Raw genomic sequence first — 137,228 nt, forward strand, 5'->3', positions numbered from 1 at the left:
CACTCCCACTCCTCCCACCCCATCCCACATCCCTTCCTTCTTCCAAGAACCCGGCTGGGATCTGGCCACTCTCCTCCTCAATATCCCTCAGTGGCTCCCCAGGTCTGTTTAATCCTCACCCACGGTACTGGCCTCAACCCACCCTGGGCTGTGCCCTTCCCTCCCCTTCGCCTGCCCACCACACTAACAGTCCAGTCGAGGAACATTTGTACTTTCCCTGAGGTTTCTCAGTCGGAGGCAAAACAACCGGTAAGGTAGTGAGGGAAGCTAGTTTTCTCCCTGCTGGGAAGATGGAAACAGAGGATCCATCCCTGCGTGGGAGGGAGCGAAAATCCTATTCAAAGCCAGCCCGAGGCCAGTCTCTGAGGCTGGGATCCGAACCCGCGCGTCTGAGCCCAGATCAAGGCAAGGACCGTGCCCGATCCCCGTCTCTACTCGCCCAGCGCCCTACCCGGTACCCAGTGGGAGCTCCATTAATGCGTCCTGTCCCGACTGAGGATGCCTGAGACCCCTCCTCCCATCTTTGCCCCAAATAATACCCCCACTCCTTTCAATGCCTTGGCCCCTGCCTCCCCTCTTTGACTGTACCCTCACTCCCTGACCTACGGGCTGGGTTTTCAGGGAAGAGGGTTGGAGTAAGGGATTCGAGAGAGGCACGCGAAGATGGGGTGGCTCTGGGAGGGTGCTGGCTGGGGGTGAGGGTGGCCAGAGCTCGGGGGGAGGGGCGTAAGTCTTGGCACGAGAGAGCCGGGAGTACCCCGCCCCCAGACCCACCGCCCAGGGTGCGTTCCCACCGGCCCCTCGCGCGGATCTCTTTACTTCGAGGATGTGGGCACTGCGGGCGGAGTGGACGCGGCCAGTCCGGGACTCACCAGGATCTCGTACCGCGTGGCCGGGCCGGCGTTGCCCTCTCGTGGCACTAGTGTGTAATTACAGCCTGCGGGCACACAGCGGAATCCGTCTCCGCCAGCCACTGAGGACCAGAAAAGTATTTTGGGGTGTGGACCTACGCCCTGAGTTCCCTGAGCCCCGGAGGCTGACTGTTCATCCTTAGGACAGTTTCCTGAGCCCTGAGGCCCCACAATCCCCTACCTACACATTAACCTCACCTCTGGACATGCACATCTTAGGATGAACCGTATGAAATTTCCATTAGTTGACCTTTCCGATGTATAAAAAACACACATACTGTCCCACATCTCACCTTCACACATGCCACCACACACATACACACACACACACACACACTCCCCTCTCCTCTGGAGAACACACAGAGCTTTCAGCCACGCGACATGGAAATAACTGTTCCACTTAGCCCCACACTACCTTAGCCATGAGTCCCACACAACATCTAACCCCTGCCCGGCCATAAACGCACACACAACAGCCCTCAGTCCTCACCCCAGTGTCTTCACCTCTCCCTCTTCACCTCCTCAAACTCACTAGGGACATCCCCATATAGAAAGCCACCTTTCCTGACCTCTAGGGACCAGCCCACATCTCTGCTCCACTACTTTTCAGACTCGAATGCCCATAATATCCCCCGGGGATCTCATTAAAATGCAGATGCTCACTCAGTAGGCCTAGAGTGGGCCCCAGATAGGGCATCTCTAACCGTCTCCCAGGTGAGGCCACAGACCATACTTTGAGTACTGTAGCCCTGCTTCTTTCTCCAGCCTCAATTTCCCCAGGAGTTCCACGCTATGGTCTCATCCCACGCCTCTCCCCAACCCTCTGCCACCTGGTTCCCCCACCCTACCTCCCCACCACCCCACTGAAACAGAAAACTCACTAATGAGTGAAGCCAATGGCCTTTTTTTTTTTTTTTTTTTTGCGGTACGCGGGCCTCTCACTGTTGTGGCCTCTCCCGTTGCGGCGCACAGGCTCCGGACGCGCAGGCTCAGCGGCCATGGCTCACGGGCCCAGCGGCTCCGCGGCATGTGGGATCTTCCCGGACCAGGGCACAAACCCGCATCCCCTGCATCGGCAGGCAGACTCTCAACCACTGTGCCACCAGGGAAGCCCAAAGCCAATGGCCTTTTCTCAGGCTTTGGGGCATCTACAGTGTGAGCTGCCCTCTCCTTCTTCAAACATCACCACCTGTGGATTCTTGGTGACTCCTGACTGGCCTCCTACTCTGGACCCCCTCCAACCTCTCCCCTTTCTACAGCCCTCCCTGGCAGCTCATGCCCAGGATCAAGGGTCTCGTCCACCACCCTCTCCATACCTCTCCCGCCCAGACCCCTCTCCTGAGCTCCAGGCCCCTTTTCCAGTCGTCTGCTAGGAAGCTCTGCCTATACCCTGAAAGCACCTTACCTCCACTTGTCTGAAACCAGCCTCCTAGGATCTCTGTAATAATGGTGGGAATTCTGTGGTGGCCTAGTGGTTAGGACTCCACTTTGACTTCCGAGGGCGCAGGTTCGATCCCTGGTTGGGGAACTAAGATCTGTAAGCTGCGTGGGGCAGCCAAAAACAAAAAAAGGTAAAGCCTGACTTCATGGCATTACGTGAGAATTAAGTAAGTTAATACATATCATATGCTTATGGCAATGAAAGCACTGAGTCCTAACCGCTGCACCACCAGGGAATTCCCAGAATTTGCTATTATTATAGTAGCGCTTCCTAAAGATCCCAATACCTAGAGATTATAAACTGAAGGAAGACCCTTCCTATCATGGAGTTATGGACAAATCCTGCTTTTTCTCTCCCTGTTTCCTTCTATCATCTCAGAGAAAACGTCCCCATCAGATGCTAACACGCCTGCCTGTGTGCATCAGGGCATCATCTTTCTTACACTGCTGATAATCTATCCCTTTTTTTTTTTAAATTTATTTTGGCTGTGTTGGGTCTTCATTGCTGTACGGGGGCTTTCTCTGTTTGCGGCGAGCAGGGACTACTCTTCATTGCTGTGCGCAGGCTTCTCATTACAGTGGTTTCTCTTGTTGCAGAACACGAGCTCTAGGCACGCGGGTTTCAGTAGTTGCAGCACGTGGGCTCAGTAGTTGTGACTCGCGGGCTCTAGAGCGCAGGCTCAGTAGTTGTGGCGCCCCAGCTTAGTTGCTCCGTGGCATGTGGGATCTTCCCGGACCAGGGCTCGAACCCGTGTCCTCTGCATTGGCAGGCGGATTCTTAATCACTGTGCCAGCAGGGAAGTCTCTCTTTATTGGCTTTTGAGCGGCAAGCAGCCAGACCCCGTTGTCGGTTACAGATCCCTGTATAGCACAGGGAACCATACTCAATATCTTGTAATAACCTATAATGGAAGAGAATCTGAAAAAGAATATGTACATAAAACTGAATGATATAAGAATATATAATATATACAACTGAATCACTCTGTTGTACACCTGAAACCAACACAACATTGTAAATCAACTATACTTCAATAACAAAATAAAAATTAAAATTTTTTTTTAAAAAGCACATTTCAATTCAAACCAGCCACATTTCAAGTAATGAACAGACACATGTGGTTAATGGCTGTTGTACCGAACCCCTCAGAGTCAGAGAATTAAAAATAAAGGGGAACAATAATCGAAGGACAGCAGTGTTCAGAAAAGAGGCTGCCTGCCTGTTGCAATAGGGGAAGAGGGGCGGTGGTTCTCTGGGAAGAAGCCACCACAAGTATTGATGGAAACATTGTCATCATCTTCATGGTCTCCACAGAGCTTGTTCCATCTTCACCCTGACCTTGTGAACTAAGGATTACTCTCTCCTGATTAACAATAAGGAAACAGGTTCAGTAGTCTAAGGGCTGGTCCAAGGTCACACCGTGAAGGAGAATTGGGTGTGGGATTCAAGCCCAGGGCTCGTGACTCCTCGTGTTGGCCATACCGTGCTCTGGAAGAACGCGGAACGATTCCTGAAACTCCAAGGGACTCTCGTGGCTTCGTTCTGTCCCCAGACCTCTCTCAGCTCCGTAGTACACTGCGAGCACTGCTCTCCGCTTAAATGATGGGGTGTGCTAACGTGCTGGACTCGGGGACACCACTGAGGGCACGACAGGGGCCTCCGGGAGGGACACCTAGACCTTACATAACAAAGGAAGAAGGAACGGAGACCCAGGACAGCACAGTGGGCAGGAGAGATGAAGATGAATGTAAAAGGGAGGCTTGGCGCTATCTTCCAAGCAGATCAGACTAAAGACCGGAGAATGGGTCGGATACCACCTCTGAGTTCTCATATTTGTTTCCGGTAACATCAACGTAACTTGATGAATGGTGATTCCTGATAAGGAGAGTGTGCCCAAGCAAAGCAGGTCCGTTGGCCAACGCACAGCAAACCAAACGCTGAGATGCCATGGTTCGCAGCCGAGAAAGAGTTTACTCACAAGGCAGCCAAGTAAAGAGATGGGAGAACAAGTCTCAGATTACCTCCCTGAAGTCCGGTTGTCTATTCCTTTTAACAAACCCCCGGGGCAGCAGCGAGAGAGAGGCAGAGAGTAGGGAGCCCCCTGCTGGACAAGAGGTTCATGGCACATTTGGAACTGAAAATCTTATAGCCATAAATCTGTGGGTTTCCTCCTCCACATTGTACTATGTATTTGTGGAGTATGTAGTATTTCACGTATTTATGCCTTGGAGGGAAACTATGCCTGGAAGGAGAAAACTAGCTTTTACTAAGTGTTTACATTATGTCAGACTGGGAACATGCACGTATGGGAATTCACTGAATCTTTAATTTTGCAAACGTCCAAGCATTCATAAAAGTTGGGAGATTGTATAGTGAATCCCCTGTATCCATCATCCAGCTTCAACAAGTAGCAACTCCTAATTCATTGTGGCTCTGTTCCCCCACCCCGCTTTCCCTTCTCCTGGGTTATTTTGAAGAAAATTCGAGGCATCTTATCTTTTCATGTATAAATATTCAGTATGTATACTAAAAGATATGGAATCATTTTTAAAACATTAACAATCATATCACAACTAAAAAATTAATATGTCAAGTATTTTTGTGCTCAAATGTTCCTGATCATCTAATATTTTATGGTTTGTTTGAATCAGAATCCAAATAAGGATGAAAAGAGGCTTTTAAAATGCTTCTTTTGATCTATAGGTTCATCCTTCCCCTCCTACTCTTTCCCTGCAACTTATTTGTTGAAGAAACCAGGTTGTTTGTCCTATAGTGTTTGAGAGGATTTGGCTGACTGCATGCCCACAGAGAACTTTACATCCTCACCACGACTCAATGAGATTAAGTTTTCTTCTCCCCATTTTACAGGTGAGAAAACTGAGGCTCATAGAAGTTAAAAGCCTTGCCCAAACCTTTGCATCCTAGTAAGTGGCAGAGCCCAGGCCTCCTGACTTCCAGCCAAAAAAAAAAAAAAGGGACAGCTTCCTCAGAGCACCTAGTTCAGTACCTGGCACATACTGTGTGCTCCTCACTGGTGGAGAGGGCCACCTTGGGGCTGCCTGGGCAATCCTAGGGCCAAGTCCACGAACACAGATTCCACAGACCCCACAAACCATGAAGCCAGACTTTTCTTTCCACAGGCTCTGCTTCTTTCTCTCTGTCCTCTCTTCATTAATTTATCCAATAAATAACTACTGGGCACCTCTCACATGCCAGATGCCATCCGGGCATATGAATGAGTATGGCTGTGTGCCTCTGTACATGGGTAGATGGGTATGGTCTCAGGGAGAAGTGGGTTCTACTTCTAACTCTGCATGTAGTGTGTGTGTGTACACAAGTCTGTGTACATTTGTATCTCCAGATCTAAATATCCCTGTGGTTGTCAATGACTACAATTGGCTATATAGTTGTGTGTTCTCAGTATCCTTCCATGTAAACGTGCGTGTGTTTCTATGTATGACACAGTCACTGAGAAAACCTCCACAAATGTACACAATTATGTATGCATATGTGTGTCTGAGTGGACCTGTGTCTCTCTGTATAGCTGTGTGTCTACACACGTGCATCTCTCTGTGTGCACATATGTATCTGTGTGACTACGGATGCTGGAGCTCTCCATGTTATATATATACTCTGTGTATCTCTGTACGCTTGTGTGTCTACACACCTGTGTATCTGTGTGCATCTCAAAGGGTGGTGTGGGTCTCTACTTTTGTGTACTTTGTGTATCTGTGTGTATGTCCCCTCTGGTGCTGTGATTGGGACGGTCACCTATCAACCCTCACCTGCCCAGATTCCTGTCACCTCCATGCCCACCTATACTAAGTGGCGGTCAAGGAGGACTCTCATGGGAGGGAAAACCTTGGCCCTTCAAACCAGCCCCTGTGCCCAGGGCTGAGGCCCCTGCTGAGGGGAGTGTGTAGAGGGGTTGGAAGATTGTGTCTGCTCCCAGCATCTCGAGGACCCGAGGCCTGATTAGAAGATAGGAGCCTGACTCTGGGCCCATTGACAATAGGCTTTGCTCTGAAAGACGAAACATCAGCCAGCTTCAGAGGGGAAAACATAAAATTCAAGCGGGAACCGTAGGCCCACAATGATCCTGTAGGCCTTCAGTTCAGACGGGTGGGTCAGGTAGGGATGTGGACCCCATACCCACAGCCATCTCCTCCAGAAAGCAGGGCCAATTCCCCAACCACGGGCTGGCCTTCTCCAGGGAGAATGACCCCAGGGTCACCCGGCCTGGAGTTAATCATCTACTCGGGGTATCCCTGGGCCCCATTGGCTGCCTGGGGACACGGCCCTCTGGGCTGAAACCCAAAGGAGAGGAGAGGAGTTCCCCAGCCAATATCTGCCCCACCGGCCCAGGGGAGATGGGGAGGATGCTGTTGGCTACTGGACCTGGTGGGCCCTCAGGAAGCCCACAGTCTGGGAAGGAGACAGCAGCCCCCCACTCAGGAAGCCCCAGTCTGAAGGGAGAGGCCATCCTTGCCCTTACGGGGGCCCCAACCTGGCAAGAAGCAGGACTCAGCCGCAGCTGGGGAGAAAGGACCTAAAAGGGGTGTACGCTTTAGTTGGAAGAAGCGAAGAGGGGCCAGGGTAGGGGCAGAGACCCAGAGCAGCAAAAGCGGGAGAGACCCAGAAAGAGGAAGTCTGAGTAAAGCGTGGCCCGGAGGGTGGGCGCTCTGAAGACGGGTTTGGATGGAGAGACCAGGAAGGGGAAGCACATTTGAGGTTGAGGGTCTCTGAGAGCAGAAAGAAGGAAAATGATTTGGGCTCCAAGGGTTAAGACCACCTCCTCTAGTGGATTCTGGGAAGTGTGGGGATCGGAGGGGCAGCAGTAAAGAGAGAAGAGAACGAAGGCCCTGGAGGTGGCCCCTCAGGGCAAGGGGTACACACCCTCCCTGCCATTGCTTCACTCTGTTGGAACTCAGGATTTCTAAGTAGGAAAACGGAAAAGTCAATGGAGGAGATCACAGAGGTCAGCTCCCGTCTCCCCCTGCCAGGAGTCTCCTGCCCAGGACGGTGCGTGCATGTGCTGTGCTGTGTGTGTGTATGTGCCTGCTCGTGTACGTGTGCACGGGTGCATGCGAACGTGTGTTTTGGTGGGGGATCCTTGGCAGGGTCAGTGCACTCACGCAGCATCCTCTGGGATACCCAGGAGAGAAGAGCCCAGACCGCTGCTCCCCATTCAGGCAGAGCCTGACACCCAGCACAGGGAACACAGAGCTGTACGAAAGGAAGGAAAGAGCAGGGGGTAGGAACTCAGGATGTCAAGGGTCCAGCCATGACACTAACAAGCTGTGTGACCTCGGCCAAGTCACCTCCCCTCTACAGTTGATTTCACCGCCCTCTGTAAAGACAGAGGGTGGGACCCCACCGGGATAGAGTGTACCCGAGGGCAGGGTATGTACAACTGTTAGCACACCAGGTGTTTTTAGGCAGCACAGGGGATACAGTATTAAGCAACAATGAATCACATCCTGTGAAAGTTTTCAAGTCCTTTTCAAATCTTGCTTAAGAGCATGGATCGGGAGCAAAACTGCTTTGCTTCAAAGACCAGCTCCACTGCTTACGAACTCAATGACCTTGTCCCTCACATATTTTTGTGCCTCAACTTCCTCGTCTATAAAATGGATGTAATAATAATACCGATTCTGGAGTCACTGTAAGGATTAAATGAGTTACTATGTGTGAAGTGCTTTGCACAGTGCCTGGCGTTCTGCATGTGTCAGCAGCTATTATTCTATCTTGGAGAAAGCCTCACAGTGTGCTAGGGGACCTCTACCACCTGGTGCTTGCTAACATTCTTTGTTCCCAAGAGAAGCAGACGACACTAACCAGCTGGAATTTATAACATTTTGTTCTCTCTTTATTTGTAAGACTTTCTTTCGAGTGATAATGGCCTTCTAGTTACAATCCTGATGTGGATAAATTTTAAAATTAAGAAGTTCATTTTTTTTTAAAGTCTTTATTGAATTTGTTACAATACTGCTTCTGGTTTTTATATTTTGTTTTTTTGGCCCCGAGACATGTGGGATCTTAGCTCCCCGACCAGGGATTGAACCCGCACCCCCTGCATTGGAAGGGGGAGTCTTAACCGCTGGACTGCCAAGTCACAGGATTAATTCTAGCCACTCATTGAAGAGTTGACTGAAGGGGCAAGGGTGGAAGCAGGAAGTCTAATTAGCAGAGGATTGAGATAACAGAAGTGGGAGGTGATGGAGGCTTGCACTGGGGGTGATGGGGAATGGGGGCGTTGGTAGAGGAAGTAAGAAGGCATATTTCATACTTTTTCATAATTCAGAATGTTAATTTCATTATACCATATTATAACATTTGGTTTCTCTGGCCAAAAAAAAAAAGTTTAAAGAAAAACTTTAACACTAATAAGGGGTGATTTGAAGATATGACAAAATTCTTCAAGGTGGTACCCAGTGGCTGGCGTTTGGCAAACTCTGGTAACCTCGTGATTCCATCTTCTTTGAACTCCAACAGGACAGAGGCATCCCCGCCCTCCACGCTTTCACTCTTCCCCCACCTCTCCCTCCAGTCTCCTCCCTCAGCCAGGCGTCAACTGCAACCTGCTCTCCCCTCTTGCCCTAATCAGACTCCCCCTTAATCATTCAAGACCCCGCAGAGCGCCAAATCCACCTGCGGGTCCCCTGAGCCCTTCCTGGAACCGGCCTTGGCAGCAAATTAAAGACACCCAGCCACCGTTTATCTCTGCCTCGTGACTCTCGCTAGTGGGTTCCATCCCCCCACCCCAGGGGCGGGGATCCTGTCGGCGCCGCCTTCTGACCCATGGCCTGACCCTCCTCAAACGCACCCGGAGGCGACTCCGCAGCCCCCGTCGGCGCCCCGCCCCGGCAGTCCCAGCCCCGCCCCGCCGTAGGTTAAGAGGCCCCCAGAGCCAGGAGCTCTGGACAGACGGTCACTTGTTGGGGGGGCGAGCTGGTTTGGTTGTCATGGCGACGGCGCGGTTGGCCTGGGCCCTGCGGGCCGCCCCTGCGGGCGGGAGGGTGCGCGGCCCCCAAGGCACCGGGGGCGCCCGGAGGCTCAGCGGCAGCACGTGGCGACGGGCGGCCAGGGGCACCAGCCCGGGACGCCGGCTCAGCACCGCCTGGGCGCCGGCCCAGCCCGCCCAAGAGGAGGCCGAGGGCGCCGTGTACGACATCCACTCGCCTGCAGCGGAGGAGCCGTCGTGGACACTGCCCCCCGCGCCCCCGGTGTCGCCCGACTCCCCCGGGCCCCCGGCCGGCCGCTCGCTGGTGCAGCGGGACATCCAGACCTTCCTGAACCAGTGTGGGGCCAGCCCCGGGGAGGCGCGCCACTGGCTCACGCAGTTCCAGACCTGCCACCACTCCGCGGACAGGCCCTTTGCCGTCATCGAGGTGAGAGAGCCCGGCGTCGGCCGGGTCACAGACAGGGGACGGGGGTTGTGTAGCGACGTTTCGCCAGGCATGGCAGGAATGCGGACTCTGCGCAGCGGAGCCAGGAAGGGGCTCGACGGAGCCCAGACGAGCGCCTGGGACTGCGCGAGGCTGTGCGCTCCTCGAAAAGTCTCGCGCCCAGCCCGGGTGAGGAGCCTCGGGTCCCCAGCCCGTCAAACGTGATGCACCAGAGAAGTCCTCCCAACCTGGGCGCAGTTAGGGGTTCAGTTGGCAGTTAGGGAACCTGGATAGAAGCAGCCTGCGTCACCCCTCCCCCTATGGTGTCCTACAGTCCAAGGTCGCAGGGAGGAGCGGAGGGAGGAACACTAGTGTGAGATAAGAGGATGGCAAGACCCAACGGGGCAAAGGGCGAAGCAGGTGGGCGCAGGTGGCCAGAAATGGAGCCTGACAGCTCCTGGGCAGGGTGGGGGCCCCGAGAGGGCCCTGAGGACCCGGCTGTAGGAGCAAGCGGGTGCAGCAGGAGTCAGGGCCGGTGTCGTGCCCGTTGAACGCCCACTCCTCCGCAGGTGGACGAAGAGGTGCTCAAGTGCCCTAAGGCCGTATCCAGCCTGGCCTTCGCCCTGGCCTTCCTGCAGCGCATGGACATGAAGCCCCTGGTGGTCCTGGGGCTGCCCGCTCCCACGGCGCCCTCGGGCTGTCTTTCCTTCTGGGAGGCCAAGGCACAGCTTGCCCAGAGATGCAAGGTGCTGGTGGACGCCCTGCGGCATAATGCCGCCACTGCCGTGCCTTTTTTTGGCGGCGGGTCGGTGCTGGGCGCTGCTGAGCCAGCCCCTCATGCCAGGTTAGTGCTGACCCTGCGTGCCCCTGCGTCCTCAGATCACGCTACTCCACCCGCCCAGCCCCAGACCCGCGGGTCCTGGAGGCAACCTCCTTGAGCACCACGTCTGGCCCCCAGCTACGGCGGCATCGTCTCGGTGGAGACCGACCTACTACAGTGGTGCCTGGAGTCGAGCAGCATCCCCATCCTGTGCCCCATCGGGGAGACGGCCGCCCGCCGCTCCGTGCTCCTGGACTCACTGGAGGTGACCGCGTCCCTGGCCAAGGCGCTGCGGCCCACCAAAATCATCTTCCTCAATACCACGGGCGGTCTGCACGACAGCAGTAACAAGGTGTGTCTCCTCCTTTTGGACCCCACTCCCCGCGACTCTGCGCCAGGCTGAGCCCCTCTCTTAGGTCCCCTGCACGCCTCCCAGACGGGCCCCAGAGTCACTCTCTCTCCAGCCGCATGAGTCGGAAATGGAGTGTCAGGGAAGGACTCAGCCTATGGTGCTCAGATCTGAGCCCCTCATGGCCAAGGACTTCGGGAGGAAGTAAGGGAAAAGGGGTCAGTGAGGAGAGGTCCGTGGGGCGGGGGCACAGTCCTTGTCCGGCTGCAGGTCGGAGGCTCACCCCCTCGTCCTGGACACAGGTCCTGAGTAACGTGAACTTGCCCGCCGACCTGGACCTAGTGAACAACGCCGAGTGGGTGAGCACCAAAGAACGGCAGCAGATTCGGCTCATCGTAGACGTGCTCAGCCGCCTGCCTCACCACTCCTCGGCCGTCATCACCGACGCCAGCACGCTGCTCACCGAGCTCTTCAGCAACAAGGGTGAGGGCCGGGGCGGGGGTCGCGCCGGGGTTTGGGGAGCCAGGAGAAGCGGCTTCCTCTCCAGACAGTAAAGGCTTCCTGCTTTTGCCAAACCTAGGGGAGGTGAGCAAGGAGGTGGACGGCCCTGGGCTAGAACTTGGGTGGAACTAGACAGCTGGGAGGGACTTGGGTGGGTGGGAGGAACCACAGACCCAGCGGAACCAAGTGGAATGGACAGAGCTAGGAAACGTGGGCGGGGTTTGGACGGGTGGGCGGGACCAGGGGCGGGGGAGGGCAAGGGTAGGCGGGACTAGGAGAGGTAGGTGGGACTACAGGCGATAGGCGGAACTTGAGGGACAAACTGCCTGGGGAAAAAGCAAATCCCTGAATGAAAATCGCGCATAAATCTATTTAGATCTTAGGAAGCGTCTCACTATGGAGAGCTCCCAAAGGGAGTAATTGCCCAACCAGCCCCTGTCCTATCTGGAATCCCCACCAGGCTGCGCAAACGGAGGAGCGGAGGGGACCTGGATCTCGGGCCGAACTCACCCCTCCTCCTCCATCCCACCCCCAGGGTCCGGGACGCTGTTCAAGAACGCCGAGCGGATGCTGCGAGTGCGCAGCCTGGACAGCCTGGACCAGGGCCTCCTAGTGAACCTGGTCAACGTCAGCTTCGGCAAAAAGCTCCGGGACGACTACTTGGCCTCGCTGCGCCCGAGGTTGCACTCTGTCTACGTCTCTGAGGGGTGAGCCTGCGGGCCCCAGAGGGCAGGGACCAAGGGACAGAGCCGGGGAGCTTTGGACCAAGGAGAGGTCCCAGCCTGCCTCTCCCCCGCTGCGCCAGGTACAACGCGGCTGCCATTCTGACCACGGAGCCTGTACTTGGGGGCACCCCGTATCTAGACAAGTTTGTGGTGAGCTCCAGCCGCCAGGGCCAAGGCTCCGGCCAGATGCTGTGGGAGCGCCTGCGGCGGGACCTGCAGACGCTTTTCTGGCGCTCCCGGGTCACCAACCCCATCAATCCCTGGTAGGTCCCGCCCCTCCCGGCTCTGGGCTGGGCCCCGCCCCCACTCTCCTCTCCAGCTCTGGCCACCTACGCCCCGGGGACCACCAGCCAGGAAGGCTGGGCCTCCCCTTCTTTCATTAGCCATTCTTCCCCAAGGGAAATGGCCCGCTCAGTGTGGCCCCACATTCCCCAGGGAGTGGACCACACACGGAGCCTGAGATTTCCCTAGAGGCAGAGCACACTTAACCCGGCTCTGCCCGGCTAGGGTAGATTCCTTGAAGACAGTCTCCACCCGGGAAGCAGCCTGCCTCTCCCAGGGTCTGCAGAAATCCAGCACCTCAGGGCTCTATTCCAGACCGAGTTGCCAAGCTCCGACCCCAGGCCCACTGCATCTCCAGTGGAACACTCCCTCCTCTCTTTCCTTCTGCAGTTATCACCTCATCCCCCACTACTCTGCTCTGTGGGCACCAAGAAGTGAACAGGAACCCCTCCCCGGGCTGCACAGCCAAGGCAGCGTGCAGAGAGCAAAAGAGGGCCTCACTCTAACCCTCCTAGCTGTGTGACTCTGGCTAGTTAGCTAACTTCTCTGAGCCTTAGCTGCTTCTCTGTGAAAAAAGCATAACACCACCAGGCTATTGGCTAATGCTATAAGGATAAAATCAGATTACACACCACAGGTCCTAGCAGAGTGTCCAGCATGTACAGGCATACCCCAGAGATATTGCCAGTTTGGTTCCAGACCTCCACAATAAAGTGAATATTGCAATAAAGTCAATCACATGAATTTTTTGGTTTCCGAATATATATAAAAGTTATGTTTACACTATACTGTAGTCTATTAAGTGTGCAATAGCATTATGTCTTTAAAAAAAGTGTATATCCCTTAATTTTAAAATACTTTTATTGCTAAAAACTGCTAACCATCACTTGAGCCTTCAGTGAATAATCACCTATTTGCTGGTGAAGGGTTCGAAATATTGCAAGAATTACCAAAATGCAACACAGAGATACGAAGTGAGCAAGTGCTGTTGGAAAAATTACCCTGATAGACTTGCTCCACACAGGGTTTCCACAAACCTTTAATTTGTAAAAAACGTAATACCTGCAAAGCACAATAAAGTGAAGCGCAATAAAACGAGGTATGCCTGTAGTAGGTCCTCAGTAAATGAACCAGTGAGCAGTGAGCACTGGCCTTGCCTAAAACCTGTCTCCCACCTCCACCAGGTACTTCAAACACAGCGATGGCAGCTTCTCCAACAAGCAGTGGATCTTCTTCTGGTTTGGCCTAGCCGACATCCGGGACTCTTACGAGCTGGTCAACCACGCCAAGGGGCTGCCAGACTCCTTCTGCAAGCCGGCTTCTGACCCAGGCAGCTGACCCTCTCTACCAGCCCTGCAGGCCCTGGCACAGCCAGGGTGGACCAAAAGCCATGCCTGCTGAAGGTGACCCGAGGCAGCCACAGGCCGGACCAGGCTTATTGGCTGAGTGAGCTGCAGAGAAGGCAGCAGCCCCTACTCTACCCTGCCCAGAGGGGGGCACCCAAGTGAGGACAAGTGCAGGAAGGAGAAGGGCCTGCCCAAGACCCCCTCCTTGCTCCAAAGCCACAACCAGATGGCCTTGAGTTTTCAGTCTAGGGATTTGGGGGGAGGAGGGCTAGCCTTTGAGGGCTCTACTCAAGGCTTAAGGGTGGGCCAGTGTCTGTGGTCTCTGTGCTGTTTTGAGGCTCCCTTGCCCAAAATATCACCCACATCTGCCTGATATTCCACCATTCGTTTTAGTTCCTTCGGGTCTTGCAACTTTTCAGGAGACCTTGATTAAAATGCAAATACTTGTCTGAAAGTCAGCTCACACTTGAAAGGAAATTAGCAGTGACCCTCTGGAAACAAGATGTTGAGGGCTGGGGAACCTCTTCCTAGAGGGAAGAGAGGAGCTAAATGAGGCCGAGGCCCCCAGATGAATGCTGCCACCACCTCCCTCCCCCAGCTGTCAGCAGTCCCGAGAGACTCCCCTACCCCTTAGTTAGGAAACATCTTCCATGCCACAGACCAGACTGACAGCAGCCCCAGCTCCCTTTCCAGGCAGGGCTCAGGGCCAAGCCCAGACTTGGATGTTTTCCCCTGGGCCCCCCTGGAGGTTGTGTCTCCATCTTTGCAGGAAGAGAACATCTCAGACGGGTAGGAGTCCAAAGCCTGAGGTTTCATTTCACATTTCTGTCCCCCACCGTGTGCCAGGAACCATACTGGCTGCTGGGGCTACTTTCTGTCAGGAGGTGTGCGGACGAGTAGGGAGAGGGTCACCATGGCGCACACACGGGGCTGCTGTGACACAACCCACCCCCAAGAGAGGGCTGGTGTCCCGTACATATCTGGGCGTGGGCATCAGACAGACCTGACCTGGAACCCAGCTCTGTGGCCTGAGGCAAGCTGCTCACCTTCTCTGAGCCTCCATTTCCTCACCTGTGAAATGAAAACTCCTCAGCCTCATAGTGACACTTATCAGTTCTCTCCCTCCAGCTGCCCTCACCAAAGGTTTCTTCGAAAAGACCTGGCACCAAATGGGGAGGAAAAGCTAAGCCACGAGAGGGACTGAAGTGAAAGGTCAAAGCATATACCACAGGGAGCATTCGGAGACTTGAAAAGAGAGCCAAAGGACTGTGGGAACTCTCAGAACAGGGGGAAGATCATGGGCGGATCAAGGTGGGGCTTAACCAGATATGGTATTTCAAGAAACCCGAGATCAATCCCAGCCAATGGCTAAGTGCCCCGTGGGGAGAACTGAGAAGCAAAGCCAAATGTCTATATAAAATGTTTATTTTCGGAGGACTGTGTGGTCTGGTGTTTGGGCGGGCACTCACCCCCACCAGGCCAACCACGGAGCTGGAAACAGAAGGCCAGAGGCAGGAAGCTGGCTGCTGCCTGTCCCACCCCTGCAAACCCCAGAGTAAACTGGGGCCTGCTCTACCCTCAAGGTGGGTGACAGCTAGTGCTGTTTCTGCCCCAGCACACCCTGAGAGCCCACATGACTTCCGTGGTGCCCGGCCCCTCTGCTCCTCCTGGGCCTGAGCCACGTGTCAACGTGCACACTCACTCGCTCTCAGTCTCAGAAAAGCACTGCGGAGCCTAGCTACATCTGCCAGGTTCAAAAAGGGCTGTTTCACATTGGCTCTCTTCCGGTTCTCCTCTGTCTCCCACTCTCAGTACCCCACCCTAGCCCTGCCTTACTCCCTTCCCTGGGACAGGAGACCCAAGGGAGCAGCTGGCCTCAGCTCTCCTCATAACAAACAGGAAAAAGAAACCTGTAAGGCAGAGTCATCAGGGCTCCCACCTCACCAAGGCCCAAGCCCAGGAACTGGGGAAGAGACCTGCCTCTTACCAACACACGCACACACATGCGTACGCACACACATGCACACAACGCAAGTGATCAAACAAACAGACCAAAAAGCATAAGTAAACATAACTGGGCCAGCAAGGAGGAAGGCAGGGTAGCCCTCACTGGCTCCCTGCACCCATCTCAGACTCCCGCTGTGCAACTCAGCCGTCGGTGGCCAGGATGACAGCGGCCCCAAAGATGCCCACGCTCTCTCCAAGGAGCTTCATCTGGTTCCAGAACTCAACACGCCGCGTGTTATGCCAGTAGGCAACGTTGCCATCAATGAGCAGCATAACCGGGGGCAGCAGAACAGCCAAGATCTGGGCAGCCAGGGTCACGTAGTAGCCTGACAGGAAAGCCAGGGCCAGGACGCCATACAGCACGAAGAAGAGCTGGATCATCAGCTCCCCGCCTGGGAGATGGTTCAGATACGCCAGCCGGTCCTCCTTGCTGTGCTGCAGCGAGTAGGCCTAGAGACACACCATCCTCTAAGGCTCTCCAACAGGCTGAGGAGCCTATCTGGGTAAGGCCACCCCTGGCATGCAGGTAGCCCCTACAAGGTGGGCTTCTGACTCCCCTCTCAGACTTGGGGCTTTCTGAAAGTAAAACCTGTGTCTCCCCATCTGACTAGGGAGCTCCATGGGGTTAGGACCTCTGTCTCTCCTCACTCTGGGGTCTCAGAAGGGAGGAGGTTCCACGGTCAGACCAGGGCTCTCACCTCTGAATACAGAGCTCTGCACATGGGAGATGGTGCCCAGCAACTAAGATGAAGCCAAGTGACTTGGGGCCTGTTCACGTCCCCATCCACACTGGCCTCCCCGAGCACCAGGGAGGACATAACTGGCTAGACTAGGCAGCCCCATCAGCTCTAGGTGGCAGAGTCCCATTGGGGACCTGAACTCTACCCAACCTCTCCTTTGTCCCCTCTCCCAGTCCTCTGGGGGTGAAGCCATGAGAGCACCCGTCCCGCTTGCTCTTCTGGCTCTCAGGCTTGGGACTGAAGGGTCAACCCATCCTCTTCTCTCCCCAGTGGCAATAATGCCGGAAGAAGGGGCTCTCGGCCAGGTCTCAGGCACTTGAAGGGCCCCCGACGCCCAGAATTTGGCAGGGGCCACTGCCGGGAGCCAGGCACGGGCTCACTTCTCACTCCCAGTCAGGCACCTCCAGCCCACAGTCCCCCAACCTACCACGCAGATGAGGTAGATGCCCAGGAAGACCTGGCCGGTGGACTGGAGGGAACGGCTGCGGGGTTTCCGACGGTACAGCTCCCCAGCACCGCTGGCCAGCACAAGAAAGCCACCGATGATGGCAACTGTGCGAGAGTACATACGGACCTAGGCCGAGGTGAGGGGACCCCAGTCAGGACCTGAAGCCACCACACTTCTCCTGGCTTCCCGGAGCGCAGAACTGCCCATCTCTATACATCCCATTCCACCTGACGAACCCTCTTACCATTTCCAAGTGTGGTGGGCAGGTAGAGCAGAGATAGGTAATTTTTTTTTACCAGAAGTAGAAATGGAGGCCCAGAGGGGTTAATAAAATTGTCCAAGGTCCTACAGAAAGTAAGTGGCAGAACCCAGATACTAAGCGTGGCCCCCCTCCCCACCCTCAGGTCTGCACACTCGAAGCCCAATGTTCTCTTTGCTATATAGTATACGCTGTTCCTTAACTAACCGTTGATCTCACTGTCCTATAGCTATTCACACATCTGCCTCCCCTGTTGGACTGACAGTCCACTCCTTGCGGGTGATGCCTTGGTCCAGGCTTATCTCCAAGCCTGTAGTGCCTGGCACAGGTCCTGGCATCTACAGGCTTAAATGCTGCCCTAGGATTAGATAAATTTCATAAAATCGGTTGGGTGGACCAGGTACTCTCTAAGGTCCCTTTTGCCCTATGAGTCTGAGATAACTAACGGTTTAAAGGGTTCTGGGAACCAGGTGACCTGGGTTCTGGTCACACCTGTAATGCTAACTGTGGTGTAACTTTGGGAAAGTCTGTTTTGCATCTCTGGACCTCAGTGTCCACACTCTGAAGGGGAGGTTTGCGTGGTGTCTAAGGTCCTTCCATTCTCGCCGTCTGTAATAACGTCTGTAATACACGCCTGGGGGTTCAGCCTTTCCAGGCTTCGCACTGTGCTCCTGGATAGCACCAGGCATCGCCCAACTGTCCCGGGCATTGGCTCCCCAACACCCCAGCGAAGTCCCACTTAGGGCCGAGGCGCTCACCTTCAGCCAGTCCCCGTAGTGGACGTAGCCCCCGATGTAGGCGGCGTAGGTACTAATGGCCAGCTGGAGTGCGGCCCCCAGAGCGAACCAGCGCCGCTTCACTCCAAAGGACATGAAGCTAGCGCACAGCACGGCCGCCCCCATGTCGAAGTACAGGTAGGGCACTGGGATGTCGGGCTTCCTGCGAGCCGGGAGCGGGGAAGGAACGAGGACAGCATGAAGCACAGAAGGAAGCGGGGAAAAGAGCCTTGAGACCCCTTAGGTTCCCGCAAGCTCCACTGCTTCCCCAAACCGGCGGCCCCTCTCATAGCTAGGACCCCCACACTACGCTCCATGCCCACCTTGCTCCGGACCAGAGTCCCTAACAAGTCCAAGGTCCCAATTCCTCCCAGTCCAAGGGTCCCAACTTCTGGGCCGCAACTTCTTCCCCACCTCACCGCACCCTCGTTGCTGGGACAGGCCGGACCGCCCCCACCGCGTTCGGCGGCCGCGCGGGCCTGCTCACCGGCGCGCCTCGGCCCTCTCAGCGTACAGCATGAGCTGGCTGAAGCAGCCCCAGAACGGGCAGCGTGTGAGCAACACCGAACCCAACTGCATGATCAGCTGCAGCATCCACCGTCGCGAACCTATCTTCGACGCCATCTTGAGGAAGGGCAGTCCGCCGCGGCCTCACCCCGCGGCCCAGGAGGCCGGCGCGAGGACGCGACGCACAACTTCCGGCTCTCGCGGGGTTTTTTTCCCCCACTTCCGTCAGGAAACAAAGCTCTCGCTCTCTAGTTCTGGACCGAAGGAAGTGTTCTAGCTGCAGGGTTGTCTTTCCTTCTGCCCATGGAGGCTCAAGGGTCCCTTCTTGTAGCTGCAAAGTTGAAAACTAGAGTAGAGGAAGGAACAGTAAGCGAACTAGCCTTTGAATGCAGCTAAACTTAGGCTCCAACCCCTAATGCAACCCTGTGACTTTGGGCATATCGCTACACTTTCCAAGATTCATCTGGGAAACGGAGATGACGCCTATCTCACAGGGTTGTTGTGAGGTTTAAATGTGACAGTGTTGGTTCGAGCACATAGTAGGGGTTCAATAAATGGTGTATACAACACACACCCCAGAGGAAATCCCTCTGCTTCTGTGCTGAAAGTAAAAGTTAAAGCTGAAAGTAAAAGGTTTTCCCCATAATTCAGAAAGACACATGCACCCCAATGTTCATTGCAGCACTACTTACAGTAGCCAGGACATGGAAGCAACCTAGCCAGGACATGTCCATCAACAGAGGAATGGATAAAGAAGATGTGGTACATATATACAATGGAATATTACTCAGCCATAAAAAGGAACAAAATTGGGTCATTTGTAGAGACATGGATGGACCGAGAAACTGTTAAGAGTCTTTACAGAATGAAGTAAGTCAGAAAAACAAATATCATATATTAACGCATATATGTGGAATCTGAAAAAATTGGTATAGATGATCTTATTTACAAAGCAGAAATAGAGACACAGATGTACAGAACAAACATATGGATAACAAGGCGGAAAGGAGGGGGTATGATGAATTGGAAGACTGAGATTGACATATATACACTATTGATACTACGTAGAAAATAGATAACTAATGAGAACCTACTGTATAGCACAGGGAACTCTACTCAATGCTCTATGGTGACCTAAATGAGAAGGAAAACCAAAAAAGAGGGGATATATGTATACATATAGCTGATTCACTTTGCTGTACAGTAGAAACTAACACAATATTGTAAAGCAACTATACTCCAATAAAAGTTAAAAAAAAAAAAAAAAAAGAGGTTTCCCTAAGAGCCACTTGTAGAGAAGTGTGATCTTGGTCTGGCTTCCTTCTGTCCCCTGAGAGAAGAGAGATCTGATGTGGACATATGGGACAACTCAGGCAGTCCATTTCTCCAGCTCCGACGCTCCCACTCTAGCCCAAACTACCACCTTTTGTCAGTTTAGCTGCACCAGGTTTCCAGCTGGTCTTCCCCACTTCTCCTTTGGTGCTGTTTGTTCTTAGTTCCTCTATTTTATGTTCTCATAACCAAAAGGCACCCTTCCTTTGAATCAGCAGAGTGGCAATTATATATTTGTGATTTTTTTGTTGTCATTGATGACAAGATTAACACTAGACTGTGAGCTCCATGAGGGCAAGGACAGTGTCTGGTTTCTGTTTACAATTATATCCTCCGGGCCTAGTAGACAGGATGCATTCAGGAAACGTGTGCCGAACAGATAAATAAATGAAAAGGTGTTACCGCTATTTCTTGCCTGAGGAATCATTTGCTGAATAAGTAAATGAGCAAAAGTTCTGGACACTGGGATTGCCACCACAAAGCCACCCCCACCTATCTTCCTGCACACCCCACCACCACCCTGCAACATACAAATTCATCTTCTGATATTCAAGTTAAGACTCTACAAGCACTTCCACAAGGCCATTTAATTCAGGAGGTCTGTTTTCATTTCCCTGGGAAAGGGACCTCCTGCCCAAGAAACATTTCTGACAATATGAATTTAAAATTCCCAATCAGCCAGTGAAAGCTTGGGACAACAAAACACCTTTTCACATCTAATTTTTTACAAAGTCACTAGGATAAAGCCTGGGTATGTGAGAAGGGATGTATCCAGGCAGAAAACTAGGGAATGAGATTGTGTGATTGCGGGGTGGGAAGACGCCAGTCAAGGGGAATGAGAAAAAAGACTGGGTTAAAGATCATTTTGCCTTTCCCTCCTACCCCTCCCACCCCCCACCACATGAGGCAAGTTTTCTTCACCAAAATGCAGGCACATACTACAGAATCAACTTTCCAACTGATTTTCTTTTTCCAATCTCCTCACCCAACCCCGATTCAAACGGGACAAGATGCACAGCCGTCGGGAAGGAGCTAAGGTGTTGAGAACTGGGATAGTGTACATCCACAAGATAGTTCTAGGAGCCTGCCTGGGTTGTGCCCACGGGAACAGTACCCTTACCCCACCTCCATCATAACTTTAGCAACCAGTTTCTGATCAAGTCCCCAACAGCAGAGGCCAGGGACATGTGTGAGGAAGGGGAAGGAGATGAGGATTAATGCTTTCCTTGTACCCATCCCACCCCAGTTCCCTCTGGTCTTCAGTTTCTACCTTTTAGTGTCCTCTTCCCCAAAGAAGTGTTGAGGACTAGGGGCCAGATCCCTCTTTCTCTAGGGCTGGAAAAGACGGCATTGTGCTATATCGGGGGAAATATGTGAGGAGGGTGGTTGGCCCTCGGCCCTGAGAGATGAACACAGCCATTTCTCTCCCCTCCCACCATTCCTCCCACCCTGCCTGGGCAGACAACTGAGCCCCGAAGACTTCTAAGGACCATCCCTTTTCCTCTCTCACAGCTTCATCTTCTCCCCCTCCTCCAGCTGCCTCTCTAGAGGGCTCCCCTGCTCTCCAGTTCTCCTGGGGCCCCACCTGCACTTGCACTCAACCATGACCACAGCCACATTGACTAGAATGGTGCCCGATACCTAGCCAAGGCAGAGCTGGGGCTCCGCACTGCTTAGCACCGCCCCGCCAGCCGCCCAGGGCCATCACAAGTCATGCTGCCCAGGTCAGCCACACACAAGCGCCACAGGTGGTCCAGCTTCCCAAAGGCCCACCGCAGGTCAGTCGCAGACCCAGGGGTTGCTGGTCAGCAGCAGCAGCATGCCTGCTGTCCGGATGCCCGCCACATCTTGAACTTGACATGCTGCAGCAGGCTGCCTACAATAGAGAGCTGGCCCAGCACCTGCAGGGCTGCAAAGGCCTCAGCCTCCTGCTTGCTGACGTCGGTCCCAGCCAGAGAGCACCTCCAGGCTGGCGCCCCTGACTCGCTGTGCCGGTTCCCAGCCAGCCCTGCCCGCACAGGTGGAAGAGGCCCCTGGCTCCAGCAGTGCCCAGCTCAGCCCGGCTGTGTGGCTCAGGTCCAGCTGCCCCAAGTTTCCCAGGCCCCACAGGCTGCAGGGCTCCAGGGTAGCAAGCAGGTTGTGATAGGTCTAGACAGAGCAGAGAGCACAGGGTGATGGAAAAGTCTGGGCACAGGTGAGCCAGCTGGTATGGCTGAGGGCCAGATGCTCCAGGAAACCCAGGCTCCTCAGCCAGGGCTCCACCAGCCAGATCCCACGGGACACTGTGAGAAAGCAGCGGCACCACAGTCCCCACAGGCCCTGGAAGGAGCCACCTGCCAGGTGGCTGAGACTACTGTGGCTCAGCGCCAGGAGCTAAACCGTCAGGGAGCCTGGGGGGGGCTGAGCAAGTGGGGCCCCCACAGTCCACACAGTGCCCAAGGCTGGGCAGGTACCTGGTGCTGGCCACGCTGCCGCCAGACTCCCAGCAAGGCCAATGCCACCATTGTGGCCACGGTCACCGTACGGAAGGAGTGGCCACACCTGCCCCATCCTTGCCCCGTGAGGGGCTGGAGTGAGGGTGGCACCGGGCCGTCATGGATGCTGAGAGCCCACGCCACCCTCCTCCACCCAGGAGCCCGGGGAAGCACGGTGATGCCAGGAAAGAAAAATACACGCCAACACCATTCAGAGGTCGCGCCATGTTGCCAGGTCCCCCAACATGGTCTCAAGGTCACCTTCCCTCCATCTCCCAAGATTTTACCTGCTACCTAGGCTTCTGGCAAAAGCCAAAATTTCAGCCTGAGACCCCAGCAACCAGATCCCCCAGCCCCAGACACCCGCCCCCCCATTCCATTATTCCTACTAGGATGACAGACAATCGAGGAAGGCGGCCTTTTTAATCCTCTCGACCTTTTTTACTCACACTCCACACCCCACCTCACTTATTTCCCACACGATCGCAGGAGAAACGCTGCCTTCTCCTGCAAGAAGAGCTTCAGCTAGATCCTAGCCTAATTTGGCCACTGAGGTCAGGGACTCAGGCGGAAGCCCTGGGCACTCACATATATTCCTGGCACTACTTGCTGAGTGCAATCCCAGCCCAGGAATGGCAGAGGAAGCTCAGCTCTAGTTACCTGCCTTGCTGGCCTCCTGCCAGAGCCCCACCCCCCAAAGCAGGAGCAATCAGCTCTCAGGAAGCCATAATCCTGAGGGTGGGGATGGAGGACAGGTTGAGGACATCTCCAAGGCCTTTTGGCCTTATATCCAGGGGGGCAGGACCCTGCCCTGCTTTTCTAAGAGCAGGTGTTCCCCCCTCCACCTCTTTCTCCCTTCTGGAGACCCAGGCCCTCCTCTACTTCTTGTCAGGATGGCAGCTGGAGGCCCCTTTGAGCCCTCCCTCAAGTGAGGAAGCAGCCAGGTGTCTCTTCTTTCATTCTTACTTCCTGCCTAAGACATCTGGACGCAAAGGAAGGGAATGCTCGCTCTTGTTCTCACTAGGCCAAAGGTCAAAGTACTCCACTCTGGCCTTCCAGGAGTACCCAGCATCTCCTTCTGAAACAGAGGGGTCTGGGGCCAGGGTACCCCGTGCTTCTGCCTTGCCCTGGGAGGCTAAACAAGTTACTTTCCCTCTAGGTTCCTGAGTGTGCTCACGAGCCCCACCCAGCAAACTCTTAAAGAGAATAATAATAATGGCCGTATGGAAGAGATGGTTACCAAGGGCCAGGCATCTCATTAAAGGCTTCATTTAATTCTCAACTAAGACACTCATTTCACAGATGCGGGAACTGATGCTTGGCAGGGCAAGGTAAGTTGCCAAGTCATACTGCTAACTAGTGGCAGAGGTGAAATCTGACATGACTCAGCCTTCTTTGAATCCAGGCAAGCGCCTAACCACTAAGCTACAAGGCCCCAAAGAGTGGGCCACTGTTTCCCATGCCAGCCAAACATCCCCCTAAGAAGTCAAGGTCCCAGGTGAATAATACAGATGATGCCCAGAATGGTAAGAGCAGCTGAGCCACCACCAACGTGGGAAATTAGTCTCGGCTTGTGGTTGATCAGACTTGAGCCCCTTTGAATTAATTCAAGTGTGATCTCGTTCAAGCAAATTATACCGGAAAAACTTGAGGAATCAGTCAATAATCTTTGAGAAAACATTACACACAGAGGGTTGCCAGAGACTAGAACTCAGCACAAGTTCCAGTTTTCAAAAGTCGATAAATGTAACAACAGTTAACAAAATTTAAAAAGAGCTCATGAAACAGGTAGTCTCATCAGTTACCGAAAGCATGATGGCCACTAGGTGCCCATGTGAGTCTACCCAAACAAGTTTATTTCCCTTTTTGGTAAGAGTTGTCATGTGGCTATCACAGACAAACATCTGGATCTTATTAAAGTCTCTCATGATATCCCTTTAGATAATATGAAAAGACAGTTTATAAAAACTGGAACACAACATTGGGATGGATAACTAGTATATTAGATTATAGCACCAAAATTTTTTAAAAGCTCTTAAGAGGCTGGAATAGTTGGCTAAAAATAAGCCATTTCACTGGAGAAGACAAGACAGCTCCCAGTCATATCTGCCTGTTTAGCTACTTCAGTGACCCTCACTCAAGGACATAAAGAGCAAGGACTAGAGTGCAGGAGACCGGAGCTCTAGCCTCAGTTCTAGAGCTGCTGCGTGGAGGACCAAACAGCGAGGTACAGCTATCACACGTTGCTTTTCAAAGTAATGAGCTCCCCATCAATGGAAGTGTTCGAGTAGGGGCAGCCTGTCAAGGATGCTATAAGAGTGGATATTTAAACTGGGAGGCAGTTTAAATATCCATACAAGCTCCAAAATCGTTGGCATTTCTCAGTGCTAGGATACCTGTGCTGAGCTTCGGACACCACACCTGGGCCACCCCTGGAACTAGAAGCATCCTGTCTAGAAGCACACTGTTCACACACTGCCTTCTGGAGTTACATGGCTGCATATCCTTCCATTAGCCAGTGCATGTGAATGACGGCACGACACTTTCATAAAGGTTAATCTGAGCAAGAACTGAACTGTATTTGACAGGAGCATGCATTGTAGGGGTCAAGGGACCACGGCTATAATCACTCCCCCTTGCAAACATCCTCAGCTGAATTCCCTTCTCCCACCACAGTACAGACCTGATAAACCTCCCATCCTGCTTATACCTAACCATCCACTCTCTGTGTCTACACCAAGTCACTCAATATGACTCACACAGTGGCCACGCGGTTACACCCTAATGCTTGAGCAAGCACCTCTGAAGAGCACTCAGCAATCTTAAGGTAGTTCCCTCATGTGTTTACTGAGCCACTGGCCACATACTCCTTCACCCCCAGCTCCCTGCCAAATCTACAAACTCACCTGCAACGGTACTATCTTCTCCTTCCTTCCTCTTTATTATGGAGGAAGAGCCCCCTTCAATCAGAGGCCAAAACCCCTACTGTGGCCATGGATCCTCATCCGCTTCTCGGCATTCAGGACGAGGTCACAACTCCTAAAAGTCTAGCTCCAGCCCACTCCTCTCCTCTGAACTCCAAGCTCGTTATCCAGCTGCCCATTTGCCATCTGCCCTCCAGCTTTTCATGGGTGAGACAAAATAACAGAACTCCACTTTCCCACAAATCTCTTCCCCTCCCACTGTTGGCCATCCACTCAGATGTCATTCTTAGTTCCTCTTTCTCTGACCACCTTGCCCTCACATCCAATCTATTAGCCAGTCCAATCAGTCCTGCAATGTTTCTGCCACCACCAACTCTTCTCTGAACCACTGCAACAGGCTCTTAATGCCAACAGTCTTTCTGCTTCCACTGCTGCCATCTAACATCAGCCTACATCCCCTGACAGCTTAAAACCCTCTAACACCTTCCCACTGTGTCTGAGAGCAGAGATTCCAGTCCCTGCTACAATGGCTACAAGGCCCTGCGTGATCTGGCTGCTGCCAAGTTCTCCATCTTGCTCACCAGGCTTCAGCCTCCTACATTCTAGCAGTTCCTAAACATCCCTAAGCTCCTGTCAACCTCAACTTTACCTCCTGCTGGTCCCTCTAACCAAGCACCCTTTGCTGGCGCCTTGTTCTTCAGATTTCAGCTTCAATTACATCTCAGGAGCCATCCCAGAATACCCTCTTTAGAGCAGTACACGTACCTCCCTACAGTAAGCATAAGCAACTACTTTAAGACTAACTGCTGCAGTCAGCATCAGGATTAGCTGGGGGAAAGGGAAGAGAGGTTGGTTGAGAAGTCACTAGAGAACTGCCTTACCTTGCCAGTTCAGGAACTTAGTTTTTTAGTCTTTTCAACAAAACTGGAAATTTGGGAGGCCACAATCTGACCTACCTTGGTCCTAGCTGCCAAAGTCTGCTCTGGAGAAACCTGGGGGAGGGCCCCGGTGCTGTTCAAGCTGGAACCCGGTAAACCCTCCTCCCCAGCTCCTCCCATGTTCTTTACTGGTCCCTCATCCTTTTTCCAAATTTGACTTCAAGCTTTCCTCAAAACTCAGTCAGCCTGGACCACTTTTCATCTTGGCTCAGGCAACTCATCCGGTTATTAAACTGATGACTTTCAAAACTCTACCTTCAGTCTTACCTTGATGGCTGGATGCTAGGGAATAATACATTATCCTCGCCTTAGGGCCTCAAAATTCCTCATCACACCATTTAAGATAAACCCAAATAACTATAATGCAGGTTATACATGCCACACGGTATGAGTGATATAAACAAATTGTAGGAACCCCTTTCCGTTTTCACTGTCAAAGATGGCTTCACAGGTGGCACTGAAGCAAGATATTGCAGGAAAAGACAGAGAAGATAAAATAAAATAGAACAGATTATTGAGCTTGGAAGTAATCTTAGAGATCACCTAGCCCCCATACCTTTTACATGTATCAGTTCTAAGGTGCCAACTGATTAAAGAGTGCACTCTGTGGGCTGGGGATGAGGGAACTGGTGGGCAAGTTTCTTTTGACATGGTGAAGCACGCTGCATTTTCAGAAATGCAAGGGTCAGGGAGAAGGGTGTTAACATCTAGAGGATATGAAAGATGTCAATAATGTTTTGGGGGGTGGTAGATGGAACATATTTGCCTTGCTTTCTCATTTCCCCGTAACAAGCCATGTAAGGTTTTTATAATAAAGAAGAACAAACCCATTCTGAAACTTCATTGCCCAGCAGCAGTCTATCACCAGTGGATGGCAGCCCAACAGCACCCCTTTTTCACCTGTAAAGTACTTCATGCCGTTATGTTAAACCCCTGAAGTCTAGGCAGTACATGACGATTTCACGTTTCTTAAAGGGGAACGTTCTGGCACCGGCGGCCTCCAGCAGGGATGGGAAAGCAAATCTGCCACGTAAACAATGACTATCCTCCAACCCAGATGACCAATCCCAGTTCCCAAACTCTTGTCCCCAGCCTGTCCCCACAACACATCCCGTACAATGCAGCTTCTAAGCTTCTAGTATTACACATTCTCAGTATCCTCCACATCAGCAGGACAGTAGATTCTATTTCTGTGCATGACTGAAAGCCCTCTACATCTTCCTTTACCAGTATGTCTTATGGGAAAACAGATTTTTGACACACACACTCTTACCTTCAAAAACGTCAAGGAGGGCTTCCCTGGTGGCACAGTGGTTGGGAATCTGCCTGCCAATGCAGGGGACGCGGGTTCGAGCCCTGGTCCAGGAGGATCCCACATGCCGCAGAGCAACTAAGCCCGTGCACCACAGCTGCTGAGCCTGCGCTCTGGAGCCCACGAGCCACAACTACTGAAGCCCGCACGCCTAGAGCCCGTGCTCTGCAACGGGAGGCCACCGCAATGAGAAGCCCGTACACCGCAATGAGGAGTGGCCCCCGCTCGACGCAGCTGGAGAGGGCCCACGCCCAGCAACAAGGACCCAATTCAGCCAAAAATAAATAAAATTATTTTTTAAAAAATGTCAAGGAGCCTTTACCATGAATCAGTGGTTCCTAGGCTGCAGCCCCTTAACTAATATTGAAGTGCTTGAGCAATATTCAATACACGAAACATAAATCAGCAATGAGCTGTTCAGACTTACAACAGCACAGATTCAGTATCAACTCACCGTGGTAAGGCTGTTTTACCATACTGACCAGACGCTCTAATTAGCAGTAAACCCAAAGGCATGTATGTGGTAGTGCGGTGGTGACCGGGTGCTGGGGTGTAAAGGTATGTGTGTTTCAGGAGAAAGGAGAATGCCTCAAAACTAAGGAAACACTGCAAAACCCCCTGTACGTGTTCCACCATAGATGCAAGCCCTCTGCACCACATTCAATAGTTCAATGTTCTTTCCATCCAGGGCACAACTCCTGCCCCTCTCACCAAGCTCCTCTGTGTTCCACCCCAAACCTGGCTAACAAAGTGAACAATACACATACCATCAGTTCGTAAAGTCACAGGGAAGCACTAGGAGCCCACAAGTGCATAAAGCCTGGGGTTTGTCCCAGCACTGCCACTGTGGGCAGCGGCAGTTTCTAAACAAGTCACTTAGCCCTGGTGGAACCCACTCACCTTCTGTAAAATGAGTGGTTTTCAAATTATAATCAAAGAAACTTCTCAGAGACTTCAGGGAAGAGGTAGGGATGAAATCTGTAAGAGACTGAGAGGGCAGGGCTCCGAGGCCCCCTATCTCTGCCCAAATGTTTTACATATTAGCCTCACTTAAAATGGCATCTAAACAAAGACTTCTAAAACAAAGCTGGAGCTTCTGAAAACCAGGTAATTCAATCTCATCTCCAGATTTAACAACCCCAGGACCAAGCTAACATGTATACTAACATTTACAGAGTACCTTCTAAGTATTAAGCATTTTAAATATCTTATTTAACCCTTCACATCAGTTCTAGGAGACGAGCATTAGTTTCATGTTTACAGGTGAGGAAACTAAAGCTTGGACAAATAAAATGACTTATCCACAGTCACAAAGGGAGGAAATGGAAGTGTGAGAATTTGAAGCTAACTATTTATGTCTCCAAAGCCTTTGTTCTTCCTTCCACACTGCATGTCTTTCCCACCATACTAACTCCACCTCTTGAATTGCTCAAAGTTCCCCCACATCATTTCATGAAATAAAACCAAAGAGTCAAAAGTGCTTCCTACCAGAAACAGTTGGTACCCACTGTCTCCCATTCACAGACCTAGAGACCAATGGGGAGAAAGTGATGATGTGGGACACGTGACACAGAGCTTCCTTCCAGGATTGCCATTTCCCATTAACCACGTTCACTTCTTTAATCACATCTCTCAGGTTTTCTAGACCTCGCAAGGGCGCCTCTCTTCTCCCTCTTTTATCTTCTCCAGAAGTCTACATTTCCATGCGGACTAAATCAAAGGCTTGGTACTTTAAATCAAGTTTTGGCCAACGGCAGGTGATATGAAAGTATACTTCTTAGTCTTCTCTCATTTTTCCTCCAACCAGTCCTATAACAAATGGTCTCATGTATGTACCCACCCCCTTTATTTCCTCTACTCCACTTACATGCAGCTCCCAACCCTGGATCCCCTTCTTAACTTATATACCTGGCACTGTTTTCTAGATGAGTTCTCAGTGGTAGAAGGAGAGAGGGTAAAGAGTAGGAAGCCAGAGAGTTTAAAGGGAAAGCTTAAACCAAACACACACATCCTCAGACCCCTCCCTCTGGGGCCTCTAGAGCACGCACAAACCCGAGACATGAGTGATGGTTAAAAAAATTTGGGTTTTATTGTTTTTGCTAAACAATACTAAAAAAAAAAAATTTCATTTTGAAGGCAGGGCTTGAATTATTTAATTTTGATCCATTTATTTAATTAAAAAAAAAAGGAAGGGGAAAGAGATCATGGCCAAAGCAATAGTAGTTAACCCCCACCCCACCCCCAAAGCTCTAGCCAGTCACATGAGCATCACCCATCTCCCACGCCACGGTGCCTGATATTCAGATGGTGGTACACTCTACCCACTGGACCGCCTTGCAAGTGCAGGGGCAACGGGTGCCAGTCTAACTCTCAGCAGGTTAGTCAAACCAGACAAACCGGTGGGCTGAAGTCCAGAAATTCTTCCCAGGTTTTCTGCCCATCGGCTGAGCACATACAAACTGTCATAAGCTTGTAAAACTTAAGGGGGGGTAGGGAAGGGCATAAGAGCAGGAGGTTGGCAGAAGAGAAATGATAGGTCACCCAAGCTTTCTCCTGGGCTAGTGGCTCTGGATACAGACTTAAAGAGAGGTCCGAACAGGCAGACTCCAGGTTTCTCATGAAAGAAAACCATCCTTCGAGAAGGAGCTGAGATGTGCCGTGCAAAACAGTTCTTCCTGCAGAGGGCACAGGAGAAAGGGCAGTGGACGCTCCCATCTAGGAGACAGGAGAGTGGTGAGGAAGTTCTTCTAGTACCGTGAAGTAAGACAAAGGCAGAGGGAGAATCCTGAGGTTTTTGCCAAATGGGAGACTGGTACACATACAGTTAAAGACTAAAAAGCTACCAGGAACCCTCAAAGCCAGATCCCATCTGCATACACTGGCTCTACAAAGTGCTGCAGGAGATTCTTGCTGTGAACTAAGTCAAGTTAGTTGCCTGGCTATGGGTGGTGGGGAGGACAATACACTTTTATTTTCAGAGGGATGAGGTGGGAAGAGTGGCCATGATCTAGTAAAAAGAGACCTGCAAGAAGCAGAAAATATTTAGAGAACATTTTAATATATATTTTCATATATATATTTAAAGTTAAGAAAAATAAAACTAATTCAAGCCATGCCCTGTGCAAAAAAAGAAAAACAAAACAAAACAAAACAAAAAAAAAAATTTAAAGTGAGACCTCTGTCTGCTGCTCTAGTCTCAACTTAAGTATCACAGTCAGCTTGTTACTTTTATTTTGGAAGAGAAGATGTAAAAGTTTCTTTCAATCACTCAGAAGGCAAGTGTATCCACTTATAAAAACAGAATGGCAGAGACAGACTGGGAAAGGAAAGTCAGAGGTGAAAGGGCAGAGCAGGAAAGGAATTTTCAAAAATAAAATTAACAAGGTGACTGTTCCAGAAGGGGGCTGTGAAAAGGACATGGTGGACCGAAGTCTGTTAGTCAAGTAATGATTCAACTTTTAAATTATTCTCTTGTTCTTTTCTGTTGGGTGTTTTGTTTGTTCAAGTCTAAGATTTGGAAATGCTGACCCTTTGTTGACAAGAGCCAACAGGAAATATGGAATCCCTTCCCTCCCCCGGCCTGCCTCCGCTGAAGCCACCACCATCGCCTCCTTGGCTGGATGCTGGAAGAGTCCTCTGTATGTGTGGACTCAGGATGACAGGGCAGCCTCCTTCTGTGGTTGCTGGGCTTGTGAACGCTGCAGTATCTTTTGGCTTTCCACGTCTCTAAAATGTTTTTCAACCTGAAAGAGACCAGTCAGCCTAGATCAGAAAAAGAGATGGGCACACAAGGCCTCCCAAACAGTTCACTCTAGACGTCAACAGCCCGTCCTGGCTGTCTAGCTCGTGGGTTATTCAGCACCTTTGCCCTTGCTGTCTGCTGGCCTTCCCGACAAGATAGCTGGGGGGATCCTCTTGTTTCAGCCACATTTTTTTGCAGCTTCAGCTAAGACTGTCTAAAAGAAGGGGAATCTATAAAGTAGAGTATGAAGGGAGATTATTATGACCCAAACTCCCTCTCCCCTCCTTACACAAGTGCAGAATGAAAAGCTGGTGGGGAATTACAGTCTTAAAACTTTTTACATCCACAATGTTGGTCTCTCAATGCTCAGTTTGTTTTTACAAATGCTGCAACTCAATCTAGAAAGTCAGATGACACATGAAGGGTCACAGACTCCAACAGCCACTGATGTACACCAACCAGCCCTTCTCGAGAAGAACCCTGCCTGGGTTCAGACGCAGTATCATGGGATGCTCTGGATAATTCCACACAGCCGCGCTGCAGAGCACACACTGCAGAGCACACAGGGCTCACCACTCGCTGTATTCTGCGCCGCCCAGTGGCTCCACACCCCCAAGCGTCCAAGCCGTGGCTGCAGAGCACCACGGTGCCGGGAGGCAGGGTGATCAGGCAGGGCTGCTCGCAGGCTGGCTGTGTCGAAAGGGGCAGGGACTGTGGCGTAATGTCTTGCCCTGAGGCTGGCGGGGGGAGAAGGCTGAGGAATCACCCTCTCCCTAAGGTTTCACGGCTTCTTTACTTACTATTTTGCGTACATGGCTCAGTGCACTCCCCTCTTTGCCTTTACAGTTTTCCACTTGATATGGGGGTGTAATAACAACTTCTTCCATGACTACGATGTTTTTTTCTTGCCATTTACAGTCTTTAATGCTGGAAGGAGAAGAGAGCAGGTGAAAGTTACCTCTTGCGGGGCATCCCACACCTCCTGCCTGATGAATAAATAACTCCAGAAAGCTAACCCCAAGTTCCTAGCTCACCACTCAGCCAACAACTGGTTGCCATCAGCCCACAGGGAGAAGTAGCCAAGAAACATTTCCTGGGCACCACTGGCTAGGAAAAGCAATGAAACCAATGCACACTTATTCCAAGGATGGTCCAGAAGAGTTAAGAAGCATTAGGGACCTGAAAAACCGCAGAAAACTTGGTGGCAGCCTCAGAAGTCCAAACTAATTTGACTTACAAATAAATAGCTAGGCTCAGGCCACTAGATTCAATTTAAATAGCAGCCTAGGGCAGGGGTTGGCAAATTTTTTCTGTAAAGGGTCGGACAGCAAGTATTTCTGGCTTTGCAGGCCATACAATCTCTGTCACAACTACTCTGCTGCTGTACCTCAAAAGCAGTCACAGATGATACATAAACAAATGAGTAGATCTGGCCCACTGGCTGCAGTTTGCCAACCTTTGGCCTAGGGGGAAATGGTACCTTTAAAAAGACAGAACAAACTCCCCATCTTATTGCAATCTGTACTCTGCTCCCCACCACCCGAAATGATAGCTGCTCCTCAAACTGGCCCTTCTCAATTATCAGACAGCTGGGTAACTTGCCAGACTGGGAAAATCCATCCCAGTTCACACTTGGGGGAACCTAGGGCAGCTGCCACTGCTAAGAGAGTTCCTTCACATACCTGTAAATGCTTAGATACTCACACCATGGCCTCAAACAGCTCTGATGCCAGCTACCATCTGTGCATCAGACTCAGGTGGTTAAATAGGGTAACAGAAGGCAGCAGGAGGAAGGGGGAGTGTCAAATGTTTCCGTTTTTCAGCAGCTAGGGAAGCTAGTGGAGAGTCAAATGACTTCTGCTGTGACAAAATGTCTTTTATGAGGTGGTAATAAGGTGGCCTTCTGCTCTCCCTAACTCCCTATGTTCACCCCAATATATAATTGGGAAGAGGGAGACAGATATAACTTTCCCTTAATAAAACTGCGTCAGCTTTTAGAGAAAGGTACAAGATCAAAATAATAAAAGAGAAAGAAATCACTAGTTCTAAATTATGGAATACTAGGTCTGGAAGGGACCCTTAGGGATACTCTAATCCAAAACTAAGTTCTACAGATGAAGAAACTGAAGCCCAGAGCAGACAACTTGTTGGAGATTACACCATTCTGCCATATAGAAAGGCAACAAGCGCTGCACCCCTGGAAGCCGAGGTACTGCTAACACACTACCCAGCTTCCCTTGTGACATTCATAAACACAACTACCCCAAAATCATCCACCAGACAGCACAGCCAGGCAGCATCACCCCCGGGGCAAGGGACCCCTATGCTCCCCCCAACTCACGTCTTGTGTATGGTCTGGAAGAGCTGCTGGCCCTCTAGGGAGACACCAGCGCTGATTGCATAGGCCTGGCTCAGCTTCTCCTCCTTCTCTGTCCGTGCTTTGCTGGCAAGCTAGGGTGGGGGAAAGGAAAGAGACTCAGAAAAGCGTTCACCTTCATCCTTCCTTCAGGACCTAAGTTGAGGAAAAGGTGCTGGAAAAGACTGATTTGGGTAGATTCAGTTTTCTCAGAGATCAAAAGTGAAACAAACAAAAACACACACAATATACCTCAACAGTTTCTGCTATTCCTGGCAAACATGCGTTCCTTCCAGTACTTACTGAATGCCTACCATGTGCCAGACATTCACTGCACTAAGCTAGAGATACAGCACAGAAGGGGGCAGGGGAGACCGACTATAAACAAAAACAAACAAGATAACTTCAGACAGGGCTAAGTGCTAGGAAGAAAACAGAGCAGGACAAGGTTATAGAGTATGACTGGGGGGCGGGGGGGGCCCTACCTGATGGAAAGTGATGGTCAGACATAAAAGGTAATGCATACATTTCTACGAAAGGAAAGAATTAAGAATTTTTATCAGCTACTGCGCTAGAGCCTCAGGTTTAGAAATAAATGTCTACCACACCTTCAAAGACCAGGATTTGAAGTTCTAAAGACTCAAGCATTCTAGTACCATTATCTGTACTCACATAGGGAGCCAGGACTCCAGGAAACCTAACCGTGGATACCGTCCACCGACTTGGGCTGTAGATACCATGCTCTTTAAAAAAAAGGAATGGTCTGCATTCTACCGCTGTCTGTTCCTTAACTGCCCTCTAGTGGAACAACCATAAACTGATCAAGAATTGTAGTAAAATCTAGTAGGTCTACTCAAATCTAGTAAATCGCTCCCGGCAGGGGTGGGTATCCTGTCTATTCCTACTGCCCCTCTAATACATTTCTGGTCCCCAACCCACACTATTGGTTGCTAGACTACAGAAGTACAAATTCGAGTGGAAGCCAAAACAAATACACTGATGGTTTACACGAGAGGCAGATAATGCATCTGAAAGTCAAACAAATGACTTGGAGATTTTCAGATCCATGAACAAGAACATATACTTAGTATACTGATGCTGCAGCATACTAAAGAGATATGCACAAACATACACATGAGAACACCCAACCTGTCCCCAAATACCAGCTCCTTAAATGCAAAGAGAGATCATACCTCCAGCACATTCCCAAAGTACCTAGATGCTTGGAATTCTTAAACATTCATATTCTGCTTTAACAGTGACCTTTCAAACCATAAGCCAAACATAGTTCTACAGCGGGAAAAATAAGCAAAGTGTCTAATTGTTGGTAAAATGAAGCACTTTCTTAAGTGTGGGTTTGACTATGAAGAAGAGAAAAGGAGGCCTTCAATCAGGTTAGGGTAACTGAGGAGTCTCAACTGCCCCTGAGTTTCAAGGACTGTCTGAGGGAGGAGGGGGTATGAGCACAGCTCATACATGCTGTCACTTCGGACTCCCTAGGTAAAAGCGGGAAGAAAGGCCAAAACTCTGCAGTGATTTAAAGCCAGAGCTCCCTTTTCACTTGGTCCCCAGGACATGGAAAGAGACAAATACAGCAGCAGTAAATAAATGATCTTTCAAGCCAGGTTCTGCCATTGTGGTCCCACCAGGCTCCAACTTTACAGAGAAGGAAATGCACAGGGCTGACTCCCCTGAGCACTGGCAATCCCAACTGCAGCAAGGAAGCCTCGTGGCTTGAAAGCACTCAGTTTCTATGGAACGAGAACTGCTAGGGGTGTGTTTTAAGCAGCAACAAGCAAAGCTTACTTGGTCACCAAGAAAACCCTAGTAACAAGGAGTTTCCTTGAGTCTCACTTTCCAAACAATCCTGAAGAAAATCTGAAGTCTCCAAGGAAAGAACGGAAAACTGGAGGGAAGCAGAGCTCCCTTGGATTAACCAAGCTCCTGCAGAGCTCCTGAGAAGTGGCTAGTGGTCAGGCAGATGTCTACCCCATGAGCAGGCAGAAGGGTCTCACTTTGAGGTCTTTTAAAAAATATTTATCCCTGAAGACCAAAAACATCTCCCAATGTTGGGTCAGACAAAGCTGCTTCTATAAAGCTTGTGTTGCCTAGATAGTAACAGCACCCATTCAGGAAGACAAGAGTTGGCTCAGGAAAAGCAGGCATCCATGCAGAATATTTAAGAATGGAACTGACAAATTAAGCTGGGGTTGGGGAGGGGCAGGAAGGCTGGAAGAAGAACCAGTTTTGAATTTCTGCCAGAGGCAGAGTAAAATGGATATAAATCTCAGCCACAAGTGACTTGTTTAGACAGCCTGAGTCAAATCAACACAATGGTTATAGAACAATGATTTCAAAATATGCCCTAGCCACTCCCACCCCCGACCTCCGCCACATACCTGTTGTACAATCTCTTCTAAAGGGTCTGAAAGCAAAGGAGAATGGACTAGATGACTCTCCATCTCAACCCATAGTGCAGTCTGATCCCAAATGCTAAATGATACAAGGGAGAGCCTTGGAAAAGTCAGCAGAAGTCAGTGTAAGCTGACTATTTCAATTTGCCCCAATATCCTCAACTACTCTACCTGTACCTGCAACTGTGCTTTGGGGATTTGGATTCACAGCAAACCCTGAAGCCTCCAGCTGCCAGTTTATGAACTATTTTCATGGCTATCTGAAAATGCTTAAACCTAATATTCAGCTACACAGATCTGCTTTCACTAAGAAGCTGTATAAATGGGGTAAATTTCTGCCACAGAGAACTGCATCAATTAGGCAGGAGGAAGATTACCTTCACAAAAAGAATCTAGAAATGTTTCTTCTCAAAACTGGGGTGAGAAGGGAAGGGAGATTACCCTGCTCTTTTCACACATGTTCCTGAAAACCCATAACAAACGTGGATAAGCCTCCTTTTGTAAAGCAAGTGACTATCACTCTACCCTCAAGTTAGCTGTAGCTCTACATTTCCCCACATCATATTTTTGTAAACTAATGCATATCTATAAACGGTCCAGTTACTCCAAGTTCATAAGTTTATGGTTACTGTCAAATCGCCAGACAGAACCAATAAAAGCTGTCCCCAATAGAGAAGGTGTAGGGTGTGCCTTTTAGGCTTCGGAGGGTCTTCAGGACTGCAGTTTTTAAATTCAGTAACTATCACCATACTACATTCATTTTCAATGCAAGCATGCTAACTGCTGGCCTCTCTTCCAATCAAAACTGAAGCACTAACCGGTTAGAATCATAAAGAATGTTAAAGGCACCAACTTTAAGAATACACTGGGTTCAGGCAAACTGAGAAGCACAAACCTACAAATACATGTTACTAATGTACATGTGACCTAATTGAAATAACTGCACAAGACAACCTGCATTTATCTACCCCTCCTTTTATTTTGCACAATTCCCAGTGAAAACATTCATTCCTTGTCTACTAACCAGTTCTTCCTCTCTTGGCCATTTTATATATAGCATCTTGATGTGGGCAAAACAAAGAAAAGTGCATGAACGTGACTCCAAAGCACATCAATATTAAAAGGCTTCTAGTCATGCCCGCTGCTGGGTAACCCTCAAGTGAGTGAATCAGTGAACAGCGGCAACACATCTCTCCTCCTGCACTCAGTGACATGGAGAAGAGGAAGCAGCCACAACAACATAATTCAAGCATCTTGTTATAACCTCATCTTGTTACTTGGTAACCAGCTGGGCCATCTTATTTCCACATACCCAGACCAGGAAAGCACAGGTGCTGTGAGGAATCCAGAGGGATTCCTACTGCAAGTATTTAACAGGCTGTGACAGCTGATCCAACAAGGGAAGCAAAGTCCAGAGAGGAACCTGCTGGATGTGACCTACTGACTCCACTGAGCCACTCTTGGTTTGTCTTCCCTCTGTATTCGGGCCTTCCAACCAGCTGCCCTCACTGAGGGGTTAGGAAGCACTGCAGCTGCTGCCCAGAACTGGCAGTGCTGCCTGCAAGGCCTGATGGAGGCTGAGGGACGGCAGACCAAAGCAGCCAAGAACCACTGTCATCTTAAGGGCCCACGCTTGCTCCTGCTGTTTCAATTCTGGGGTGCACTCCTGGAAAGCCCTCATTCTTGGCTAGCAACAAGAAGGCTCAAAAATATTTCTTCTGGGGCTTCCCTGGTGGCGCAGTGGTTAAGAATTCGCCTGCCAATGCAGGGGACACGGGTTCGAGCCCTGGTCCGGGAAGATCCCACATGCCGCGGAGCCACTAAGCCCGTGCGTCACAACTACTGAGCCTGTGCTCTAGAGCCCGTGAGCCACAACTACTGAACCCGCATGCCTAGAGCCCGTGCTCCGCAGCAAGAGAAGCCACTGCACTGAGAAGCCCAGGCACAGCAACGAGGAGCGGCCCCCACTCGCTGCAACTAGAGAAAGCCCGCGCACAGCAGCGAACACCCAACGCAACCAAAAATAAATACATAATATAAATAAATTTTTTAAAAAGTAACCTGAGATAGATGAATAATATGAAAACCCCAAAATAACCCAAATATTCATCAATATGAGATTCATTAAATAAAGTTATTTTAAAATATATATATATATATTTCTTCCAACTATCAATATCCCCAAGTCTTCCTGCTCCCTGGCTGAAAGCTCCTGTCTGAAAGTTTCTAAAAAAATACTGTTCTTTACAACCTCAGATAGCTGGGAACTCAAATAGAGAACCCTGCTTGAAGTCATGTCCCAGAATACATAACAATGAACCAAAACACTGAATCAAACAGGGGAACAGTAGAGTCCAAGAGGCCTGGCAGTGAACACTAAAATCCTAAGAGCTAATTTGTTGAGTGAGAAATTACTCCACGCAATGCACGGAACAACACGCTTTACATGTATTAAATGTTTAATCTTCCCAACAATTCTGTGAAATAGGGACTAAAATTACTCCAACTTAACAGATGGACTTGCCCAAGTTTACCAAGTCACAAGTGGGAGAGTCTGGATTTGAACCCAGACAGTCTGACTCCAGAGCTTGCATTCTGAACTCTGCACTATACTCAAATAGTTCCACCTAAGAGAAATGCTGAAAATACACTTATAAATTTGAATGTAAAAGAAAATGTTTTATAAAAGAGAAAACATTTTAAGCCTCAGCTTCCATCTTCTTTTTATCAGTGAATTGTGACATTTCCATCAATGTCCTCTGTACAGAACACAATTGTCTGCCTTTTAATGAAGGGCCTCTGTTTTCTGAAAAGGGTCCCAGTCTCACCCTAAACCTCAAGGACATCCTTTATTTCTTTGGTTGAAGGTAATTCATAGGAATGCATTTAAGAAAACAGATCCTATGTGAGAAAGCATTTCAGGCCGATAATAATGGGCATTCCCTGAACCCATCATTTTCTGATGTGCCAAGACTAGAGAAGGTAAGTCAAGCGAGTCTTCTGCACTAGAAAGTTAAGGTACCTTGAGAGTGTTGAGCTCTGATGCAAAACACCGTGCAGCAATTAAACTCCAATAAAGATGTTTTTAAAAAAAAAAGGAAAAACACCCTTGCAAATCCAGGGGCCACAGTGCCACCTCAGTCTCCAGGCTCTGACCACCATATTGCTGTCGTACAATACAGGCCAGCCTCAAGTCAGTCAGTACACGCTATAAGCAAAGTTTTATACTTCACCTGGCTTAGAATAAAAACTAGTTGCCAGCAAAGTCAATAGTTTTTCTTAGTTATTTGTAATTATGTCAACAAACACTATTCATAGCTACAAAAGACAGCTAAACCTCCTGGACACCAACAGAGTAACTTCCTAGTCCCAAGACCCTGACACCAGCACTGCTGTGGAACCTCCACAGGACTCTGCCAGGAAAAAAAACTGGCGCAGATATAAACTGAAATTTGACCTCAGCAACCTATCTGTGAGAGTACACGCTCAAATTAGCCATCTCACACATGGCCGTGAGGATTAAGGGAGATAACATGGGTGAAAGCACTAGGTGAGTTGTAAAGCACTGTACAAATATTAGCTGTTAACATTATTATTATAATAACATCATTATTATTAGCACAGAGAAGGTGGCTTGTGGGTTATTTCAAAAAAATTCATATAATCCAACCTTCCTTTAGCCAATGAGCTCAGGGCTCTCTCTCTTCTGCTTTCTGTAAGAGCTGCTAGAGAGGCTATAAATCCTTAACAGAATAAATTCCAAAATATAACTGGAATAGTAAGTTGGAAAATGCACTTTATGTGCCAAAATGGGGGCTTTGCTTATAGAATAAAGAGTTGATTTTATTCAGAGATAGTGAAAGAACCAAGTGCTGTCGTTTCCTGGGCTCTGAAGAGGGCAGAAAGAGAAAAGTAAAAATGAAAAGCCACCCCCTTGCCACCCCACCCCAAACAAAAGATTCCAGATCAAACCCCTACCTACCACTCCCTAGCTACATGAATCTGAGCAAGATGCATAACCTCTCTTGAGCCTTAGTCCATTCATGGGGGCCCGTCCTAAAGGGTTGTTATTGGGGTTCAGTAAGATACACATCTAACACCAATACTGGCACTTAACTAGTCCCTTCCTTCATTTCTAAGAACTGCCACCAGTTTAACTCACTGACAGAACAGCAAAAGTTTTTAAAATTGCAAAGATGGACAAACTGAAGTCAATCCAAGTCAGCTTGATTCCATTTAACTTCCCTCCCTTTACCTAATGAATTGTGATTTATTCTTCAAGACCCTACTCCACTGTTACATCTGAGAAGGCTTTCCTAAAATGTTCACTACTCTAAGCCAAGGATTGGCAAACTACAGCCTGTGGGCCAAATTCAGACAACCACCTGTTTTAGTTAAGTTTTATTGGAACGACCATGACCATTTGTTTACATATCACCCACGGCTGCTTTTGCTGCAAAGGCAAAGTTGATAGTTGTGACAGAGAATGTATAGCCCACAAAGCCTAAAGTATTTACTATTGGGCCCTTTACAGAAAAGGTTTGCTGCCCCCTTGCAAAAAGTTAAATGCTGCTGTCTCTCACCACTCCCAAACATGAGATTTTTGAGGGCAAAAGCAGTATCTTAATCATCCTGACATTCCCAGCACCAGGAAGGGAGGGGGAGAGAGAGGGAAGTCAGATCAAAGGAAAAGAAACCTTGACTATTAGAGATTCACAGAACAGTTCCCAATGGTTAAGTGGCTAACACACAGTCATACAACAATTCACTAGCAGCCCAGCTGTGAAAAGAACCCAGTTCTTCAAACTCCCCACATTCTACCACACTATACTGTTAGCTTTTGGCATGGTATATAGATCCTTTAACTTTCTAGTTCATGTACAATTTGCTTCACTCTCCAGGGTAGTTTCTGGTATTTATCTAAGCTAGCCTTAAATTCCAATGCTAGAACTTGACTGCACCACTTGTTTTTTTCTTCCCCCCAAGCCTGGTCTCTGCCAGGAAAATTAAACCAGTTAGAATGCCCCTTTCTTAACACTGTAAGAGATACTACCACTGAGCTATCAGTAAAGTGCTTATTTTGAATCGTCTCTGTGTCAAAGAGATAGAATGCAGGGGTGGCTGCAACAACACACCTATGGCACGTCTCTGCCAGTCACCTGGGCCGAGCAATCTGTCTTTTCACGTAGACGATTCTCCCCACACCCCTGTGATGTCAGGAAAGCCCCCTTCAGAACCAAACTCTTCACCTGAGGACGGCTCCACCAAGTCAGCTGGCTGCCATGCACTACAGCCTGAAGTGAGTCATGAGCTGTAGCCTGGAACGCCGCACCCCCTATTATAGTTATCAGGTTGACCCCAATGTTTTAATGCCACCAAATGTGACCTCTTTCAAAGGTTAGTGATTTTTAAAATGGCAGTCAATCACCTACCTCTCTGACTTCAGCTCACACCACTCACTACTTACTGTGTCCCTGTTACTCAGCAATGATGGGTTCTTCCTCTTCACCCCACACTTGCTTGCATCTTCATGACACTTCTGTGAGGAAGCAGCTGTCTGCTCAGAGTCAGGTGCAAAACTTACTGGTGGACTCTAACCTGGGACTGTGGCCTTGACAACATATTTTAATCAAGTGAGCCAGTAGGTTACACATAGCTTCTAGAAGCCAGAAAAATTTTATCTGACAAAAAAGTCTTGCCTTCCCTAGACAAGTTATTTTCCTTCCACTTTCACAATATGAACACATTCTACCTTTTACTAATATATACATAGCTAAACATAGGGTGGTCAAGTCGTCTGATTCTACTTGGTGATAACTCCATACCTCAACACATTAGGGTCAAGATATGGTCAAGGTCTCAGCTAACAGGATACGTCCATGAACACAGGCCACAATGCAGTAGCTACCAACGACCCCAGGAATTTTCTCACACTTGAGGATTATCCCTCACATCAACAAAAAGCCGTACGGTTATGCTAAATCTTAGCTTTCAAGCTGGTTAGAAATCAAAACAAAAACCAAGTCAGTTCTTCCCTGTGTGACATCATACCTAAAGGTAAGCAATGACGTCAGTTCCTTTCAAAAGTGAACTTTGTGACTCTTCCATTTTCTCAGCCTTCCCAGGCCCTTCCACTCCCAGACCAATCTCCCAAGTATCATTTTTATCCAAAGGCAGCAAACTCATTCTTCACTACCAGGTGCTGATGAAAAGCTCTTTGAATCTCTTCTTCCTGGTTCTTCTTCCATTTAATCACTCACTGCTGGTTAGTAAGGTACAAATGGGTAATAAATACTCAAAACAGGCTGATCAATCAGTCAGTGGTTTGGTAAGGGAGGTAGATGCCTTATCTGTGGAGTTCACTTTTCCATGCTTTGTCCCTTTTCCTGCCTCCTGCACAACATACGAGCATCTCCTCCAGAAAGTCTTCTCCAAATCAGCAAAGTGAAAAGAAGACTTACATATCATTCGATGCACTGGAGGCATTTATCCAAACAAATGAATACCTAACACTTGCCTTGGCTGTCTCAGTGAGTTTTTTCCTAAGAGTCTCAGGAGTTGAAAGCACAACCTCTTAGGTTCTGTGACTGCTCACACTAACCTCCAGTACTCAGGCAAGAGTTCACTTAATTATGCCCCTTGATAACACTGCCCTGGAAACTCACGTTAATTCTGGTCACAACAAGAGGTATCCAATATAATTTTGATTTTCCCCAGTCTTGGGTTGGCAAGTTCTGATATCTGAGTGAATGTCAGATCCAGTATCAGGAAAGACTGACATAGGAACAGTGCCAATGTTCTTGGCTGCTTCCCTTTGTCATACTGTCCCTCTCCCCCCATCCTGCTCCTACACCATAATTCAAGGAACATCAACTGGCTGCACATAGCTAATGCGGGAGAATAGGACTAACATCTGCCAACTCTGGTCAACTTGACCTAATCCTCCAAACAACTCTATGAGATAGGCACTAACATGATCCCATCTCCATAGTGAGAAAGCTGATGCTTAGCAAGGTTAAGAGGCAGAGAAGTGACTTTAACGACTTATCCACTTGGTTCCAATGTTCTTTCTACTAGACCATTCTGCTCCTGACCACACAACACAGATGTTTCTCTTTACTCAGAAAGATTACTTAGGATTATAGATATCTGCATACTCATTTCATGTCATCAACCTACTCTATAAGTTCCTTGGGTATGCACACAGAAGCAGAAAAAACATGGGACTCTGCCATCAAAACATTAGACCTGAGTTCAAATCCCAGCTCGATCACTTACTAGTTGAATGACCTTAAGCTAGTGACTCATCCTCTCTGAGACTCAGTTTACTCTTCTGTAAGATGGTGATGGTACGCACACCGTAAACTATTGTTAGGATTAAACAAGATGTCTACCGATTACTAGTTCAGAGCGTGGCATGTAAAAATACTAGTTCCCACACTACTTGCCATATAACCTAGAACAAGTCACTTAAACTGATAAGCCTATCTTCCCATCCGTTAAACTAAAAGGAAAAGAATACACTCTAAAGATCACAAAGCATGGTTTTGAGAATGAACCGAGATGTGTCAAAGCTCTTTGTAAACTGTAAAGCCCTAGAAAAATGTAAGGTGTGGTCCCCAACAGAGCTTACCACAATGCCTTGCACAAAATAATTTTCAGTAAATGTTTGATAAATGCTACATAGAAGAGAACTCTGTTAATCCTGACATGTCCCAAATCATCTGAGAGCACTGCTAACTCATGGGCAATCTCTATCCCCAGAGAACAAAATGTGGAGTCAACTCAAAGGAACTTGTTAAGAAACACTTTACTTCACCCTACCATGCAGACCCTGGGCTCTCATCCTCATGCAAGATATAAACCTTCCTCGTGACAGAAAACTAATAAGCCACATGGTGAATAACCTGAACCTCACTTATGATTGGCTTTGGTGTGCTTTCGTACTTTTACAGTCAGGAAATTCTAAACAATTTTACAGGGTACAATGTTACTGTGGAGAAGATAAAATGACATTCAAAACTTCCACCTTCTGCGACCCCACTGTCGTCTTCCAAGCTTCCTCCTACATCTCACTGCTGTGGACAGACATAGGACATCTTAGCCTGCAGTGAAAGTGCCAACCAAAAACTAAGCAAGCTCATCTCCAAGAATTGCTAGTTCATACCATCTCTAGTTGGGCTGGAATTAAATATTTCCTTTAAAAGGCCTTCTATTCCATTTCCTGCTGGGTCGGAGTAAATATCCGGTTTATATCAACACGTTTAATTAAACACAGCACTTACTATGTCAGCAAGATGAGCCATCATGTGATGTTATCTTCCACTGCAAGTGGAGTACACAGGTAGTGCTCCCTAGACTGCAAGTATCAACAGTTTTCTTCCAGGGATTTCAAGGCACTTTAGTTCCCTTCTAAAATGCTTAAACAATCCTCCATCCTAAAAAAAAAAACCTCAAGCTCATGCTCTTAAATGAGATGAACTTTTCATGTCATTCAAGCAACATGTAGTTGCCCAGATTAGCTGTTTTCAGTAACAGTAGGAGCCCTCAGGAAGAATCACAAAGCATCCTCAAAGGTTGGTTTCAAGGGAAAACCAATATAGCTTATACATAAACAACTCTACGAATGAAGAATGAATAAATGAAACCCAAAGATAGCCCTCCAACCTAATTTTAGTCTTCAGTTTCTGACTCCTTTTTCAAGACTTGGCTAGCAGGCCACAAAGTAAGAAAAGTAAAGATTTCTGGTATTCCACAATCTATTACTTCTGGCTGCTTTCTTGAAAGAGTAGGTAAACAACTAGTTTATAATAATGCCAGTAGACAACTGACCAGCAGAAAGCAAAACCCTAAAGGCAAAGATAATCCGCAAACTAATAACCAAGAACCATTTATACTTGAAGTCAAATGTAAGAAAAGAATTGCTTCTCAACAGCTCCCACTTAACAGTCCCACCCACACCACTCCAGCCCCTCTCAGATAGATGGTGGCACTTGGTGGTCATAAGAGCAGAATCTTGTATCTTTTAAATTTGAGAAAATCATCCCTCTTTCAGATAACCTTTCCTCAACTACTCACTAAAGGTTGTTGACAAACTTCTCATACCCTACAAACACTAAAGGATAACTTAGAGCCCCTTTCACCCTCAACATACCAGGCATAAACTATTTTATTTGAAACTTTTTAAATCTCTTCTGGGGACTTCCCTGATGGCACAGTGGTTAAGAATCCGCCTGCCAGTGCAGGGGACACGGGTTCGAGCCCTGGTCCGGGAAGATCCCACATGCCACAGAGCCACTAAGCCGTAGCACCATAACTACTGAGCCTGCACTCTACAGCCCGCGTGCCACTACTGAGCCTGCGCTCTAGAGCCCACGAGCCACAACTACTGAGCCTGTGCTCTAGCGCCTGCGCTCTAGAGCCCACGAGCCACAACTACTGAAGCCGTGCGCCTAGAGCCCGTGCTCCGCAACAAGAGAAGCCACTGCAACAAGAAGCCTGCACACCGCAATGAAGAGTAGCCCCCGTTCACCACAACTAGAGAAAGCCCGCACGCAGCAACAAAGACCCAACGCAGCCAAAAATAAAATAATCTCTTCTGCTAACAGAAGATCATCCAAAGACGACCTATACTTTAATAGGAGGACTGAGCCAGTGTTCCAAAAGTCTATAAGTCTAAGAATGGGACATTCTGTGCGCAACAGCCTTTAATATGAAACCCAAGACCCTTCTGAATCTGTCCTCAGACATCAGTAAAACAGAAAAGTGTGGCACTTCCCTGGGACCTAGTAAGAAGGGAGCTCCAGATCTGAGGTAACTGCATTCTGCCGGCCTCAGTCACTCTCCTTTGTTTCAGCTGCCTGAGTGTCTCCCTGCTTTGCTGAATTGTAGCAAACACACTACATTCCCAAGAGAGGCAAGAGAATATACATTATTACAATACTCATATACAGGGAAAAAAACTTCCACCACACTAACTCAAGAGACTTAAGGCAACAGTTATGAAAATTGAAGGCCTAACTTACTCATTCAACAAGTACTTACGAAGCACCTACTCTGTGCAAGGCTCTGTATATTTAGTGATGAACAAAACAGGTATAGCTCCGATCCCCACAAAACAAATTTTGGTTAGATAGAAAAGTAAACAAATGATATACAATTATAATTACAAAAAAGCTATGAAGAGGGTAACCTTAAGTCGCAATTTGCCCAGGACACACCAATCTATACTTGGTGTAAAACAAAAGCACCACCCACCCCTTTACTCTCGAAAATGTCCCAGGTTGGACTGTAAATGATATGTCACCTTATCTCTGAAGGCTAAGGTACTGTAAGCGAGAATGGGGGCAAATCACTTTAGCCCGAATGATCAGAGAAGACTTCTTGAAAGAGGTGCCATTAAACTGAGTCCTGATGGACACGACTCCAGTCATTCTGAAAGGGTGTTCCCAGTGCAGGGGACAGCAAAGGCTACAACAGGGCTTGGGGTATTACTATTATTGATCAACATGAACTCTGGCTAACAGAACAAAAGAATCAGGAAAGTTATTTGAGGGTTCCCAGAGACCAATTTGTACATCCAAGATTAAAATATCCTAAAACTCTAATTTTGTTAGACCTCGAAATTCAAACATAAAGACAAAAACAAAGCTCTAAGGCAGTGGTTTTCAAATTTTTGTAGGTCATTAATCCCTCTGAGAATCTAAAAACATATTCCAAATCTTCACCCAGGAAACATATATTCTCATGTGCACACATACACAATTTCAGGAGGTTCAGAAGCAACGCCCCTACCCAACCCTCCCAACACTGGAAGTTCACACATGGACTGCAGGTTGTGGGGGCGGGGGGCGGGGAAGCCCTCTTTCACAAAGGACAAAAGCCAGCTCTCAACTCTATTTCTCTATTTGGGCATTAAGACATTTCTTAAAATCTTCTGAAGATACCCAGGAATAAAGAGAAAAGTTAAACTGATATATTTTTTTAAAAAATATATCAAAACAAGCAATTGTAAATCACTGGAAAAAATGAAAAACAAACAATGGACAATGTATGTACCACCAAGAGTCAATGAGACTCAAATTTCCCATCATTTTGGAGAACCAGAACTGCCCTCAAGTCCTTACCTTACTAACATTGAGTGAAGCTAGGGGAGGAGGGGTTTCTGTTCGGTCATTAATTATTTCCACTTCTGAAACATACTGTAAGTTTATGAGCAAGATGTCTGCGTGGTTGGGCTTTCCACTGGAAGAGGGACATTCTGGTGAAAAAATAAAGTTAAGGAAAATAGGGGCAAGCAGAGAACTGACACATCCCAAAGGGGCCTGGAAAACACAATTCACCCAAGGCTCGTGTAAGAGGTGTGCCACAGCAAGAGAGGGAGCCTCGCAAGGATCACGCCTCTCCTCAGGAAACCTCTGCCTGCCACCTTCCTGCTGCACAACCCCAGAACCAAAAGATCTCAAGCTTTTCAAAGCCAAACACGATCCAAAATTGGAAGCCTCAACAGTGTTTCTGTCACCTTCTCTTTACCGGTTTTATGAAGAGGCTTAATACAGTTTTAATGCCGTTATGTATACTGTTTGTCTTGAACCTAATGAACCACACTGAAGAGCAAGTACTTTCTGTTCTTGGTATAATACTCCCTATATCTAAACAGTGCTCTTTTCTCTTTTTCAGATTTGAGATTTCCCATTTTGCACAGGAAAACTACAACACTGGAAAGGAAGCTCACTCAAGGTGACCCAGCTAGCTAACCCATTCATTCATTAATTCATTCATTCACCCACTCACTCATTCACTCATTCTCCAACCATTTCTCAAAAGCATACTGTATGTCAAATAAAGGTAGAGTAATTCTTCATTCCGAAACCCTTCCAACTAAACCACTAATGTAAAAGGTCTTACTTGGTCCAGGTATGAAGTCTTGTGTTCAAAAAACAAAAACAAAAATTAAAAAAAACCTGCAACTCTTCTTGCTGTAATTAGTTTCAAAGGACATCTTCCTAAGCTACAAATCCACAACCAGTAGTTAAATGAATTAAAATACTTGCCAGTCAAAGGCAGCAGCAGACTCAGTAAGAAACTTCCTTTTGAAAGGTGCCATAAGAGATTACTTAAAAAAAAAAAATCCAAATAAACCCACCTGTGGCTCAAATAAAAGGGGAAGGGGTGGCATATTTATTACAACCAGGTAGTATTCCATTTCCACGACTGAGTTTCCTGGAGTAATTGAGAAATCACTTCCACCCCAAAGAAAGAGACCACCTTTTCCATTCTGTTAAACACTGACACATTCAAAAGGGAAGGCTACTGCTATGGAGAAGTCAGGACTCCATGTGCTGAGCTGACAAGAGAAGACAGTTTACTCTTTCACCTGTAACCCACACGTCCATACATAAGCCCCTGAAAAACGTGGTCCTCTCTCTAGACCAGGTTTCCAATACAAACATCCCCAAAACAGCAACTTCCAAATCACTGAGAAGCCGAAAATTCAGCACTCCCTGCCCCCAGCGGCACCACGCATACACAAGCACCAGCAAAACAAGCCCCTATCCCCAGTTCTGCTACAAACTCTGTCCTGCAGTTACTCTCCCCCCAAACAGGTGAGGCCCATTTGGTCACCACCCCACCGCCCTTTCTTGGACCAAATCCCATCAGTGGACAACCCCTCCTGAACTCCATACCCTTGTACCACTCACTAGCAGTTCCTTACTCTACACACCCCTTCCCCACATGATTTTACCCGTCCCCCTCCCATCCGGGCTCCAATCACCAGCCCCCTCCCACGACCACCCCTCTCCGGATTACTGTGTCCCCTCTCCTAGCGTTCCCCCCGAAAAGCAATCAGCGTGTCAAGCCCCCCTCCACCCACCCACCCTCGATCGGGGCCCAGCTCCCACAAGGGGTGGGAGACAAGGGTCCCCAAGGCGGACCGAGGGACCCACGAGAGGGGGAGGGGAGCTCAGGGCCGTGCGCATGCGCTCCGGGCGCCGCGGTAGCCGGTCGCCCCTAGGCCCGGAGAGGGCCCCAGCCACCGCCGTCGTCCCCCGCCCCCCCACCGCCGCACATACACGCCGGCCCGGCCTCGGGCTCCGCGCAGGGAAGGATACTTAAAGCCAGCATCTTGGACTGGTAGTCGAAGGCTACCACCTCGCCCTGCAGCCGCTGCTCCTGGCACGTCCGGCACGACACCTGGCTCCCAACGCTGAAGTACTCGCCCGGAGGAGCCGCCATCTTGGGAGAGCAGCCGCGGCCGGCGGCGGCGGCGGCAGCAGCGGGCGAAAGCCGGGCCCCCAGTGAGCGCCGCGCCGCGACGCACGGGGCGTGCTGACGTCACACGCTAGGGCGTGGCCTGGACTGGGTGGGGCGGGAGCCTAGGTGGATGAGGAGAAAAGAGGAAATAAAGAGGAATGTGAATAATTACGTTTGTGCGGCTGCGCCCGGTTTGTAACAGGCTTGCAAGGTCCGTTTTAGAAGTTAAAGATAAATGACCTACGTGGAATGAAAAGGGGAGGGAGGAGGGAACTGCAGTCTCCCTTATGTGCACACCTTGACACAAGAGTTTGATGAATGAACTCTATATTTTACAAATGAGGAATCCGAGGCCCAGAAGACTTAACTAAACTTGCTCAAAACGGTTACACCTAACTACAAAGTGGTAGTGGAAAGAACATTGGCTGTAGAGTTAGCTAAAATGGAATCGGAATTCCACTGAGTTATGTGACCTTGAGCAAATTACTAAGCCTGATTCTTTTCTTTATTCCTTCTGTATTACCACTGTTGAGCATCCAGCAACCCTTCGATGTAGGAATCAATATCCTCATTTTACAGAGGAAGTAACTAAGTCTTAGACTAAACTTTGTCCAGGGGGGTCGCACAACTAGCAAGGATCCGTTCTACCTGTTTCCAAAGGCGGTGCTATTTACTGCTATGCTAATTAGATAATACCTCACAGAGTAGTTAGGAGGAGCGGGAGATAATGAGGTAATGTGTACAAATGCATGGCACGTAGTAGATCCTCAATAAATGGTAGTTCCTCCGTGATCACCCATCACTGTTGGAACTCAAGATGCTTCCCCATCTCCCATCTTGCCCTCTCCTCTAGAAAACCGGGCAAAGAGCCAGAATGAGGAACAATGGTATTGACAAAGGGAGCCTTGGGGCAGGAGTTTTGGGCCCCCCATTAATGACTGTGTAATATACGAAACAGTTTTCTTAACATGTAAGTACGATGCAGATGCATTTTCAAGCCCTACCATCACCAGTTGCCATCCCTAACCCACCTACCCTTCCACTAAAGAAATTCTAGAGCCTCATGTATGAGTAACAACAGGCAAAGAGAGGGAGGCAAAGGGCCAGTCCTGGCACTACTTAACCTGAACAAGTTTCAAAAGTGTTTCCTTGCCTTGCAAGAGACATCAACTTCCTAAAGTTGGGCCCGTATTAGTACAATCATTGTAATAGAAATAAACATACTGCTCCCTCATACTTGGGTTTTTCCAGAGAACTTTCACATCTACCCCATAACAAGTCATACATAACTGCCACTCCACCTTTTATATAACATTGTGATTATAGGTTCTCATAAATGACTGCCAGGCACTGTAAGGAAAAGCTTCCTGGAAGAAGTGGAAAAATCTGAGATCTGAAAGACAAGCAGGGAGAGTGGCCACGTTCTAAGCAGAGGTAACTGCAGACGTCAGGACCCCTAAAAGGAGAGAGCTTGGTGATTTCAGGGAGCATAGAGTAGCTCAGAAATATCATGAAACAGAATGTGGGACTGGGCTGGTAAAGGTTGTTGTGGCTAGAGGCCAAGCAAACTTTCAAAGACAGAAAATTTAGGCTTTTTCCTTGGGGCAATTGAAAAACATTTAGCAAGGGAGCAAAATAAGATTTGTATCCAGCTTCCTTTCCCCACACCCTTTTAATTAGTGAAATTAATCTCTTTCCAAGAAGAACCCAAATTTACATTCTCATTTTTACCCCTCAAAAACTCTCCAAGAACAAAGTTGCTTGAGGTAGGAAGGAACCACTTCACCAGTCTCCTCCCACCTCACCTCTGCCTCTAGGCAAGACCTCACCTAGAATTGCTGAGATTTCTATTTTCTGTGTGTTCCTCCAAGGGATTATTCCAATTTTTGTCGTGAGTGTGTGCCTTTCCTCTTCCTTTACCAACCCAGCTACTATCTCATGGTTTATCTGCCCAGCGGGGTTCTGGAAGGCAAGATGACAAGATGACGAAAGGAGAGGAGCAAGGCGAGCACAGAACTGGGAGGAAGGGTGATTTAGACTGTGCTATGCGTAACAACTCTCAAGCCGTTAGGCATGACCCCTCAAAATCAAGAGGCTGACCTGTCAGCCTCCAAATCAACAGCAGAAGAATTCAAGCAGGAGAGTCTTGGGCTGGGGGAGGAAGGCGTGTACCGATTAGCCAGCTGTGTGTGCAAATGTAGGGGCCCGCTTCAGCACCAACCAGGGATGCCCGGCTCCCCGGAGCAGGGGTTGTCCCTAGCCTTCTCTCCAAGAGATCTCGAAATATTTTTGGAGGGTAGCTGTACTGGAGGAGAAAGGTCTGGTCTGGAAGGAATCCTGGCCCGGGATATTACATATCCATCTTCACAGAAGTAAAGGAGGGACCCTGGACGCACCGCCGACCCTCAGGTTAGTCTGTCCCATGACCCGGAACAGCAGCTGGAGCCGCCTCTACGCCCTCTGCCCACGTGCCGGCAATAGCAGCCACGTGGGGCTCTGCGGAAACGCCTTCGAAAAGATTTGTCCCCTGCGCTGCCCAGTAGAGAGGGAGGCCCGGGAAGAGCGCAGGAGGAGGAAACGGTACCGGCAGGAGGCCTGGCTCGCGCGAGCCTGAGGCTGCAGGGGGCGGGGCAGGAGGCGGGGCTTTCCCGGCCAACGCCAGGGGGCGGGCCTCGGATCCGAAGGGTGGGCTTTGGAGGGCCGTGAGGAGCTGCTTCCTGGTCGCCTGGACTCCTCGGCTTCCGCCTTAGCTCAAACCCTGGCCGGGCCGGCCCCGTGGTCGCCATGGAGTCCACGCTGGGCGCCGGCATCGCGATGGCCGAGGCGCTGCAGAACCAGCTGCCCTGGTTGGAGAACGTGTGGCTCTGGGTCACCTTTCTGGGCGACCCCAAGAGCCTCTTTCTGTTCTACTTCCCCGTGGCCTACTACGCCTCTCGCCGGGTGGGCATCGCGGTGCTCTGGATCAGCCTCATCACCGAGTGGCTCAACCTCGTCTTCAAGTGGTGAGACAGCGAAGCCCTCCCGCGTCCTGGTCCCCCACCCCCAAAGGCCCTGAGCCCTGTGCAGTCCTTGATCTCTCTCGTCAGCTGCCTCAAAGGCCTGGCTTTCCCCCCACCCCACCCCGACAGTGAACCCATGGCCTTGACGTCCCACCCCTACCCCGTGGCCACTGACTTTTCCCCTATGAGCATCTTTGTGCATCTTGGACCTCAGAGTCCCCATCCTAATCACTAAACTAGTGTTTAACGGGCCTGATCAGAGAAATCACCTAAGGGGGCGTATTTAAAATGCAAATACCCCATTCCACCTCAGACAGACAGATTTTGAAACTCCAGGGGAGGGGCTGGGAATCTGTATTTTAACAGGCATCTGTGGTGACTTAAGTAGCAGAAAGTCCTGCTTCTCAACTCACTCTTTGATTCATTTATTCATTCGTTTATTTGACATAGTTTTTAAGAAGCATGCTTTGTGCCAGGCTTCACACTAGTGGCTAAGGACAGAAAAGGCTTGCAGATTAAGGTGTGGTCCCCCAGACCGTGGCCAGCAGCATAAGGAGCATTTGAAAACTTGCTAGAAATGCAGAATCTCAGGCCCCACGCCAGAGCTACTGAATCAGAATCTGCATTTTAGCAAGGACTCCAGGCGATTTGTGTGCACAGTAAATTTCAAAAAGCACTGGGCTAAAGCATTGCCTTCCAGGGAACACTTTCTCTTCTCCCTTTTCCCCTTCATTCACTAGTAGGCTCTGCACACAGACTTAGAAGCCAGGAACCCCAGGCAAGTGGGTGGGGCCCTTGGGGTGTATCTCTTTGTGCCACCTGTTCTCTCTTGGGTGCAGAAGGGAGCTATACTTCCCGCTGGGCATGCAGCTGCACCTCCCCTCACCCCTCACCACTGTCTCTGTTGCCAGATTGCCAGCCTGGGGGAGGGAAGGGAGGTTCATAGGAGACACTTGAATGGATGGGCTGGAATGACTTGCTGAAAAACAAAATACCTTCCCTTCCACTCTTCTCAGCCAGGGCTTCATCCCTGCTGTAAACGGAAAGCAATTGTCTGATCATTTCCTTCCTACTGAATTGCTCTTTGCTTTGTGCTCTTCTTCCTCAGAGTCTGTATAAGCCTTCCTCTCTAGTCCTGTTCCCCTAAGACCGCCCCCTTGGGTAGACACCCTTAATGCCCCCCACATGGCAGAGCCCCTGTTCATTTCCTAAGTATGTGTTGAGCATCTGGTGCATGATCCAGGCTCACTTTTTGGCAGGGAGAGGCAAGTCCCTTCCGCACCTCCCTCCCCAGCATTTGGCTTCCTGCCAGCATCTCTTCTGCTCTCCCACCTTTTCTCTTTCTGGCCACAGCAGCCTCTGCAGTGTGTTTCCCAGGGTCCAGTGAAGCACCTGGCTAAGCCAGTGGATTTTGAATTTTTTTGTCTTCCTTATTCTCTCTCAGCCTCCTTGTCCATTCCCCACTCCCATTTTCAAAGACCAGAGGCTTACCTAAGTAACTCAGGCTGGAATTTGGGAAATGGAGAGAGGAGAAGCAGGAGGGTCAGTGAGGGTCTGGGGAGGGAGGGCGAGGGGCAGGTCCTGGGCTCTCTATAGATGGCAAGAGCAGAGCTGGCCCTGTAGCGGGAGGGCTAAGGATGGGACTTCTGAGCATCTCAGAGCACACACACGCACACACCACAATCTCTTGCCTCCTTATCACTTTAAAAAAAAAATAGCATGCTTTCTCCTGTTCCAAGGTAAAAAACCCTGGCAAGGCAATGGCACAGAATTGGACACCCTTTCTGACTCCAGCCTGTAAGCCCTCCAGAGTACTCCAGGTGTCCTTCTGCCTCAGCCCCCGTTCCCCTGGCTGTGTGTGCGTGTCATGGCATCTCGCATCTGTTCTCTTCTAGGTTTCTGTTTGGAGACAGGCCCTTTTGGTGGGTCCATGAGTCTGGGTACTACAGCCAGGCTCCAGCCCAGGTTCACCAGTTCCCCCCTTCTTGTGAAACTGGTCCAGGTGAGAAGCCTCAAACTTCCCTCTCCCAATGTGGTTAGGGTTCAGTGAGTGTTTGGTCGTACTTTTCAGCTAGGGCAACCTAATCAGAGGCCCAGCCTCTCAGTTACTGGGCCAGAGAACAAAGAAACCCAGGGAAGACCATGTTGAATTATAGGAGGAGAGCACCCATGCCGCTTCAGGGCAGAGGGAGCTAAGGGTCAGTGCTGGAGGAAGGCTCCCCCCTCGGCCACGGGGAGGCAGCCGTGTTGAGCGATCACCAGGGGCACCTGGGTTCCACCAGCATCCTCTCACCACAAGCTTCTGAATCCCCTGGCAGGCAGCCCTTCCGGACACTGTATGATCACAGGAGCAGCCCTTTGGCCCATAATGACGGCCATCTCTTCCCAAGTGGCCACTCGGACCCACAGGTACACCTTGGCATTGCCCACCAACGGGGGCAGAGGTGATGGTACCCTGGACCCAAAAGACCCAGCAGCAGGGCAGCCTGGGAGCTGGAGTTCTGCAGACGCCAGGGCATCTGGTCAAACTGTGAGGTGCCTGGGTGCTGAGGGAAGCCCAGCTGTGTGTGGACACCTCCTGAACCATTTGCCTCTCTTCTTTTTAGCCGCTGGGTGAGGGTGATACCTAGCTTGGCTTATTGCACCTTCCTGCTGGCGGTCGGCTTGTCCCGGGTCTTCCTCTTAGCACATTTCCCTCACCAGGTGTTGGCTGGCCTAATAACTGGTGAGCAACTGGGGCAACAGGGTGGACCCAGAGGGTGCCGTTGGCAGTGGGAGGACCAGCGTATGATCTTCCCATTGTACAGCCAACCCCAAGGGCCCCCTTCTCCTGCCAAACTACCCTGCGGCTCGGGGTGGGGGTCATATCCCCAAACTCCTTGAAGCTGCTGTCATCCCACTTCCCTAGGTGCTGTCCTGGGCTGGCTGATGACCCCCCGGGTGCCCACGGAGCGGGAGCTAAGCTTCTACGGGTTGACCTCACTGGCCCTCTTGCTGGGTGCCAGCCTCATCTATTGGACCCTCTTTACACTGGGCCTGGATCTTTCTTGGTAAGTCCTGCTTTGAAGCTTGGGCAAGTTGGGGTCTCACCTATACCTGGCCCGGTGGGTCTCTGGTTGGTTGTAGCTAAAACGGGACACATTAGCTGTTCACAAACATTGAGTCTCCTGGGGTCACGGCAGAACATGGCGGTAGGCCCCAAAGGGGTGGAGAGCCATCAGCCCTCTAGGACCCAGGGGAACCTCTCTCCTGGCAAAGACTCTCGCTCCCCACAGGTCCATCAACCTAGCCTCTAAGTGGTGTGAACGGCCTGAGTGGGTGCACTTGGACAGCCGGCCCTTTGCCTCTCTGAGCCGCGACTCAGGGGCCGCCCTGGGTCTGGGCATCGCCCTTCACTCCCCCTGCTATGCCCAGGTGCGGCGGGCATACCTGGGACATGGCCAGAAGCTAGCCTGCCTTGTGTTGGCCATGGGGCTGCTGGGCCCCCTGGACTGGCTGGGCTACCCGCCTCAGATCAGCCTTTTCTACATCTTCAATTTCCTCAAGCACACCCTCTGGCCATGCCTGGTCCTGGCCCTCGTGCCCTGGCTGGTGCACACGTTCAGTGCCCAGGAAGCACCACCCATCCGCTCTTCCTGACTCTAGGTGCCTCCTACTGCCACTTTCCCTCTCCCAAAGCCCACACACTCCGTGACCTCCACACTCTGGGGAGGCAGCCCCGTCCCCTTCCAGCCCCCAACAGGCCCTGCTCATGGTGAATTTTCTACTTCTCCCACCACCTGGTCTCAGCCCCAAAGAAGGGCCTTCTCTCTCCCAGGAAGGCTAGTCTTCCTCCTGCCTTCCCTCCCATGTCCCCAAAGGGCAAAGGCAACAGCGAGACCAGTGGGTTCCTATAACACTGTGAGGGGCTCAGAGCAGCCCCAATAAAGCCCTTCCACACCTCTGGACTCCTCTCTTGACTCTGTGCACATCTCCACTGGACTTGCCCGTGTGGCTGCAGGTGGAACCCTTGCCAGGCCACCTGTTCTGCACCCGCTTCAACCCTGTGCCCCCAGAGACTGAGAGTCAAAAGGAACAGGGAGACCTTCAGCCCGGACCTTCTCCCCACCATCACCACGTAGGCCACACAGAGGTTCCAGGAGATGCTGTGGCTACGTTCAGTGAAACCTTGTTCTTAACCCACAGGACAGAGATCCCACTCCCTCCCACCCCAGCCTCTTGTTTCCTAAATTGGCTAGTCCAGGGGCTGGAGAAAAGTAGTTTTTTTTTGGCCAGGAGGGGGAATGAGACCCTCAACTCCATTTGAGAGCCCAGAGAACAGAGACATTGGCCCCAGAAGGCACTGCCAGAAACAAGTTTATTTACACAAGGACACACAGTGTAACAGGTTACACAATACTTAACCGAAATCCATGTCCAAGGAGACAAAGCAAGGAGTGGGTTTACATGAGAACCAGACCAGCCATGGGGAGAGGGAGGGTAAGCGGCCCGGAGCTGGGGCTCGGCATGGGGAGGCCTGGTACCCTGGGCCCAGCCCCAGCCCCATCCCCCAGGAGGATCTAGAACACACTAACAACACACAAGACACAAGCGCACAATGAACCAATGGTGGTGGGACTCCTGCCCCTCCCCTGGCTCCCTCAACCCTGCTCAGGCCCCCATTAGGATAATAAATATGTAAACAGATTGGTGGAGCCCTGGGGACGGGAGGAAAGAAAGTATATGCGGTGTTGGGGAGAAGGAGGGAGGAAGACTCAGCCCCCTAGGAGCTGCTTCCCATCTTTGGTTTCCCACAGGCTGGACAGCATTCGCCAGAAGCCTTGTGGGCTCCTAGCCCTGGAAACAAGAAGGCTAGCAGGGCTTCTGGGAAAGAGAAAGGGCAGTGCCCAGCCCCATCCTGGTCTTAGTTCCCTTGGGCTGGTGGCCCACAAAGGAAGCCCAGGAGGAAGGCAAGCTACAGCTTAGGGCAGACTCCTGGGTTCTGGCCCTGCCCCTTCTAGAACTCCCACTCACCATCCCCAGGCTTCAAAGCCAAAGGCCCCAGGAGAGAGGTGGGCCACTGACCCTTCTGCTTGCAGTGTGCTGGACGGCTGGGGAAATCTGGTCCTGAACAGCAGGGGGGCTCTCACCAGCCTGGAGCCCCCCTGCAGGGACCATCTTCTCCCCGCTCCCCAGACTGTGCCAGCAGAGGGGCAGGGAGGCCGACAGAATAAGATGGAGAGCAGGCCCGGTTCTGCGCCTCCCCTTGGCCCCTCAGAACCCAGGAGTGCAGCTCCAAACCTCCCCCCACGCTTTCACCCTCTCCAGCCCCTGAGAAGGGGAAATAGGCCCTGAGGAGGGTAAGGCAAGACAGCCCTGCCCACAGACCTCAGGCCCACATCCGACGGCACAAAGCTTCCCTTCGCTGCTGAGGCCAGGAGAAAGGAGGAGGAGAGAGGGGTCTGTGTGGAGATGGTGAGGACACTGGGGGAAAAGAGTGAGAATCGCAGGGCGGGAGCCCACCTCCCCTCCACTCTACACCTTAAGACTGTAGAGGGACCCTCCGGACCCTCCCCTGGGGCTGGAGAGGGGAGGAGGGTGAAATTAAGGCATTTCCTCCTAAGTCAGCTGAAGCCAAGGCACCAAACTTACTGTTCCCTCCTCACTCAGGGGGACCCCAGGACCGGAAGGTGCTATCTGGGCCCCAGGCCCACCTTGAGCTGGCCCAAGCTCCAAGGGGGACAAAGACAGAATGCAGGAAGTGGGTGTGGGATACAACGTGAGGGAAGGGCTGGAAAGGGTACCCCTGGCCCTACAGAGGGCGCAAACTTCTAGAGCTGAGACATGGGCCACGGGGGGTGGGGGGAAGGGGGGGCCTGAGGCAGCTTAGAGGAGCAGGAGGGGCGAGGCTGAGAGACCCACACGGCAGACGTTGTTGAATGTGTGACTTTTTGTTTTTTAATAGAAAAAATAAACAAAATCACAATGATGAAGCCCAGAGGGGTGGGGGCCAGGGCGTCACAGGGCAGGTTCCTGCTCCATGGGCTCCTCTGCCGGCCTGTGGGCACAAGCACAGGGAAGGGCACTGAAGCACTGTGGGATGGGGGGCAGCAGTCTGGGCGAGGGCAGGGAGGTGGGGGGCACCTCACCTGGGGCTGTGCTCCCGGCCTGCAGCAGCCTGGGCCTGCTCGGCCCCCACTGACAGCAAAGCCATGGCGCTCACAGTCTCAGCCTCCTCTGTCTCACCGGCCTGGGCCTCCCGCAGGGAACGGCCTAGACCAGCAGCGAACCTCTGCACACAGCTCCAGTGTTTGCCTGTGGATGAGGGATGGGCCGGGGGTCAGGGAGAGCCAGAAACCCCCAAACGTACGGACACCCCCAGCCCTAGCCCTGGCGTCACGCAAGCTCCGCCCCCTTGGCAAGCTGGGCCCTGAGTCCCTCTGCCTGTGCCCACGCACTCTGGATCTCGATGACTTTCTCTAGCGTGGCCACTGCGTTGACGTTGGGCTTTTGTTGCAAGACTGCCTCGTCCAAGGGCTGCAGCTGGCAGGGGAAAGAAGAGAAGGCTTAGAGTGGCTGCCCCTCTAACCATCCCGCCGTTCAGCCCCATGACAGGGGCAAGCATAGCCTTTCTGGGGAAACCTCTATTTAGAAAGCCTTCCCTGGCCACCACCTGTCCTCAGGAATCAGGAAAACCTCCCCAAGGGCCCTCGGTGCTGCCTGACCCAGGAAAGGGACCCTCCCTCGCTGGCCCCTTCCCCCTGGCCTACTGGCCCACCTCCCCCAGTCCCGCTGTGCACCCCTCACCTCCACGCTGAGCAGAGCGGAGACACAGGCCTCAGAGGCATCACAGATGGCGGTCAAGTCGTGGCCTCCCTCGAGGGCCAGCACCACCCGGCCCCCTGCCAGCGTCATCAGCTGCCTGGTCAAGTGGCCAAAACCTTTAGGGACGGGTGAAGGGAAGAAGAGGAAACGGTTAAAGAAAAAACTCAACTCAAGAAAAAATCAGAAAGGAGAGAAAAAGAAACAAGAGATGGGACAAACAGCACAAAAGAAGATGGTGGATTTAAACCCAAATAGATATCCATAATAAAATTCAGTGTCAATGGACTAAATGCTCCATAAAAGACAAAACGTAAGAGGCTAAAAGGATCCAATTACACGTCTCCCAAGGAGCACCATGAAAAACCACCACTGAAACATGAGGGATCAGCGAGCTCCATCCCTACAACTCCTGGAGGAGATGCTCCCCCCCCACCTGCTTGCCCCTCAAGGCCAGGGTTGGCAGAAGGAGAGTGGCAGGACGCTGCCAGGATGATTCCAAATCTTAGACCTGCCTTCAACCCTCCTCCCAACCTCCCACTCGACCCCACCTTCACTGCTCCATAGCCTCCCTCGATCCCCCCACAGGCTCACATCTGGCGGTGACCGAGTAGCCACCCAGCGGAGACAGGTGTCCCTCGACAGCATCAAACCCGGCGGAGACCAGGACCACGTCAGGTGAGAACTCGTGGGCAATGGGCATCACCACTGTCCTGCAAAGGGAGGGCCCAAGCTGACCCTGGCAGGTGGCTCGGCCAGGCCTCCCCAGGCTCTGCCCCCCACAGAGCCGACCCCCTCCACCCATGCGGAACTGAGTGCCTTCTGCCCTGCCCATGGCAGGGCCCGGGGGTTCCCACCCCTCCCTCGGCTCTTCTCAGTCCCCACCTGAAGGCCGTTAGGTACTCCACGTCTCCGATGGGGGGATCCACACCTCCCGTCCATGCCACGTTCACATTGTACCCCACGCCCGGCCCTCCGCCAACCTGGCAGCATGGTGGGGGAGGGGTTACTCTCACTGCCTGGGGATCCCAGACGTTGCCCCGCCCTCAGCCCTGCCTCCAGCCCTCACTCCACTGACCTCTGTTCTGCATGGAGGGGCAGTTGGCTGGCGTGGTCCTCCCACTAGGAGCCCAGACTCCCCAGGTACCAGCACCACCACGGGCCTCCATGGCTCCCTGCCAGGTCCCATTCTGCTATCTCCCCGAGGGCCCCACGTTTGAGCCCAGGAGCTGTACCTCTTCAGGAGCCCCAGAGCCCGGAAAGAAGTTTCCATTGTCATAGCGATGCAGGGAGATGTAGAGCACGGAGGGGTCGTTGTAGAATGCTTGCTGGGTGCCGTTGCCGTGGTGAATGTCCTAGTGGGAAGGGGCGGGAGCATCAGGGAAGAGGCCCAGGGTCTGACCCAAAGGTCAAAATTCTGCTTGGCCCACCCCGACCCCGTGGTGGACTCTGGGGGTGCAGCCCACCACTAGCTACGGGGCATCTGTGTTCTGTCCGCCACGGAATCACCCCACGCTTTTCTAACCAGGGTCTGCGGGCCGGGACATGGCACTGCACAGAGGAGACACAAAGCCAGGGGACGAATGTGGTGGATCTCCCTGCGAGCCCACTCTGCTCAGCAGTGTGGAGGGAAACAGTACGGCTAGTCAGGAATTGAAAGCAAACAGATGCATTCTGAAGGAACCCGACGTCGTGAACTTTGAAGCCCAAGCTGGGCTTCGAACAGATTAGATCCCTCCTTGCTGAGGCCTGCTCCTCACAGGGAGCGGTAGGGGCCTTTCCCTCTGCTGTGAGAGGCAGAGGCGGAGAAGCACAGCGTGGCAGCAGGAGCAGAAATGCCGGGGCCCACAGGCCTGATCTGAAACCCAGTACCCAACATCCCAAGCTAAGTAACCTTGGTTGGGTAAGTCCCCCAACAGCCCAGTGTCCCTGTTTATCGAAATGGACATCCTACTACTTAGGAAGCAAGGCGGCCACGAAGCAGCACCGCGTGTCTGGCACACGGTCAGCCCCCAGTCAACAGGGACTCCAGCAACGGCAGGAGCTGTCTCTACCACGCAAGGCAGAAAATCTCCTCGGCCGCTCAAGGCTGCGGGCTGGGGGCCAAGGCGGACCAGGGGCTAAAAGCATTTCGAGTCTCCACTAGTGAGAAGGGGGGCCCCATGGGACTGTGAAGGCTGGGCTAACAGCCCCAGCACGGGCACCTGAGGACGAGGGCGTGGGGCTGGGGTGGAGGCTTCCTGAAGGCTGACCCTGGTCCCACCAGCCCACTGCCTACCCAGTCCACGATGAGAACCTTGCCCACATTCAGCTTCTGCTGCAGGAGTTTGGTTGTGATGGCTACAGAGTTGAAAAAGCAGAATCCCCTGCGGGGGTGAGCGGAGAAGAGGGCAGGTCGTCAGCCTTAGTGGATGTTTGCTCACAGATACACGCACATCAGCTCTGCTGAGAGGGAGACGGTGTGAGGGCGGTGGGTCTGGGGCAGGGCTGCGGTGGCACTCACATGGCTGTGGACTCCTCCGCGTGGTGTCCTGGGGGCCGGATGATGGCAAAACCATTCTGGAGAGGTACAGACGGAGGGACAGAAACAAGAGGCAGACAGGCGGGCAAGGTGGCCACGAAGTGGGTGGACACAGAAGGAGAGAAGCATAAGTCAGGACGAGAACATACGTCATAAGCATCAATCCCACGACCTTTAGGAACGCCAGCCGAGGGCCACGTGAGACCCATGACAGCACAGACCTTAGTGCCTCTTGGTCGTTCCCGCTTTACCCCTCACCCCCCAGCTGGCCTGGAGCTAGCACCTCCTCCCCACATCTGCACCTGAGAGTTGAGATTACAGAGGATGGTGCCTTACTGACAGGAAAGCCACAGCTGCCCCCATCACCCGCTCCTGAGGCAACAGGACCAAGGCCCCACACACTCACCTTGAGCTCCCCCGTCGCCACCTTGAAAGCCAGCTCCACCAGGCAGCCCACCGCCATGCGCACGGCACTGGAGGAGTGCATCTCATTCCACACGGTGTCACTGTCTACCTGCGGGGGCAGGAGAGCAGGCTTCAGCGTGCCCCCTGCAGGGGGAGGGCGAGAATGGGGGTGCAGCTGTGGTGGGCAGGAAGGGAGGGGCTGGAGCTGGGAGCACCACCCACCCATCCCCACTGGCAGGTGCCCTACTCACCCCGATGCCCCCACAAGGCAGCATGGCGTACATCTTCTGGCTGATGGGGCCTGCAGGGAAGAGGAACAGAGCTACTCTGGAAGTTGCCTCAACTGCCAAAGCCGCAGGTTGGGGTGTGCAGAGGGCAGTAAACTCAATCACAGAAAAAGAAGGCCAGGCCCCAGCACACGACAGGCCTCTGCAGCCCATGCCAGCTGGGAGATGTCTGTCCCCCATGCTGGGGGGGGCATCCTACCTCTGGGGCAAATGGCAGGGAGAAAAAGGGGCCTGACAGGTTAGGGAGAAGGGCAAAGCCCATCACCAGGCCTGACCTGTCACCTCCCATCCTCCTGCACACATCCCACCAGCATGCCGTAGTCTGTGTGAGTGGCGCCCTCTGGAGGCGTGCAATGTAGCAACTGCGCCCACGGGAACCCACCCGCCTACCCCAGTCCCACCGGGGCAGAAGACCTGGCCTGGCCCACGCCCCGCCATCGGCCGGCCAGCTCACCGAGCAGCTTCTTGCTGTCCAGCTTCTGTCGGTTGAGGGGGCTGGTCCCATAGAGCAGGGTGTGGTATTCGGAGTGCACCGTCTGGATCTCGTCCAGCGTGGCTTTGCGACCCCGGATCCGCTGCCAGGAAGAGAGGCCGGTGAGAGGGATGGTACCACAGGCTCAGCTCCCCCGAGGCCCAGCCCCTCTCTCTGCCCCACAGCCTGGGGCACATGGGGCCACTTTCTAGCCTCGGGAGATCAAAGGTTGTTGAGAAAGTATGCCCCCGGTCCCCCAGGGACCCCAGTCCAGGACCCTCCCCCATTCAGCTGGGGATCATGGGGGAACCAGGCTACAAGGGATGGAACTGGCAGGTGCCTGGGGGGCCTGGCCCTGAAGTCAGGGGTGGAAGAGACCCAGACAGAGGCTTCCCCGACAGGGGAAACACAAAGGCTTTCGCTGGGTTTGAGGTGGAAGCTGGAAGGACGGGCTCCCTTACCTCACACTTGCTGAGCAGGCCTGTCTCCTGCAGCCGAGACCAGATGCTCTGGATCCGGCCAGCGTGCTCAGGGTGCACGTGTGTGTTGCCGCACATGCACTGGTGCTTCAGCATGAACGTGTCATAGACCACACCTGGGCCAGAGACACACCTGTCAGCCAGCACTGCTCTGGGCTGTGTGACAGCCTGGCCCCCGCCATCCCCAGCAGAGCTCACTGAGCTTTTCCCCAGCCCACCCTGGTCCCAGCACCTCCTCACAGGCACCCCAGCTGCCCTCCCACACACCTGCCCCTCTTCTTTTCATGAAATTCCTTTCCCCCATCGCCGCCTGTCAAAAGCCTCCCTGCTCCTCAAGGCTCCAGCAGGCCGCCCTTGACACCCCCGTCGGTTTTGACCTCATGGCGCATCCTCCTTTCCCCTCCTGTCACAGCCCCTGTGTGCTGCCCCTCTACCCCCCGATGCACCCCACTGGTGAGTGGGGACCGTCCTCAAGCATCTGTGCCCCTCAGAGCCCAGCACAGAGCAGTTTCACATGGAAGAGCTTCTGGAATGGACTGAGGCCTCACAGGGCAGAGAGGGAGCTAGAACAGCAGGACCAAGCTGAGACAGTGGGCTCCCTCCACCTAGGCCTCCAGGGCTTGTGTGGCGAGGGCGCAAAACTGGTGGTCCCTCAGCAGTGGTGGGATGGGCCCCTGAAAGACGACGCTGCCCCAGTGGGCAGGGACACTCACCGCCCTCCCACTGACGCAGAGGCTGCCACCACTACCACAGGTGGCTGTGGTGCAGAGGGAGGGGGTCAAGGCCTGTTTTCTCTCCCTTCGGGATGCTCTGAGGGGCCCTGGCCCTCTCTCCAGGGCAAGGGCTGTATCTTATCTCTTCATGATGCCCAAGGCTGGATGCCATGCACAGGCCCCCTGGCAGACGATGTGAGGACAGCGGGCGCGGGGCTCACCTGTGGTGAAGAGGTGCTTGGTGGGCTGGTCCGGGGGGCTCTTCATGCCCCCAGGGGCAGCAGGTGAGGACTGGGTGCGGCCCAGGGCCTGATGAGGCACAGTGGCCAGGCTGAGGGGCGCCTGGTACACCTGCAGAGGCTGCAGCTGCTGGGCATCTGCAAACACCTGGGAAGGAGGAGAGTGGGAGGGAGCCTGGGTGAGGCTTAGTCTGAAATGGAAGTGAGGACAGGTGGCCTCCCAGGGGGTGGGGGGCCTGAATCCAGCCCTTCTCTTCTGTATCGCCTCCTCCCCCCCACCCTCCTCCCTCCAGGGACAGGAGACACTCCAGCCTTAGCCATCCTCATCTCCATCTCCGAGGAGATGGGGAGAGATGGGGGGGGGACGTGATGAGTCATGCTACTGGAGTAGCATTGAGGTAAGAGGCTGGGAGGGACGGGGGTGTGAGAGGGGGTGGGATGAGTCAGGCCCGGAGGGCTCAGCTGTGTCCGCAATGAATGGAGTGCGTGCTAGGCACCAGGGCAGACTGTAGTAACAGCGGGGGCGTGTGTGTACACACGCACGCAGAGACCGACGCACAACCGGCCCTACGCAGGCAGAAACGCAGATATACACGGACCACGTGCACGTGCACACACACACACACACACACACACACACACACACACACACACACACTGAAGCAGACAGGCGGGGGCAGTCACAGACGCAGGGAGGGGCTGGCAGACGGGGCACAGACAGCTGTGAGACTGACACAAGCAGCTCCCTCCCTTCCACAGCCCCTTGTCTCTTTCCTGCTCCCCTTTCACTCTTAAAAAGTTGTTCCTGCACAGCCTGGAAACTGCAGACTGGGGAGAGGGAAGGGTAAAGGTGGAAAGATAGCGGGGAGGATGCAGGGGTGGTGATCAAGGGCTGGGGCGGACGGGGCACCTTTTTGTAACCAGCACTGGACTCCTCCAAGTCGGGCCCCTCCTCAGCACCACTCTCGCCCTCCTCATCCTTGACCTGGATGCAGTCCTCCTCCTCCTCCTCCTCCTCCTCCTCCTCCTCCTCCTCCTCCTCTCCCTCCTCCTCCTCCTCCTCCTCTTCCTCCTCCTCCAGGTCTTCCTGTGTGCTCTCACTCTCCGTGGAGCCTTCTCGGGGTATGGCCAGGGCCCCCTCCCCCAGGAAGGCCTCCTGCTGCTCTGTCAGCTCCTCCTCTGTCTCCTCGGGGTGGGTGGTGGGCTGCCGTGGCAGCTCCCCAGTCTTGGTGAGGATCTAGGAGCAGAGCAAGGAGGCACGTCAGCTGGGAGGGGGCGCAGCTGTGCAGCCTGCGGCCCAGGAGGTTCTATCCTTCCCTCCTCTCTCCCCGGCAGACAGCCGCCCAGCCCATACAGACCTTTGACGTGAATCAGAAAAAGGCAAGGCGGCTCCTCTGATGCAGCCTGGGGAGTGGCCTGGGTGTCAGCCCCCTGCCAGCCCCCTGCCAGCCCGGCACCCTCTGTGTCCTGACCCCAGCACGGCCCCGGATGTTTGCTTCTCCCGGCTCACCTTGCCCAGCTGCAGCTGCTGCTGCTTCTGCTTCTCTAGGAACTGCTGGTGCTGCTGCTGCATGACCAGCTGCTGCAGGGCCTGGGGGCTCTGGGGCAGCGGCGAGGACTGAGTGCGGCTCAGGGGCCGGTGCCGAGGGAGCTTGCCCACCGTCCGCATGCTGGTGGCCACGCGCTCACCCGTCACCAGCGGGGACTGCCCGTGGAGCGGCACTGTGTAGGTGGTGCGGGGAGGGGAGTAACCATCACTGTCAGGGCACCAGGCTCCCACTCCCACCCCGAGACTCTCCCCCTTCTGGAACAGCGCCGCCTCCATACTCAGGAGAAACCCGCGAGGGGCCTGGAGCACCCTGTCCCCAAACCTGAACCCCATTCTTCCTCCTCCCCACAACTGAACAGTCTCGCAGCTCAGAGCCACCACCTCCGGCAAGACGTCCTGGATTCACTTACGAGCACGTATAGTCTCGGGCCCTCCGTGTGCATGAACAATGACTAGTTCTCCCCAACTGCAAGACCTCCCTGATCATGGACGTGGATCCCACCCAGCTGGGAAGCCTGGAGGCCAGGATCACGTGTCTTTTAAGCAGAACCTCTTCTGATGCCACCAGCTACTTATGGGCTGACTGTCCAAAGCCGCGCTGTCCAATCCCATAGCTGCCAGCCACACGTGACCACTGAGCACTTGAAACATGGCCTGTCTCAACTGAGATGTGCTCTAAGTGTGAAATACGCACCAGATTTCAAAAGCGGTATGAAACAAAGTAAAATGTTTCATTGCTAACTCTTCATATTCATTTCATGCTCAAATGATAGTATCCTAGATATACTGAATTAAGTATATGTTATTAAAACTAATTTCACCTGTTCCTTTTTACATTTTTTAACGTGGCCACTAGAACACTTTAAAGTACACATATGGCTTGTATTATATTTCTACTGGACAGCACTGCTCTGGAATGTGAGCTCCATTACGACGGCAGAGTTCGGGAACAGTGCCTGGCCGGCTGTAGGTACTCAATAACGTCTGTAGAATATGGAAGAAATCAATGATGCCATGGAGGGGAGCTGTGACAGGGCTGGTGAGTATCCCTGGCTACTTCTCCCTGGCAGTTGGTCCTTCCTTGAGCCCTCAGAATGGGGGGGGGGGCCTGACACCCCCTCCTTGGACAGCTGCCCGCCCACTCACCAGCAATGAGGGTGCTCTGCTGCCGGGCCTGCTCCAGCAGCAGCACATGCTGCAGCAGGGAAGCATGCCCGTGGGGGCTGGTGTCGCCCTCCAGTGCCACGCCCAGCAGGCAGCCGGGGATAGAGGATGTGCTCATGAACTTGCCCGTCAGTGCACCACCCTGCCGCAGGGACTGGAGGGCCTGCCTCTCGGCCTCCTGCTGCGTCGAAAGCTTTGGGGAGGCCTGGGGAGAGGAGATGGAGATGAGGGAGGGGTTTATACTACCCCCAGTCCTGCCGACTTTGGACCAGCATCCCTCACCTACCCTCTGCCCACCCCCAGCTCTGGGGGAGGGCCATCTGATCTCCATCAGGACCCTGGGAGGACAACAGCCCCAGCCGGGGACATCCAGGACCAAAGACCTCAACACCAGAGGGAGGACACGGTATGTGCCCCGTACTTACGGTGAGGTGCGAGTTGGTGACAGTGACCGTGGCCTGCAGCCCTAGGGAGATGTTGGGCAGAGAGGGAGACGTGTAGAGGCTGAACTGGTTGGGGGAGCTGTCCAGAGGGAGGGCCCGGTGCTGGGGGAGCATCTGGGGAGCAGTTGGGAGAGACAAGCGTGAGAGCAGGCAAAGGGGGGCCACCTGGGGCCAAGGCTGAGGGCTCTGAATGGCGCCCCACTTCCTGCACCAAGCCCCACCTTGGGGGGGACTGAGAGATAAGAGCCCTTCAGAGGCCCGTGGGACAGATCCCACTTCGGGGCAATAGGTCCCTCTAGCCTGTCCACGCAGGCAGAGGGTCCCTGCTGGGCACGCTCAGCCAGACAGACCGGACGGGACAGAAAGCAGCGCTGGCCCACCCGCCCAGCCCTTGGCAGGCCTGTACCTCGGTGGGGATGTTGGGGACTGAGCCAGTAAAGCCATTCTCGGCGATGGTGCTGTGGGAGCTGTTAGGAGAGCTGGGGCCGGAGCCTGGCGCGCTGTTGCACACGGCTGCCGCTACGGGAGAAGTGGCTGTCACCTGGGCCTGCTCAGAGCCACCCCCCACTCCCCGGCCCTCAGAACAGGGACAGGAGAGGAGCCCTCACCTCCAGGCCCGGCACCTGTGATCTCAACAGCTCTCTTCTTAAAGGTGCTAATGACAGTCCCGTCCTTGCGACGCAGGAGGGGACTGCTTCTCCGCTCGGCCACCTTCTGCTTTAGCCTCGAACGTACTTTTAAGTTGGGTTCGGAGGCTGGGGAGAAGGCAGCCGGGGCTCAGACACACGCACACAAACGGACACACCTGCGGCCTAGCCTGGCCCCTCCACATTCCCACCTCTGCCCACCCCCCCACCCATACCCTGGGAGGCCAGGTTGTACTCACTCACCTGTTTTGCGGAGGGGGAAGTCATCACGGCTGTCGTAGGGCCCAAGCAAAGGCAGTTTGTAGGAGGGAGGCGTCCCAGGGGGGCCGCTCTGGGGAGGGGAACTCTGGTCCAAAGAAGCATGGTGGGCTCCCCTGCAGGGTGGAGGGAGGGGAATGGAAACAGATGTAGGTTATCACCCAGGCAGCTGGACCGGCCACCCAGCAATCTACATTTATGAAACATCCGCTGCATATGGGGATAGGAAATGGATCCTGGGGAGGGCAGCGAGGAGACAAACAGGGGTGGGAGTCTCGTCTCCTAGGAGAGGTTACAGGGCCCCTATATGGCTTCAGGCCAGGAGCCCCTTGCCATCCTGCAGCCAAGCAGCCCCTGAGCAGGACACCTGTGCAACCCGTGCCTGCCGAGGGCCATTACCAGCATTTGGGATGCTGTGGGAGGGAATGGTTGAGGCCGCCTGGTGTGGGCTCCTTTGACTTCGACAGGAGGAATTCCTGGAGCCTCAGCTTCACCTCGGTGCTGGCGATGGCACCTGCGGGACAGGGCACAGCTGACCAGGGAGCTTGGGGCCAGGTCCCCACAGCTGGGAGGCGTGGGGCGGGGCAGGAGTCCCAGCTGGCCCCGGGCGGCCCCAGGCCTTACTCTCTTTGCTCTTCTCCTTGTTTCGCAGGATGAGCAGCTGCTGCTCCAGCCGCTGCTTCTCCAGCTCCTCCTGCCGTTGCTGCTCCCGCTGCCGCTGCTGCTCCAGCTCCTGCTGCCTCTTGGCTGCCAGCATCTCCTGCTGCTGCTGCAGGGGCGCAGGGGGAGCGAGGCTGGGTGAGCCGGGTCCGGGCGGGGGTCAGAGGTCTGGGTGGCCCCCCACCCCCGCGCCCTCCCTCGCTCACCTTGAGGTGCTTCTGCAGCTGGACCTCATGCTGCCGGGTCAGGTGGTCGTGCTGTTTCTGGAACTCAGCGAACAGGAGCTGCTTCTGCAGCTGCTGCTGCTGCTTGAGCGCCAGGAGCTCCTGTTGTAGCTGCTGCTCCCGCAGCGCGGGGTCCACGGGGCCTGCCAGCGCACCCCGCAGCTCCACGGGGCTGGGGCTGCCTCCTCCCCCGCCCCCCATGGAGCTGGGCATGGCTCCTGGCAGCACCGGCTTCACCTCCACTGCGGGGAGAAGAGACAGGAAGGGGTCGGTGAGCCATCCCAGACCCCACCGGGCCCTGGCCGCTATGCCTGGGGCCCAGAAAGCTACCAGGCAGGACTACTAGACCCAAAGAGAATGGGGGAGGGGGGAGTCAAATCCCTCTGCTCTGTGGATACAACCTTCTGCCTTAAATAGATGAGATCGAAGCCATGAACTTCACTAAGAAAACGTGCAGGGCTTCCCTGGTGGCGCAGTGGTTAAGAATCCACCTGCCGATGCAGGGCACACAGGTTCGAGCCCTGGTCCGGGAAAATCCCACATGCCGCAGAGCAACTAAGCCCGTGCGCCACAGCTACTGAAGCCCGCGTGCCTAGAGCCTGTGCTCCGCAACAAGAGAAGCCACCGCAATGAGAAGCCCACGCACTGCAATGAAGAGTAGCCCCTGCTCACCGCAACTAGAGAAAGCTCGCATGCAGCAACGAAGACCCAACGCAGCCAAAATTAAATAAATAAATTTATTAAAAAAGGAAAAAAGAGAAAAAAAAAAAAAAAAAAAAAGGAAAAAAGAGAGAAAACATGCATAAGCAAAGCAGGGTACCTGGAAGATCACGAGTGTTCAACGAAGAATATCGTCATTGATAGTTAAGGCCACTGAGCATTTTATGTGAGTTACTTTAGTGATAAAGAAATTGAGGTTTAGAGAGGTGTAAGTAACGTGACCAAAGACATACAGCCAGGTGATCAATGAACCAAGATGTGATTCCAAACCCTATACTTTTTTTGTTTGTTTGTTTGTTTGTGGTACGCGGGCATCTCACTGTTGTGGCCTCTCCCGTCGCGGAGCACAGGCTCCGGACGCGCAGGCTCAGCGGCCATGGCTCACGGGCCCAGCCTCTCCGCGGCATGTGGGATCTTCCCAGACCGGGGCACGAACCTGTGTCCCCTGCATCGGCAGGCGGACTCTCAACCAATGCGCCACCAGGGAAGCCCCAAATCCTATACTTTTAACCACCATCCTTCCTGTGCCTCCTCCCCCACCTCTCAACACCACACAATCCCCGCCAAGAGGCCTATATACTACAGGAGAAACCGAGGCACAGACGTTAGTTCTAGAACTAACGTGGCTAGTAGCCAGGGACCTCACTAAGCCCAGGAGAGGCCTGTGGAGAGCCTCTGGCATCCCTATCTGTTCCCCTTTTCTCTGCCCCACACTCAGCTAGGGCAGATGGGGCAGGCAAGAGAGGCTATGGGAATACGGGGTGGGGTGGGAGCAGGAGACCGCAGGAAAAGGGGGGGTGCAGGGCTGCACCAAACCAGGGACAGGAGGGGGCTGGGAGTCAGACTCGCTTCCTTTGCTGGATTATCTCCTTTCAACAGTTTTATTGTAATTACCCTGAAAATGCCGCTATATATAGAGTGAGCCAAACAGCAGCTGTGCCTGGGGGGAGGGGGGAAAGAGAGAGAGAATGGGCGGGCAGGCGCAGGGAGGAGGTGGGAGGAGGAGACAGGAAAGGAAAGGGAATCAGACAGGAAGAAGGGTAATGGCAGGGGGGGCTGGCTGGAGCCAAGGCAGAGATCTCAGAACTCCAGTCCCAGGGAGAACCCGCGGGGAAAGGAAAAAGGGGTGGAGGGACCTGCTGGGTCCCAAGACCTTGCGTCCAGGCCCCCATGTGGACCATGGACCAAAGGGCCCCAGGAAGTGGCAAAAGATTCCAATGGGTTTATGGGAAAGATGGGTCTCGACCTCTTGATCCCTGTATACTGTCCTCTGGTCACTGAATGTCACTCTCCACCACTGCCCTACGGTTGCCAGGGCAACTGGGCAAACACCACACCAGCAGGGAGCCCCAAGCCCAGCCCACACCCCACAAAGCCTCCTGACGCCTGCAGGAAAGGGAAGGCAAGCTACCCACTGCCTGGAAAGGAGGAAGTGAGAGAGGCAGGGCCAGACCGTCTTGTTTCTTTTCCACTTCTTTCTCCAAAGACAGCCCTCACTTTCCCCACTCCAGCCCAGGGAGGCCACAGGGAGCTGGGCAGACTTTCCGGTGGCAAGGAGGCCCACTCCAGCCCAGGCCTGCAGAAGGAAAGACCCCACCATCCTGATGGCTGCCGGTGTCCCCTGCCCTCGCGAGCAGGCCTCTGCCCAGGCCCCCACTGCCATCTCTTATCAGGAGTGGAGAGGGAGCCGGGAGGGGGGCTAAGGGCTGAGCTAAGAAAGGCTCCCACACCCACTGCAGTCTGTGAGCCTGGATCTCTCCAGGGACCCTGCACTGAACAAGTGTCCCCCCAAGGCAGGGACAAGGCCTGCTGAAGGCCAAGGCCATGCTACCCTCATGGCTGAACATGGCTCCTGGGACCCATTGGAGATGGGAGAGGGAAGGTGGCCTGAGCAGAGTTATCTTTCATGCTCCCCATTAGCCCTTCTTCCCCCAGCACTGCCGGGCACATTCCTCTGTGGTTTGCCCGCCAGCCACACTGACGACTCTGCGGCCACAAGGCCAGAGCCACATCTGCAGGAGTGGCCAGATGTGACCAGGAGGGTGGGGTTACACACACACACACACTCACTCACTTTCCCTCCTAACCCATGTCCTGCCCCAGCACCAGGAGGAAAGGCCCTGGGAAACTACAGAGGCCCTTTCTGGAGGTGGCCGGCCCTGTCCAGGGTGCAAAAGTAGGGTGGCAGCAAGGACCCAGCAGCCAGCCTCAGGTGTCCCCAGCCCTGGAAACACTCAGCAAGGTCCCGGGCTGGCCGCAGTGTTATCTGTTCCTAGGCGAGGCTGGCTTGGCCCACGGCACTCTGATCACTCAGCCAAGGTGGACAGGCTTCAACCTGCCGCTCCCGGCAGTGCCGGGGCTGTGGGAGCCGGATGCCAGCCCGCCCGCCCGCCCAGGGAAGGGCAGGGGTCCAAGTGCTCCTGGCTCCCAGCAGATAACCCTGCTTGGGCTGGAACTGCCGCCAGCAATGCTGGCTTCCCTTGCAGGAGCCCTGCAGAGAGGGCACGGGCTCAGGCGAGGGGACTCTCCCACCAGGGCTCCTGCACAGCCGCTGCCACCGCGGCAGAGATGCTAGGTCCTGTGCTGCAGTGGCAGCCTCAGTCCCATTGGTATGCAGGTGGCGGGGCGGCCGGCAGGCTCTGCCACACAGCCTTGTTCCCACACAAGCAGGAAGCACGAGCGACTGGGAATATTAATCTGCAGGCCCTGTGGGGCCTGGACAGGATGCAGCAGCCCGTGGGTCTGCAGGTAGTAGCCCAGCTCCATCCAAGATGGAAGGGGCTGCGGCTGGACAGCTGGAGTCAGGGAAAGGGTGGGGGGAGGCACAGAGCCCCCCAAATGCAGTTTTCTGGGCATGACACCTAGAGTGTGGCTGGCCTTGCTCCCCCTCGAGGATCTGTGCCCTCTGCAAGCTTAGCATGAGCAGAGCAGGTGGTAGTGGCTGCCTTGAGAACCAAGCACCTGGAAGGGGAAATGGGAGTGTCATGATAGGAGGAGGCTCTTGACCGCCTCCTGGTGGACTGAGAAAGGTGGCAGGACCTCTGGAAAGGGAAGAAAGTAGATGGAGGACAGGCTGGGGACTCTGGCCAGCAAAGGCCTGGGAAGGGGTCACATGGGAGGGCACGGCATCCTACCCCAGGCCTCCTCCTGACAGAGAGCTGCAGAAGTGGAGAGGAAGCCGGTAACTGACCCAGGGACCTCCTGCAGAGGCAGACAGAGGGTTCAGGTCTGCCCGCTCCATACTCCTCCCCTTCCGGGGACTCTGACCCTGCCTCCTGGGAGCTGTGGCCTTAGGAACTGGCAGCAAGAGCATCCTGTCCTCCAGCCTTCGGAAGGACTAACCAACACTGCCTCCCCGGAGAAGCCCCGGCCCAGGCAGCTGGGTAGGCAGCCATCAGAAGGGCCCCGCACACACCAGGCTCTGGCTTAGAGCAGACCACTCTGCCCAGCTCATGGGTACTACTGAGCAGCGCCAGCGATACTTTAGTGACACTTCCTTCCCATCTAGCTGGGCCTCCGATCTCTCCATGAGCCCCACTGCCCCATCAGCCCAGCGGGGGCTCCCACAGCAGATTCTCTGGGCAGTACAGCCAGGGATATCCTGCCGCCCCGGGGGGGGGGGGGGGCGGGGGGGGGGGGAGGGTGACGCAGGTGCTGACAGGGTAACCTCTGGGATGACTGCCAGCACAGACTTAGACTAAAAAGAGAGTGTCCAGGCAAAGGGACACTGCCCCCCGAGCAGACAAGGGGTTCTAGGACACCAAGAGCAGGTTTCTAGCAGCACCTTTGGGAAAAGGGTTCAAAATAAAAACCAAGGTCAAGCCTTCCTCCTGCTCTGAACACAGCACAGGCCATGCCCCAGCTCCCAGCCTTCTCTTGGAGAAGTCACCAACTCCAGTATCCCTGTGACCCAAACCCTAGCAGCAAGGAAATGGTACCTTGAGTTCCCCCTGGAGAAGCACCGGAGTGGGTAGACTGACCTGGCAGACCTAAGAAGCTTAACAATTGGCTCTAAAAAGACCCTGCTCCCAGAAGCCACCAGCCACAGAAGGCTGGGGGGAGGAGGGGAGCCAGGGTACACAGAGTTTGAGGGAGGGGTGTATTAAGCGGTTTGGAATGTCTACACAGGATGAAAACGAGGCCTCTGCAGATAAGCCCTGGATCTGAAGAGCTACCCCCAACAACAAGAGCGAAGAGGGAGAAAGGGGAGGGACCATCTGCTTCAGCTGCCTCGTGTCACAGACAAGGAAACCAAGCCTCTCAGGGACTCAAACCCAGGTGTCCTGGCTCCCAGCTCAGGCGGGCTCCGTCTGAACACTAACCTATGCAGTGCTAACTCCAGTGCGGGGCATCCTGGGTGCTCAGCAAGAGCCAGCCTGGCCCCTCTGGAGAGGCAGCAGGCTGGCAGCCCACCCTAGAGGGCAGTGCCTTCCACCAGCACCCAGGCCCTCCGGAGCTCCCTCAGCAGTCTGGGGTGTCAGCAGCTTCCTTAAATGTCAAATGACCTCGTTCTGTTCCTCTGGAGAATGGGAAAAGGCTCTTGTCCCCTTGCTGGCCTTGAGGGATTTTGGAAGGAGGCAGGGAACAGCATTTCACACTCCTCCCCATGACGCCGATGACCCCTCCCCACCAAGGACGGTTTCCCATGATCTATTTCTGGGCTCTTACGTGACTAGGGAGGCCAATTTAGGCTCGACAGGTTCTACCACAACGCAGACAGTATTTCCACATGTGCGAGCTGGGGATGACGCTCACCTAGCAATTTTCCCAACTCCCCATGCAGCGCAAGCCAACACACATCACGTAATTGGTTAAGAGCGAGGGCTCTGGAATAAGAGAACACCAGGGTTCAAGTCGGCCTCTGCCACTTCCCAGGGCAAGACACCAAGCCCCTCCTTGTGCTGCGTGCGGGCATCTGTGAAATGGGAGGAAGAACAGCACCCACCTCCCAGAGCTGCTAGGGCTCCGGAGAGATAACACGTGCAGTGGGGCTTGGCGCAGAGCCTGGGAAAATCTCAGGAGGCCCTAGTAGAGGCTATTAATGGCTGACATTTGTGTGTGTCCTGGACCCCTCTGGCGGTCTAGTGAAGCCTAAGCCCTCTTAGCGCTCTCATTTCAGACCGTCCCAAGGTCACTCTGTGGTCCTGTCCCAATCAAAGCCCTTCCAGTGGGCCCCACACAAGCTGGAGCAGCCGGCAGCTGGATCCCAGCGCAGGAGGAGGCATCCCTGGGGAGAGCCTCCTCCCGATGGCAGCTCTTCCTAGCCTGTCTCTCCGGCCTCCCCTGCCTTGTTAGCTCCAAGAAGGGCCACCCTGTCCTCTGAGGCTCAGCCCACAGTGGTGGGATCCCTCAGTCCCTTAAAAGGATCCCTCAGTCCCTTAACACAGGTGAACACAAGCTTTGGTCCCTGCTCTGGGGCCCCAGCTCCCGGCAGTCAGAAAGCCTTTCCAGGTATCTAACTTCGCTGTGCCTGCTGCAGGCAACACCCCTCTCCCCAGGACCATTCTACATCCACCTGGGGCCAGGACTCGGGTGACCCGAAGCCCCTCTTAGGCGGAAGCAACGTGAAACTGATGTCAAAGACTTAGAATGTCACTGAAGGGAGTGCCAGCCGGATCAGCCACTCAACTCCCCCAGCTGACAGAGGAGGAAAGCAAAGCCAGAGATGGAAGAAATTCATCCAAAGTCACCTGGAAAGGAGGCAGAGGAGCCGGGGCTTAACCCTGGGTCTTCTGGTTCTCTCTTGCCTCCCACCAAAACCCAGGAGAAATCTTGAAGGCTATTCCTGAACTTAATGACAGCAGGGAGACAAACTCCGTATGAAGGATCCAGGGATCTAGATGGGAGACCTGGTTGGCCCCAGAACCCCAGAGCCAGGAGTGCAGGGGAAAAGGGGGCCAAGTGAACGGAACCCCCAGAAACCTTGAGGTAGACTGTGCCTCTCAAGGACCTTAAGCTTAAGGGATGCAGAGCCCTGGCGGAAGGCACAAAGCATCTCTCACCGGCAAAAACAGAGTTAGTCACTGGTCTTGAGCAGCTCTCTGGAGGAGAAGCAGACTCACTTCTCCCAGCCCAGCCATTTCCAGGAAACACGTGGGCACTGAGCTAGAGGCAATTAAAAGGCACACTAACCATTCAAAGTCTGCAGATGTCGCTGGGACTGCTCGCTCCACACCTGGGGTGGACAGCAGGGGCTCCAGGGCAGGAGCTCTGCCTGCACTACTCCCCGAACACAGCCCAGCCCAGAGCGTCCAGCAGAGCGCCCTGTCCCCCTGGCCACTTGTCATAATCCCCTGCCCCGCTGGGATTTAGACACCTGCTCCCCAGTGTCTTAAGACATCCTCTGTCTCCAGACTGCCAGGCTGCTGGGAGCTGGATTTGAATCTGACTGAGGCAACAGCCTCCCTCCCTCTGCAGCTGGCCTTCTCCCAAGAGTCCCAAAGCCCATCGAGGCCTTCTAGGGAGACGGGTGACATCCACGGGCAGGCTGCTAGGCCCCATGACCCCTGTCCATAGGACCCCTGCCCATACTCCAAGCATGGTCTGAGCCTACTCACATCAAAATCATCTGAGATGTGTTAAAAATGCTGGTTCCTGGGCTGCCCTACGGAATCCGAACCTTGGGGTGGGGGGGTAAGGCTTGGGAATCCTAATTTTAATAGCTCCCCTCGGTAACTCTGTGGCAACGGAAAGTTTGAGAACTACTTTCTCACAGTGTCCCCCGCTGGCGGCATTTCTGCTGCCAACCTGACAGCTGTTACAGCTGTGTGCGTGGACACGGTTAATCTGATTTCCTGTCTGGCAGCTGTGCAGCAGGGAAGGGACAGCTGAGGGTCTCAAAAACAAGAAGAGGGGATGGGGTAGGGGGGGATGGGGGCAGGGGAGGCTGTCTGAATGGGACAGGGTGTTCAACTTTGTTCCTGAGCCCGCTTCTCCCGCCTTGGGCCGAAATCCCTACAGGGAGGGAAACAGCAGATCCAGCGGCCCCCAGTATTGGTAGAAAACAGTCTCCTCCCAGAAACCTCAGGAGCCCCCCAAGACCAGAATGGTCTCTCTTGTCGAGGAGCACAAACTTTGGAAGCAACAAAGGCAGACCCACCACATAAGGTTGTGCAGGCTGTGTACTGCACAAGGGCACCCAACTGAAGGGGCAAGTTGGGGGCTGAAGTCTAGCCCATGCTCCCAGTGCTAAGCCATGCACTCTGGCTTGAGGATACAGCCACCTGGAAGAAGGGCCGCCTTTAAGACATTTGTACAGGGAAGCTCTTGTATGGGTTAGACGTCGCCCTACACAAAGCCCTGAGTCGGAAGCCCAGCCATCATTTACTCTGGGACCTCGCGCAAGTTCCTTAACTTCTCAGATCCTCCTCAATTGTAAAACATAGCTATTAATACCTTTCCGAGGGAGATAAGGTAAGGAAAGCACCCTAATACCCATCATTTAGTAGATTATAATATTAATTCCCCTCCCACCCCAGTCTCGCACTTCCGACCTACCCACACCCCTATGCCTACACACCCACCTACCTAGCCAAGCTTGGAATGGTATGAAGAACGTGAATAAGAATATCCAGGGGGAAACCTCAATACCAAAACCAAACCCCAAGGCACTTCCATAGCATCCCTTCCTGGCATAAGCGGGATTCACACCCTCCCTCACTGGGGAAAGAAGACTCCTCCTCCACGCCTGCTTTTAACATCCTACACGTTGCCCAAGCAGCAGCGCGCTGCCCAGTCCAGGCCAGAAGGAAATCCAAGGCCCAACAGAAGGGAGGCAGGGGATCCCCCAGCACCGCATCCCTGGGAAACCCTCACCAGAGTTCAAGCTCCTGGGCTCCCCGAGCCGGGACCGAGCCTGTACGAGAGGGGTGTCCACTGTGTGCTGGGCTGTTGCGGGAGGAGCCAGGCAGAGACCCCATCTATCAAGGAAGACCTGACGGCACTAGCAGAAGCTGTGTTTTGTCCCCGTCCTCAAGCAGGAACAGAGGCGAGCACCCCACATCCTTCGTGGGCTCGCCTGCCAAGACTCTGGCTCACCCACCAGGGCAACTTACCATATCTGTCTATTCACCTAGAGGGCCAAGCCCCAGAATAGAGCCCAGGAATCCTGCTGTGAACCCTGGATGCCAGTCCCCTCAAGCAACATTCATTCATCCATGTGCCAGGCACTGTGCTAAGTGCGCACAAGACAGTCCAGAGAGCCAAGGATGCCCCTAAAATAGGGCTCCAAAGACTTACTGCTGGAGCGGGCGGAGAGTTCGGGGCAGACACCCACCGTGGAAAGCCCCTTTTCCACAAACCCTCCGGCTGGGGAGGCCTGGCAACACACACGGCCCAAGAAGCGTCCCTGGACACCTGCCTTTTTAGCCACAGGCTTTTGCATCCTGTCTGGAGACTGATCAAGAGATGGAGAGAGGGGGGGGGGGGGGAGGGTGGGGGGGGGAACACCAGGCTGCCTGGCCCTCATGGCCGTGTTTATCCGGGGTGGATTTTTTTTTAACCCAAAGGTTAAAGCGTTTCTATTTGAAACATCTATTTACATTCCAGAGTCCAAAAAAAAAAAACAAGGCAGCCGAGCTCCAGGCCTATATCTGTCCCCAGCCGCGTCACAGACACAGCATCAGAGCTGCGCAGGGGGAACATTCTTAGCCCTCTCCCCGAGCCGCTGAGGTGACTCACGCCTCCCTCCTGCCAGCATGGACCACGCCACCGCTCAGAAGGCTAGGCAGCGTGCATGTGTCGGGGTGGGGGGTGGGGGGAGGGACTGGCTGGGGGGTGGTCTATGCAGGGACAGGGAGCCTTAGGGAAGTGATGGGATCAGCAGGGTTCCAGCCTGCAAGGACTCTGGGGCCCAACTAGAAAGAGGATGAGAGAACGTGCTGAGGAGGAAACTTCAGGCCAAGCGCCAACTGCTTCTGGGAGGCAAGGGGCAGTGGGGACAGGAGGGGTGGGCTGCTATGGCATCTGCCGAATGGGGCAGAAGCACCCCCCAGGCATATGCTCTGCACAGTCAGCCCTTTGCTTGGCAAGGGACCACCTTGACTCCCAGAGGCTTCAGGATAGGAGCGAGCAGGCGGGTCTTTAGCTAGAGCTGTGAGCTCCACTAGACCAGGGCTAGAACGGCCCTCTGCGTTTACACCCCTCCCAGGGGACTGTGCAGAGACTCTGCACGGCTGGCCCCAAGGTTCCACCCCCCCCCCATCCCAGGGGCCTGCACGGGCACTCTCAGGGCTGGTCCCCAGGGTTATGCCGAGACCTTAGGAGACTACATGGGCATCCCTGCTCAGGCAGACAGTAGGCTTGGTTTGAAGGCTTTTCCAAATGTTCCCCAAACCTCCATCCTCTCACACATCCCAGTCCAGCTGCAACCTTATCCCTGGACAGCTTAGAGTCAAATCACTGGCACTTACACAGGCACACGGCTCCCACCTTCCAGTTCAAAGCCTGGGACCCACACCCACATATCCAGAGGCAAAGACTCCTCACACATACACACAGACGCCCACACCCAAGTGCCAAGCCACTGCCAGGAGGGGCCAAGCGGGCATGGGTCCAGCAGGCCCCTCCCTAGAGGAAGCATCTTGTGGTGCCGGCCTGGTGGGGAGGCTGTGCCAGGAAGGCCTGATGCTGCCAACAGGTTCCTGGGAGGGAGGGAAGGAGTGGCCCGGCTCTGGGGGACGCCACCCCCAGCCGAGAGCCAAAAAGGTCCCCGCTGAGAAGGTGGGAGGGCTAGGGAGTCCTCAAGCCCTGTGAGCCTGAGTAACATTCCTTCATCCTCACGGGCTGAGGATAAACCAAAGCTTGGGGGGAGGAGAGGTACGGGGGAGCCAGAAGCCAAGGCCCCCAACATCCCAGCTGCCGGCCTCTGCCTACCTCCACCACAACTGCATCAAGCCTCCTCCCCAGGTGTGTGATTCCCAGGGCACTCCTGACCGGGCACCGGCAGAAATCACTGCACTGGACCCTCTGACCCTAAGAACCCAGCCAGAGGAGTGGGGGTAGCCTTTATTCTTATGGACACTCGGGCCGTGGGTTCCTCCCTTGTCCAGACCCGGGGAGCAGACAGCCTGGAGGCAGGTCACTGACCCACTTCCTCCCCTCTGACCATGGTGCCAACTAGGCCAGGATCCTCTAGTAATCCACAGCCCCCAGCAGCTGATGTCGACCCTGCCTGAGGCCAAAGGGACTCGAAGAGATGCAGCAGAGTGCAGCTGGAGGGCATGGTGGGAGGGCAGGTTTTGGCCCAGGGAGAGCAGGGAAGCCCATCCCGGTAAGCACACCTCCTCTGACTGCACACATCCTCAACAAAGACCTCCAGGAAGATCCAAGCAGGACCCCATCTGGGTGAGACTTGGAGCCAGACGCTCAGCCCCAGAAACAAGGATGCCCAATGGCAGAGGGCAGGCGGGGACACCGAGGCACTTACCTGCCACAGGGAGGCCATGTAGAGGGGTCCGAGGCAGGATTTCCAAGGATGGTTCCCGGCCTGGCATCCCATCTGCTGAGAAACAGGATTCCGTCTCATAGATGGTCTGCAGCATCTCCACAAGCCCCTGAGCCTTGGGCACCAGCAGCATGCCCGGCAGGGGGCCGCCTGAGGCGGGAGCCGGCCAAAGGGAAGGTGGCTGGGCGGGGCCCTCGCTGCTCAGGGGCTCCCTCAGGCCACTGCTGCTGGGACCCGCGCTGCGGGGAGGTGCCTCATCCGGCCTGGGCACTGCAGGCGGCAGGAAGAGCCAGGAGCCCCGGAGCCACAGGCCCAGCTCCCTGCTAGAGGGGCATCCAACCACTGGCCCTTCCAGAGCTCCCAGAAGCGGGTATGGCTGAGCACTCAGGGGACAGGAAGGGGAGCTGAGCAGGCAGGCGGGCTCTCTGCGTTCCCTCCCAGCCCTGGGTGACAGCTCTGGGCCTGGCTCCCTGCTCCTCCTTCCCGAATGAGCCGCCGGCAGCTGGCAGGAGACTGAAATAGCAGTTGGGGGAGGGCCCTGTCTATAAATAGGTGGAGCATGCTCAGGGAGCCGCCGGCCGGCTGCCAGGAGCCCGGGCCTGGCAGAGGCCCCGAGTGGGGGAGGGGGAGGCGCGTTCCACCCCAGGAGGAAGCGCCAGGCAGGGGGATGGGGACAGGGGAGGGCCTGCATTCAGGGCCAACGCCACAGAGCCGGGTGGCCAGAGCCTGCGCTGGGGAAGGGCACACGCTGGAATACCCACGCATCTGGGAGCAGCTCTGGCGCTGCTCTTGGCAGGCGAGGGGCTAGAGACCAAAAAGCCAGATTTCCTCCTCTATCTGCCCTCTTGCCATCCAGAGCAAGTAAAGGAGCTGGAAGGGTCTGGGAGAGGGTGGCAGACAGGGCCACCTGGCCTAAACTTGCATCTTCCCTGGAGTCCCTCTAACAGCCGATGGATGGGAGTTGATTTAATTTCTGCCCTCTTTCCGAGCTGGGGGGTGGCTCCCCCACCCCCTCAACCAGCAGGGAGACCCCCGAGCAGCAGCTAAAGGGCAGCTCCCTCCTACCCATTAGGGGTGTCACCTCCAGAGGCTGCTCGGCTTCCTTCCAGGGGGCAGGGAGACTCTTCCTGGACGGGCCTCACCCCACCCAGGGAAGGGCACCTGGGAGCACCTGCCCGTTCTCAGAGCACAGGTAGCTCTTCCTGTGGCAGTGTGCCAGGTGTAATGCTAAGAGCAGCACATACATCACCTCGTTTATTCTGCACGATGACCTCAGAAGAGAGGTGCAGACGGGGAAACCGAGGCACAGAGAGATGAAGTCGCTCACCCTAGGTCATACAGCTGTTTCAGTGGTAGGTCTGGGATGTCTGAAGTTCAAGTCTGAGCTCTAACCACCACAGCCCACTGCCTCCTGCACAGGGAGCACACGAAGCTGCCCCAGGGTTTCCATTAACAGGTATAATGACCCCCAGTTCCCAGGCAGGAAGAGACTTGAGGTTGGAGCCCCTTCAGGAAGAGTCAAGGGGCTGCCAGCATCCAGCCCTTCCCCACCAGCCAGCAGCCCCAGGCCTGGCAGAGCAGCCCCGGCTCCTGGGGCCCTGCTGGCACCTAAGGCTAGAGCGCCATGAGGACTGGTGACACCCGCCTACCCAGCCCACTGCTGGCCCATCCCTCCTCCTGAGGTTGTGCCTCCCACTTGGCCCCCTGACCTCACTGGAGCCTTTTAATAGCCTGGTTATTCCTGGGTCTGTGTCCCCCTCCCCCTTCCTGACGTCACAGTGGCTATTTTGGAGCCCCCTCCTGGCCCCCTTTGCCCCCAACTCTAGGCATGGAGCCAGGGACACCTGTCCTCTCCCTGGACTGGATGACCTCACCCTCCTGTCGGGAGCCCAGGAGGAGCTGGCCAACCAAGGTCACAGTAGCTGTGGCTCCCGCCAGCTGGGGATGGCAAAGGGGCCTCCTGCCCTCAGGTGGGGGGATCACGTGGATGGGTAAGGGGCAGAGGTGGGCTTTCCCAGGCCCTAGACTGGCTGGCAAGATGTATGTTGAGGGAGTTGGAGGTCAACAGGAACGAAAACAAAGCTCTGGAGCCTCAGCTTCTCAGCCAGGGCAGACTCCAGAAAACTGGTGATGGAGCAATGCTCCCCACAGGGCTCTGGAGTCGGTGGACATTTCAGGGTAGGTCTGGGGACTTTGCTCAGCACCCCTTGCCCTAATCTCATCCTAGCCAACCAGGCTCTCTCAAGAGCAAGGGAAGGGAAGGTCAAGGTCTCCTTAACAGGTGACAGGCAGCAGACTCAACGGAACCCAGAAAGCTGGGGGCAGCAGCCCCTCCCAGCCAGGACTCCACCCACCCACGCTGAAAGCAACCAGAAGGGCTGGCTAGCCCTGTCCTGACTCTCTCTGCCTGCCCCAGGCACAGGAGAGTATGGTAGGGCAGCCCTGTTCTGGAAGAGAGGAAATCATCAGTTACAGTGACTCAAAAGCAGGGGCGCCAGAACGTGGAGCAGTCAGAAACCTAAGGAAACACAACTCCCTGTTTAGGAAAGCTGGGAGCACCCAGGAGACTGGGCACCCAGAGGTGGCCAGAGCTGGGGACTCGGGGCAGTTCCCAGCACTACTATGACTTCCAGTAACAGCTTGAAGTGGGAAGTGAAGTGTCAGACACAGCCAGACAATCCTCAGTGTAGTTCCCAGAATCCTCCAGGGGAAGAAGACAGGAGGCCTGGGATGGGGACAAGTGTCTTTTTTTTTCTTCGGAGATTCAAGTCATGCAACAAAGTCTTCCTAATGTCTAACCGCAATCCTTCTCGCTTCATAGCCCCTCTCCTTCTGGTTCACGTCTCTTCTCCATCCCCACGCATCTAGCTCTCCCATGTGTCATCCCACAAACCTTACAGAGCACCTGCAAAGCGCGGGTTACAGGAGCCTCAGTAGGAACAGGCACCGACCCCTCCCTGGTGCCGCGATGACCTTGCTCACTCTGCTCCCGCCCCTGAAGGCTGGGCTCAGGCCTCCTAACCCTCTAAACCTGGAGGAGGAGAACCTAATGTGGCTCCTTCAGCTCTCGAAGGCTCCCACTTCCTGGGCTCAAGAGGCTGGAGTGGGGGCCTGACCGAAAAGAAGAAAGCAAAGTCTGCTCTGTGCACAGTAGAAAAGCCAAGGGCTGGTCGGGGAGCACCTCAGATGGAGTGTGGGTGCCAGCTGCCCTGGGGTCCTGGAGATACAGGGCCTGCCTGCCCTCCGGTTCTCTCCTGCCCTCGCAGCCCAGTCATGCTGGAGCCCGTCAGCATCGCCCAGGAGCTGCCATGCGCCAGGTCCCATGCTAGGTGCTGGCTGAACCCTCTCATTTGAGACCAAGTCTGGGAAAAATGTGAACACCTACTTTGGCATCTTGCACATCCCCTCAGGGTTGACCCTGCCTCCTCCGGACGTCCCATGCTAAGCCTTCAATCCCTCTGGAATGATGGGACAGGGGAGGGGAGAGTGGGGCAGATCCTGATCTACAGTGAGCACAGAGGTGTGCCAGGGGGGCATCTAAGTGGAGAAGGGACACCAGAGTCCACTTCCCAGACCCCCCGCCCCACGCTGACTCTGACCCACTTTCTCCGCCTTCCCTGGGGGCTCAGAGGCAGAGCCCAAGGCTGGGAGGCGGGACGCCGAGGTTCCTGGCTCCACCCCACGCCTATGCCCCAGTTTCTCTGGTCACCCAGAAAGGAGGGGGCAGCCAGGAAAGGGAAGGAGAGAAAGTGTGCAGCGAGCTGGGAGGTGCTGGGCAAGCAGGTGTTGTCATGAAGCTTCTCTCCCTCCCAAGCTGGGGCTAAGGAACCTGGCCACCTTCTCTCCTGGGGCCCTGTCGCCCCACAGACTGGCTCGAGCCTCACCCTTGCCCTCTCCTCTGGGCAACAGCATGGAGGACAGGGCGGGGACCAGAGTGGGCCCAGGCTGGCCAGGGGCACAGTCTGTCAGTCCTTCAGTCCCACTAAGGGGAGCAGAAATGAAAATAAAGCCTCGCTCCTCAAGTCCCCTGTTGCCTGAAGAGAAGCCAGCCCCCGGTAGTGGCCTCCGCAGGGAAGCGGGCAGCCCATCAGCGGCTCTGCCTGTACTCCCGAGACTGCAGGAGAGGCAAATCAGGTCAAACGCTGGCCCTCGGCCCGGCCCAGAGGTAACTGGATCAGCTCCCACTCCCCGGGGAGCACGGGCGAGCCCCAGAAGTAAATCTCTCCAAATCTCTACCTGCCACCCCTCACCCGGAATGTGCTCTCTTACTAACTTGTTTGCTATGAAGGCCGGGATGGACCATCTTCTATTTTTCTTTTCCAAACAGGGAAGTTCCTGCACTGAGAGAAATGGAGGGAAACTGCCCCTCACCCAGGCCTGCCGTTCTGCGCCCTAAGGAGAGAGAAGTGAGTCTCGGGACGGGGTGGGAGGTGTTCAGGGGCCGGGGCACCCAGGCGCCGGGTACTAACCATTCTCATCCCTACCTCTATCCCCAGCCCCACAGCCTCATACTCTTCCTGGGGCGCCCTGTGAGGTATCTACCCGGGATGTGGACATCCAGCTACAATTCGTGGTTTCATTTGACTTCCATGGAGTCCAAGCATGTGGTTTCCAGGTTTCTGCCAGGCGCCGGACACCCGCAGCCCCAGCCCAGATGCCACCCTGAGCTCTGGGAATGGCAAATGCTGGGCCCCTCGAAGGGGGAGGCTGTGTGGAGGCTGGCCCTCTCCCTGGGCCAGAGCAGCTGGAACTCCACAAGCGGGAGAGCCAGGCCCGGAGCCCCGGGAAAACTCGGTGGGAAAGACTTCAGGGCGCTGCCCTGAACAATGACGACGATCCCAGCTCTGAGGTCTGGCCACAGTCCTAAAACCAGCTTCCCAATCTCCGGCCCCCTCTCTTTCTCCCTCCTTCCTGAACACGAGAAGACGGCATCTCCCCCTGCTGGGGGGAGCGGGAAAGCCAGCCAGGAGGCACGGCCAATTCCATAGGCCCCACTCTGGAGGCCCCTCCTGGCCCAGCTCAGCGCAGATGGATACCTCCAGCCCCTGCCAGCCCTGGCACCAGTGGCTACAAGGGGGGACTCGGACCACCTGCATGTGGAAAGGCAACCCACTGACCTGATCTATCTGAGGCTGATTACCTCAGCCTTTCACTGTAAGGGAAGAAAATCCCAAAGCTGGAAGACGTCCTCCCCAAGCCACCAATGGATGCCTCTGGGAGGCTCCTGTTCCCTTGGCCAAGGGTTAGACCCCAGGCCCGGTGTGACTGGAAGTGGCTCCTGGACAGGTCAGCATAGTAGCTCAGAGGAAGGGAGCGGTTGGCATCCCTGCCGGGCACAACTGACCCTGCAAGGGGCAGTGTCCAGCTGAGATGGCCGAGGGGCTGATGAGAACCCACCAGGCCTCTCCTTCCCTTCGCCAGCCCCACCTCAGAGGAGGAAGCAGGAAGTCAGGGCAGCCCCCCTCCAGCACCAGAGTCACACAGACCTCTCCACGTCTAACACCTGGCACAGCCCCTGCAGGGGGAATGGAGGCAGGCAGAGGCGGGAGGACCTGAGGGGGAGCCACAGACCCTGCAGGAGGGGGCCCATCGGCAAAGCTGACCTGGTAAGTCTCAGGAGCCCAGCCTCCTCCAGCTGGCTCTCTACTCTCTCTGTGCCCGGGGTATGTCATGCTGGAAAGGGAAAGGGGAGGGGGCACAGCCTTGACCAAAGCCAAGCAATCCCGCCAGCTTCGGCTTCCCTGAATCGAATCTGCTGGAAGCCCTGGGGCCGTGGTCAGGGCCACAGGTCACCAGCAGGGGATCCTCACAACAGGAAGCATGAGATTCAGCACAGTGACAAGGACAGGGAACGAGAGGCGAAGGGGCCTGCATGCCTCCCTGCTGCTGCTTCAGTACCATCCTGCAAGTGGGTTCTGGTCTCTAGGTCCTAGTTTCCCTATCTCTAAAGAAGGAGAAATAGCTCCCACCCTTACAGAAAAAGATGTTAAGTGACCGGATGGCCTGTGTGTGGGGGGGTTAAAGTTGAGCAAGATGGACTCTGATCCTTTAAGTCTATGCAGAAGGAGACAGCCAAGGAGGGAAGGCAGTTATTACTCTGACCACGCTGACCCAAGACCCCCCTGTGACACTCCTGAGGGTCCAGCTCAGGCCATTTGGACACATCCTCACGGGCACGAACCCAGACCCACCCGTTCACAAAGCTGCCTGGAGTCCCACCCCTAGACTATTTCTGGAAGCACCAGGCAGGCTCCCACGAGCAGAGGGGAATAAGAAACCTCAGAGACCCCGAATTAGGACTCTCCCATGTCCAGGGCATGTCTACTGGACTCAAAGGAGAGAGCCGAGTCTCCTCCGCCAACATGTCACTGCACGCCCACCCCAATACCACATATCCCAACATAGGCTAAGGCTGAAAAGCTCCGGTAAGAATAAAGTATGGAACACAGAGAAACACTCCACCAGGAAGAGGACACCACCACAGAAAAGGAAGCTGGACGTTCAGCTATCACAGGGACCTTCTTCCAACATCATCCCCGCACCGCCTGCAGAGGTTCAGGGGCACACATTCCCCTCAGCCCTGCCTGTCTTGGTGAACAGGGCAGGGTGGCACGGAATTGAAGGCCCCCGAGTTGAGAGGGCAGGCCTGGGGACAGAGTTGAACCCATGCCCTCCCAGGGCCAGGCTGGACCGTCAACCCATCAGTCTCAGGTCTACCCCATGGTCAATCACTTTGGGTTTGCCTCTGTCCTTTTCTCACGATGCTTCTCCACTCCTCACCCCTTGTTCCCTTACGGCTCAGACCCTGAAGGGCAGCTGGCCTGGGCTGGATACCCATACAGCCCATTACATCCAAAGCCACCCCAGGTGCCTTCTCCAGCCTCCCAGCTCTTACCCGACTCGGTGGGAGAGTTCATGCCGGCTCTGGGCCCACAGGAAGCTGGCGTTGGGGGCTGGGACGGGAGGGGGTGGAGCTGCGGTGATGTCAAGAGAGACAGACGATAACAGACAGACGGACGGGACAGGAGCCCGGGGCCGCTGTGCCTCTAACGCCCATCCGAGGCCATCCTTCGGGGCGAGGCAGTCAGGCACTCAGAACGGCATCCCTGGGGAGAGATGGAGCAGGGTTAGAGGTCCCCAACTCTGGAATCTGAGAGTCGAAGGAGACCTTGGAGCTTGTCAGTTACACCTAGGGAAGAGAAGGAGGGCCACGGGCCCAGGGGCACAGAACTGGACCAGACCCTGGTTTCTCCTCTTTCTAACTGGTGAGGACGTCAGCCGTCAAGGGAAGGGAAATGGCTACAGTAGCCACAACAAAATTCTTTTTTAGGTGACAATGTCCACTGCCAGGTGGGGAGACCTCACAGACTCCCAAGGGTGCCTGACGTGGGAGATGGTGCTCACCAAAGGAGAAAGTGCAGGGAAAGTGCTTCTGAACTCTGTCCAGGGCAGCGGGGAGACGCAGGGCTGACCTGGAGCCCCTCGCAGAACTTAAGGGAGAGACTGGTATCCCAGCCCCAGCAGCCTGAGGTGGGACTCTCATCTTCTCCCTACTCCCTGATCCTTGTGCCACCCAACTCTGGAAACGTGATGTGCTTCTGTCTTGGTCTCCCCCATTCAACAACAGGTCAGAAAAAAGAGAGCAACAATTGCTTTTCCTCTACCCATTAACCATGCTGTTTCCAAGAATTTCGAAAGACAGAGACGTTCATCCCACATCCGGTGCCCTCTGGACTGGGGGTCCAAGGCCCAAGCCCAGGGCCTTGTGTGTGTTGTATAGGTTGTGCCCTGTGCAACGAGGTCTGAAATCCAGCCTTTGCTCTGCCTGCCAAGCTACACAGGCTAAATCCACCCAGAATAAGGGACACCATTTTCCAGTTTGTACAAAGGCACCAAAAGGCCCAGCAGTACACCTGCTGAGGCCAATACAGTAAGAGAGGATGTCCCCGTATTGCAGGACCATGAGTTTGCCAACCTGTCCCCACCTCTCCAGCTCCCCACCTCGCTCCAGCCCCACAGCTAGTCCTCAAGCCTCAGACACTACATACGCACCCACCTGGGCCCATCCCTAAACAGTCCACGATCCACCCTAGACACGATCTCATTCGTTTTCTTCCAGATGAAGGCAGGCCCTCCAACACCCAGTGAAATCGAGGTAGCTGGAAGCGATCGATGAGGCTGAGATTTAAACCCTAACTCTGCTCCCCAAACTAGGAAGAGACACTCAGCTCCAGCCCAGGACAGCCCACCTCCTGGCAGGATAAATTCTCGGTAAGCTCTGCATTCTCAAGGATCGCCAGGCGTGGGGTCCATTTGGAGCCGAGGAGCGCAGGAGTCAGCCACGGCAGGGACACAGGAACATACACACAGACATGCACACATGTGTGCCATGCACAGAGTAGGAAGACCTCAAGTCCTCCTAGGCCTGCTGCCCCCTAGGTTTGGACTCTGTAGCTGGAGAAAGGTGCACTCCGATGGGGAGGTGGGAGGAGGCAGAGAGAAGGGGCTGAATTGCTCCCAGAAGGTACAGGTGTGGGGCAAGGACAAAAGAGGCTGCGCAGGACTGGGGCCAAGCTCAGGAAGGCGGCAGGTGGGCTTGTTGGTGCCCTGGCAGGGCCCGCGTGGGCAGACAGCTCAGCCCATGCCCACCCCGGGGCTGGCGTCCAGCCCTGCTCACACCCTTTCCCATGGGCTGGGGAACACAGGTTCAGAAATTCCCACAATTCCCAGCAGCCCAAGTGCCCCAGCCCATCTCCTTAGTGAAAGGAACCTCCACAACAGGGCACTCAGGAGGGGCAGAGCCTCCGTGGTACACAATCTGCGTTAAGATCTGCCCTGAGCCCCCATCTTCCTCACCCCCTGGGGAGAAGAGGAAGGGAGGGGCTCCTAGAACTCCCAAGGGGCTCAGGACTCTGTTAGGCTGCACTCCTGCCCACCCTGCAGGATGCAGCAGGACCCCGGACCCCCATCCACCTGTGGAGAGTGTCTGCCAACACCCCCATCAAGCCTCCCTGGGAAACAAAGCAGCATTCACGGTCTAATCAGGACAGACAGGACAGGTGTAGATTTTGGACTAAGGAGGGCCATGCAAGGGGAAAGGGCAGGTTTACGGTTAAAACCTGAGCTGTTGGGTGCCTCCTCGGCCAGAGAAACTCACTGCTGACCATTTGTTGTAGGAAGGTCTTGGTGGGCAGTCAGGGACCAAGGGCTGTGTGGCTCCTGGCACTTTGCTGCCAAACCAGTGAGCAGCCTGGCTTCCGTGACATCCCAAGTAGGCAGACCCCAGGGCCCTGGCCCCATCCCCTGAGAACTCTCTTTTCCAGTCAGACCTCTGGCCCACTCCAGGATCCAAACCCACTTCCCACCTCCAGCCAGGACGGCAGGTAACCTGCTGCATCTCACCCTACAAGCTCATGGCTAAGCCGGGGGAGGAAAGGCAAAAACCCTAGGGGAATATCCTGCGCTCCATTCACGAGCAATAAAAGCTCTGGCAGAGGGTGGCAGGAGAAGGGCAGACAAGTGAGGGACATGAGGAGGACGCAACGCCTCAAAGGCCAGAAGTTCACAGTGCTGCCCTGCAGGTATCTTGTCCCTCAAGGAAGCTGAACTCCAGCACCACCAGGTAGCCGCTCTGCCAACACACCAGCTCCAGCCCTGCTAGAGGCAGGCCCAAGTCCTGAGCACTGAGGCTGGGGACCTGTTCCCAGGTCAAGGCAGCCAGGTGAGCTGTCTGAACCCAATCCTGTGAGCCTGAGACTGCTCACGATATGAGATGTGCCCCCAAAGACGTCATCAGAAAGCTACGAGCCCAGACATCCCATCCCAAGGCACAAAGGAACTCTCATCTTGACCCCTCCTGACCGTGGCCACGGCTGATCGCTTTCCCCAGCCTCCAAAAGCTTCCATCGCCGTGTGCCTTCCCCCAAGCTGGCCCACCAGAAGCCTTCAGACATCAGAGCCAGGACGGATGGCTGACTTGGATGTCCAGGGCCCAAACTAACGGAGGGGGGAGGGCAACAGGGGAGGAAAAAAGGCACCAGGCTGACAAATTCATTTTTGCAATCGGCCCATCTCTGTTTGTCTGCTCAGACGCAGCTCCAGGCATCTGCACAAGCCAGATGGACGAGGCTGCTATTTCTAGAAAAAGAAAAAGGGTGGGGGGGGGGGGGGAGAGGGGAGGGAGGGGCAAGACGGAGGCAAAGGGCAGAAGACCGGGTCTGTTTGCCCTAAAACCTCACGCAGAACGGTACCCCCTCACCAGCACGACCAGACAGAGTCCCCATCCAAGAAACGGCTGGGGCCGAGGCTGGGGTGAGGTGGGGTGGGGGAGAAGAAAGGCAGAGAAAGTTTAATTAGCCAAAGTCGGCTACAATAGGCCCCCTCACGGGCTGCATCAGGTTTTCATTCATGAGCAAGCAACAGTGCTCCAAAAATGCCAAGAACCGCACCCCCTCGCCGTCTCTCCCCCACCCCCCACCAACAGGAGTGCGTCCTCCAGCAGGCTGGCTGAGCCTGATGCCATGTTCCAGACATCCCTCCTCAAAGGGATGTGAGTAGGAAGAATTAATTATTAAAGAGCAGCTGGTACTTCGGCACCAACTGCACTCCCCCCAGCTCCTATAGCTGATGCCCCCTCCCCCCTGCAGAAACACAAACTCCCCGCCCCACACCACCCCCCCCCCAGCCCCAGCCCCCATTTCTAAACACACAGCTAAGATGCCACCCCTAGGGAAGGGAATGCAAACCTTTGTCTCTGCAGCTACTTAGAGTGGGTGGGGCATGTGATAGTGCTGCTCTCCCCCCCCCCCCAGATTACTCCATCCAGCCACAGAGGAGGATATATTGGGAAGGGGAGGCTGGCACGGAGCTAACATGTCCTCCATCCTTGCCCCCAAGTAAACTGCACCTGGTATGTCTCTCTGGCCCCTGGCAGGCATACATTCCCGGCATACAGTGGAGACGCTAGGGGCCCACCCCTCTAACTCAGAGACGCCCACCCTGCCTTGTCTGGACATAGCCCAGATCCAAGTCCAAGGGGAGACAGAGCAAAGAGAAGATTCAAGAGAAGGGGCAGGAGGCAAACTAAGGGCTCCCCAAGCTTTGTGTTTAAGAGGAAGAGGAAGGAAGGAAGACTGAAATGAAGAAGCAGGCAGCCCCCAACATGGCTCACCCACCATCCCCAGCCCAGCCCAGCCCAGCCCAGCGCCTAAACAGCCAGCATAGGCTCAGGGCCCCTGTTGCCTGGAACTCGAACTGAGGACCCTCCCTGCCTACATCCTCTGAACCTGAGGAGGCCCAGGGCAGGACCCAGCTCCAGGCTCCAGTCCTGCAAAGCAGTCTGGTCATGGGTCCTTCTGGCTAAGACTCCTGATCTCCCACCCCCTGCCGCCTTTTGTTCCTATGGTCTGCTCCATCCTTCCCTCCCAGTTGGACCCTGAACCCAGTCACCACCATCATCACCCCCAGTCGCCAAAGCTCATTCCAGGCCCCAGAAGCACAGTGGTCACTGTCAGAGCGGTGGGTCTCTTGAGCACCCCCAAGAGCAACTGCAGCTGCTACCCTTCCTCTTTAGGGACACACCTCATCTCAGAAGGCCAACGGGGGATATCAGGTGGTCACCTCCTCCCCCAAACGGGGTGCTCCCACCTTCCCCTCTTCTCTCCCCACAACCAGATTCCCAGATTAATTACTTATCACCCAGCCAATTCTCATCTTCCCCAGGGGCCCAGGGAAGGGTGGGGTGGGGAAGCAGCCTACCCAAGTTAAAAGGCACAGGCAGTGTCCCTCTCTCTGTGAGATACAGACCCAGGATGAAAAATGGGGGGCCTCCACCCCAGACAAGAAGGGGGGCAGCTTTCATCTCCTAGCTCTCTCTCTCTGGCTCCAGGGTGTCAGACGGGAGAAGAGGGTGGGAACAAACGCAGTAACGCCTCACGGGGGAGGGGGTGAGAATAATGGGAGAGAGAAGTGAGGTGGGCCCGCAGGCCCCCTCCTCAAGCACGGATGCCAAGGACACAAAACCAAGGATGCGTTCCGAGGTACGGCTAGAAGCGCTGTGGGTGGGCAGCGCCCCTCATCTCAGAGTACCAAGAAAGGGTGTCCAGCGAAGAGGGCTTTGCACAGAAACCGGGTGCAGGGCTCAAAACGCCCTGCAACGCACCACGCGCCTCCCGGGAGAGGGCAAATCAGACATCCCCGGCCGGTCTCCCGGCCATCTGGGGGTGTAGGTAGCGGGAAGACGGGCCCCTCCCTTACCTGCAGGGAAGGCGCCCCTGCCTGGGAGGGGCGGGGAGGGGCGCGCGCAGTAACCCAGAGGCCCGGCTACCGGCTGGCGATGCTCCCGGGGGGCGCCTACTGGCACCCGGGCGCCGGGAGGGAGGAAGGGGGGCGCGGAGCGCGACGCGCGCTCGGGGAGCCCGCGGGCAGCGACGGCGGGAGGAGGGGGCGCCGCGTCGAGTCCGGGGAGCCTGGGGGAGATGGGATCGGGGCTGGTGGGGCGCGCTCACCCCCTGCGGCTCGAGCTCCGGCTTCGCGGGCGGCGGCGGCAGCAGCGGCGGCGGCAGCAGCGGCAGCACCTCCTCGACGGCTCCTCCATCTTTGCGGCGGCTCCTCCGGCTCCGCTCGCCGCCGCCACCAACAACAACATTCGAGACGTCACTGCCGTCACGTGACTCGACCCGGAGCTAAAAATAGACCCAGACCACCCCCCCACACACACCCCCACCCCCAGCTTCAGCCACCAGCAACCCCTCCCCTCCTTCTTGGCCCTCCCCGCCGGGCGGGGCCAACAGCGCCACCGTGACAGCTTCTAAAAGGGCCAGTACCCAGCAAAGAGTTGGGCTGGGGAGGGGGAGGAAGGCAAGGGATCGGAGCCCTGGGAGTAGTGGTTGAAGGAGCCCTGGGAGTAGCGGTTGAAGGAGCGCTGCAGGCTTACGGGCCTGGCTGCTGGGGGCTCGGCGTTTGGGATGCACGATTTTCCTGCCTGAGCTTCCTCCACTTCCTTTTCAAACCGTGGATGGTGCAATCGTTGCCTGCCTAAGCGGCTCCCTAACACGCCCTCCCGCGGTGGGGGAGGGGAACTGGGGATGGATTCCTAGGGGCTGGGAGGGCCGTGGAGGCCCCAGCTAGGGGTCCAGGCTGGGGGTGGATGTCTGGGACAAGTCTCGAACCCGCCAGTTCCGACCGCACACGCTAAATGTGTGCCAAAAAAAAAAAAAAAAAAAAAAAAAAAAAAAAAAAAAGAATGGGAAAGGCCAGGGTAGAGCTGTAATGTAGTAACAGTCCAAGGCCTTCAAAGGGAAGACTTCCGGTCCCTGGCTTCGGCGCCATCCTCTTCTACAGCTCCCCTTAGAACACAATACGAGTGTGTGTGATAGAACCTAGGTGGTTTGTCAGTGACCCGGTCATTCCACTAACGAAAATGTATTCTAAGGAAATAAATATTGTTGTGTTCAAAACTGAGTATAGAAGGAAAGAGATCGCTTCTAATGATGTGAAAAGTTGGAAGCAACCTAACTATCCATCGGTAGGGGATTGGCAATAAACCAAGGCACATCCATTCAGAGGAGTACCATCCAGATCCAGACATTTAAGATGATACGTCCATAGTGACCTGAAAAGGTGCTCAAGGTATACGGTTCTCTTGAAAATCAGAAATCAAACAAGTACTACAGAATTGTTCCATTATTATAAACAACAAAAAACTAGATCCATATGTCTGAATATGTTTGTATATCAAAAAGCCTATAAGAATATATGCAAAATATTTACCTTTGCTTTCCTCTTTATCTTTTTCTGTATAGGTGAAATTTTGCAACTATCATGTGTTACTTATCTGATCGGAAAAAGTGAATATATAAATGTTTCTGTAATAAATTTATTTATTTATTTATTTTTGGCTGCACTGGGTCTTCGGTGCTGTGTGCGGGCTTTCTCTGGTTGCGGTGAGTAGGGGCTACTCTTCATTGTGGTGCGCGGGCTTCTCACTGCGGTGGCTTCTCTTGTTGCGGAGCACGGGCTCTAGGCTTGCGGACTTCAGTAGCTGCAGCACACAGGCTCAGTAGTTGTGGCTCGCAGGCTCTAGAGTGCAGGCTCAGTAGTTGTGGTGCACGGGCTCAGTTGTTCCGCAGCATGTGGGATCCTCCCAGACCAGGACTTGAATCTGTGTCCCCTGCACTGGCAGGCGGATTCTTAACCACTGCACCATCAGGGAAGCCCAATGTTCTGTAATAAATGATAAAGGTTCTTGCTACAAAGTATCTCATGAATAGGTCCCACCTGTCTTCATCCCCACCCCTTTTCTGAAGCCAAATCATGCCTCACCTGAGATATTATAGCTGCCTCCCCAACCAGTCCACTCCCCACATCCATCCCAGCCTTCTCCCAAAGTCAGAACGACCTTTTTAGAACACAAATCTAATCAAGGGAGGGCTTAAAACTTTTCCAATTTTGTCACCGAAATCTGTATCTGTCCCAGAAGAGTGGTTTTCAAACTTTAGGGTACTCACAAATTACCTAAGGAACATGTTCAAAATGCTGATTCCGGAACCCCACTGACAGAGGTGGGGATGGGGATGGGCCTAGAATCTTCATTTTTAGTAAGTACCACAGGGAATTTTGCTGCAGCTGGTCAAACTTCTCCTCATACTTGGATAAAAAACAGCCTAGAAGCTTCTACATGATCTGGTCCCACCTCACCTCACTTCTCTTAGCTCTCTATACTCCAGCCATTGTGGCTTTCTCTCATGTCCGTGAATAGTGTGTCCCTTGCTCCCCAGGACCTTTGCACAGGCTGTTTTTTCTTTCTGGAATGCTCCCTTCCCCTCTTCTCTTTGCCGAGCTAACTCTTACTCCATAGAGCTCAACTAAATATCACTTCTTAGGACTCTGCACTTTCACTGCCAAGGGCCTGGGTTCAATCCCTGGTCAGGGAACAAAGATCCCACAAGCTGCAAGGGCGTGATCCAAAAAAACATCACTTTCTATAAGAGGTCTTCCTTGGTCCTTTGATTAAATAAGATCCTCTTGTTACATGTGCTTTCCTTTTTAAAAAAATATTTATCTATTTATTTTTGGCTGCGTTGGGTCTTCATTGCTGCGTGGGCTTTCTCTAGCTGTGGAGGGCGGGGGCTATTCTTTGTCGTGGTGCGCGGGCTTCTCATTGCGGTGGCTTCTCCTGTTGTGGAGCACGGGCTCTAGGCACGCGGGCTTCAGTAGTTGTGGCACGCGGGCTCAGTAGTTGTGGCTCACAGACTTAGTTGCTCCGCGGCATGTGGGATCTTCCCAGACCAGGGATCAAACCCGTGCCCCCTGCATTGGCAGGCGGATTCTTATCCACTGCGCCACCAGGGTAGCCCACATATGCTTTCACTGATGCTGATAACAATTTGTAACTATACATCTATTTATGGCATATGGCATCTCTTCCCCTAATGAGTGTTAAATGACTTAGCCAGGATAAGCACTTTTTGACTGTGGACTCTGAGCAGAAAGGCCACCCCAACAAAGTCATCCTGTGTCACTCCAAGACAGGGGTCTTCTTGCCTCTATCCTGTAACGATGGCGCCGCCCGTTTCCCGTTATTCTTGTGCCATCTTGTGATGTCTCTTGGGTGGTTAGGTTGGGTTGGGATTTTGCTTTTTTCAGTGCATATACTTTACCTCCCCGAGCAGAGTATGAGCCACTTGAGAAAAGCCGTAAGATCATATATATTTTGTTGCCTTTCCAGCACCTAGCATATCACCTGACATATAGCAGATAAAGTTTCAGGGACACTGAAGACTCCGGAATTTCTTCTCTCAAGATCTCAGAACATGGGGAAGAATCTCCCCATGTGGTATGATAGATGTCAGTAACTGTCTTATGGCCAGGCCCTTTCCATTCCGCAGAGGAAGGGGCTGAGGCTCAGAGAAGCTAAATAACTTGCCCAGTCACAGAGTTCATGCAAGCAAGAACTAGGATTGAGACCCATGTCTCTCTGGCTCTCCCACCAAATACTAGGAAAAGGGCCTGGGGGAGCTGGGCTCCCAAGCCCGGCTCTCCAGCCCTGTTCTCTGTAGGTTTCTGAGATCAACACCTTGTCCCCGCCATGGCCAAATGCCCCAGAAGTTAGGAGAATTCACCATACGGGGCCCTGATGAGCCTTCAGATTTCTCCTTCTCTGGTAAGTGGGGTTAAATAATTCCACATGAATTCTTCTTACGTTTCTTGAGCACAAACGGTAGGTGCTGGAGATATAGAGATGAAACTGCCTTTAAGGATCTTAGGGTCTCTCACAGAGAATAAAACTATCTTTTGTTATGAGTCCCTCGGCTGGGCCATTGCCAGGACCATTCACCATGGAAACAGGAGTCACGGGGTTGTCTCCTTAACCAGTGCCTCAGTTTCCCAATTTAGAATGATCGGGCAGATGGGATCTAGTAGCTGATGGGAAAACTTCTGACCCTGGGACCCAGTGGTGAATTTGGCCTCTTGGTAGAAGGAAATCAATCTCGGAGGAGAGCCAGGTGTTTAACCTATAGCCTGACAGGTTGGCAGCACCATTGGACTTTGAGAAGGAGGCATCAGGGCTGGGGAGAAAAACGAGGAGTGGTGAGCAGCAGTGCCAGGGGCTCTGGGAGCGGCTACTCCTGTCTAAAATCATGAGAAATGTCCTGGCCAGTTCTTGGAGCAGGACAGAGAGCAACCTTCCTCCCTGCTCTTCTTCCCTGCTCGGTGAATGCTGCGGAACTAACAGCTACACCCATCTCCCTCCACATCCCTCTCGCTCACACAGCATCTAAAGTTAGCATTAGGGACTTCCCTGGTGGTGCAGTGGTTGGGAGTCCACCTGCCAGTGCAGGGTACACGGGTTCAATCCCTGGACCGGGAGGATCCCGCATGCCACGGAGCAACTAAGCCCGTGCGCCACAACTACTGAGCCCACGCGCCACAACTACTGAGCCCGCGCGCCTAGAGCCCATGCTCCACAGCAGGAGAAGCCACCGCATTGAGAAGCCCACGCACTGCAACGAAGAGTGGCCCCTGCTCGCCGCAACTAGAGAGAGCCAGTGTGCAGCAATGAAGACCCAATGAAGCCAAAAACAGATAAATAAATGAATAAAAATAAATAAAGTTAGCATTACCTGGGGAACAGACAGGGCACCCAGTGCCAATGTGCTCTTACCTGCAAACTCTCACCCAGAATCTCTCCTGGGATAGAAAGCCTCAGATCCATGGATAGAATTCCAGAGGCTCTGGGGTGGCCCTTGTCAGAGTGGTCCAGCCCACAGCTCTGGTCCCTGGTGGAGCAACACTTTTTAGGTGGCCCTGCCAGTCTCCAAAGGGTGCCTGGTGTGGAAATAGTCCAGCTGTGCCTAAATACAGCCTCGGGTGGAAAATATTTAATATAGAACGAGGAGGAACTGAGCTGATAAACTCATTCAACACGGATTTACTGGATATTTATCAAAGGAAATACGCATTCTTTAAAGCTTTTATCAATTACCAAGGGCAACTTGTACATAGAGGCATGTTGTTTCTAGTCCATTCAGCAAGAATTTATGGAGCTCATTGAAAAATTGTCAGGCTAGCACAATACTAGGTACTTTGGGGACTGCAAAAATAAATAAATAATAAGAAAACAGGACAGGAGATGAGAAAACCTAGGTCCTAGGATCAGCTCCATCCGGGTGTGCTATTGGATGAGTCCATCTGGGCCTTGGTGTCCTTATCTGGGGAACAGAACTGGACTTCTGTTCTCCAAGGTTCCTTTCAGTCCTGACCCTCTGAGAATCCCAAATTAGATGTGATGACAACATCCAGCGTAGTGCTAGGCTTCGAAGTTTAGGCCGGACCTTCATTCCTTCAGCATGCTTTAAGGTTCAGTCCTGCCCATGGGCGGTTTACAATACATTCAAGAGTCAAGAGAGTTTATTTCAGGGCAAACCATTCATGTGCCCCAAGGCACAAAGCAAAGGAGTGTCACTGAGGACTGAGTTATGCAGAGTGTAATGAAAACTGCCCCCAGGATGCCTGAGCGTGACCCTGGACAAGTCCCTTCCTCTCCGTGGGCCTCTGTTTCTTTACCTGTAGGATGAGAGGGTTGGACTGGATTTTCTTCCTTCCAGCTGGAGACATTTCTGGAGGGTCCAACAGGTGAAGTTGAAAAGGAAAGATGGAAAAACAGTTTCCTCCTCCCCTCCCTCTCCTGCCTTCCTCCCAGGACCCCCTCCTCCAGGCTTGGGGCAGAAGGAAACCTGTTTCAGGCCAGCATGCAGGATATAGTCACGCTTGACTATTTGAGATGTTTGGAAGAAGAGCAACATACAGGTGCCTGGGAAGGCTGCTACCCCCTGGACCTCACTTTGCTCATCTGTAAAATGGTATAATTGAACAGATGACTTCTGAGGATTTTTCCAGCTCTGTGAGCTAACGATTCTACAGCTGTAGCTCTAAAAAACCAAAAACAAAACAAGTGGCTAGAGGAGAGGGCCTCAGTCATTCCTCACTTGAAAGCCTTACCTAGCCCTCGACACTTTCTGTCCTTTCCCAGGCCTCCTACCTCCTATCTTCCTGGGCCAGAGATTGGAAGCCGGTCACTGTCTCTTCACTCGGCGATGACCGAGCCTTGAGAAAGCCAGCGCTGTGGCTCCTGGAATAAGCTGTGAATTTGTTTAAAAATAAAGACAATTCTGGGTGCAGCTACCACCATTTGTCATGGTACCTTTAATATATATGTTATGTAGAGAGAGAAAGCAGAAAAAAGCTGCCAGTATATCGACCAAGAGCCTCGCATAGCAGCGAGCTACCTGCTAAAGGACAGCAGGTGACCAGGAGGCCTGGGACAGAGGTGGGAAAAAGCTTCCCAGCCTAACTCCACCCCCGCTACCCGCCAGGACCCAGAGTGACCCACACGGAGGCTTCTTACCCCTCTAGCAGCAAGAAGAGCAGGAGGCCCAGGGGACTGTAGCTGAAAAGGAAACCTACGGCCTCCCCCACCGCCCTGCTGGGACCTGGAAGTGAGGCCCAGGATTTCCTGGACTATACGGGGTTCCTGCCTGCCCGCTGAAGAGTCAAGGCCACATGAGCACAACAGTGCAAGGGCAGTTATGGTCAGTCACATTCCAAATGTCTGCAGGTCCCTCCAGGGCATCTTCTCTGGGTGGGGTGTGCATGTCGGGGACGGGACAGAGGGTGCAAATGTGCCTGCCCTCTGGGAGCTTATGATCCTGTGGAAACAACAGAGCCCCAAGAAGCAGAGTGAAGCAGTGGTGAAGGAGGGAACCTGGGAGACACAGGCCAGCTCTGTCTATAGAAGCTCAGGCAAATCATTTGCCCTCTCCGAGCCTCAGTTTCCCCTCTGTGATCGGAGGTTTGGACACTGTGATTCTGGAAGGCCCTCTTGGCCCTGAGGTCATGAAACTATAGAGAACAAGACACAATGGACTGATGCTACACGGAGGGGCATGGGCCACAGCCACACCAAACTGGCCCAATTTGTGTCTCTCCAGCAAGTCGTCTTGGGTTGACAAAATTTTGTTTTGTTTTGTTTTGTTGGCTGCACTGGGTCTTTGTGCTGCACACGGGCCTTCTCTAGTTGCGGTGAACAGGGGCTACTCTTCGTTGTGGTGCACGGCCTTCTCATTGAGGTGGCTTCTCTTGTTGCGGATCACGGGCTCTAGGTACGCGGGCTTCAGTAGTTGTGGCACGTGGGCTCTACAGCGCAGGCTCAGGAGTTGGGGCACGCAGGCTAAATTGCTCCGCGGCACGTGGGATCTTCCCGGACCAGGGATCAAACCTGTGTCCCCTGCATTGGCAGGCAGATTCTTAACCACTGAGCCACCAGGGAAGTCCCGACATACATTTTGCCCCCTTTCTGCTAAACAGTTATTGAGCAACTTCCTTTTGAAAGGCCCTGTCACGTGTATTACCATTCTCACAATTCTACAAGGTAGATGCTATTCCATCTTAGAGATAAGGAGACAGAGGCCCAGTGAGGTTAAGCAATCAGTAAGTGTCAGGACCAGGGCAGAACCCAGGCTCTGTGGGTACAGTGCCAGATGAGGTCTCCCCAGGTTTGAAGGGTCTCCCCCGAATACGCAGAGACATCGCGGTGTCATCTTTCTCCTGGGAACTCCTTGCGGAGCCAGGACCCCCCAATGAGAAAGCCTTGATTTACATGTCTGGAAAGGACATTCCATCATCCTCAAGCAGTAGGGCCTCTCTAGCACACCCACTGAGGACTCGTCCTGCCCAGCAGACAGACGGAGCAGCAGGCAACAGACTTTACCTGCACCATTTCACTTCATCCTCCCAACTCCACAAGATGAGTGTCCTGTTGCTATTATTATTATTGTTGTTGTTATTATTATTGCCCCCACTTTAAAGATGAAGGATCTGAGGCTCAGGAAACTTAAGGAACTTGCCGAAAGCGGCAGACTCAGTATGTAAGGATACAGGGATCTGACCCCAGGTTATCAGAGCCCAGAGTGCGATCAATTTAACCACTGGACCCAGCCCCAGTGAAAGGGTAAAGACCTAGACCTGAACTGATGCTCTGCCACTTACCAGCTATGTGAACTTGGAAATTTACTTTATCTCTTAGAATTTCCTCACTCATAAGAAAGGACAATGACCTCCTCCTCCCTGGGTCGCTAGAGCAGGATGTGGGGTACCTGTGTGAAGAGCTAGCACAGGGCATGGCAAAGGGTAAGCCCGACCCTCACCTCCAGCCTTGGTGTTACCACCCCTTGGTTCAGGGCCAGCTGTAATGCTCCGGCCACTCCCATTCCCTGAGCAAGGAACTCACCTTCTACACTGGAAATGATCTCTGCCCCACCCTCTCTCACCTTGCCATTTCCGACTCCTGAGATCCCCATCCCACTCTCCCAGACTTAGTATCTATAGAATTGCCCTAGGGGTGGGTGGAGGTGCAAGCCCAGATATCCACCCCCAGGTCTGTTTCTCTGCCCCAGGGATGCTGTAGGAACAAGGATTCCAGATTAAGGTTGCCAGAATTGGGGGGCGGGGTGGGGGTGGGGGGAGGATTCCCAGTTAAATTTACATTTCAGATGAACAAGGAATAATTTTGTATACTTACATAAAGAGCTCCTGACTTTTTTAAACTTATTTATTTTTATACTTATATTTTAAAATTATTCCTTATCTGAAACTCAAATTTAAGTGGGTGTCTTATATTTTATCTGGCATCCCTCCTCCTAGACCTCAAGTTCAGGTTGGAAGACAGCCCAGCAAATGGCTTTTGTTAAGAGTTAAGAGTTTTTAAACAAAAAGTTACCCATTTTAAGGATACAATTCAACATTTTTTTAGTAAATTTACCAATTTCTACAACCATCACATAATCCAATTTTAAAACATTTTCATCACCCAATAAAATGCCCATTTACAGTTAATTCCCATTACCACCCTCACAAATTGCTTTTTAAAATATTTAATAATTATTTTTTTCTGTTGTAAAATGTCACAAACTCTTTTTTTCTTATATAATTTTTTTTTTTTTTGGCCGCGTGGAGCAGCATGCAGGATCTTAGTTCCCCGACCAGGGATCGAACCCATGTCCCCTTGCAGTGGAAGCGCAGAGTCTTAACCACGGGACCGCCAGGGAGGTCCCAAAAATCACAAACTCTTAATGTAGAGGGAGATTAGAGAAGTACAAAGAAGAAAATAAAATCACTCCTAAGTGCATAATTCAATGAGAACAATTATTAGTAATTGGGTAAATGCTTTTCTTTTTCTTTTTCTTTTTTTTTTTTTTTTTTGCGGTACTCGGGCCTCTCACTGTTGTGGCCTCTCCGGCTGCGGAGCACAGGCTCCGGACGCGCAGGCTCCGGACGCGCAGGCTCAGCGGCCATGGCTCACGGGCCCAGCCGCTCCGCGGCATGTGGGATCTTCCCAGACCAGGGCACGAACCCGTGTCCCCTGCATCGGCAGGCGAACTCTCAACCACTGCGCCACCAGGGAAGCCCGGGTAAATGCTTTTCTAATCTTTTTCCTATGTTCATATTTTTTCAAGAAATGGGCTTCCCTGGTGGCGCAGTGGTTAAGAATCCACCTGCCAATGCAGGGGACATGAGTTCGAGAAGATCCCACATGCCGCCAAGCAACTAAGCCCGTGCACCACAACTACTGAGCCTGCCCTCTAGAGCCTGCGAGCCACAACTAGTGAAGCCCGCGTGCCTAGAGCCCGTGCTCCGCAACAAGAGAAGCCACCACAATAAGAAGCCTGCGCACCGCAACGAAGAGTAGCCCCCGCTCGCCGCAACTACAGAAAGCCCGCGCACAGCAACGAAGAGCCAACACAGCCAAAAATAAATAAATAAAGTTAATAAATAAATTTTTAAAAAAAGAAAAATTGTATCACACAGTATACAATATCTTACTGTCTAATTTTTTAATGTAATACATCATGAAAATATTCCCATGGCATCAAATCTTCTTCCACAACATCATTTTTAAAGGTTGCACAGCATTCCATTGTGTCGTTTTACCAGTTTCTTTATTCAATCCCTTTTTGATGGAAATTTGGGTTGTTTCAAATTTTTCACCATTTTAAATAATGATGCGATGCACCCTCTTGTAGCTAAATCCTTACACACATCAGTTTTTATTTTCTTAGGATAAATTCTTAGAGGTAGAGCTGTTTTGTCAAAGGGTCTACACATTTTTAAGGTGTTTGATGATTTATTTCCGACCCTGTAAGGGACACCACTGTGGGACCAAGTTGTCCAAGCCCAGGTGACATTCAGCCCAAGAGAAGAAGGCTGATTGATGCTGGGTGGTGGGGTTCAGGCTGGGGGTTGGGGGAACAGGTAGAGGAGGGCAGATGAGAGCATCTACCAGGTTCTGAAGATTGTCAGGTACTGGGAAGACACTATGTGGGACCTCCCTGGAAACCAGAGGAATGCTGCTGCCCTGCCCCATCCCCTCCTCACCACCAGCCACAGGTGCTCCAGACAGCAAGCTTCACCAGCTCCTTCCCTGCTGACCCCTGTTGGTCTTGGTGCTCCAGGCAAGCTGGAGGTCGGCTCGCAGAGACCCAGCCGGCTGCAGCCTGCCCTGAGCCCCGCCCACCCCCACGGTTCGGAGAGAGTCAGCCTCCGGTCCAAAGCCAGACCTTGGCGCCCCACCAGGTGTCCAGCCTCCTTGCCCCCACCTCCCAACCTTGGAAGAAGACCATCCGCGAGAGGCTTGGGGGAGGTGGGTGTTGGACTGGAGGCGTAGATCTTGTGATGATTCACATGCCACCGGAGGGGAGAAAGGGGCTGGAGGATGAATGGATTGCAAACCAAAGGGAGGGGCCAAGGAGATGAGCTTTAGTGCCTTGATCCGCCCGCGTCAGTTTCTTCAACATCTGCAGTGCGTGGGGTTGAGCGATCCCACCGGGGGGTTGGGGGGTAGGACTGGGAGGCTGGCTGACGTTAGCTTCCCGCCTGCTGGGTCGGCCAGAGCAGTTCATGAATGACTCACCTCATTGTCAGGCTGATTCACTGCTCGCCTGGGGACTTGCGGGGGGTGGAGGGGGGAGCTGGTTGGGGGGAGGCGGTAGCAGCCCCCTCTGTACGTCTCTCACGCGCGCACACGCGCATACACGCGCGGGCGGGGCTCCAGCGGGTCTATTTCCCTGCTGGGGTCGGAACGCGATGGATGGGTTTCCATGATAAGAGGGAGGGAGAAGCACATCACTTGGTCTGTGGAGAACAAGTTTGAGGTTTCTGTCAATAGTCTACCTGTGACTATTTACATTTAAATTAATTAAAATTAAATCCAATTAAAGCTTCAGTTCCTCAATCTCACCAGCCACACTTCAAGTGTTCAATAGCCACATGTGCTCTTATTAATAGCTACTCTATTGGACAAGGCAGAAAGTTCTATGCGACGGTGCTGGTCTACACAGCCTTCACACACATAATGCCACACAAACAGACCAGCCCTTCCCCCACTCCCATACGCTCAGACCCCCACCCTCATAGGTAGCACACAACACACACTTAATTCCACACACATTCCACACGCTCATTCAACATGCAACACCCACCCACCAACACAGCCACACAAAACTCTCAGTGTGTGTACACACTTCCAGTGTATGCCACTGTCCATACCAAGACAAACGTAAACACATAAACACGCATCATCACCCTGAATTGCATACAACTGTTCATACGATCAAAATACAAATTAGGAAGAAATGCATTTGCAAATATGCTGAAATAGATACAAACTCAAGCCTTGTGGTTCCCATAACAAATCTCAGCACAGGTTTGCAAACTCAAGTAGAGGGGGAAGGGAACCCACATTGTTTAGCCCCTGCCAATGTGCCAGGCATGGAGTTAGCCATTTCAATGCATTAATTCCTTTAATCTCACAGCAACCCTGTGAGGAAGATGCATTATTCCATTTTCATAGAGGGGACAACTAAGGTTCAGAGAGGGAAAGCAACTTAGTCAAGGTCACACAGCCAGTTAGCAGCAGGGTCAAATAAGAAACCAACATTTGCCTAACTCCATAGGCAGTGCAGCATGCTGTCTCCAAACACACACACACACACACACACATACACACACACCCCCCCCACACACACAAATACAGGTTTTCTCTCTCTTGTGTTTAAGAAGGTGAGGCTCCGCTTCCAATAAGTACAGGTACTGTACAGGGAAGTCAGCATGGATTTACCTAGACTCCTTTGCACTCCCTTCTGACAAAGGGCATTAGGTCATTCAACAAATGCTTACTGAGTGTCTTCTGTGTGCCAGGTCCCATGCCAAGTGCTGGCTCACAAAAGTGAAACCCTACGGTCAATTGCCCTGAAAGAGTTCAAAGGCCAGCAGGGAGGTGTCAGGGAAATTTGAAGGCAATACAGGGCATACAAGGGACCTAAGCTATCATGGAGGTAGCCCCCAAGTGCAAGGAACCAAGAAGGAAACCTGGGTCTGCCTGGGGCAGTCAAGGAAGGCTTCTTGGAGGAGGCAGCATGTGACATGAGGCATGAAGAATGAGTGGGGTGGAAAGGGATTGGTATTGACTGGGATATTGGTTGAGAGATGAGATAGGGCAGGGGATCAGATGCCAGGGCATTGCAGTCCCTGGGGATTTTATATGTCATCCTCAGGTGACTGGGAGGGATTGAAGAATTTTTACAGTGGAAAAATAGTATGCCATTTGCATGCTCAAAGAGTGGACAGAAAGGAGGAGAGTTTGGACTAGGGAGACCATGCAGGAGGCTATGGATGGCGATAGCCCAGGCAGGAGATGGTAAGGCCTGATGTAGAATGTAAGGCATCCAGACAAGATAAGGGATGGAGGGGGATGAGGGGTTAGGGTGTATCCTGGTCCTGAGACAGTGCAAGGCAAAGCCTTCTGACCCATGAAAATGTAATAAAAGCCATGATTTTCTTTCAGAATAGGGCATATGTGCATAGGCACATGATGTTTTGGGCAATTATAAGGGATTCATATTCCCTAAATCCCCAGGTTAAGAACCTAGTTCGTTGGAATTCTAAAAGGCAAAACAACATAATGGGGACTTCCCTGGTGGCCCAGTGGTAAAGAATCCGCCTTCCAGTGCAGGGTATGCGGGTTCATCTCTGGTGGGGGAAATAAGATCCCACATGCCTCAGGGCAACTTAGCCCACGCACTGCAACTACCCAGCCCGTGTGCTCTAGAGCCTGTGGGCCACAACTAGAGAGAAGCCCCTGCGCGGGAACAAAAGGTTGCACATGTTGCAGCAAAGATCCCGCGTGCTGCAACTAAGATCCAGTGCAGCCAAACAAATAAATAAAAATAAAATCAGGGGCTTCCCTGGTGGAGCAGTGGTTAAGAATCCACCTGCCAATGCAGGGGACACGGGTTCCAGCCCTGGTCCAGGAAGATCCTACATGCTGCAGAGCAACAAAGTTCATGCGCCACAACTACTGAGGCTGCACTCTAGAGCCCACGAGCCACAACTACTGAGACCACATGCCATGACTACTGAAGCCCGCGTGCCTAGAGCCCATGCCCCGCAACAAGAGAAGCCACTGCAATGAGAAGCCCGCACACCGCAACGAAGAGTAGCCCCCACTCGCCACAACTAGAGAAAGCCCGCGCAGCAACGGAGACCCAACGCAGCCAAAAATAAATTAATTAAAATAAATAAATAAATAAAATAAAATTGGAAGGTGGAAATTACGGTGTGAGTAGGAGTTGATATTATTCCTTTTGGCTTTTTGGGCTCTGTGGTGTCCCTTCAACTGGAGCTGACAGAGCCCAGATCCAGGGTGAGCTGTGCCTGGGATTCCTGGGAGGAGAGGGGGGCTGTAAATGGGAGGGTTGGGGTTTTGTCCTCTAGCTCAGAAGCACAGAGACCTTGAAGGAATTCCTAACTTGAATGAGAATGAGAAGTCCAGGTTTCCTCTCTCTTCACCATTCTGGCCTCTATTCTGACATATGACAGGTTAGCTGGTCCACATGGAGTAATGATGGAAGCCATAGGCTGCCCAGTGGTCAGGCCAGACCAAGCAGGCTACCCTAGGGAAGATCCGTGGCTGGTTCAGATCAGATTGTTAAGAACTCGAGTCAGCTACCTTCCTCCTGCCTTTTGAGTCCTCAAAACCATGCAACTCTTGTCTCTCTGACTATCTCTCTTGTGACAAGCAAAAAGGGAAACTGAGGTTGGGCTGAATCAGTAACCACAGTAGGCTTTAGTGATAAGAGCTGGCCTTCCCAGATCTCTGGGCCCCTGCCCATCTGTCTGCACAGCTCTCCTGGACTCTATCTTTTGATCTGTATCTCCCTGACTTGTTCATATTCTATTTATTTATTTTATATATTTTTTGGCCACCGTGCGGCTTGTGGGATCTTAGCTCCCGAACCAGGGACTGAACCCATGTCCATGGCAGTGAAAGCACATAGTCCTAACCACTGGACCACCAGGGAATTCCCTCCCTGACTTGTTCATGAACTTGAGAGCACAAGGAGTCATTCATTTCTTCATCTCCAGTGTCAAGCACTGTGCCCGTTAAATAGTAGTCGCTGTGTCACTCATTCAATAACTCTATGGGTCATTGTTCTAAGTGCTGGGAGACAAAGTTGAACAAGCCAGACAAGGTCCCTACGCTCACGGGGCTCATATTCTAGTGAGGAAGACAGACAGTAAAGATGTAAATCATGGGACTTCCCTGGTGGTCCAGGGGTTAAGAATCTGCCCTGCAATGCAGGGACGCCGCTTCTTTCCCTGGTTGGGGAACTAAGATTCCACATGCCGCAGGGCAACTAAGCTTGTGCGCGGCAACTACTGAGCCTGCGCCACAACTAGAGAGAGAAGCCCGTGCGACGCAATGAAGAGCCCATTGCGCCACAACGAAAGATCCCGAGTGCAGCAACTAAGACTCAATGCAGCCAAAAAATGAATAAATAAATATTTTTGGGCTTCCCTGGTGGCGCAGTGGTTGAGAATCCGCCTGCCGATGCAGGGGACACGGGTTCGTGCCCCGGTCTGGGAAGATCCCACATGCCGCGGAGCGGCTGGGCCCGTGAGCCATGGCCGCTGAGCCTGCGCGTCCGGAGCCTGTGCTCTGCAATGGGAGAGGCCACAGCAGTGAGAGGCCCACGTACCACACACAAAAAAATTAAATAAATAAATAAATATTTTTTAAAAGATGTAAACCATGACAATTATAAATAATGAAAAATGCTGTGAAGGAAATTAAGCGTTGTGATGGGGGGAGGGATGTTACTTGAGAGATAAGGTGACAGGGAAGATCTGAGATCTAAGCTGAAACATGAAGGATGAAAAGAGCCTGACGGAGAATACCTTGCTTAATATACGCGTGGCAAGAATAGATGGATGGATGGAGAGATGAACAGACAGACAAACCAACAGGGTAGATTCTGGTGTGAATGAGAGTCACGCTGTAGTACTCAGTCCCTAGTATGCTTAACACAAGAGAGGAGGGTGGGCAGGATGGGATGCAATGGGCCCCAAAATTCCCAACCTTGCTCTCACCTGAGCGCGCATTGAACAAGCGGATTGGGCCCTAGGGGCCGCTGGGGGGCGACCGAGAGCTCATTCGTTTCCCTTTAAGGCCGGGGCGGAAGACTGCGGTGAAGGGCCTTTGTGTCGGCGGGATAGAAATAGACCTGCCCCTTTAAGAGGGCGGAGACGCTGAGTGGCGGCGGCTTCGAAAGCGGACTAGGACGCCAGCCGCAGCTTCCCGACCACCCACCTTCGGCCGCCACCTGGGCTGCAAAGACGCCTCTCTCCGAGCTCGCCCCAGAGACTCTGTCGCCCGGACTCTGACCCTGCCACCTGGACCAAGGCCGAGGCCCCGGTGACCCCTAGAGTCGGAGTCTACCCGGCCAAGCCGCGGCCGGAGACTACCGGCCGTCGCCATGGTAATGCCCTGCCTGGGACCACCCGGCCGCCCGGTCTCCTGGCCGCAAGGACCTGCCTTCCGGGTTCCAGCCCCTCCCCCGTGCGAGCTGCAGGGCCGGGTTAGGGTTTAGGAGAGAGCTCGGTGGGGTCGGGAGGCCTGGGCCCTAGTCAGGGCTCGACATGGACACGCCCGGACCCTCAGGGAAGGCCTCTCCACTCACCTCCCTCTGGGCCTCAGTTTCCTGCCTCTTGCCTTCCATTTCATCTTGAAGAACTCCTGTTCATCCTTCCCGGTGTGCTCAAACGTCACGCCTCTTGGGCCCTCCTTCTCCCCCTAACCCTTCCAGTCTGATCCTTGATATTCCGGGATAGGTCTCCCTAACTATAGCTCTTGCTGCTGTGGCGTCTGAGGTTAGGCACAGCCCTTGACTCTAGGAGTGAGACACTTTTAATGTTGGCCACAGCAGCCCTGCTGCCCAGAAAGAAGGAACTGAACTGTGGACTGGGAGGCATCCCACCCTCCTGGGACCCTAGCTTTTGGGTGTTGGATTAGATAAAAACTACTGGCTTGACTCTCAGAATCAAGGCCACTAGGCTGGGGCATGCTTGGATTTATGGGAGTGTCCGTTATGTTTGACAAAGGTTCCAAACGCCAAACCTTTGGGATGTTGCAAAATCCTTAGGCCCACTGCACAGTGCTGGGTCTAAAGAATGACGCAGGCTCCCGTGGGCAGTCTTCTCTTTGCTTCCTCCCTCTTATTACAAGATTAAGGCAGGGCTTCCCTGATGGTGCAGTGGTTAGGAATCCGCCTTCCAATGCAGGGGACAAGGGTTCGAGCCCTGGTCTGGTAAGATCCCACATGCCGTGGAGCAACTAAGCCCGTGCGCCACAACTGCTGAGCCCACGTGCCACAACTACTGAAGCCCGCGTGCCTAGAGCCCATGCTCTGCAACAAGAGAAGCCACCACAATGAGAAGCCTGCACACTGCAACGAAGAGTAGCCCCTGCTCACCGCAACTAGAGAAAGCCTGCGCGCAGCAACGAAGACCCAACACAGCCAAAAAAAAAAAAAAAACCACCAAATAAATAAATCTTAAAAAAAAAGATTGATGCAAATGGACCTGAGTGAATTATTTTACAAGAAAGGATTCTAAGTCATCTAAGTCTTTAAGTAAATCCCATTTCTTCTCTCCTCATCCCTTATTCCTTCCCCCAACACTAGCAGAAAAACAAACAAACAGAAAACAGTAAACCTGATGGTCTTGTTAGAATTGGGAAAAAGCAGAGTGAGGACAGAATGTACTTGCAAACGGTGTTTCTCCTCCAACCTCAATTGCTTTGTTTTCCTTTCAGGCATGCAGTCTGCAGAAGCTGTTTGCTGTGGAAGAGGAGTTTGAAGATGAGGTAAAAAAGTGTTGGTGAACAGAGATGGCAGAGAAGGTCTTAAGATGTAAACACCCAGGCCCAGAACCCAAGTTTCCTTTTACTTGACATGTATATCTTTTTTTGTCTGTGAGAGGCTGAGAAATGATGAGAAATGTAAACAACCCACTTAACTGTCTTAGAAACAAATGAAAAACCAGAAAGATGAGCTGCTTAACTGTCATCCTTTAAATTATAAGGGCCCTTGCCTGGAAGCTGTGTCACGTAGATGATTGGATTCACCTTCACGATGACATACTTTTTTTTAATATAAATTTATTTATTTATTCATTTATTTTTTGGCTGCGTTGGGTCTTCGTTGCTGCAGGCGGGCTTTGTCTAGTTGCAGCGAGCGGGGGCTGCTCTTTGTTGGGGTGTGTGGACTTCTCATTGCGGTGGCTTCTCTTTGTTGTGGAGCACAGGCTCTAGGCATGTGGGCTCAGTAGTGGTGGCTCACGGGCCCTAGAACGCAGGCTCAGTAGTTGTGGCACATGGGCTTAGTTGCTCCGCTGCATGTGGGATCTTCCTGGACCAGGGCTCGAACCCGTGTCCCCTGCATTGACAGGCGGATTCTTAACCACTGAGCCACCAGGGAAGCCCCACGATGATGTACTTGATGTGGGAAGAAAATTTAGGGAGAGTCAGAGACAGCACAGTTACTGGACAGCAGGAGGCCTGGGGTCACCAACTGGCTACCTGAGCCAGGGCAAAGTACTGCATTCTGTGGCCTTCCATTTTCTCTCCTATCACACATGATGGCCGTTCTTCTGCCATAAACATTCTTCCCTTCCCGCTCTCTCCTCAGAAGATGACACGTTAGACTAGATCTGAAGCTGGCATGTTAGAATCACCTCTGCCGAGGCCCTACCACGTATCAGTTACATCAGAATTTCTGGGAATGGGCGCAGGCAGGGGTATTTCTAATCTCTGGGTGCAGCCAGAGACTGCTGAACTAGTGATCTGCACAGCTGTCTTCCCACTCAGATCGAACAGATATAGTTTCATCTAGGAGGCCCAAAATTGCTATCTCAAATCCTTTTCAGAAAGAAACAGGATTTAAGTGAGTAAATCTCCAAAAGGTAAATTAAATTGCTTAAGAATACAGCACCAGGGACTTCCCTGGTGGCGCAGTGGCTAAGAACCCGCCTGCCAATGCAGGGGACACCAGTTCCATCCCTGGTCCAGGAAGATCCCACATGCCGCAGAGCAACTAAGCCCGTGTGCCACAACTACTGAGCCTGCTCTCCGGAGCCCACGAGCCACAACTACTGAGCCCGCGTGCCACAAATATTGAAGCCCACGTGCCTAAAGCCTGAGCTCCGCAACAAGAGAAACCACTGCAATGAGAAGCCCGCGCACTGCAACGAAGAGTAGCCCCTGCTCGATGCAACCAGAGAAAGCCCGGTGCGGCAACAAAGACTGAACGCAGCCAAATAAATAAAAAAATAAATAGATGAAAAAGAAAGACTACGACACCAGCAGCCAGGATGGCCTCCTGACTCCAGTCTAATGTACATGGAAACTATTAAACTACATTTATAGACTAGAGTTGCTCTAGTTTATCAATGACAAGCCATTCAAACCTACTTTTTTGTCTCCCAGTGATTTGCTTTAAAAATCACGTTTAGAATTTGTCCGGATGCCTAATTGGTGCCTAGTGAGATGGCGAATGCTGCACCAGGGGCCCTTCTGGCAGCCACAGTCCCATGCTTCCCTTCCTCTGAGGCTTTTGGAACCCGAGGTTTGAAGGGAAAAACAGACCTTCCTCAGACCTCTTAAAATTCCATCTCTGGCTTGTCTCATTCATTGAGGCCCCAAGACATAGTGACAAAGGCACTTACGGGTTCCAGTCCTGGTTCTGTGAAGTTACTTAACCTCTCTGAGTCTCCGTTTCTGTATCCGTAAAACAGGGACAATAATAGTACGTATTCATAGGGTCATCATGAGAAATCATGGAGAGAATTCTGGTAAAATGTTTACATGGTACCTGGCACCCAGTGAGGTTTTTCAAATGTTAGATGTTTTGTTATCACTTGGGGACTTGATTTTTGTTTTTACAAATAATTCAAAACTGCCAGGTTTGTCAAGGAGATATGCGTCCTTGTCTTTGTCTTTCAGCTTTGGAGATGTGTAATTATGGGCTGAAAAAAATGACCCTCCTGGGTCTTACCAGGTCATGGTAGGACTGCTAGGCTAGTAATGGAATTAAGAGTGAAGGACTCTGACAGCTCAAGTTTCTGTTCCATGACCAGTCCCTTTCCCCCTTCCCAAGACAGATGACATCATGTCTGAGAGTGAGCTCTTCAGCGGAAAAGGGCTGCATCACCTCCCAGGGTCATCAGGATTTTCTTGCTGCTGTAATTATAATATTATTATTACTAAGTCCTAAGGTAGTCCTGTTAGAGTATGCTACTCTCCTGATAGTACACGAAGCAAGAAAGATCCTTTCTCTAGCCTGGACAGTCCAGTGCAGCAGCGGGGGGTGGGGGTGGAGGGGACCTTCCTGTCAGTTAAATCAGCAGTTCTGACACCTTCGGAACAGGTCTGTTGCTCTTGAAGGTGTCAGTCTCCCCTTGCTTCCCAACCGGAATCCATACTTCGTTTACCTGCCTGAAAAGCTATATTTAACTTCTATCTATTTTGCAGGCTCCAAGGACTCTGGCTTACTGAAGACTAAGCGTGTGCGTGCGCGTGCGCGTGTGCGTGTGCGTGTGTGTGTGTGTGTGGTGGGGATGAGGAGTGGGTGGAGGACAGGCAGCAGGACCAGATGGATAGATGTCTAGTGCACAGGCTCGACACCACGAAGCTAGTTTCCTTGAGATGGGTGTGTGACCTTGGATGATTTGTTTGACTCCTGGGTGACCTGGTTCCTTTGCTTCTCCTACTGCTCCCCCAACTGCCGCCACCACCCCTCCACACCCCCCACCTGAGACTGAAGAAAGAGAGAAGCTACCTGAAGACTTAGCCTTAGAATGCGTCTGGTAGAAGCCTCGTTGTGGGCTCCTGGGCAAGGTCAAAGGTGGTGAGAGAGTCCACCACTGCCTTTCACACCTTGGCTTCTTGTTTGCGAGTACCTGCACACACAGACACACCACATACCCGAAACAGTGAAAGCAGAGTGTTTCTTGATTTCCAGATGCCAAGACCTGCTGTCTCTGCTTCTTTGTAGGATTTCTTGTCGGCGGTGGAGGATGCAGAGAACCAGTTCGTTGGCTCACGGCCTGTGAATGCTGGGTGCCTGCGACCTGTCTCTTCTCGGCCACAGGAGGTCCAGCTACTGCCATGCCCCACTGCTCCTTCAGAGGCTGCGGGCCTGCCAGCCCTGGGACTCCGCCTTTCTACCTCTGGCATGCCCAGGGCCGTTGAAGGTCCACCTTCCACAGGAACAGCTCCCCTAAGGCCTGTCTCAATGTCCAGCAGCTGGACTGGCAATCAGGGAAGAGTGACACTGACAGAAGTGCTCAGTGAGACCCCAGTAAGACCCCAGTCCTCAGTCTCCCACCCCCAGCTCACCTTCAAGAGCAAACAGCAGGTGATTGGTGGCTTTGAGGGGCCTGAACAAGATGAATTTGATAAGGTCCTGGCAAGCATGGAGCTGGAACTTGGAGTTAGCGGTGAGGCCACAGGAATCCTGCCCACCTGGCGGCGGGAGGACTCAACATTGGCTAAAAAGGCCCGGGCAGCTGATCTGAGCAGACCTTGCCAAAAGGGGCCCATGCCTGCAACCCACATAGCTGGTATCCCGTCAGCTCGGGATGTGCCCCCGGATCCTGTTGTCCACTGTGGGACTCCACAGTCCCACTTGAGGCCTGGTGCCACGGGTAACCTTCCTGTCCCAACTGCCTCAGTGGTTCGCGGTCAGCAGCCCCATTGGGAAGTCTCTCCCGGTGGTCCCCCTCCTCAAGCACCCCAGCCTCTCCAAGCTGCTGGCAGGCTCGTTCAGAGCAGCCCTCAAAATCATTTCCCTGGTCAGCCATTCCCGTCTCCAAATGCCTGCTTAACTGGCAAACCTCATTTTCTTACACCACAAACTCCCAACTCAAGCTGTGCTACTCCCTCAAGGACTATCTCTGGATTATTTCCTCAGGGGCCCTTCCAGCCCCGAGCTCCAGCATCTTCTGTCAAGTCTCCTGTCAGCACCCTGAAGGGCCCCCGTCCTTCCCCAGTCCCTCAAGCTGCTCTGCAGACGCCCATCGTCACGAACCACCTGGTGCGGCTGGTCACTGCTGCCAACCGGACACCCCAGCAGCCCACTTGCACTTCCACCCGCGCCAAAACGCGCCGCTTCCCCGGCCCAGCAGGGCTCCTGCCTCGCCAGGTGAGTGACGCCTTCTCTCTGGCCAGAGCCTGAGCTCCCCAGGCTGCTGGGGGCCCAGGAGAGCAGCAGAGTCCCAGAGGATCTTCACGCCCCCCCAGGAAGGGGAGGAAGGAAGTGCAGAGAGGGAGCGTTTCCAAAGCTGTGGAGGAAGTCAGAAGAAGTGGGAAGAATTGAATGCTTGAAAACCCACATGCGAGATGCTTAAGGCTTGAGAATGTCACAATTTCCATACGTTTGTTGAACATCTACTGTTTCCTAGCACCAGGGCAGAAAGACTCATTCACTTATATTTGCTAAAGACTGGGTATGTGTTGGGCACTTTGCTTGGACCTGAGAATACAGAGATTAACATAGAAATAGTTCCCGTCCTAAGGAGCTTCCAGGAGAGTGGAAGAAGCAGACACAAACGATTACACATAAAAGGCACAGGGAGAGTAGAGGCCATTCCCTGGGTGCTGGGGAGACACTGGGCTCCTTGGGCTTGCTGCGTGGGCTCTGGAGGGGTGAGTAGGAGGTTTACGGAGGTGTGTGTCAGAAGGCTGTGTCTTGGAGGACATTTCAGCAGTGGAAAGACGGGAGAGCGTGTGCAAAGGCACAGATGCTCTGGGAGAGCCACAGAATCTCATAGCTGGTGTGGGGTCAGTGTGGGGGAGTTGGGGCTGAGCTGCGTGTGTAGATTTCGGCAGCAGTGGAGAGACAGGGTCCATCAAACTACTCTTGGATCAGATCCCAGATAATTGGACTCCGAGGATCTGTTCTGGTTGTGATAGGTTACCCCCTTTCCTCACATTTGAAGGGTGTTTGAAAAGATTCCTACCTGTTAGCTTGCTCTTCCCTGGCACTTTTAAGAGAAATCCAAGGAGACCTGGGATGGACCTCTGTAGGGAAGGATGAGGTCCCTGAGAAGGGGTGTGGGGAAAGCTGCACATCTTTTTACTCATCTCAGGCCTCTCTATTCAAGTCATCGCCCCCTTCAGGAAGCCCTGGGGTTTGTTCCTGGGCCAGCTCTAGCTTCCTCACACTCCCAAAATGATCCCCAAAGCATCTTTTTTGAGCTGCCAACGAGGCTCCTGAGACTTCCTCAGGAGAGATGTACTATGTGTTAATTGTCCCTGGTAGTTTCCTGAACTCATTGTGTAACCCAGACAAGAAGCTGTACTTGTAAATAACAGCTGCTGAGCTTGCTCTTGCCTTCTCCTCCTCTGTCCCCTTGTAGCACAGTGGGAAAAATCTGGACGACATCATGGTTTCCACGCCCCAGACTCCGACTCATGGTGCTCTGGCTAAATTCCGGACAGAGGTAACTAATTCCATGCAAATGTTAACTTCCTGGGGATTGTTTAAGAGTGAGGGACATCCCTACATGTTTCAGTAGCTGAGGATCAGCGTCTGTGCTGCTCGGCCCGTTCCCTGGGGTCATACACCACAGGGCATTTGGGGAGGTGGCAATTTTCCTGGCATAAAGTGAAGCCTATCCTGATGCCAGAGGGGTGTGAACTGATACCATGAGTCCAGCCTTCTTTCCCAGCTAAGAAAGAAAGGCCCAGCTAACTCCATCTTCCCTCAGAGGAGGAGAGTGTAACAGTTGTCGAAATTGTATCTCAGGAACCCTGCCTTTCAGGTTTCTGGGAATCAAGCTGGGAAGGATCTGGCTTCATCTTGCCTCTGGTGGGTTCCCTCTTGGTGGGTGAGACCCAGCCTCCCTCCTCCCTGGGATTCTGGTTGACCTGCTCTGCTCCCAGACCCACTTTTGCTTTTAATTCTCTCTAGAAGTTTTTCTCTTTGCTGTAGCTCTGCAGATCCACCAGTCCATTTCAGCTCCAAAGCAATAACTATTCACCTGGATTCAAAGCATTTTTTTTTTTTTTTTTTTTTTTTGCGGTACGCGGGCCTCTCACCATTGTGGCCTCTCCTGTTGCGGAGCACAGGCTCCGGACGCACAGGCCCAGCGGCCATGGCTCACGGGTCCCAAAGCATTTTTTAATATAATAAGGTGAACAGTTAAAGCCAGAGGCATCCCAGATAAAATATAATTCGTTTCAAAATTGCCTGGAAGCCTATAAATATATGTGGGAGCTCCCTAGCCCTAAGACTTTGCAAGTCCATTGTAAGAGACAAGCATAGATAGCCTTTTGCATTAATGTAATTAAAGTCGGCCTGATTTAAAGTAAACAAATGCCTCAGTGAAAGTACTTTTGCTAGTGTACCTTTGCTATTGCTTCTCAGTGAAAGATGTGATATGCCACAAGGTTGCACACACCATTTTCTGAACTTGGAGATACACGAAGGGAGAGAATGTGGCCACCGTGCTGCAGGGAATTCACCCTTGCTCTCCCACCCCTCTATCCCAGCTCAGTCAAGGCCTCTAGCAAAGCGGACCTGTTAATGCAGGCTCCCCTTCTGCTCTGTTGTGCCAGATTGTTACTAGTTCCCAGGCATCGGTGGAGGAGGACTTTGGGCGAGGGCCCTGGCTGACCATGAAATCTGCTCTGGGCCTGGATGAGAGAGACCCTACCTGTTTCCTCTGTACCTACAGCATCATCATGGTGCTGCGGAAGGTAAGGGTCCTGGGTGCTGAGACCCAAAGGGAAGACCATTGTTATCCCTTTCACCAACCTCCTGACCTGCTCCACCTTAGGAAAGGGGCTCTCTGTTTGCTCCCTGCTACCCCAGGCCTGTCTCTGAGTGGCAACATGAAGCCCCTTTGGTTGTATCTTCCACTCACCTGCCTTTTCACAGTATCTGGCATAGGTGGAGGTGGGTTATGGGCATGTCTCTACACATCTGGGCCCTGAATGGGGTAGGGTAAACACACTGCTACCCCTAGAGCTCCCCAGAGGTCAAAGGTCACGTGCAGACGCACGTTAGTACATGTGCTGACGTATTCCTGCCTGTGGCCTGTGAGATGGAGCGCTATATGAATACACACACATAAACACACAAAAGAAAGGAGGCAGGGCAGACAAATGAAAGGCCTGCCAGCTTCAGGTCTGCCAGAGGGAGATGGGCTGAGCCCTGTAGACTGCCCCTTGGCCCTCTGAAAAGGAAGACCATCACCACACCAGTGCTCTGCCCCCCTCCCTGGGTTGCCCTGGCACACTTGGGAACCTTACAGGTGGGACGTGGCTGGCTCAGCAAATGCCTCTCCTTGTAACCAGGCAGCCCTGAAGCAGCTGCCCAGGAACAAAGTCCCCAACATGGCCGTGATGATCAAGTCCCTGACTCGGAGCACAGTGGACGCCAGTGCAGTTTTCAAGGACCCCACGGGTGAGGAGCTAAGTCCTGGGAGTGTCTGACGAGTGGCTGCATTGAGGTCAGGAGGTGAGGAGGAGCCGCCCTCTCCATTTGCAGTTAGGAAAATTGAGGCAGTGTCCAGCCCCCTTCCCAGCCGGGGCCCAGGCCAGTCACTGTGCTGCCCTTGGCCCTGATACTGATGGGCGGTGTGGTGTTTGCAGGAGAGATGCAGGGCACGGTGCACAGGTTGCTGCTGGAGACACGCCAGAATGAGCTGAAGCCTGGCTCAGTGCTGCTGCTGAAGCAGGTACGGGAGCTCCAGGTGGGGACCTGCTCTCCCGCCTCCCGCCCTGGAGAAAGCCCCGGGTTGTCTCTCTGGCTCCCTGCCCTCCCAGGGCCCAGGCAGAGAGTGGCTGCCCCAGTGCAAGCCCTTGGCTCGCTGGAGCCGAGTAAAGGCCTGGCTGCCATCCTTCAGGGGGCGGATGGGGGTGGAGGTCGTGCTGTGAGGGGCCGAGGATGGGGTACGCAGTGCTACTCTGGCAGCAGGGCTGTGGCAGGAGTGATTTCTGTGACCCTGGTGCAGAGGCTAGCAAGGGTGAGGCAGGCGGGACTGGGTGGCCGTCCGGCAGCACCTAGCGCTCTGTCAGGACATTGGACACCTTCCCCCCCTTTCTCTACTCCAGATCGGAGTGTTCTCTCCTTCACTCCGAAATCACTACCTCAACGTGACGCCCAACAACCTGGTCCACGTTTATAGCCCAGATTCTGGGGATGGGAACTTCCTCAAGCCATCGCAGCCCTTCCCCAAGGTAAGAGGAGCAAGATGGAGTGGGCATGGGTAGGGCCGCTTTCCGCCTGGGTCTTCTGATTTCTTCCCCTCCTCTATCCTGGGGAGCAGGGATGTGAAGTGGACAGTTGCCCTGAGGTGAAAAGATGCCCTTTGGGGACAGGGCCATCTCCTCCTGTCCCTGGTCCAGCCACCTGCCAGATGGCACAGTAACAGGACCTAGAGGAGCAGCTGGCTTCTGGGTGGATCCCTGAGTGTCTGATGGCAGACCTGAACATTGGAGAGCATGGGAGTCACCTGAGAACTAACCGAGTTGAGGGTCCACGATGGGGTGGGGCCCTCAGTGAGTGACTGAGGGTTGGATTTGCTGCAGGTGGCAGTGCAGAGAACAGACAGCTACAGATGGTCTGTCAGGTGAGCCAGCACTTGCTCTGTATCTTCCCTCCTGGTTTCCACCTCTGCTAGGTGAGGGGGCGCCAGCCCAGAACTCCTTTGGGAGCCAAGGGAGGCTGGGTTCCAGGCAGTTCCACTCCAGGGTGAGGGTGCAGGGCCCGGCCTTGACTTGACACACAGTGTCCCGTCTGTGGCCACCCCCACCTTCCTGGGATCCTGGGTTGTCGTCATGACCTGGCCTGGGGGTCAGGAGACCTAGGTCATGGCCCTGCTCTGCTGGGAATTTGTAACATGACCTTGGGCAAGTCCTGTCCCCTCCCCTGCTGTTGCTTTGTCTATAAAATGAGTGGGTTAGACTAGATGACATCTAGTCAAGTTACATGTTTAGTTCTAACTTGCTGCTTCTCATCTTTTTCCCTAACCTTCTTCATTCTCTCAATATCACCCCACTTCTAAAAAAAGCATCTTGATTTCCATTTTTTTTTTTTTAATTATTTTTTTGGCTGCGTTGCATCTTTGTTGCTGCGCGTGGCTTTCTCTAGTTGCGGCGAGCGGGGGCTACTCTTCACTGCAGTGCGCAGGCTTCTCATTGCAGTGGCTTCTAGTTGCGGAGCGCAGGCTCTAGGGCGCACGGGCTTCAGTAGTTGCAGCGCATGGGCTCAGTAGTTGTGGCTCGCAGGCTCAGTAGTTGTGGCTCACGGGTTTAGTTGCTCCACGACATGTGGGATCTTCCCAGACCGGGGCTCGAACCTGTGTCCCCTGCATTGGCAGGTGAATTCTTAACCACTGTGCCACCAGGGAAGCCCCATCTTGATTTCCTTTTAAATTTCAAGTCACCCCAGGAATTCCCTGGTGGTCCAGTGGTTAGGACTGTGTGCTTCCACTGCAGGGGGCACGGGTTCGATCCCTGGCCAGGGAACTAAGATGCCCCTCGCTGCAAGGTGTGGCCAAAAAAAAAAAAATGTCAAGTCATCCGTACTTGTTGAAAAAAATTGTACAGAATAAAGCAATGTGAAACTGACCCTTCTCCACTTCCATTCCCTAGGGCTAACCATGGTTAACAGGTTTAATTACTAATTTTAATTACCTGTTCATATATTAGTTAGTTTGGGGATTGTTAACAGCTCATTTTTAATTCCAGGCTAACTCCTCAGCATAATTCTGAATGGCGTCTTCACTCTCTGCTCCAGTTATAGAGATTCCCTAAAACATCAGATACCAGCAGAATTAGAAAAGAAAGTTGGCCAAAAGTTTTCTGTTTTTCTTTTATTTTTTTAACTGTCTGCTGTTTGGGGTGTTTGGCGTTTCAGCCCCCTCCCCACAGCATGGGCCTGGGTGACTGGCCGCTGCCACGTTCCTCTCTCCTGTCTTTCCTGAGCCCCCACCTATTCCTTTGAGGTTGTTTGGGCAGAACTGTCCAGAGGATTTCAGGGGCACAGGTATTGGTAACCAGATCCTCTGTCCCCAGGATCCAGGAAGCTTCCATGAACGCCTCCAGCATGAGACCGAGAAGCCTGGGAAAGGCCTCAGAATAGCACAGAACCCAGAGGCAGGGGCATCACCTGAGAAAGAACTACTCCCAGAAGCAGGTAAGGCCGTCAGCCCACCCAGGAGCAAAAGAGGTTCTCCTTCTATTTCCTCTTGAATAGCTCAGCCAGATTGTTCCTCCTCCTGTGAGTCTTTGGATCTTACAGAATCTTAACAGAAATCCGATGTGGTGTGTTCTCTGGCGAGGCTGCAGGCCACAAACTAATTAACACAAAGAATGTGAACCAAAGCGCCCCAGTTTCCAGGCCATGTGCTGTTAGCCACAGGGGGAGGTAGACTGGCACCATCCTTGAGTCTTCTGTGGCCTGATGGCCAGACCTCAGAGGCAGATTTCCCCATAGTGACTAAGCTCCAAGGCCCTCCAGGCGGTGCTGAGGGGTCAAACATCCATGAGGTTAGGGTGGGACCAGGATACAGACCTGAGAGGCCCAAATACAGACCTTTGAGGGGAGGGCCAACTTGTTCCTCAGGAGGGAGCCTTACCCGGGTGAAGCTAACACAGTCCAGGTCTGGTCCTTAGCTCTTTGATTCAACCCTGTTTGGCCCCAAAGTTCATGGGATTATGGATAGGTGTCGCGACGTTGACCAAATTTCACAGTAGACCAATGGATAAACCACAAAGCCCATTTCTTTATATTGTATGAAACAGTATCTACCCTGTATGCTGGAATCTTCTGTAGAATCTTGCACTGTCTCCTTGGAAGTCAGCTTGATGACAAGCCGAACCATCATCAGAAGGTTGCTGGTGGTCACAGTATAAGCGTGAGGCGAGTTGCCTGTAGAATGTGTGGTTGGTGTCATATCTCCACTGTAGGGACAGACCTGCCGGGCAGGCAGCTGCTGGTGGTGGCCGGGCAGCACTAGGAGACACAAATGCGGATTCCTGCTATGATTCCCATTTTCCTAGGCTCACACTGGCTGGCTCACTCCCCTTCATTTAACCTAGTGTTTCTTCAGACGGTCACAGTGTAGCTAGTGAGGGGCAACTTTTTTTGTTATAATCAAATTGCAGTCCTGCTTCCCTGAGTACAGTGCTGGTCACCCTAATTAAATTTGAATGCCCCCAAACTGACTTCTGTCCTTCCAGCAGCAGTGTTTATCGAGTGGGAGCTGGCCTCTGCAGGTATAGTTTCCAGCCGGACTGACTCTAGGGCTGCGTGATCCCGTCCATTCAGCGGGAGTTTTCTAGTTGGAAGCTAGGGCTCTGGTGTCAAAGGGATGCTACTTGGGGAAGTTGTTGACCTCTGTAAACCCTGTTCTCTCAGGTAAAGTGGGGATTCTAACATGAACTACACGAGATGCCCTTTAAAGGGGCCCCGTGAGACCGAAATGAAGTGATGAGTGTAACGTGGGCAGCCCTGTGCTGGCGCCCAGCATGCCCCCGGTACGTGTTAGCTGCCCTTGTTAACAGTCAGAGTAGCAGTAGGGCTTACTGAGGTCAGCTCTGTTTCCAAGTTCTCAGACAGGAGCACCCCATCCAAGAACTGTAGTCGGGGACAGTTACTTTTGTCCCCTCTGCCTACGAGGCACTTCGGGGGAGGGGACGATGATGTCTCCCACTCTGCAGATGAGAAACCAGGTTAATGAACTGTGTGATTCTGAACACATCTAGTGACTCTTCCTGGTCTTCTTTCTCCCTCTGTCCAACGCAGAGGTTGCACTAGGGGACCTCTGCTCAGGCACTGTGCCTCTGGATGGAAAGAGGAGCCATGAAGGCCCGAGGGGAGCCTCTTTCTTAGCAAAGTGGCCCGGGCATTTTGCCTCTGCCTTTGTTGTGTGTGGGTATGTGGGGGGCAGAGGGGAGGTGGAAGGCGGGCCGGCCTCAGGCCCGTCAGTGTGGGTGCTGGCGGCTGGGCGAGCCACCTTCCTGACAGCCCTCCCGAGGGACGGGAGCCTTGGCTCTGAGTCACGTGGAGCCCTAATATTATCACTAAGTCTCCCCCCCCCCCCCCCCCCCCCCCCCCCCCCCCCCGCAGATGACCTAGATGGACTCCTGAGCGAGCTCCCTGAGGACTTCTTCTGTGGCACCAGCAGTTGGGACTCCCCCAAGGCAGGGCACCCCCCATGAGCCGGCAGCCTCTCAGCACCCAGGAGAGAGAAGACCAACACAATTGGAAAACAAAGTTCCGGGACTTCTCTGGCTGCTCCCACCCTGGACACTTACCCTGAGAACACCCTCGTCCCTCGGGTTCTGCAGTGCCGTCACTCTGGGTCTTCCTTTGGCAGCCGGAACTCTGCCCAGGATCAACTCCAGCTCTACTGTCCTCCAAGCCCTCGGGTGCACATTCCGTCTCCTCCTCCAACAGGGAAGGTGTGCCGTTCTCCCACCTCAGCTTGAATTTAGAGGATGCTGGGCCTGGTCCCTTTACTCCCTAGTCCGCGGGCAGCTGAGGAGCTAAGAGGAGCTGCACCACAGCAGTGGCGACCTGTCCCTCTGGACAAGGAAGGAACGCTCAGACTTCCCTCTGCGTCGTCTCTTGAGGCCTGTAGCTGGCCAGCTCACCTGTGCCCAGGGCTCCCAGGAGCGGGGGCAGGAGGACGGCTGAGGTGCCTTATTCTGAAATAAAGCAGCCGCCTGCTTCACCCACCTCCCTCTCGTTTCCAGCCTCGCTGCTCCTTGTTCTGTCTGCCCTGCTGGTGGTACCTTGGCCAGAGCAGAGCCAAGCCACTCGTTTTCTCTCTCTCTGTCTCTCTCCTTTTTTTTTTAACTATAAACTTTTTCTTGTAGACAGTTTTAGATTTATAGAATTATTGCAAAGATGTTACAGGGAGTTCTCATATACCCCACACCCAGTCTCCCCTATTGCTGCCATCTTACATTAGTATGGTAGATTTGTTGCAACTAAAGAACCAGTATTGATACATTACTATTAACTGAATTCCATACTTCATTCACATTACTCAGTTTTCCCCTGATGTCCTTTTTCTCTTCCAGGATCTCACGTTACATTTAGCCATCGTGTCCCTTGGCTGTGGTAGTTTCTCCAACTCTCCTTGTTTCTTAATGACCTTGACAGCTTCGAGGAGCGCAGGTCCGCCATGTTGTCGGATGTCCCTCTATGGGAATTTGTCTGGTGTGCCTTCATGATTAGACTGGGGTTATGTGTTTGGGGGAGGAAGACCTCAGAGGTAAGGTGCTTTTCTCATCACATCATATCAAGGGTTGGTGTTGACCTTGATCACCTGGCTGAAGTAGGGTTTGTCAGATTGGCCAGATTTCTCCACTGTCAAGTTACTCTTTTTCTCCCTTTACCCACGATACCCTTTGGAAGGAATTCACTCTGCTGCCCACACTTAAGGAATGAGGAGTTATGTTCTACCTTCTTAAGGGCAGAATATCTACATGGATTATTTGGAATTCTTCTGCGTGGGAGATTGGTCTGTTTTCCCTTATCTTTTGTTCAACCACCCATTTATATCAGTATGGACTCATGGATATTTATTTTATACTTTGGGTTAGAGTCCACTACTACTTTATTTATTTTGTTGCCAAGCAACTCTTCACCACTGTAGCTTTTCTGTACCGCTTTTCAGGCAAGAATTGGACGAGGGTCATGGGTGGGGTGTAAAAGGTCTAATTATACCAAGTTGCCAACCAACCTTGTTTTCCTTTCTGGAATGAAGGGAGGAAAGGAAGATTCTCTCAGCACATGGTTGAGGGGGTGTGGGTTAGAGACCCCAGTTTGGCAGCCAGCCTCTTCTGCCTCTGCGTCAGCCTTCACCAGGCAGCTGTGAGTCAGGACCTCCAATGGGCTTGGTGCGGCTCTGGGAGAAGGGGTTAGGCTCCCTTTTTCCAAAGAAAAGCTGATCCCACGGATCCCAGTCTCAAAGCTGAAGTGAACAGGTGCTTTAAGAACTCCATGTTCAGCTGGCTGCTGGTGGCAGTGGGGCTCTGTTCTAGAAGGCTTTTGTGGCCCAAGCGCAGGAACAAGAAGGGGCTAATTCACCAGCACCCCTTTCACACTCTCACGGGGTCTTCCTACCTGAGCACACCACGCACTTCTTTCTCTTCCCCGTGCTGCTAACTCCCCAGCTCCACCTCTGTAGCTTAGATCTGGGCCGGAGCCGCCCATCTATGCCGGGTGGTCTTCCTGCACCTAAACCAGCCCTGCCCCTGGCCTGCGGTGCCCCCCCGCACTCAGCCCCCTTGAGCTGTGGTCTCTGCTGCTCACGATCCTGACAGATGCCCTGGTTTCTTGTGTGCTTCATTCCCCCCCACAGGCTCTGAGCTCCCAGAAGGCAGGCTGGGTATCCAGTTGCCTGGCACTGTTCCTGCCAGTAAAACCGGGCTCCCTGTGGGTTCACGTGTGGGTTGAAGTAAAGGCCTCAGGAAGTTAATGCTGAGGATAGTTTTTCTGCCCTCAGGAAGTTAAGGCTAAGGATAGGGGACTGAACATATGGTACCTCTGAGGACTGATCTGTAGTCAGAGCACCTTCAGGCCTGTGACAAGAGCTGCAGAGAGGCTGGGGAGGTCAGAACAGCCTCAGGCCCCACCGACCATGACTACCGTGAGCCTCGGGAGAAGGCCCCTCTCGGCCCCGTCGCGTTTTGCCAGCTCCCAGCCCTGGGAGCCCAGCTCCGGGTGCTCAGCTGGGCTGTTGGCTGGGCAATTAAAACATCGAACGGGCGCCTTTCTCTGAGGATCTCCAAGCCCTCGCTGGGCACGATCTCATTCCTCCTCTGGGATCCCCCACCCTGGAATACCACGAAGAGGCTGGGGCCAGAGTGGGTGAACAGCAGGGTAAGGGCAGAGCTGGAAACAGCCCAGGCTGCTGCCACCCACTTGGGCAGGCAGATGAGTGTCTGCCCCGGCGGAGAACAGGGGCCCTCAGTCAACGTGCTACACGTGAGAGGCCGGCCCACGACGAGCCAAGGGCTACTCAGCAGCGCAACAAGATCTGCTGTGCGCCAGGCCCTGCTGGGCACCAGAGCCCCAGCTGAATCCGTTCAGGTCCTGCTCTGGAGCCCGCATCCAGCGCGGCAGGCTGTGGTCCACGGCACCTGGGGACAGGGGCTTGACAAAGCACACGGAAGGTCCTCCAGGAGCACGGATTGGGGGGTGGCTGGAACCGCAGGGGTGGGCGACCTGAGCAGGTGTCTCCCACCGCAGGTGACCTTTGAGGTGGACTTTGAGGGATGAGTCAGGAGGGAATTCCAAGCAGAGGGAATGGGAGGGAAAGGCGAGGATCCGTGAGGGGACAGCTGCCTGATGTGAGGCCAAACCAGGGCATGGGGCTTAGTGGGAAAGGGCAGGGCTTGGAAGTCAGCAGACGTTTTCAAGCTAGGAAATGAACTGTTTAGATAGATCCTTCCCATTGGGCAGTGGAGCAGAGGGGTTGTGGCCAGAGGAGGGAACACCAGGTAGGAGGCAGGGCTGGTCCAGGTTAAAGGCCTTGAGATGGTAACTGAAGATGGGAGAATGGGAGCTGGAAAGTGTGTGTGTGTGTGTGTGTGTGTGTACCGGGAAAGTGTGTGTGTGTGTGTGTACCGGGAAAGTGTGTGTGTGTGTGTGTGTGTGTACCGGGGCAGCCATGGCCTGCAGCCAGGGCGGGATGGGGACAGGCAGACCCTGAGGGGCCAAGGGGCTGCCCCACCACCCACTGGCTGAGAAGAGCTTCTGGGGCCAGGGCTGACCTCCCTCCTGCCCTCCCCTTCACTGCTCGGCGGCCAGCACCTAGTGCTGTTTCACGGCCTCATTCTTCCCCCTAGAGGCTCGTGGAAGCACAGCCACTTTGAGTGAGTGGGTTTCTGGCTTGAAGGTCTCCTTGGTCCCCAGAGTTGGGAGGTCAAGCCCTTGGTCCTCCTCAGGCAGGCATGTAAGCCCTTTTAGGAGCTGCGGGGGGGAAAAAAAAACCCCTAACCAAGACGCATTAAAGGCAGTGTTAGGGACCATGCTGTCCTGCTTGGAAGGTGGGGAGAGGCTCTCTCACCAAAGTGTACCATCTACAGAGTCAGACCCACTGTGGTCCTAGTCTGGCTCCCCCGTCACGAGCTGTGACCTTGAGCAAGTGGTTTCACCTCGCTAAGCCTTAAGTTCCTCATCAGTAAAACAGAAATAAGGCCACCCATCTCAGAGGCGGTCAGACTGTGATCATCAGCCTGATCATATAATTAATTGTCAAAATCAAGCTTGCTGTTTACCCGGGCAAGCCAGAAAATATGTATGGTCACCTGAGTGAAGATGGATATAAAAGTGATTTAAGTGCTGTTAAGCCCTGTGTGTGTATGTGCAGATGCCAAGAAGAGGGGTTCAAACTCTGACTTCACCTGCCCTTATTTCCTGGGCAGGGGTCTGCCCTCCAGACAGCATCAGAGAGACCCTGTCCCGTCCATTTCCCTGATTGACTGTTTCACTCACCTCGGACCCTGCCAACCCAAGATGTTCACTCCAGAGAAGTGGGAGGTGTGGACCTGGAGCTCAGCTGAGGGCCGGCTCCCCAGCTGGAGGGTATCTGCAGGGGCAGGGGCTGTCCCTAGCCGCGGGCTGGGGGTTGGCCCAACACTTTCTCTGCACCAAGATCATGACTCTGGGCAAACTGTTTACCAGAACAGCAAAGGGCCTATTTATAGCCTCAGCTGCTCCTTTCTCTGGGTCACGGGTTGGGGGCAGGGTGGCTCCTCAGAGCAAGGGTGGCAGTCGGGCTGAGGGAACCTGCTCTGCCCAGCTGCCACTGCCCAGACCCCTGGATCCCTCCCCATGGCAGGGGAGACCTTCCCCTTCACCTCCTCCACCCTGCGCTCTCTCCGCCTGAAGCGGGAGTGGCTGGAATGGGAGGACCGGCGGCGGGCTGCAGCCCAGCAGTACCAGAGCCAAAGGTGCCCCTCGAGTTCCCGGACCCAACTCACTCGGCCGCGCCGCTCCTGCCGGGACCCAGCTGTGCACAATGCCCTGTTCTCCGGTGACCTGCAACAGATCCAAGCCCTGTTCCAAGATGAAGGCGCTGCCAACATGATTGTGGAGACAGTGAGCAACCAGCTGGCCTGGTCAGCTGAACAGGGTAGGGAGCACCCGGTGGGGGCAGAAGAGGAGGGAGAGGGAGGAGGGGAGGGTGGGGGGGGAGCCTGGGCCCCATCGCCCCCCTCCAGACCATAGACTAGACCATCCCTTCCCACTGCCGATTCCAGCTCCCTCCTAAACAGAGATGAGGCATGCTTAGTGATTTGTATGTCTTTTCAGATTTCAAGTTATAGTGACATGTTATATGACTTCCACAGGAACACAGTTGTATTCGAATGCAATCGTTTCTCTGAATGTATCTCCACGCGTGAATATTTTTTCTTTCATAGAATGAAATTATACTCCAGATGCTATTTATAGCCTGTTTTTTTCATGTAACATCTTTCTATGTCAATAACCATAAGTCCACATAATTTTTTTTTTTTTTGGCCATGCCGCGCGGCTTGCGGGATCTCAGTTCCCCAACCAGGGATTGAACCTGGGCCCTCGGTACTGGACGCTCAGGGTCCTAACCACTGAACTGCCAGGGAATTCCCCACGTAATAATTTAAATAGGTGCATGAATTCTATTGTATGGGTGTGCCATGATTTATAGAACTAGCCCCCAAATAGATTGGTTAGATTAGGCTTCTTTTTTGTTTTATTTATTTATTGCTAAAAATATTTATTATTTATCTATTTAGGCTGCACCTGGTCTTAGTTTTGGCATGCAGACTTCTTAGCTGAGGCATCCGAACTCTTAGTTGCGGCATGCGTGCAGGATCTAGTACCCCAACGAGGGATCGAACCCAGGCCCCCTGCATTGGGAGCATGGAGTCTTACCCCCTGGACCACCAGGGAAGTCCCTAGGTTTCCTTTTTAAAAAAAACTATTTTAAATAACAGTATGACCAACATCTTTGTGTACTTGTTCAATGATCTTCCTTAGGATCTATTCTGACCAGAAGGTTTGTCCATGTAAACCAAATGATTGCTCTGTTCTTAGGCAGGAGAAAAGAAACCACCCCCGCAAAAAAAAAAAAAAAAAAAAAGATTGACAGGAGATTGCCTCACACCCCACCCATGGATATGGGGGTTCAAAATCCTTGGAGAGCTTATGCTCTCACGGTCACCACCAGGCCAAATTCCTTCAACTGTTAGAGATGTGACCCCACCCAGGGCACCCTGGTCTCCTCTTCCAGCATGTCCACCATCTCCATCTCCCAAATGGAACTTGGCCTTAATTTCAATCCTAATAAAAAACAAAACATGCTTTACCCAAGATTTAGGAAACCCAGGGATTTACTTAGCTACAATGCAAACAACTGACAGCAGGATATTAGCCATCTGTGTCCTTCGAACAAGACCTTGGCGATTTCTACAATTCGGATTCAACACCAGTCCCGTGATCGACCCCTCTTCCCACTCTTCTTTTCTCTACCTCCATCTCTTATCCTCCCTCTCTGCCCTTCCCCCCATTTCCATGCCACCCTCCCCACCCCAGGAGCATCCTAGGACTTCTTCAGCTCTGCTCTGGCCACTCCCTGAGTCAGTTCCAGGCACTCCTGTGTGTAACTCCCTCCCCTCCCCAACACCAGCGCGCCCAAGTTAAAAGAGCCAAGGACTCCACCAGCAGCTCAAAGACCCAGAGGTTTCCCTAACAGGATTCACCCTCCTTAGCTGCCCTTGTGGTTTTAAAGAGCAATTAAGGGAATTCCCTGGCAGTCCAGTGGCTAGGACTCGGCGCTCCCACTGCCGGCGCCAGCGTTCGATCCCTGGTCGAGGAACTAAGATCCCACAAGCCTCTCAGTGTGGCCAAAAAAAGAAGAAAAAAAAAGAGCAATTAAATGTTTTTCCTATGACCCACGTATTACGTTTTGTTACAGACTGACAAACTTCTAAAAGGCTGTTCCAATTTACACTCTCAGCTGGGGCTTGAGCAAGCCCCTCTCCACAGGTACAGACGGGCACAGGGTTTGTGCTCAGCCAGGCGTACAGAGGGCAGGGCAGCGTCAGTTGTACATGACAGCCTGCCCTGCCTGCCAGCCTCATACCCACCCCCCTTAACACTGCCTGCTCCCCCCAGGGTTCTGGGTGCTGACCCCCAAAGCCAAGCATACGACACCCCTCACCATCGCTGCTGCCCGAGGCCACACCGACTGCGCCCGCTACCTGATCCGGCGGGGAGCTGAGTTGGACGCCCGGGTTGGGGGCCGGGCCGCCTTGCACGAGGCCTGTGCCCGGGCCCAGTCCGACTGTGTGCGGTTGCTGCTGACCTTCGGCGCCAAGGTCAATGTGTTGTCTGAGGAAGGCACAACACCCTTGCACCTCTGCACAACCCCTGAGTCCTTACAGTAGGTGCCCAGGGGCTGAGATGGTTTGGGGAGGGGGTGTGTGGGTATGTGTGTGTGTCTCCAGCTCACATGCCAGAAACACATGTCCTCACAACGTCATGGGAGACAGGTCTCATTCTTTTTTTTTTCTTTGAATTTTATTTTAGTTATTTTTTTATACAGCAGGTTCTTATTAGTTATCTGTTTTATACGTATTAGTGTATACATGTCAATCCCAATCTCCCAATTCATACCACCACCACCCCCCCGCCCCAGCCACTTTCCCCCCTTGGTGTCTGTACGTTTGTTCTCTACATCTGTGTCTCTATTTCTGCCCTGCGGACCAGTTCATCTGTACCATTTTTCCAGGTTCCACATATATGCGTTAATATACGATATTTGTTCTTCACTTTCTGACTTACTTCACTCTGTATGACAGTCTCTAGATCCATCCACGTCTCTACAAATGACCCAATTTCGTTCCTTTTCATGGCTGAGTAATATTCCATTGTATATATGTACCACATCTTTATCCATTCGTCTGTCGATGGGCATTTAGGTTGCTTCCATGACCTGGCTATTGTACATAGAGCTGCAATGAACGTTGGGGTGCATGTGTCTTTATTTATTTATTTATTTTTGGCGGTACGCGGGCCTCTCACTGTTGTGGCCTCTCCCGTTGCGGAGCACAGGCTCCGGACGCGCAGGCTCAGCGGCCATGGCTCACGGGCCCAGCCGCTCCGCGGCATGTGGGATCTTCCCGGACCAGGGCACGAACCCGCGTCCCCTGCATCGGCAGGCGGACTCCCAGCCACTGCGCCACCAGGGAAGCCCCATCTTTTTGAATTATGGTTTTATTAGAGTATATGCCCAGTAGTGGGATTGCTGGGTCACATGGTTATTCTATTTTTAGTTAGTTAAGGAACCTCCATACTGTTCTCCATAGTGGCTGTATCAATTTACATTCCCACTAACAGTGCAAGAGGGTACCCTTTTCTCCACACCCTCTCCAGCATTTGTTGTTTGTACATTTTCTGATGATGCCCATTCTAACTGGTGTGAGGTGATACCTCATTGTAGTTTTGATTTGCATTTCTCTAATAATTCGTGTTGTCGAGCAGGTTTTCATGTGCTTCTTGGCCATCTGTATGTCTTCTCTGGAGAAATGTCTATTTAGGTCTTCTGCCCATTTTTGGATTGGGTTGTTTTTTTAATATTGAGCTGCATGAGCTGTTTTTATATTTTGGAGATTAATCCTTTGTGCATTGATTTGTTTGCAAATATTTTCTCCCATTCTGAGGGTTGTCTTTTTGTCTTGTAGTTTCCTTTGCTTTGCAAAAGCTTTTAAATTTCATTAGGTCCCATTTGTTTATTTTTGTTTTTATTTCCATTTCTCTAGGAGGTGGATTAAAAAAGACCTTGCTGTGATTTATGTCAGAGTGTTCTTCCTGTGTTTTCCTCTAAGAGTTTTATAGTGTCCAGTCTTACATTTAGGTCTCTAATCCATTTTGAGTTTATTTTTGTGTATGGTGTTAGGGAGTCACTCTTTTACATGTAGCTGTCCAGTTTTCCCAGCACCGCTTATTGAAGAGACTGTCTTTTCTCCATTGTATATCCTTGCCTTCTTTGTCATAGATTAGTTGACCATAGGTACATGGGTTTATTATCTCTGGGCTTTCTATCCTGAGACAGGTCTCATTCTATGGTGAAAAACCTGAGACTCAGAAAGGTTTAGTGACTTGTCCAAGGTCACATCAGCTAAGCCCAGTAGGCAGAAGCCCTGTTGCTTTTTGGAAAAACCCTGTCCCAACTGCAGTCTCCTATTCCCTGGGAACCCTCTGCAGCCACATTCCTAGCTATTTTGAGGTAGGCATCAAGAAAGATCTAGCCCAGTGTTTCCCAATCTTAGTGTGAAGGACGCTTCCTCTTCCCACCTTTTTAAGGTCAACAGTTTCTTGGCCACACCCTACATGAAGGTATTTGCACTTTGACAAGTCAGGTCCACAGATAAGGCTGGCGGGGGCAAGGAATCAAGGGCTCCTGAAAGGCATTCCACAGCCCACGTGCTGGAATCTACCCATGTAGATCTAGATCAGTGATGGACCCAGAAATGATCCAAAATTCCCAGTCCTTTCTTGAGGTCTTATGGGCATGTGGTGCACCTTCCAGCACACTTGATCCTTTGAAGTGAACTGAGAATGGTCTCACTTACTGGAACCCTACTGGGCGAGCTTCTTGGAGTTATTTAAATTTAGTATATAGAAACAGAAACGAGTCTATGATTAGAACTTACCGAGGTAATAAATTAAGTAGTGTGTGGCTGGCTGGCTGCTACTCAGAGCTTGGCCACTGAGCAAAGTGCCTACCAGACATGCGCACTGAAGGGAGCTGGAATGCTGGCCATTTTGGGGAAGGATACTTTTTCATCAGGGTTTCGATGGGGTTGATGGATCTGCTCCTGAGTTTCCAGTGGCTACCGTTCTGGCTTTTTAAATCACTGTTAGTTTAGTGCCATCATTAATTTAGTTTGCAGCGTGTTTGGTTTACCCCGAGGCGGTTAATGATGCATATTTGCCTCAACAGTGTTCTGACCTATGAAACACCTGTGAAACACGTGCTCCCTAAAACCTGGTTTTTGTTGTTTGGTTTTGTTTGTTTTCTCCAGGGGAAAGTGAAGTAAGTGGGACCCAAGTGCCTTCCTTTGCTGGAGTGGGTGTGGCTGGCTGAGAAAGGTGGTCTTCATGTTTGGAGAGAGGAAGAAAATACTAATTACGACTTTTTGTTTTGTTTTGTTTTTTACTAATTAGGACTTCTATTTCTGTTTTCTTTGGGGGTCATACTCCTTAATTTTCTATGCTTCACAGTGTACACATTAGTGGGTTTTCAAAACTTTTTGTGCTTTCAAAATGTTAGGAGAAGGGCTTCCCTGGTGGCGCAGTGGTTGGGAGTCCGCCTGCTGATGCGAGGGACACGGGTTCGTGCCCTGGTCCGGGAAGATCCCACGTGCCGCGGAGCGGCTGGGCCCGTGAGCCATGGCCGCTGGGCCTGTGTGTCCGGAGCCTGTGCTCCGCGGCGGGAGGGGCCCCGGCAGTGAGAGGCCCGTGTACCGCAAAAATAAATAAATTAATTAAATAAAATAAAATAGGGCTAATAAAAAAAAATGTTAGGAGACCACTGACAAGTGATTCAGAACAAGGCCTTGGGGTCCCTATCTGATGGGGGAGTCAGGTTAGACTCTGGGAGGGACGGTCTGAGGCAGTGAGTATTAATTCCTCCGCAGTCACTAACTTGCTGTATGTCCTGGGCTGCACCACAACTTTTCTGGGCTGAAAACTGAAATGCTCCCAGTGACTTGGATGGGCCTTCCAGCTCTGCTCTCTGTCATGGGGCTTCTGTGAGTCTGGCGGTGGGCGCCAGGCTCGCTTGAGCCAAGAGAGGTGGGAAGAAGGGGTCAGGGATGACAGCAGGCTGAGGGGGTCCCAGGCCAGGCCTGGTCCCTCAGGATTTGCCTCAAGGGCCTTGTACCCTGCCTCCAGGTGCGCCAAGCAGCTGCTGGAGGCGGGAGCAACCGTGAACTTGGCGGTACAGGACAGCGAGGTGACGCCCCTGCACGTGGCGGCGGCACGAGGCCTGGAGCAGCACGTGGCTCTCTACCTGGAGCACGGCGCCGACGTGAACCTGCGCACCAGCCAGGGCGAGACGGCCCTGAACGCCGCGTGCGCGGGGGCCGAGGGCCCGGGCAGCAGGCGGCAGCACCAGGCCGCCGTGCGCCGGCTCCTGGAAGCCGGGTCAGATGCCCGGGCGGCGGGGCGCAAACGCCACACGCCGCTGCACAACGCCTGTGCCAACGGCTGCGGGGGCCTGGCTGAGCTGCTGCTGCACCACGGGGCCTGCGCTGCAGTTCCCAATGGGGCGGGCGAAACGCCCATGGACTGCGCGCTGCAGGCCGTCCAGGACGCCCCCAACTGGGAGCCCGAGATCCTCTTTGCTGCCCTGCTGGACTATGGGGCCCAGCCTGCGCGCCCTGAGGTGCGCAGGGAGGGCCTGTGAAAGAAGACTCCTGACGGGCGGGGTATGCCTGGAGCTGGAATTGCCCAGCCTCCAGGAAGAGAGGCTAAGAGACAGAGAGCCCGCTCTCTGGGCCAGAGATCTGTCCGCCTCTTGGGAAGGACCAGTGAGGGCTATGGGAGAGGGTGTCTAAGGGAGAAAAACAGCCCCCAAGGAAACTGGCTGGGGCCAGGAGGTTGGAGCACACTTGAAGGTAGGGTAAACTGAGGCTAGAAAAGGATGAGGAGGGACTCAGATCTTGGCCTCTCAAATTTGGATGTGAGACTTCCCTGGGAGTCCAGTGGTTAAGCCGCTGCGCTTCCACTGCAGGGGTCACGGATTCGATTCCTGGTCGGGAAACTAAGATCCTGCATGGCACGTGGGCAGGCAAAAAAAGAACAGATTTGGATGTGAATGGGGCTTTGGCCCAGGCTGGTTGGTAGAGGCATGGTACCCCTGAGACCCTCTTTTGTTTTCTAGTCTGAGACTCCTTTTTGTTGTTGTTGTTGTTGTTGTACGCGGGCCTCTCACTGCTGAGTCCTCTCAAGTTGCGGAGCACAGGCTCCGGACGCGCAGGCTCAGCGGCCATGGCTCACGAGCCCAGCCTCTCCGCGGCATGTGGGATCTTCCCGGACTGGGGCACGAACCCGTGTCCCCTGCATTGGCAGGCGGACTCTCAACCACTTGCGCCACCAGGGAAGCCCTGAGACTCTCTTTTGATTTCTAGATGCTGAGACACTGTGCCAACTTCCCTCGAGCCCTGGAAGTCCTGCTTAATGCCTACCCTTGTGTTCCATCCTGTGATACCTGGGTTGAGGCAGTGCTTCCAGAGCTGTGGCAGGTAAGTCCGCCCCATGAGCACAGCTCCTTCCTGGGCTCTGGGGGAGATGGAGAGGAAGGATGAGCCCCAGGCCTGTCCCTCCAGGGTGGGCTTCCTGGAGGCAGGAGCAAGAGGGACTCTGGGTGGGAGGAGGATGGGCAGAGTGAAACCTCTGGGTTCCAGGGTCCCCTGCCCCCGGAAGCTCAGGACAACCTTTAATTGCACACAACTCTCTAGCCTCTCTCTTACCTGCATCAGTATAGACATTTATCAGGCATCTCTGACTGAGTGGGCACTGTGCCAGTATCTTTGGAGTGGGGGTGGGTGCAGACATGGCTGAGACCCTGCTCTGCAGTGTGGTCCCAGCTCCCATGACCCCTGCAGGGCCTTTGCTTCTGAATCTGAGTCCTTCAAGATGAGCCAAACGCCCAGGTGGGTGCAGGTTGCAAAATCCCAGGGCCCCACCACTAGGTCACCCCCAGATGGAAGGGCAAAGTCAGAGCGTTGGGCCATCTGACCCTGTTCCACTCCCCATCCAGGAGCACGAAGCCTTCTACAGCTCGGCCCTGTGCATGGTCAATCAGCCGAGGCGGCTGCAGCACCTGGCCCGGCTGGCCATCCGTGCTCAGCTGGGTAGCCGCTGCCGACAGGCTGCCGCCCGCCTCCCCCTGCCCCCGCTCCTCAGGGACTACCTGCTGCTGCGTGTGGAGGGGTGTATCCAGTGAGCCCCGTGCCCAGCTGCTCCCAGAGCTTGTCCTGCCCCCTCCGTCAGTTGCCCCCGCAACCCTGGAGGACCAGTCCCTGGCTTCTTATCCACACTCTGCATGTCCGCTGGGGCCAGCTCATCCCTCTACTGGCTTCTTGAGCCACCCGCTGACCTCCAGCTCGACCTGAACTTCAGCTCCTCTCTCCCATGGGAAGGTCTGCAGACTCAGCCTTTGTCCGCATCTTCCTCCTTCGCCTAAGTGGATGATGGCCCCTCCATCCAGGCGGGCCCCAAGCCGGGAGGAAGTGATCCTCGTTGTCCCGAGACCTGCTACCCATGTACCTGTTCAGACTCCTAAAGAGTGACAGCCTCTGCCTCTAGCAGTGCTGCCAATGCCCGTCCTGCTTTTGTCCCTTCAAGGGAGGACTTCACTGACTGGTCTTGAAACCCACGCCGTGCAAGGATGTTGGGACGATCTTTGGGAATCAGAACTCTGATGATGCCCTTCAGTGGCTCACCTTCAGGCTAAAATAAAAACTTAACAAGGCAGACAAACCTTCTAGCCCCTGCCTCCGCCAAGCTCCCTGGCCTCGTGATCTGCCTTCTCCCTTCTAAGATGCCTGTAACTCAGCCTTAGCAAACTAGTTACCAGTTGCTGGATATGACCTGCTCCCCTTTGCTTCCAGGCATCTGCATGTGCTGTTCCCTCTGCTTGGACTACCCTTCCCACATTTTTTTGCCCTGGTTGAAGCTGATTTGATCCCCAAGACTTGGCCTAATAGCCCTCTTTCTGCAGAGCCTTCTGGGTGGTTGCACTGGGTGGTTTTCCTCACCCCTCAGTGATGCACAGTATCTTAAACTGTGGTCACCGCACTCATGGTCTTAGAGGGTCTGTAACAGGAGGACCAGCCACCAGCTTTCCCTTCTTTCCCTCTCATTTCCTCCTCTGGTCCCAGAGTCAAAAGTACCACCATTCATCTTTAAGAGGAAGCTTTTTAGGCCAAGTCAGTTTTCGTGTTTTTTTTGTTTTGTTTTGTTTTTGTTTTTGTTTTGCGGTACACGGGCCTCTCACTGTCGTGGCCTCTCCCGTTGCGGAGCACAGGCTCCGGACGCGCAGGCTCAGCGGCCATGGCTCACGGGCCCAGCCACTCCGCGGCATGTGGGATCTTCCCGGACCGGGACATGAACTCGTGTCCCCTGCCTCAGCAGGCAGACTCTCAACCGCTGCGCCACCAGGGAAGCCCAAAGCCAGTTTTTATGAATGCAAATAAATGATTTGTGCACAGAACAAAAGTGTGACTGTTAGGTTGAAATGTGGCTGAGATACCTATCGCTCCATGTTTATTCCTCCTCTTTGTACTCTTCTGTGGTTCCCAGGTTTTCTGCACTGAGCAGTTGTTACTCTTGTGATAGGAGAAAGAGTATAAGAACAACACAGGAACTCTCCCAGACCCTGAGCTTGTAGTACCCCCTGGAGGAGGTGGCTGTTCTCCTTTCCCTTTGCTGAGGTGAGGGACCCTGGGCTCTCCACTGTAATTACCACTTGGAGTCACATGGTAGAGATGTATCAGGAGTCCTGGGTCGGCCTCCTGCAGTTGTTGCCCAGCCTCCCCTCCTCCGTGGAAAGTTGTATCTGCGGGTATTTCCTTTCACCAACATGAAGACAGTCTTTTACCTCGTCATGCAGAGCAGCACCATCTCCTTTCTAGGTGAAATTTTTGCTTTAATTTCACAGATCCAAAAAGCCCGAGAGAAGAGAGGGAAATCCTCTCTAGTCCTGGGGCCACGCGAGGAGCCTCACTCTGGGGAGGATGTCGAGCTGTCTCCCCTTTTACAGCAGGCAGACCCTAGCGAGCATGGCCTTTTCTGTTATATTTACAATGACAAATACCTGCTTAAAGAAAACCCAAAAGATGCATGTGATTATGTATCTGATTTGGGGGTAAGAGAAGATTTTCCAGGATAAAAGCATAAAAGAAAAGACTCATCGGTCTGGATACAGAAAAAATTTAAATTTAGTTATAAAAGCACCGAATCAAAAACACAAGTAAAAGGCAA

The 137,228-nt window shown here is 53.1% G+C and overlaps 7 protein-coding genes and 1 long non-coding RNA gene across 21 annotated transcripts; 5 read left to right on the top strand and 3 right to left on the bottom strand.

Moving 5' to 3' along the window:
• Positions 1-9,204: 9,204 nt before the first annotated feature.
• Positions 9,205-14,215, top strand: NAGS (N-acetylglutamate synthase). The gene is made up of 7 exons (XM_027099042.1): positions 9,205-9,743; positions 10,310-10,584; positions 10,699-10,912; positions 11,212-11,392; positions 11,946-12,117; positions 12,216-12,398; positions 13,602-14,215. Exons 1-7 carry the CDS (start codon positions 9,318-9,320, stop codon positions 13,753-13,755), a joined length of 1,605 nt encoding a protein of 534 aa, XP_026954843.1. The 5' UTR covers positions 9,205-9,317; the 3' UTR covers positions 13,756-14,215.
• Positions 14,216-15,170: 955 nt separating this feature from the next.
• On the bottom strand, positions 15,171-29,424 carry TMEM101 (transmembrane protein 101). 2 transcript variants are annotated; one of them, XM_027099045.1, is made up of 5 exons: positions 28,381-29,424; positions 18,481-18,846; positions 17,976-18,156; positions 16,938-17,084; positions 15,171-16,220 (listed from the first exon to the last, which is right to left on the bottom strand). In XM_027099045.1, the coding sequence occupies exons 2-5, from the start codon at positions 18,615-18,617 to the stop codon at positions 15,912-15,914; spliced, it is 774 nt and encodes a 257-aa protein (XP_026954846.1). In that variant the 5' UTR covers positions 18,618-18,846; positions 28,381-29,424; the 3' UTR covers positions 15,171-15,911. The 2 variants fall into 2 exon arrangements, with proteins under 2 accessions (XP_026954846.1, XP_026954847.1); XM_027099046.1 differs by lacking the exon at positions 28,381-29,424 and adding an exon at positions 25,213-27,511.
• A 120-nt stretch (positions 29,425-29,544) lies between these two features.
• On the bottom strand, positions 29,545-49,363 carry LSM12 (LSM12 homolog). Its single transcript, XM_027099048.1, has 5 exons — positions 49,105-49,363; positions 47,119-47,252; positions 33,564-33,673; positions 32,023-32,149; positions 29,545-31,223 (listed from the first exon to the last, which is right to left on the bottom strand). The coding sequence occupies exons 1-5, from the start codon at positions 49,226-49,228 to the stop codon at positions 31,131-31,133; spliced, it is 588 nt and encodes a 195-aa protein (XP_026954849.1). The 5' UTR covers positions 49,229-49,363; the 3' UTR covers positions 29,545-31,130.
• A 1,844-nt stretch (positions 49,364-51,207) lies between these two features.
• On the top strand, positions 51,208-56,192 carry G6PC3 (glucose-6-phosphatase catalytic subunit 3). 2 transcript variants are annotated; one of them, XM_027099043.1, is made up of 6 exons: positions 51,219-52,248; positions 54,141-54,247; positions 54,564-54,654; positions 54,852-54,970; positions 55,154-55,295; positions 55,521-56,192. In XM_027099043.1, exons 1-6 carry the CDS (start codon positions 52,031-52,033, stop codon positions 55,882-55,884), a joined length of 1,041 nt encoding a protein of 346 aa, XP_026954844.1. In that variant the 5' UTR covers positions 51,219-52,030; the 3' UTR covers positions 55,885-56,192. The 2 variants fall into 2 exon arrangements, with proteins under 2 accessions (XP_026954845.1, XP_026954844.1); XM_027099044.1 differs by lacking the exon at positions 54,852-54,970 and having other exon boundaries at positions 51,208-52,248; positions 55,521-55,637.
• A 1,967-nt stretch (positions 56,193-58,159) lies between these two features.
• HDAC5 (histone deacetylase 5) lies at positions 58,160-92,927 on the bottom strand. 9 transcript variants are annotated; one of them, XM_027099038.1, is made up of 27 exons: positions 92,778-92,927; positions 87,167-87,377; positions 80,254-80,325; positions 69,090-69,349; positions 68,848-68,992; positions 68,623-68,737; positions 68,209-68,339; positions 67,927-68,073; positions 67,725-67,837; positions 67,301-67,432; positions 66,858-67,080; positions 65,673-65,884; positions 65,073-65,399; positions 64,145-64,310; positions 63,193-63,326; positions 62,714-62,834; positions 62,224-62,294; positions 61,974-62,081; positions 61,550-61,605; positions 61,325-61,412; positions 60,282-60,401; positions 59,932-60,029; positions 59,641-59,759; positions 59,032-59,165; positions 58,683-58,767; positions 58,374-58,539; positions 58,160-58,282 (listed from the first exon to the last, which is right to left on the bottom strand). In XM_027099038.1, the coding sequence occupies exons 2-27, from the start codon at positions 87,186-87,188 to the stop codon at positions 58,243-58,245; spliced, it is 3,405 nt and encodes a 1,134-aa protein (XP_026954839.1). In that variant the 5' UTR covers positions 87,189-87,377; positions 92,778-92,927; the 3' UTR covers positions 58,160-58,242. The 9 variants fall into 9 exon arrangements, with proteins under 9 accessions (XP_026954839.1, XP_026954838.1, XP_026954842.1 ...); XM_027099037.1 differs by having other exon boundaries at positions 80,254-80,328; XM_027099041.1 differs by having other exon boundaries at positions 62,224-62,273; positions 92,778-92,925.
• On the top strand, positions 83,656-84,908 carry LOC113615947 (uncharacterized). The gene is made up of 3 exons (XR_003431163.1): positions 83,656-84,436; positions 84,599-84,677; positions 84,768-84,908. It is a non-coding gene; the product is annotated as an uncharacterized LOC113615947 (long non-coding RNA).
• A 15,503-nt stretch (positions 92,928-108,430) lies between the features above and the next one.
• Positions 108,431-123,242, top strand: HROB (homologous recombination factor with OB-fold). Of its 4 annotated transcripts, XR_003431151.1 has the most exons (11): positions 108,431-108,644; positions 109,979-110,029; positions 113,217-114,365; positions 115,582-115,665; positions 116,783-116,923; positions 117,524-117,632; positions 117,821-117,906; positions 118,283-118,408; positions 118,760-118,800; positions 120,248-120,368; positions 122,304-123,242. XR_003431151.1 is itself a non-coding variant. In XM_027098901.1 (10 exons), the coding sequence occupies exons 1-10, from the start codon at positions 108,642-108,644 to the stop codon at positions 122,393-122,395; spliced, it is 1,962 nt and encodes a 653-aa protein (XP_026954702.1). In that variant the 5' UTR covers positions 108,431-108,641; the 3' UTR covers positions 122,396-123,242. The 4 variants fall into 4 exon arrangements, 1 of the variants encoding a protein (XP_026954702.1); XM_027098901.1 differs by lacking the exon at positions 118,760-118,800; XR_003431153.1 differs by lacking the exons at positions 117,821-117,906; positions 122,304-123,242 and having other exon boundaries at positions 120,248-120,317.
• A 3,699-nt stretch (positions 123,243-126,941) lies between these two features.
• Positions 126,942-136,249, top strand: ASB16 (ankyrin repeat and SOCS box containing 16). Its single transcript, XM_027098903.1, has 5 exons — positions 126,942-127,326; positions 129,351-129,618; positions 133,134-133,626; positions 134,372-134,485; positions 135,004-136,249. The coding sequence occupies exons 1-5, from the start codon at positions 127,026-127,028 to the stop codon at positions 135,187-135,189; spliced, it is 1,362 nt and encodes a 453-aa protein (XP_026954704.1). The 5' UTR covers positions 126,942-127,025; the 3' UTR covers positions 135,190-136,249.
• The last annotated feature ends 979 nt before the right edge of the window (positions 136,250-137,228 follow it).

Source organism: Aethalodelphis obliquidens, unplaced genomic scaffold, assembly GCF_003676395.1.
Source record: "Aethalodelphis obliquidens isolate GAN/ISIS:26980383/991018 unplaced genomic scaffold, ASM367639v1 scaffold126, whole genome shotgun sequence".
NCBI lineage: Eukaryota > Metazoa > Chordata > Mammalia > Artiodactyla > Delphinidae > Aethalodelphis > Aethalodelphis obliquidens.

What these genes read in the sequence shown, in the direction of transcription:
- TMEM101 (XM_027099045.1), bottom strand. Translation starts at nt 18,617, where the DNA reads ATGGCGTCGAAGATAGGTTCGCGACGGTGGATGCTGCAGCTGATCATG. An exon ending in GAGAGGGCCGAGGCGCGCCG is followed by an intron (nt 18,157 to 18,480) that starts GTGAGCAGGCCC and finishes CCCGGCTCGCAG; the next exon opens with GAAGCCCGACATCCCAGTGC. An exon ending in ACTACGGGGACTGGCTGAAG is followed by an intron (nt 17,085 to 17,975) that starts GTGAGCGCCTCG and finishes ACCTCGGCCTAG; the next exon opens with GTCCGTATGTACTCTCGCAC.
- G6PC3 (XM_027099043.1), top strand. Translation starts at nt 52,031, where the DNA reads ATGGAGTCCACGCTGGGCGCCGGCATCGCGATGGCCGAGGCGCTGCAG. An exon ending in TTCTTGTGAAACTGGTCCAG is followed by an intron (nt 54,248 to 54,563) that starts GTGAGAAGCCTC and finishes ATCCCCTGGCAG; the next exon opens with GCAGCCCTTCCGGACACTGT. An exon ending in CTGGGCCTGGATCTTTCTTG is followed by an intron (nt 55,296 to 55,520) that starts GTAAGTCCTGCT and finishes CGCTCCCCACAG; the next exon opens with GTCCATCAACCTAGCCTCTA.
- LSM12 (XM_027099048.1), bottom strand. Translation starts at nt 49,228, where the DNA reads ATGGCGGCTCCTCCGGGCGAGTACTTCAGCGTTGGGAGCCAGGTGTCG. An exon ending in CTTCACTCAATGTTAGTAAG is followed by an intron (nt 33,674 to 47,118) that starts GTAAGGACTTGA and finishes CCCCCACCCTAG; the next exon opens with CTTGCCAGCAAAGCACGGAC. An exon ending in TGAGCCATGTACGCAAAATA is followed by an intron (nt 31,224 to 32,022) that starts GTAAGTAAAGAA and finishes GGTCTCTTTCAG; the next exon opens with GTTGAAAAACATTTTAGAGA.
- ASB16 (XM_027098903.1), top strand. Translation starts at nt 127,026, where the DNA reads ATGGCAGGGGAGACCTTCCCCTTCACCTCCTCCACCCTGCGCTCTCTC. An exon ending in GGCCTGGTCAGCTGAACAGG is followed by an intron (nt 127,327 to 129,350) that starts GTAGGGAGCACC and finishes TGCTCCCCCCAG; the next exon opens with GGTTCTGGGTGCTGACCCCC. An exon ending in CCCAGCCTGCGCGCCCTGAG is followed by an intron (nt 133,627 to 134,371) that starts GTGCGCAGGGAG and finishes TTTGATTTCTAG; the next exon opens with ATGCTGAGACACTGTGCCAA.
- NAGS (XM_027099042.1), top strand. Translation starts at nt 9,318, where the DNA reads ATGGCGACGGCGCGGTTGGCCTGGGCCCTGCGGGCCGCCCCTGCGGGC. An exon ending in GAGCCAGCCCCTCATGCCAG is followed by an intron (nt 10,585 to 10,698) that starts GTTAGTGCTGAC and finishes TCTGGCCCCCAG; the next exon opens with CTACGGCGGCATCGTCTCGG. An exon ending in TCTGTCTACGTCTCTGAGGG is followed by an intron (nt 12,118 to 12,215) that starts GTGAGCCTGCGG and finishes CCGCTGCGCCAG; the next exon opens with GTACAACGCGGCTGCCATTC.
- HROB (XM_027098901.1), top strand. An exon ending in CAGGGCTCCTGCCTCGCCAG is followed by an intron (nt 114,366 to 115,581) that starts GTGAGTGACGCC and finishes GTCCCCTTGTAG; the next exon opens with CACAGTGGGAAAAATCTGGA. An exon ending in TGGCTAAATTCCGGACAGAG is followed by an intron (nt 115,666 to 116,782) that starts GTAACTAATTCC and finishes CTGTTGTGCCAG; the next exon opens with ATTGTTACTAGTTCCCAGGC.
- HDAC5 (XM_027099036.1), bottom strand. Translation starts at nt 84,574, where the DNA reads ATGGTCCATCCCGGCCTTCATAGCAAACAA. An exon ending in AGCTGCAGAAGCACCTCAAG is followed by an intron (nt 68,993 to 69,089) that starts GTGAGCGAGGGA and finishes GCGCCCCTGCAG; the next exon opens with CAGCAGCAGGAGATGCTGGC. An exon ending in TGCCTTGTGGGGGCATCGGG is followed by an intron (nt 62,082 to 62,223) that starts GTGAGTAGGGCA and finishes CTGCCCCCGCAG; the next exon opens with GTAGACAGTGACACCGTGTG.